General features: G+C 35.9%; 6 protein-coding genes and 1 long non-coding RNA gene across 17 annotated transcripts; 6 read left to right on the forward strand and 1 right to left on the reverse strand.

The window, feature by feature from the left end:
• Window positions 1-42: 42 nt before the first annotated feature.
• LOC122534717 (rootletin-like) lies at window positions 43-8,521 on the forward strand (the record flags this gene model as incomplete). The annotated part of the gene is made up of 5 exons (XM_043665630.1): window positions 43-251; window positions 1,424-1,516; window positions 4,583-4,749; window positions 4,852-5,026; window positions 5,619-8,521. Coding segments are annotated over 5 exons (1,855 nt in total), but the record flags the coding sequence as incomplete, so codon positions are not given.
• Window positions 8,522-8,836: 315 nt separating this feature from the next.
• LOC122534716 (E3 ubiquitin-protein ligase RNF8-like) lies at window positions 8,837-10,881 on the forward strand. The gene is made up of 4 exons (XM_043665628.1): window positions 8,837-9,177; window positions 9,264-10,113; window positions 10,190-10,606; window positions 10,701-10,881. The coding sequence occupies exons 1-4, from the start codon at window positions 9,049-9,051 to the stop codon at window positions 10,745-10,747; spliced, it is 1,443 nt and encodes a 480-aa protein (XP_043521563.1). The 5' UTR covers window positions 8,837-9,048; the 3' UTR covers window positions 10,748-10,881.
• Window positions 10,882-11,099: 218 nt separating this feature from the next.
• Window positions 11,100-22,957, forward strand: LOC122534714 (E3 ubiquitin-protein ligase HECTD1). Of its 10 annotated transcripts, none has more exons than XM_043665616.1 (22): window positions 11,100-11,413; window positions 11,977-12,026; window positions 12,170-12,309; window positions 12,382-12,616; window positions 12,687-13,027; window positions 13,122-14,175; window positions 14,363-14,485; window positions 15,201-15,594; window positions 15,828-15,863; window positions 16,064-16,330; window positions 16,432-17,892; window positions 17,979-18,265; window positions 18,381-18,668; window positions 18,742-18,949; window positions 19,134-19,334; window positions 19,485-19,741; window positions 19,879-20,049; window positions 20,126-20,341; window positions 20,428-20,672; window positions 20,748-21,318; window positions 21,418-22,454; window positions 22,536-22,957. In XM_043665616.1, the coding sequence occupies exons 3-22, from the start codon at window positions 12,170-12,172 to the stop codon at window positions 22,816-22,818; spliced, it is 7,815 nt and encodes a 2,604-aa protein (XP_043521551.1). In that variant the 5' UTR covers window positions 11,100-11,413; window positions 11,977-12,026; the 3' UTR covers window positions 22,819-22,957. The 10 variants fall into 10 exon arrangements, with proteins under 10 accessions (XP_043521551.1, XP_043521552.1, XP_043521553.1 ...); XM_043665617.1 differs by having other exon boundaries at window positions 19,891-20,049; XM_043665618.1 differs by having other exon boundaries at window positions 18,408-18,668.
• A 1,141-nt stretch (window positions 22,958-24,098) lies between these two features.
• On the reverse strand, window positions 24,099-26,441 carry LOC122534718 (malate dehydrogenase, cytoplasmic). The gene is made up of 5 exons (XM_043665631.1): window positions 26,289-26,441; window positions 25,736-25,931; window positions 25,046-25,368; window positions 24,589-24,966; window positions 24,099-24,507 (listed from the first exon to the last, which is right to left on the reverse strand). The coding sequence occupies exons 1-5, from the start codon at window positions 26,289-26,291 to the stop codon at window positions 24,406-24,408; spliced, it is 1,002 nt and encodes a 333-aa protein (XP_043521566.1). The 5' UTR covers window positions 26,292-26,441; the 3' UTR covers window positions 24,099-24,405.
• A 527-nt stretch (window positions 26,442-26,968) lies between these two features.
• Window positions 26,969-30,824, forward strand: LOC122534715 (phosphatidylinositol-3-phosphatase SAC1). The gene is made up of 8 exons (XM_043665627.1): window positions 26,969-27,503; window positions 27,622-27,713; window positions 27,782-28,122; window positions 28,217-28,328; window positions 28,411-28,757; window positions 28,848-29,225; window positions 29,293-29,460; window positions 29,534-30,824. The coding sequence occupies exons 1-8, from the start codon at window positions 27,466-27,468 to the stop codon at window positions 29,810-29,812; spliced, it is 1,755 nt and encodes a 584-aa protein (XP_043521562.1). The 5' UTR covers window positions 26,969-27,465; the 3' UTR covers window positions 29,813-30,824.
• Window positions 30,825-38,207: 7,383 nt separating this feature from the next.
• Window positions 38,208-41,915, forward strand: LOC122534713. Of its 2 annotated transcripts, XR_006307980.1 has the most exons (4): window positions 38,208-38,339; window positions 38,532-38,721; window positions 39,557-40,061; window positions 41,573-41,915. It is a non-coding gene; the product is annotated as an uncharacterized LOC122534713 (long non-coding RNA). The 2 variants fall into 2 exon arrangements; XR_006307979.1 differs by lacking the exon at window positions 38,208-38,339 and having other exon boundaries at window positions 38,355-38,721.
• Window positions 41,916-52,880: 10,965 nt separating this feature from the next.
• On the forward strand, window positions 52,881-104,100 carry LOC122534712 (UDP-glucosyltransferase 2-like). The gene is made up of 3 exons (XM_043665615.1): window positions 52,881-54,249; window positions 67,132-67,351; window positions 103,273-104,100. Exons 1-3 carry the CDS (start codon window positions 53,133-53,135, stop codon window positions 103,571-103,573), a joined length of 1,638 nt encoding a protein of 545 aa, XP_043521550.1. The 5' UTR covers window positions 52,881-53,132; the 3' UTR covers window positions 103,574-104,100.
• The last annotated feature ends 18,227 nt before the right edge of the window (window positions 104,101-122,327 follow it).

Raw genomic sequence — 122,327 nt, forward strand, 5'->3', positions numbered from 1 at the left:
AAGAGAGAGAGAGAGAGAGAGAGAGAGAGAGAGAGAGAGAGAGAGAGAGAGAGAGAGATATTTGAAATTACCATTATTCCATCGTTTACATGAAGAAATTAACTTTTTCATTTTTGTATTTTCAGAGAGATCACCGACATCAGTAAATCCACCGAGAAGACTGGTAGCAAATGGTCGTGGTAGTCAGCAGAATCGTGTCAATAGTTTCGACACGAAGAAGAACTGTGTAGAAATTTCGCCCATCAATCTCGGTAAGTGACAGAGGGTTTGCGCACCCTAAATTGTGATACGAGTTTGCATATATCGTAGCGTATATATATATATGTATATGCATAAATGTCTGCTATTCACTGATTGAACAGAGGAAACGAAAGGTCGAGGGCACCGCTGCGTGCTTCCGGTTGGAGACGCTAGTACAACGAGGAGAATGATTTTTCTTGTAACGCCTGCCTCTACGCTTCCTCGAGCTTTACTCGTTCGTATTAATTAGCGAAAATATGTACTCGTTCTGCGCTATATCGACTCTCGCAGTATATACATATATCTATTCTCATCCGGAGATAGCATTGAAAATATTGGCAAGCGGCCATATTCGATTTCTTCAATGTGTTGTACCGTCAATAGATAATGTGTTATTTGTTGATGTCCCTGGCGATGCTTGGTAATTTCAGATCCTTATTTCTCCTTGTAAATCAACAACAATAGATTTATTTATTCGTTCTTAATGTTCGATCGGTATAGGGAGGATTCGAATTGTCTTTATACCTGCCGTCCGAAGGTTAAAGATCTTTTCTTCCGAAACGAAGGAACTTGAGACATTTACAATAGCAATTATCCGAGATCCTATTTGTTTAGATTGATTTAAATTTGTGAAAGTCTTAGGGTGCTAAAAATTCTTGCGAGAATTGGCTATTAATATGACTATAAAATCAAAAATGGTTTTGTCTGCGACCTAAATAATGCAGGCCAGACGGTTTAACTTCCTCGATTGCGTCGAACACATTGATGTTTCGGCAGTACTTCGTCAACTTTGAACGGAAGAAGTACGACGTGCCACTCAGTCTGGTCTCGACTAGTCTCGTACGCGCCAGAAGAACGTGATTTACAAACAACTTTGTTTATGACAGAACTTCGTGATCAGAATTATTAGCCGTAACCAGACTTCCGAATATAGTTTGCGACGGTAATCGAAGATGTGCGAAGTAATTCTGTTCTATAAGAATTCCAGTAAATATCATTTTAAAATACTATTTATTTTACATTCGAGTGAATGTGCTCTTTCTACTCACGCGTACGTTATCTGTACGCGGACAGTAAAACGGTTTGCAGCGTACGGTACTTGCAAACTCGATAACACATCATTTAAGGCACTACCGGTGAGCGTGTATAATGCTCTCGTTAACATAGCGAATTTTGTTTCCAGAGAAGAGTCCCTCGGCGACGCGGAAACCGACAATAACGAGGAGAATAAGTACTGTCTCTGCGAAGCAACATAGTTCAACGACATCGATAAAAGGTACGACTTTACAAAGTATTTAGAAATAGTTCCTCACGTTGCGTTTTTTTTATAACTCGTTCATTTTATTTTAAGATCGCTTAATATACTGTGAATTTTGCAACTTGTGTCAATGAGATATTGATTTTTACGAAGTGAAAAAAGAACGCGGTTTCGCAGTGTTGCCTTTTGAAAAAGATAACACCGCGAAGGAAACATCAGCAGGTCGTGCTTTCTAATTCATTGACCGCGCTACTCTGGTAGCAGCTAGTTTCTAAAAAAGTCCCACGGTCATTTTGCGGTGCGTACGGCCGTTTCTCCGCATGCACGAGGACGCACACGTGCGTATCACACTCCGTGTTGCTCGTTGTTCCGAAGAAAGTCATAGCTTTCACTGGTCCTCGAAACTAAATCCTGTCGTCGCTGGAAGGTGCTGAAAAACCTGCTGGGTAGTCGGTAGAGAATAGACATCAGAGGAAATGAGAATTGGGAACAAGTCGAGCAAAAGTAAGCCGACTGTTTCAAAGATAATTTCGAGAGATTTGCATTTTTGTTTTCAAGATAAATTTCTTATCAATGTTTCGTTCTTGATTTCTCGCCGATTTCGACCTGTTATTAATTATGCGCTTCCAGTGCATTTTTTTTTTTCCTCGGCGCGTGTACGTTTATGTGGAACAAATTGTTAAAATTAGAAATTATTATCAATGACAGTCTCTGTCCTAGAAAACATCGAATTGTGAGTCGAGTTTCTACGAGTCATGGTCTTGTACCTCATTTAATTTATGTTGTATTAATCATTTATGAAGAGCACTTACGTGAAGATATATCGATAAGCCGTACAAATTAGGGAAATACTTAAGATCTCGATAAATTGTTTCGTCTAATTTGTTGTGAGGTGAGGTTTAGTGAGATTATTGTCTAAACTTAATTTAAGGAATACAAATATCGTTCGCTATTCTACTTTCAAAAAATCACGAGTTGGAAAAAAAGGTTTTTTTTTTCAATTTATATACTATTCTCTCAGCGTCTGGCTAATTATTGATAATAAGACTATCGTAGTGGAAAAAACGTGTTTCGCAGGCATTAGCCAAAATACTAATTCCAATATATCATTACATTCACGTAACGATATTGACGAGCGGAATCAACAATTGTTAGCAAACTCCTCTTAGCGGAAGAGAGCTATCGATCGTCGATCATTCGGATCATTATCTTCGAATCATTATATCCACAGACACGTATGTACCTCCGTTTCATACGAATACGGCCACCTACCACCATGTAAGGGTAACCAATTCTAAATGGAAAAGCGGATTTATTCGGAGCACGACGTTTCGTAATAATTCATCATCCGTTCACCCGATAATTTTCATCTTCTATAACTTCACCTTTTCTCATTGGTACGAGCTGTACCGTTGAAGCAGAATTTTTAAGTCGTCCTCGTTTTCATGAACCATAAACTCACTTGAACAACTGAGAGATAAATAAATCAATAGACAGTTATTTAGCGGTGCGCCCGAGCTTCAGTATTAATTTCTTAGTAAGACGATGTTGGCGTGAATTACACCTCTTGGTTACCCTTTTGCAAAGGAAACGCGGGAGATATTGAAGCGACTATGGAAACATATGCAGGCATTGTGGGTCACATTCAAGCCGTGCGTACGAACGTGCGTAGAGCGCGTGTCCGGCCAGATACAACTTTCCGCGTGTCCATCGTCTTCGTATTCCTCGAGGAGTTGCACCTTATTTCAAGGTGGTAGGAGTGGTCGACAAAGAGGAAGGAGGGGTATATCGCTCCGCGAGGCAGCCTGTGGCTCGTGCTAATTCAGTCGAAGTGCGGACTTGGCCAGCAAATCGTTACAAATGACGATCCCGATTAGGTCTCTCTCATGTTTGTTGCTCCGTTATCATTATTCAATGATTCCAATGTGATCAAGTTCACTTGCATTTTTCAGCCGAATCATTTCGTACGAACCACTTGAAACTAGCTTGTTGTGCGAATAGACATATAGATAGGAGATTCACATAGATGGAAAATACATATTTTCCATTGATAAAGAAGTGTAACGTAGTCCGAAGAATTTTTTTGCAACGAGAAGAATGTCGAAGGAACGCCACAACGTTGAGAGAATAGATTGAACGACGAAACAGACTTGCACCTATGTATAAACAAACGTGGAAGTGATAAGTATTCGATATTGCGTAGTCCTGTTCCGAAAATAATCCGATCTGCTTCGGGGGAACTCGTAATAAAGCGATTTCGATGTGTTCTCGTTAAGATGGTCATTAAACTACCACCAACTTCTTAGATTTTATGTGTTCACCAGACGACTATCGTACAGTTGACCTTAACCCAGTGCGCCTTCATTCATTGGCTCGTGTTCTTGAACGTGTTTTTGCACCGGGCTGAACTGTCGGATCAAATTCGAACGATTTACCAGCTGCGCTTCTTTTTTAACTTGGTCCAAAGTGCTGAATAGAATGGAAGTGGTGGTGCGGGGCTACGGGGACGTATCCGCGTGCTTTCACGTACATCAGCAATAATGGAAGGATGAAGCTCGAATGACGTAGTCAGGCCAAATCGTCGTTACGATTTAACGATCAGTGCATGCAAATTTCCCGCGTGTCACCACGATAATTACATTTGAGGGGTCAGTTCATCGCGTCGAACGTTTGAAATATCCTGAAAAACAGGTAGCTCGACTTTCCAAGACTGGAAATAAACGGTTTTCTCTCCTGGAACGAGTTTTCCATACAACTTTCTTCTAAATTTATTCGCATAAGATGTCTGGACGTAGTAAATTTCATACGGCATCGGTGTTGTATTTGCTTCGATGTTTACTTCAACTTTCATCATGACGACCCGTACGAAGCCGAAGAATGATCGTGGTCGAAGCTGCTATTCCTATTGATAACAATGGAATTACTTAAGGAACAGATAGGAAAGCACGATCAATAGCCGAAAATCACTGTGATCAATAAATGTATCGAGTTGAAAGGGCGTGTCAACTTGACGGATATTTGAATTTCTGCTACGACTTTAATGAAGAGTGATAATGGTGATGGGACCGGTGGCATTGGTTGCAGATCGCGAAACTAAGGAGCACAGTAACAACTATGTGATGACAAGAGCGTCCTTAGAGACGCGTGATCAGGCCGCACAAACCGACATACCTTACGATGCATTTCATGTAAAACGGGCAGAACAAATTGTACAAGCCCTTTCTATCACTGTACAATATTTGGCCTACGAGGTATGTAATGCTTTTGGTTTTTTTTTTTTAAATCGCGTTTTATTGTGAATATATTATTTAACCTAATCTTGTATTCTTTTTTTTCAACGATTTGATCTTCAGTTGGACGCCTTTTCTACCCCAAAACTAAAGAAAGATTACGAAAAAATGAAAAAGGAATGGATGTCTCTGTGCACGGAGGTAGAGGAATTGAGAGCTAAAAACCTCGGCATTGAAGATAGACTCGAGTCGGAGAGGGAGAATCATCGAAAAGCCTTGGACCAGCTTCGTGAAGATCGTAAGCCTTGCCAAGAATTATTTGTGTTTCTTTTACTTAGAGAAAGTGAGAAAGCAATACAATACGATACGTTTTACATCGTAATACGCAGTTTCTAAAATTTTACGTTTTTACTTTTAACGCATTTTGATCATAACATTTTTTTTTATTTCAACGTTGTATTTCCTGAGTCGAATATAGACGCGACGTATATTTTACATTTTATGTACTCTGTGCCTGGTACAATATGTCATATGATAATGATATTCCCTCGGTAACAAGCATAATGGTCCTGATGTCGGTGGCGAATAGTAGAGCTTTAAAGTGGAGCAATTGTTAATTAAAATCAGCGAGGCTGATGTGCCTACGTCCACCTCGGGTTATGTTAAATAATTCAGAGATAGAATTTTCAAAAGTGGGCACAGGCACGAACTTCACAAACGCTCAATTTAGTGCCCACGTAACGTTCATCGTAGTTAATTATAGGTTGGCACGTTCGACAGGCCTTAATCCGTTCTCTCTTGCCTTCTAACTTTGTTTTTCTTCCGTTTTTCAATTTACCCCTGATGACGTCAATCATGCTAAGAGAAAAATGTGTCTTCGATTTTCTCAGTGGAAGCTCGACAAGCGGAGCAAATTGCCACATTGGAAGCAGCCCTGCAGGAGGAGAGGCGCAAATGCGAGGTCAGGCTGCGTGATTCTCTAAACGAGGCCGTAAAGGAGCATCGAGCCGCGGTCACGAAATTGCGAGCTGAGCAAGAAGCAGAACTTATACGAAAAGAAACGGAGTTTAAGAGAAGATCTGTCGTTCACGATCAAGGGGCTGCGCTCACCGCAGAAGTAGAGTCTTTAAGATCGGTGCTAGAAATTCGAAGCCAAGAAAACGCTACTTTGAGATCGGATCTTGATAACATTAAACGAGAGATCGAGGACAAGGAAGCTTTGCAACAACGTGTAGACACACTCGAGGCCAGATGCGAAGATCTAAAGGCGCAACTTCAGTGCAAAGAAGCTTTGGAGAGGCAGATATCTCATGATAACGAGATGCTACACGAGTCGATTCACCAAGTATCCAAGCAGAATAAGCGTTTGGCACAACGTAACGAGGAACTGCAATGGAGACTGCGTCAAAAAAACGAAGTAGTGACCGTTCTTGCGAATCTGACGCCTAGGCTTTCTCGTTCTTTAGGCCCGGAGCACGTCGAACACAGTCTTTCACCCGACAAGAACGGTCCACAATCATCATCCATGGTTAAGTTTATGGTGGAGAAGGGCGATTCGGTTTCGTGGACGTTAGAAATCGATGATGAATTTTCAAAAGGTGCATCGGACACGCCGTCATTAGCAACGCCACCTAAAATGGGTAGATCGGAAACAACGACAGCAGTGTCGAGACAGGGATCACTCCGATTGACATCCAGAAGACCTTCCGTAGATATGAGAGCAAGGTCCAAAAGTATTTCTATTACGGATTCCGCACAAGTAGAGGATTCCCATTGGTCGCCTACGTTTAATTCTACGCCAAATACTCGACGAAGACCCAGAAGCGATCCGTCTTCTTCTGCCTCGTCTACTTCTTCATCGTCATCTTCCTCTGCGACGGCAGTAACCACGAATTCTGCAATGGCCGTTGCTGTTGCAGCCGCGGCTGCAGCTGCCGCAGCCGCCGAAGATTGTGGCGCAGGACAAAGGCCTCAGGAAGCAGGTGGTGAAGCAATGATTTCAGAAGAGACGTCTGCCACGAGTAGCGAGGACGAATCGTCCACGAGTAGCGATATTCCTCCATTACCGATACAGTTTGCTTGGGGTAAACCAATCAAGTAACGCTCTCGCGATCCTCTCGCTTAGCACCTAACATTTCGATTGCGAAGGGTTAATGTAATTCGATTGGAATAAATTTACTCGACAATTCCATAATGATTTTGTGGCAATTACTCCAAGTATTCCCGAGAGTAATGCAATATCCTTTTATGCAAATGAATGTTTATACGGTTATTTCAAACATTGTACGCGCACTTTTTCTATTACTTCTGTACCTGTGACTGTACATTGTGTTCGATCGCGAACAGATGGAAAGTGTGTCCTTACCACTTTTGATGATATTTCGTCGTGATTATGTAATTGGTCAAATCGGTTGAAGATAAAGAAGTTGGTTTTTATTTACGTGTTTAGAGTAGATGAACGATTTTTATGGTGTTACGATATTTTTTCAAATTATGACTCTTTGTGATACCACGATTACTAGACCGACCTCTGTATCTTCGCATCGAATTTGCTCTTCCCTTGTTTCAGAGATTTCAATACATGAGAGATCGCGCACAATAAATAGCTTGCTACATACATGTTTAAACAATTTTATTTTAAATATTTGCGTCTATATATATATATATATATATACGCATATATGTATAATATATATATTGTAATAACAAAGTTCTTTTTTTGCGATCATAGGTACTAAGAATCTTGTTACATTTTTCCTTTTTGTGTTTGTTTCATATAAGAGGTGAATAGAGCAAAATTAAATTACGTTTTGATATTTGTATTTTATTATCCTTCAGATAGAAAAAATATTTGTATTTTATTATCCTTCAGATAGAAAAAATGCGCGTAAAAGTTCGACTAATTTCGTTCGAAAATTGTTTGTCAGTTTTGATGTAGACGTTACGGGCTACTGGCAACTACAAGCCATGTATTTTTCAAAACCGAGTTGAATCGGGTCACTGTTTGTTTAATTCGCGGCACTTTTACACATGTCCATTTTATATAAGGTATGATGCGTTTATATTACATCTGTACATAAATAACAACGATGTTTATAAATTAATTAGTCTTTATCGCAAATATTGTAAATAGACAACGACTGTCAAATCGATCCTGTTCTCGAAAAAAAAAAAAATTGAATCGATGAGCAATTCACTATGCTTATTGAAGAAAGCTATTCGTCATTGATATGCAGCTTACCGAACAATACGATTATTATGGTTGGTTGCATTAAATTAATTACTTGTCAGTCTTTTAAAACATGATAACCAGTTATTGTCAAAATTAAGATTTTTGTAACGCTGAAATTTCATTTGGTTGTAATACGCTTATGCAAAGAATTATTTTATATTTGCAATATATTTCTGACGTAAAAAGAGCAAGTTAATAATATTCGTAATGTACATATTTTAATTGATAAATATTGATGAATTGATACATTTGTCTGTACTCCTTTTTACGCAACCAAATCTACCAGATTATGCTATTTCAACTGTGACTTGTAAACCAATCGTTATGTGAAAAAATAATCGGTTGGGTAAAGAGTTGATATTTAAAGAAAACAAAAGAAAAAAGAAACTCCGTTCCATGGACAAGAGGAAAAGTATGTTCGGTAGCAGTAGTGTAGGACTAATTGGAAAGTGTCGAATATAAGAACAAGCAAGTATTAGTCGCCGAGAAGTGTTTTCTCTCACTTGTGCTGGCAAATTCAATGTATTATATACCTATCAAATAAATATTATCTGAATTAAAGTAAATCTGATCAATAGTTCTATTTCTCATTTCATAATTAACTTATAAGTTAATGATTATTTGAACATGATCTTTTAAATATTGGTATTTTATTTATATAAATATCTATGTTATATATATTATACATATGTATATACACATTTATATACATATATATATATATATATGTGTGTGTGTGTTATGTATTCTTATTTGGAAACTCATTTATTTGTATACTAATATTTCCATATATTCTTTTTTATTTAATAATTTTATGTTTAAAGATATTTGCCATAATGTTTGTAAGAACATTGTGTTCTTTATTATCAATTACGTTAGTCAAAATTTACCGCGAGATGTCGTTTGCACGTGTACAGTTTGTGTACAGTTCATTTTTGTGTTTACAAGAAATTCAATCAAAAATTTTGAATCCATTTTTCTACGCTTATAATAAACAATTTAAAAAAAGCAAATATAATTAAAAAAGAATATTTATTATTCCATGCTTCTTGGTAATTTGTCCTTTTGTGAAAGAGTAACTATGAACAATGGAAGGTTCGAAAGTAGAAAAAAGAGTAATATTGGACGATTCAGATGAAGGATTACTTCAACCTACTTTAGTGAGAATTAATAAACAGAGTTGTGCTCCTCCTAATATTCATATTGATAAAAATGAGGTATTTTGATAAATATGTATCTTCGTCTATGTTTTTAAAATTGAGTCTCTCTTTTTAATAATATGAATTAAAAATTTCTTTAATAGTTTAGAATAGGTCGTGCAAGAGATAACGATGAAATTATTTTGGATGCAATAATATCTCGAAAGCATTGTATTATAAGACACGAAGGAAATAAAGAATGGATGATTAAGGACATAAGTTCTTCTGCTACATTTGTTAACGATGTTCCTCTAATTTTTGGTGAAAGTCGAAAACTCAATAACGGAGATATTGTACAATTTAGCACATCTGAAGAATTTAAATATCTGTTTATTATTGGTACTGACGATGAGCATAAAATTAAAAAGCTTAAATTAGATGAACAAGTGTTGGACAATGTTCTTATAGAGCAAAAGACATTTGCAGAAAGTCAAGAATGTCAAAAGAAAATTCTTAAAGACAAATTACAAATAAAACAAAAGGAACAAGATAATTTAAAGCAACAATTAGAGCAGCTTTTAAAGCAACAAGATATTACAAAAGAAGATACTGAAGATCTGAAAAGACAAATTACAGTGTTGGAGAAGAAAATAGAACATGGCGATGTTCAAGAGCAATATATAAAACATATGTATGCTGAATTGTTAGAGAAATTGGAGAACGAACGGATTGAATTTGAAAGAAAATTGAATGAAGAAAAACAAAAATGGCAAGAGGCATTAAATGTAAGTAAACTCGAAAAAGAAATGTTGGAAATGAAAATGAAAGAGCAAATGAAAAAATGGAGAGAAGAGCAACAAGCAGAATGGAAAAATGTGATGGAGAATAAAGTTAAGGAAGAAAAAAGTATACAAGCTCAATTAGTAAATGAAAAGATACTTTTAGAGGAAAAATTAAAAGAAACAGAAAGGGCTTTAAAAGAACAAGAAGCAAAAGGAACAGTACAGAATAATGGTACACATCTTTTTTTATAATAAAAATATGAAATACTTTAATTAATTATAATAAACTTATCATTTTCTATATATAGTTGCAGGGACTTCCGAAAATTCTAGTGATAGTTGTATATTTATAGAAATTGTAAATGATCCTTCACATTATCAAATTATAGACAAAATAGATATAACAGATGCTACTCAACCTATCATAGACACGGAAAAAAAAGAAAGTGTACTTAAAAAAGTTAATGATATAATGGATGAACAATTAACTTGTAGTATATGTTCAGAATTATTTGTGAAAGCGACAACATTAAATTGTATGCACACATTTTGTAATCATTGTATACATTTATGGAACAAAAAGAAAAAGGAATGTCCAATATGTAGAACACCGATATCAACAATGAATAGACCATTAGCTCTAGATAATTTTATTGAAAGTATGATAGAAAATTTATCTATTAAGTTTAAAGAAAGGAGAAAAGAAATTATAAAAGAAAGACAAGGTAATACACATATATGTATTTAAGTAATGTTCATATGTACAAAAATATCATATGAATGACTTTAAAATTGTTATTTTTACAATTGTTGTTTTAGCAAAGGAGTGCAAGAGAAAAAGCCGTTGTAAAATTACGAGGAAATAATACAATTTAATTTGATATATTATGATATTAATAATATTATATTAAGATATGTTATTTTAGTAACTTTCGCTGAAGAGTTAGCTCTTAATTAAGTAAAAATAAGGCGCATCAGTGAAACTGTGTAAAAAGAAATGTACAATTTATTTTTGCCATAAATTTTGTTACAAATATAAATTCTTTCTTATTACTATATAGATTGTTGTATATGTAGAATATATCAATAAAAAAAAAAAAAAAAAGAAAAGACTAGGGGTCCTAAGGAAAAGAGCTAAAGGGACAGTGCTGCTCTCTAGAGGAGCAGTACCAAATGATTGTCAACACGTACATAAATGTATGAAATTGTGCGAAATTTCATGAAAATCTGCCAGTAATGCGTCCGTCGACGTGCGCGCTTATGGAAACATGACTTAGGAGAGTTGCGAGTTGTGATACCTACCTATACTGAACGTCGCGTAAATGGCGAAATATATGCTACGACACTAGGACAAAGTGAGTCTTTCTGCGCGGAGGAGTATCTTATTGGTCCGTTAGTGCGGTAAACTTTTCGTGTCACTGACGGACCAAGCGCGACGACATTGTTACGTTGTTTTTCGCAGTGGAAAACGACACGTCTTTGGAAGGATGGCGACCTGACCCCTTCCGAATAATGGAATACTGTGCACAACGGTACGTTTCTCTACTAAAGCAGGTCGTATCTATTAAACTACAGACAATTATTATGCATATTGAATTCATAGTGTACACTTGCACAGCAACTATTCTTCTGAAGGTTACATAGTGTTATTAAGATAGTGTGTCACGCTTACTTACAGCCGTCATGCAAACTTTTTCATCTTTCTTCGTGCTTTGACGACAAATATCAGTATAACAATACAATATTAGATTTGTAACCACGTGTTCTTGTTCCTTGCATATGTTATTTCTTTAATCGCTATTCATAAACGATTTGCGCGGATATTTACATAGCTGAATTTTTGTTGAGTTGTGTTTCATTATCCATAAATTGAAGAGGGAGAATGCTATCAATGTAATTCTCAATATATAGATGTACAATAAGAAGTTTCATGCATTTGTTTCTGCTTTTTCTTGTATTCTCTATTCCTTTTGTGAATTATATATAGCATAGCTTTGGACATTTTCCAATGACATTTATTATTTTTGCATTTTTAAGTAGGGTTAATGTTGATCTTAATTTAATCTGTTTTAACTTATTTTTATTTTGTTTTCAGATTGTCAGTTTGAAATATATTTAGATAATTGGTGCTATAAAACTTTAAAGGTAAGTTTTGTCATGTATCAAGCAAATTTGTAAATGTAACATAGTTTTATTTTGTTTCTTGACGATTATATAAATATCACTACAATACATATTAGAATTTATCTTTTTCATATTGAGAATTTTTTTCTATAATTTATATTCAGATGGCTGATGTTGATCCCGAAACTTTATTGGAATGGCTCAGTATGGGTCAAGGAGATGAAAGAGATATGCAGTTAATTGCTTTAGAGCAATTATGCATGTTACTGCTCATGTCTGATAATGTTGATCGATGCTTTGAATGGTATGTTGAAAATATTAATAATGTGTATTGTTTCAACTGAATAAGATGTAATAAGATGTATTTTTATTTTAGCTGTCCTCCACGCACATTTCTTCCTGCATTATGTAGAATTTTTTTGGATGAACTTGCACCAGATAGTGTTTTAGAAGTGACAGCTAGAGCTATTACATATTATTTTGACTTATCACCAGAATGTATACGAAGAGTAATAGCTATGGAAGGTGCTGTGAAAGCTATTTGCAGTCGCCTATCTGGAGCTGGATTAGGATCTAGAACTAGTAGGGACCTGGCTGAACAATGCATAAAGGTATTATATTACTTGACTGCTGTTAAATATAACAACACACATTTGGCATATATTATATATATTATTATAGGCACTGGAACTTGTCTGTGCAAGGGAAGCTGGTGCTGTGCTTGAAGCTGGTGGCCTTCCATGTGCTTTATGCTTTATTAGGGAGCATGGAGCTCTTGTTCACAGAGATACACTGCATTCAGCAATGGCTGTGGTTACCCGTTTGTGTGGAAAAGTAGAACCTCAAGATAAATCTTTGCCAGATTGTGTTGAAGCTTTATCAACATTACTTAGACATGAAGATGCACATGTCGCTGATGGAGCACTTCGTTGTTTTGCATCATTGGCTGATAGATTTTCAAGAAGAAATACGGATCCTGCTCCATTAGCCTCTCATGGATTAGTTTCTGAACTTTTGTATAGGTATTGTCTTATAATAAATCTTGTTTAGATATTTATTAAATCATATATAGATAAAAATTAAGAATATTATAACCTCCTATTTGTTTATTCACAGGTTATCAAATGCTGCAGGGCCTGGTACATCAATAGCAACTACTTCTGGAAATCCAAAAACACCTCCACCGTCTAATACAGCTGCAACACTTCCTACTCCTGAAGCGAATTCTTGTGCATCTGTTTCTACTATAATTAGTCTTCTATCAACACTTTGTAGGGGATCACCTTCTATAACTCATGACCTTTTACGTTCTGAATTGCCAGACGCGATAGAAAAAGCTTTAAAAGGAGATGAAAGATGTGCGCTTGATTCCATGAGATTAGTTGATTTATTATTAGTTTTACTATTCGAAGGAAGGTCAGCATTAGGCCGCAATACAAGTGGAGGTCCATCCGGCCCTGTGTTACCTCGATTTAGGCGACCAGAAAGCGCTGGAGAGAAATCTCACAGACAATTGATTGATTGTATTCGATCGAAAGACACGGATGCGTTAATAGAAGCTATAGATTCTGGAGGCATTGGAGTTAATTTTATGGATGATGTTGGACAAACATTGCTTAATTGGGCGTCCGCATTTGGCACACAAGAAATGGTTGAATTTTTGTGTGATAGAGGAGCAGATGTTAATAAAGGTCAAAGATCGTCCAGTTTGCATTATGCTGCTTGTTTTGGAAGACCAGCTATTGCTAAAGTATTGCTTAGGCATGGAGCGAATCCTGATTTACGAGATGAAGATGGAAAAACACCGTTGGATAAAGCCAGGGAACGTGTAGATGAAGGGCATAGAGAAGTGGCTGCTATATTACAATCTCCTGGAGAATGGATGTTACCAAATCAAGAACATAGAAAGCCAGAAACAGAAGCAGAATTTACAGAACCAAAAGGTGATCCTGAAATGGCTCCAGTATATTTGAAAAGATTGTTGCCAGTATTTTGTGCAACATTTCAATCTTCTATGTTACCAAGCGTTAGGAAAGCGAGTTTAAGTTTAATCAGAAAAATGGTGCATTACATTCAACCAGAATTACTTATAGAAACATGTGGTTCTGATAGAATGGGAAGTTGTGGTGCTATGCTTGTAGAAGTAATTGCCAATGTATTGGACAACGAGGTAAACATACAATATCTTTTATATAAATTTTTTTTTTTTTAGTTTATACGAATTTTTTAGGTCCTATGAAATAAACACAAAATAGTATCTTACGGAATTAATGAATGTTTTAAAATCTTTAGTATTCATGCAGGCAGACAGGCAGCAAGGCAGACAATGCTAGTGATTTAGTTAAGATTGTTCACAGGAACTTGAGATAAAAACATCACCACCACCACCTTCGCCTCTCAAGCCGATAATTGGCCCAAAATTGCGTTGTCTCGCATCACGCAAGTCTTCCAGTTCCCTGAACTACATTGTTGATAAGACGGTAACGTCTGTTGTATATTTGCCAGTCTCTAGTTGAAATGTCCTTTGTGCCCCCTATATGCTATTCGTAAATCCCACTATCTTTTTACTGATCTCATTAATAATTATGTAAAGATTTCATTTATTATTAACATAATGTATTTATGACACAATCTATATAAAGGGTGAGATCTAACTAATATGCGCATGTTTTACATTCCTTTGCTGATTTGAAAATTTTATAAACATTCAAATATCAAAAAGTACTATTTACGTTAATATATAGAGTCAACGTGCAATTTGTTCTTTACTACAGAATGTGACACACGAAGATAATTAAGGTATAAATTTTATAAATAATAACAGTAAAAGACACGTAAATCTTTCAGTGAATGGCCAGTAAAATTGCTCTAAACAGGTGTTAATTATGATAGATTAGACACAAAGCTGGTTGTCCACTTCTATTGACTGTCTGCCTGCTGCTGATGGGATTAATGGGTATTTGCTTGTGATTTCAATGGATCGCGTAATCATTTTACTCATAAATGAATTTGTGCTGTTATATTCGTGCCATACAAAGTATGACTGGATAAAAGAATTATATACACCTTATATAAAAAATTGTGTACTTAGTTTGCATTAAGAAAAAAAGGACCAGAAATCTTTGTTTAACTTAATTGGATTTTCGATATTTGTAAAGAATTGTATTTAAAATATCTTTATTTTAATCTTAATAGGAGGATGAGGATGGACACTTAGTGGTTTTGCAAATGATACAAGATTTGATGATAAAAGGCAAAGATGAATTTCTAGAACATTTTGCTCGTTTGGGAGTATTTTCAAAAGTTGCCGCATTGGCTGGACCGCAAGAGGTTGCTCCAGAACCAGAGGCAGAATCAAATCAGTCTGAAGAACAAAGAATGGAAGATGCGAGAGAACTTTTAATTGGAAGAGCTTACCATTGGAGAGATTGGTGTATTTGTAGAGGACGTGATTGCTTATATGTCTGGTCTGATGCAGCAGCCTTAGAGCTATCAAATGGAAGTAATGGATGGTTTAGATTTATACTCGATGGAAAATTAGCAACGATGTATTCTAGCGGAAGTCCAGAGGGTGGAACAGATACGTCAGGTGCGTTCTTTTTTTTTTCGTAATACCGACGCAAAATTCATCACTTACATATATCTCGTCCATCTTGCCACTGTCTTTCTTGTTGAAGTGTTCTTTTCACCTCCACACACCCTTCGCGACAGATACATTGATTCTGTTCGAACCACTTTTTTATGTTATATCGTTTTCATTTGTGATTAACTTCCGCGAGGGGAATAGTTTAGTAAATAACTGGTTTTACTAACTGCCTACAGGAAAAGGGAGGAACACAGAGTCGCTTACCACTGAAGGTAGGTACACACATGTTAAACTTTCCTAGTTAATGCACGCTATCGTACCCTTCAATATACGTCATCAATCGCATGAAGATTTCTTTATTTCTGTATGATCTTAAACATTCTCTGCCACAACATTATTCGGTTCATTAAAAATCTTTACACCACTCGTAGTTATGTTAACTGTATCAATTATTAGAACGCATACTTTGCAGAAAACCGTGGCGAGTTTTTGGAAAAGTTACAAAGAGCGCGAAGTCAAGTCAAACCAAATTCTGTGAGTCAGCCTGTACTTTCACGCCCTGGTACGACCCGCCTAGTTGTAGGAAATTGGGCATTATCTAGTAGAAAAGAAAGTGAGTTGTGTATACATAATAGCGACGGTCAGCAACAAGCGACAATTTTACGAGAAGACTTACCAGGATTTATTTTTGAATCGAATCGTGGTACCAAGCATTCCTTTACAGCAGAGACAAGTTTGGGTAAACATTCAGTTTTTATTTATATATTAATATAAATAAATTAATGTTAATACTAAGTATTTTGTTTGTTATGGAAAATAAGTATTTTATTGTCTTTTTAGGTCCAGAATTTGCAGCAGGTTGGGCTGGTAAAAGAGGAAAAAGATTGAGATCTAAAATCGAAGCTATCAAACAAAAAGTTAAAGTACAAGCTCAGGATATTTATGAATGTTATTTTAAGGCTGCGCAGGCTCAGCCACGTGGAGTAGTTGCTAAATTAGGAACCATTGTTAGTCAGATAGAAAAAGCTTGTCAAAAACAACAGTCAGGAAATCGAGAATGGCGTAATATATTACAAAGTGCATTAGAAGAACTTAAGGATTTGTTAAATGAGGAAGGAAGAGTTTCTGCGTACGAACTTCACTCAAGCGGACTTGTGCAAACTTTACTTTCGTTATTAGCCGCTCCACCAGGACCACAACCTCCTACATTACGGGCAACGAAACTCAGAATGCAAAGAATAGCAGTATTTAAAAATTGTTTCCATTCAAAAGACGCCAATAAAGAGCATAATTCTGCTAAAATTCTAGTCCATAAGCTGGTTTCAGTTTTAGAATCTATTGAAAAATTACCTGTGTACTTATATGATACACCAGGCTCAGGTTATGGTTTACAAATCTTAACGAGAAGATTACGTTTCCGATTGGAAAAGGCAGCTGGTGAAAGCTCTCTAATCGATAGGTCTGGTCGGAGTTTAAAAATGGAACCACTAAGTACTATACAACAGTTAGAAAACCATTTATTGAAAATGGTAGCGAAGCAATGGCATGATCATGATAGGTCAACGTTTACATTTGTTAAGAAATTAAAAGATAGAAATAGAATAACTTTCAGATATCAGTATGATTTCGATGAAAACGGATTGTTGTATTGGATCGGTACAAACGCAAAAACTTGTACTGAATGGGTTAATCCCGGTCAATATGGTTTAGTTGTTGTTACTTCGAGTAATGGAAGAAATCTTCCATACGGCCATCTTGAAGATATCTTAAGTCGAGATCCGTCAGCATTAAATTGTCATACAAATGACGACAGGCGTGCATGGTTTTCAATTGATTTAGGAGTTTGGATTATTCCGAGCGCTTATACATTGAGACACGCAAGAGGCTATGGTAGAAGTGCCTTGCGAAATTGGATGTTTCAAGCATCAAAAGATGGTATCATTTGGACAACGTTATACGCTCATGTAGATGATTCGTCATTGAACGAGCCTGGTAGCACAGCTACTTGGACGTTGGAGCCACCAGTCGATGAGACGCAGGGATGGCGTCATTTAAGATTACAACAAATTGGAAAGAATGCTTCAGGTCAAACACATTATTTATCTGTATCCGGATTTGAAGTTTACGGAGAAGTTACAGGAGTTTGCGAAGATTTGGGACGAGCAGCTAGAGAAGCTGAAGCTGGAGTTCGAAAACAGAGGAGGTTAATTAAAGCTCAAGTTCTTCGTCATTTAGTAGCTGGCGCTCGAGTGGCTAGAGGTTTGGATTGGAAATGGAGAGATCAAGATGGTGTTCCCCCGGGTATGTTTGTAATAACATGAAATTGATTGATTAAATGTTATTTTCATTCAATTATTGTTTAGACTAATAAAAGTTCCTTATTTTAGGTGAAGGCACAGTAACAGGGGAATTGCATAATGGTTGGATAGATGTAACATGGGATCATGGTGGTTCCAATTCTTATAGAATGGGTGCAGAAGGAAAATATGACTTAAGATTAGTTGGTACTGGTCTCGATGCAGATAACGGAACGAAAAGTAAAAATGGTGGCGGAGTTTTAACTGGACGAAAATCTAGTAGCACACCTAGTTTACCAGATTGTACTGATACTGCAATGCGTGGGTCAGTAGCTTCTACAGATCAAGCAGCAAGCGCGGATAATTTAGCAGTTAAGGTATAAATTTTAAAATATTTATTATTTTATATGTCATTTATCATGTGCGTGTTTTGCTTAAAGTGTTAAGACATGTTACTATTAATTGAAGTAGAAAATTATTTGTCTAATCTAGTATCAATTTCGTATTTATGATAAGCAGCAAGCCGTTGAATCGATAGCAGAAAATGTGTTATCGGTTGCTCGTGCTGAGGCGGTTGTTGCTGTAACCGGTGAAGGTGGGGCAAATTCAACGAGCGAATTGTCCGTTGTATTACATCCCAGGCCTGACACTACTGTGACAAGTGATCTGGCAACAATTGTTGAGAGTCTTGCCCTTAACACAGATTGTCCTGCCAACAGTAACAGCAATCGCGCGTCTAGTAGTTCAAAACCATTTTTTGCAACCGTGCGAGGAAATAAGGTGTGCACTCGCATACTTATTAAAATAATTGTATGATGTTTTCAGTCCTTTTTAATTTAAAATACTTTTACAGCCAGGATCAGGTTTATTGAGTCTTGAGGCTACCGAAGTGTTAGATCGTGTCAGAGAAGGAGCTGACAGATTACGCAATAATACTAATAGCTTTTTGAGTGGAGAATTACTTAGTTTAGTGCCTGTTAGAATCAGTGTGTCGGGTGAACTAGAAGAAAATTCATTAAGGATTAAATCTGTACAGAGGCATCACTCCGGAATTACCGATGGTATGATAATTATTATTAATCATGGCTTCGTTTATGCGCGCCATTGTTTTCTTTTTTTCATAAAATAATTGTGCAATATATATAAAAAAATGTTAAAATTCTAATTCTACATTAAAATTTTTATAACTTGTGAAAATTTTTTTGCTTCTTTTTTGTTATTTACAATCATGTTTCCTCTAACCAGCTGCCAAAGAATGTAGTCGGGACAAAGAAGCTAGCTCATCAACACAAAATACAGCAGGTGGATGTCCTGTTGTCGTTACCAATCCTATGTCTGTATCTGTTCCTAACCTTGCTTGTTCTGATGCTAACAATACTTTGGAACCAACAACTGCAACTGGTTTACTAGAAACCTTTACTGCAATGGCACGAAGACGAACATTGGGTTAGTGTCTATGTAATTTTGTTTAATGATATTTATATATGAATAACAATGATATTTATGTATGAATAACTTAATTTTTTAATTGTATTTTATATAATGCTTGTTTGCTACTAAATTAGCAACATAAGTCACTAAAAAAAATTCTTTTAGGACCTACAGGTGGACAACATATTGCTTCCAATTCTAATACTGGTTCAAATTCACGTGGACCTAATTCTGTATCAAGTTTAGTTCGACTTGCTTTGAGTCCTAATTTTCCTGGGGGTTTACTTAGTACTGCCCAAAGTTATCCAAGTTTAACCAGCAGTGGTCAAGTAGCTGGAAGTGGTGTTACTACAACGACTGGACCCGGCCTAGGACAAGCACTTACAATGTCATTGACTAGTACAAGTAGTGATAGTGAACAGGTAAAACTTAATATCTAACAAGAAATTACTATGAAAATTATATTAGAAACGTTTTTATTATCAAAAAAGTATTTACTATATATTATGAGTACAGAATCTAAAGTGAAGTATATAATTCTATATAATGTAATAAGCAGTTATGGCTACAGGTTAGTCTTGAAGACTTTTTGGAATCTTGTGGAGGTATTGCAAGTTCTAGTGCTAGTGGAGGTAGAACAACAGGTGGACCAACTCTTTTAACTGAATTAGAAGATGATGAAGACGGTGTTCTTGAAGAAGAAGAAGACAACGATGAAAATGATCAAGAAGTACGTTGACAAAAATTGTTTTATTTTAGTGTAAAAGAATGAATATTTATTCTTTGTGTGTTCTTTTTTTTTATAGGAAGATGATGAAGAAAATGAAGAGGAAGGAGAAGGTTGCGATGGTGATTATGAAGATGTAATGGTAAGTCGCAATCTCCTGGCAGCATTTGTGGAAGAAGAAACTCCTCAAAATAGTAAGAGACGTGCATGGGACGATGAGTTTGTTTTAAAACGACAATTCTCTGCTCTGATTCCTGCTTTTGACCCACGGCCTGGACGAACTAATATTAATCAGGTAAACTGAATAAAAATATTAAGACATTTAAATGATTGTAATGACAATGCTATATTTGATATATGTGACAATGAAATATTTTACAGACTACAGATCTGGAAATTCCACCACCTGGTAGCGAAACTCAGTCAAATACACGTTCAGGTTCCTTACCAATGCCAAGACTTTCTTTAACACTAAAGGGACCAGGTCTTCCTGGAGTATCGGACGTTGAACTAGCACTCACGGAACCACACGCTAGTATTTTCCAGCAAGTACAAGAATTAATGCAACTAACAGAATTAGGTAGTCGACAAGAAAAACTAAGAAGAATATGGGAACCAACTTACACGTAATATATTTATTTTTTAATATAGTGTGCAAAATTAAATATTCATAATTACATATTGTGCTTCTTTCTTTATAGAATAATATATAAAGAAGCAAAGGACGAAGAATCATCTGGAAGGGCAACACCAGTTGTTACATTATATTCTCGTAATACAGCTCAAAATTCTTCAGTATGCAGTGTAGAGGATGTATTGCAATTACTGAGGCATGTTTATGTGTTAAGCACTACCCGCGATGACGGTAAACATATCGATTATGAAGAACTTGAGGAATCAACATGTTGGGTTCATCCAGATGATTTTACTTCAAAGAAGATTACGAACAAAATAGTGCAACAAATTCAAGATCCTCTAGCATTAGCTGCTGGAGCTTTGCCAAATTGGTGTGAAGAACTAGCAAGAAGTTGTCCCTTTTTATTACCCTTCGAAACTAGACGACTGTATTTTAGTTGTACTGCCTTCGGAGCTTCGCGATCCATTGTGTGGCTTCAAACACAAAGGGACGCTGTTCTCGAAAGACAAAGGGCACCAGGTTTAAGCCCACGACGTGATGATATTCATGAATTCCGCGTTGGTAGACTTAAACACGAAAGAGTTAGTGTACCTAGGGGAGAGAAATTATTAGACTGGGCAGAACAAGTAATGAAGGTAACTTGTTAATTGAATTTAATATTTATAATGTTATACATTATTTGTATTGGAATAGAGGATGCAGTGAGAAAGTTGAAATTCTATTTTATATTGCAGGTACACGCAAGCCGGAAGAGTATATTAGAAGTGGAATTTGTTGGCGAAGAAGGAACTGGTCTTGGACCTACATTAGAGTTCTTTGCATTAGTTGCTGCTGAATTACAACGGAAAGACTTAGGTTTATGGTTATGTGATGATGAAGACTCACCTGACACGGATCAGTCCCGAATTTCAGGAGATCAGATTCGACCTCCAGGATATTATGTAACTCGACCGAGCGGATTATTTCCTGTTCCTTTACCACAAGATTCTGTAGCTTGTGATCGTGCTGTTCGATATTTTTGGTTTTTGGGTGTCTTCTTGGCAAAAGTTTTACAGGATAATAGATTAGTAGATTTACCATTGTCCCGTCCTTTCCTAAAATTAATGTGTCATGGTGACATCACAAACAATGTAAATGAAAAGATTGGTCTTAGTGGTGTAACACAAGAAAGTATATCTTCAAGCATGTCAAGCAGTTTTATATCGGAAGAGGGTGAAGCGGATACAGCATATTCTTCGTTAGAACCACCTTCTTGGTATGCTGGATTATTAGACATTGAAGATCTGGTACTTGTTGATCCAGTAAGAGGTGAATTTTTAAAAGAGATACAAACGGCAATTTCCAAACGTGATAGAACACTTTCCGATAGTCATAATTCTGTCGAAGAAGAAACGACGTTAAATATCACTCATCCATCTGGAATGTCAGTGCCTATTGAAGACTTAACTTTGACAATGACATATTCTCCAAGTTCCAAAATCTTTGCATATGATCAGGTAGAATTAGTAGAAGGAGGTGCAGAGACTTCAGTTACTATGGAAAATGCAAGAGAATATGCTGAGACGACAATTAATTTCTGTCTTGATCGAGGAATTTCAAGACAACTAGAATCGTTTAAATCTGGTTTTTCAAAAGTCTTCCCAATGGAAAAACTTCATGCTTTCAGCCCTGAAGAAATAAGGGCTATGCTTTGTGGAGAACAGAACCCACAATGGACTAGAGAAGATTTGTTAAATTATACTGAACCAAAACTGGGCTACACAAGAGAAAGGTAAGAATATTAAAAGTACATGTAGATAAGTTAATTATTGCACACTCTATTGTACTAAATATATCTTTTTTACTGTTGTAGTCCTGGTTTCCAAAGATTTGTCAATGTTTTACTTTCGTTGACCGGTCCAGAAAGAAAGGCTTTCTTACAATTTGCTACTGGATGTTCAGCTTTACCTCCTGGGGGATTATGTAATTTACATCCTAGATTGACTGTTGTGCGAAAAGTAGATGCTGGTTCAGGTGGTTATCCCTCTGTTAACACCTGTGTTCACTATTTAAAATTGCCGGAATATCCTACTGAAGAAATACTTAAAGAAAGACTCTTGGCGGCAACTAGAGAGAGAGGATTTCATTTAAATTAATCTCGTTTCTGCTCAGGCAAGGAACTGCTACGATAACGTAGTCAGATATACTCGCTCTTAAAATGTGCGAATCGATCTTTGCTTTACAGATTACATTATGTAATCTATACGCAAAAATCGAATTTTGTCTTGATGTTATTTACACAAAGCTAAAACAATTGTCCAATAAAAATCAGTATAGATTTACAAAAACAATTTAATACAACCTGGAACGGAAATATTTATAATATTCATAATTATTTCAAATAAATTAATAAAAATTCACAACATATCATAAATACTTAAACATGTAATGTTATATAATATTTAATATTTAAATTTGTTTATTTAATAATGAAAATCCATAATTTACGTATAATAAATTATTTCTTTATTATTTCATGTTATGTATTATAAATTTCATTATGTGAACTGATATTATAATTGTCTTATAATATGAGTTAATATTTAATTATAAATTAATGTTGTGAAATGTGCTGTAAAACAATACTATACGCTATTTAATATAAAAAAAAGTTAACATATAATTTAATAACGCAGATTATCCGTTCCAGGTATTGGCCATAACTATATTATAAATTTTGTCCAAATACAATAGAAATTGTATTTTCTCAACAAATGTAATTTACGCGAGTGTTTTCAAGTATATTTGCTGTCCTTGTGGAACAAAAACTTTATAGTTCCTCATTTTAAAACGAATGTTCGTATTGTCTTCTTTATGAAATATTGTTGTACTTGGAAAGTGATTCATATGTAAAAAAGAAACAGAGGCATCTTTAATGAAAGTTTTATTTTCTTTATCAGAATGCCTCTCACGTATATAAAGTGATATAAAAATGCATAAGATGTGAATCAAAATTGACTTGTGCAAAGTGCTAAGTTTTTATCTATCATAATGAAAACGATGTTTTTAGCATCTAGACCAATTTTCACAGCTTCAAATATTTGTTCTTTTAACTAAATATCAATGCATCACCATGTTTATAAAGATACGCGAGTGTCTAATAATACACGAAACAGAAAATACGAATGAAACCGTTATGAAGACTTGGCAAGCTGAGCACTCTGCATCTTTGTACAATATGCTACTTAATGCTCACTCAATAATTATAATTATAGGCGGAAACCAGTATACTTGTAATAATAGTGTTTAGACAAAGATATGAAAATAATATAAATGTGAAAAGATTGATTAATAATATCGATATGAGGAATAGTTACTATTACTGTAATATAAATTATTATTGATTCTTGGGGAAAGAATAAAACAAAAAAAAAAAAACGTTATAAAGTATAATATGTTTTTCAACATAATTTGTTACATGTTTTATACAGTTTATGAATATAAACATATATATTTAACAATTCCTGTACTAGTTAGAAAAGATATATAGACATTTCGGATCCTACATCGTGTATCATTAATATATACTAACATATTGTTATTATCTTAAAATTATGAATTCCATACGACCGTAATCATAGTATGTTACATATCACAATTTACCATCAAAATTTTTATTTTGTTTTTTACAATTTTGCTGAAACAGACAAGCCATTTTCAACATCATGATTTACTGATTCTAGTCACTTGTTTTGTAGCACATTATTTGCTTCTGTACGTTCTTCCTCTAATTCTTTGGAAGTAATATTTAACTTCGATCTAGCAAAGTCATTGATTGCAAGTCCCTAAAAAAAGTCAATGTAAGTTATTTTTTTTGGCTTACAAAATATATCTAAATACCAAAAATAATATAAAGAAATATTTACTTGAACAATTTTGTATTGTCCATTTTCTATAGCAACTGGGAAAGAAAAAACGATATCTCTTGGAATTCCATAACTGCCATCAGACAACACACCCATGCTAACCCATTCGCCTGGTTTGGTACCTATCCACCAATCCCTCATGTGATCTCCAGCTGCTTTAGCAGCCGACATTGCAGATGACATCTTTCTGGCGGAAATCACAGCTGCACCACGTTTCTGAATTTTCTCCACAAAAGTAGTATTTAACCAGTTATCATCATTTACGACTGAAGGCACTGGCTTAGTGGAACCTTGAAGATTTACAGTAGCATGAGCAGCATCAGGATATTGAGTTGAACTGTGATTACCCCAGATAATAACATTTTTTACTTTATCAACCTATTTGCAAATATTATTCATTTAGTATAGAAATTAAAGTGTACAAATTCATATTTAATGTAATGCTAAAATTAATTACCGATACATTCAATCGTGCTGCTAAAGCTGCTTGAGCACGATTTTGATCCAATCTAGTCATAGCAGTAAAATTTTCTTTTGGTATAGAAGGTGCATGATGAGAACAAATCCATGCATTTGTATTAGCAGGATTACCAACAACTAAGACTTTAACATCTTTTTGAGCATGTTGATCTAGAGCTTTTCCTTGAACTTTAAAAATCTCTGCATTAGCTGCCAGAAGATCTTTTCTTTCCATTCCTTCCTTTCGAGGCATTGATCCCACAAGGAAGGCTGCAGCTACATCTTTGAAAGCTACATTTGGATCAGCTGTAGGAGTAATTTCTACAAACAAAAAGTTACAATAAGTAAAATATAAAAAACGATATATTTGTATAACATAAATTTTTATCAAATTAAAAATATGAATTTATGAAAATGTGATTTAGTTTCTTATAGAACACTGATATTGCATAATGTTTTCTATTTATAATCATTGCATAAATTATATGAATGACATTACTTAAATATTGATATTACATAATGTCATATGAAATGATTCATGACTTTATAATTTTATATATTTTACACGATTGTATTAATTTATAATTTTATAGATTTGACTTATCAAAGACTATTTATCTGACATAAAATAATTAAATATTTCGAAAGAATGTTGATACAATTTTGTAATTATAAACTATATTTTTACCTCTCAAAAGTGGAAGAGCTAAGTCTTCCAATTCCATAATTACTCCATCTAGTACTGTCATCATAACAGGAATATCTAACAAACGAAGATTAATTGGTTGATTTGGACCAAAAACTGATCCAGCAGCTAGTTGGTACAATAAAGAATAGGCAATTTGCCCGGCTGCTCCCGTAACCACCACATTTATTGGTTCGCTCTAAAATATTTAAAAAAGTATAAGTTTAATCGCTTAATGTAAATCGTTTAAAAATTAACCATAAAGATAGAAGTAAAATTTTTAAAATATCAATTTTATGTGATATCATTTCATTTTCAAAATACAGTATTATATTTCATTTTTAACTTCTATACTCTGATTCCCTTCATACAGGTGGTTTTACTTAGCAGTGTTACAATAATTAATAAATAATAAATTGCAAACAGTTGATAACTGAAAACTTGTTCAAGGTCAAATGTAGGTTAAGCAATTGTGTTACACAAAAATTATAAAATTTTGCAATACTTTTAATTATTTTTATAGTACAAAACAATAAACGTATTTTTCAAGACTTACCATTTTTAACGTCAGTTTTTTTTATAGCGAAACTGTTCTCGAATGGCAGGACCGAAGACACGTATCGAACTATCCAGGACTGACTAAGGTCAATTAAGATGATTGCTGTAATGTCGGCGACTGATCTGGAAGATAGATTTGAATTCAACTGATAGTACTGGAGGCCAATTTATTTCAATTTATTTCACGTTTTAATCGACAAGCACGTTATAATATGTAATTTATAAATAACAGAACATATATATAAAAAAGATAATTTTCTTTCAAATTACGTTTAAATTATTATGCAAAATTGTTAATATCTTATAGAAAATAATATACAAAGTAAATTCCCGCTGTTTCTTCCACTATACGCGTATAGCTTTGTACGTGCTTAGTAAATTAGTGATCTATTAATAAGGAACGTCGGAAAATTTAAACATTTATTTTCGTTTTATTCCAACGTCAGATCATACTTTATACGTAAAATTTTGTTGCATAATATTTACAAGTATCACGTAGAACTTCAAAAATTTATTTAAGCACAGTATCCAATTGGAATTTAATCTTTGCTGCCATCTATTTAGCGATATTGCCACATCAATTTGCGTTCGAATTAGTGGAATGGATTCTCCATCTAAGAGCTAATTACACCGTGGTGTACAATTTGAACACAATATTAAAATTTTCTACGTGAGTTTTTATATTTTTTTTTTTAGTTAAATATTTCTTGTGATTAATTGTAACATATACACATATATTTTAAGTGTCTCTATTATATTTGATCGAGATATTTTCACCGAAACAGTATATTAAATATTTATTTATTGACGTGGTATTATCGGACACGTCAAGGGAAATGTTGGCTACTATGACGACCTAAAATCTCAACATTTACTACGCTCATGCATGCAGTACCAGCACTGTATAGTGGATTGTGCTGCGGTGAATAGCAGACATTAGATAATTGTGGAGGTTACTCCGATTCTGACAGGTTTCTAACATGTTAATTCAAGTATTAAGTTGACAACAGTTTGACAATTAATCTGTAGCCAAGTTTATATCGTAATCTACTTCGCGTACAGATGTACAGATCACGATTTTTATTGTCATTATAGTTTATTTTTTTCTCCCGTATTGCGTTTAATTTTTTTTGTCAATTTGTATTCTCGTAATACGCATAGCAGAAGATATCAATATGAAGTTACACGCAGATGTGTATGACAAATTATATTTGTGAGTATTATTTTTATGTGCTTTTTTTAGAAGAATTAAGTAATTAACAGTAGAGTATGACTTATATGTTTATGTGTGTTAATATTTAATTATATTGACAATTGATTATTTTTTTCAGATACATAACACCTGAAAAGTTTTATGTAGAACCTATTGGAACTAAAGTGTTGCTTGTAGTTGATAGAGTGAGTCAGCAAATTTATACACAAGGTAATTGGCGACTTATAATTTGCGTTCCATAATAAATTTTTTAAACGTGTCATTTATGTTTCTTTCAGCTGGTACGGCTAGTCAAATTCCATCAACTGCAAGTCGTAGAAAAATATGGGGTATAGTAGGAACTATAAAGCTATTAGCATGCCGGTATCTTATAGTGATAACAGATGCTACAGAAGTTGGGACAATAGCTGGTCATCAGATTTTTAAATTAGTTTCAACAGACATTATACCCTATACAAAATCTTCACTACATCTTAGTGAAAAACAAGCGCAAAACAATTCAACATATGTAGAGATGATCAAATCTGTATTAAATACACCTTATTTTTATTTTAGTTATACGTATGATATCAGTCATACAATGCAAAGACTTCATAATACTCCTCCTGAATTTTTACAGGTTATTATCACAGGCTTTTTTGTCTTTTATCACTTTATTATTATTTCTGTTGGAGTATACTACAATGGAGTATATTTTTTTTTCTATAAAATAGATGCCACTTTATGACAGAGCAGATCTTAGATTTGTATGGAATGCTTATCTCCTACAAGACCTAACATCAAGGCCTGAACAATATAAATTTTGTCTGCCTATTATCCATGGATGTATCCTTGCAAGGAAAGAAGATAAGAGTAAAATAGAATGGAATATATAACTATATATCTATTTTCCTTAATGCTTTTTTAGTTGTGTCATTAAATACTATTACTGTAACTGGTAGCACATCATTTAATTTAGGTGTAGTATCTAGACGCAGTGTGCATCGTGCAGGAACAAGGTTATTTTCACGTGGCATAGATACTACTGGTAATGTTTCTAATTATGTAGAAACAGAACAATTAGTCGAATTCAATGGACATCGCATGTCTTTTGTACAAACGCGAGGTTCTATCCCCTTATTCTGGTACCAGGCACCAAATTTGAAGTATAAACCTAAACCTCAGTTAAGTACTCACGAGGATCATCAGACTGCCTGTGCACGACATTTTGAAACCCAAATATTTCATTATGGAAAGCAAATACTAATCAATTTAGTAAGTGTATAAATTAGTAAATTAAAAGTAGTTGAATTTTTATTAATGATAGTCCAATTCTAATATTGTAATTTCTATACGATTCTATAGATCGATCAACATGGTTCAGAAGCTGTACTTGAAAAAGCATACCACAATGTTGTACAACGAATCAACAATCAAAATGTTCGGTACGAAAGTTTTGATTTTCATGCTGAATGCAGGAGATTAAGGTGGGATCGGCTAAATGTGTTACTCGATCGATTAGCTCCTGAATTAGAACAGATGGGTTACTTTTTATTATTGGAAGATGGAACATTGCTGTCGGCGCAAGACGGTGTTTTCCGTACCAACTGTATCGATTGTCTTGACAGAACTAATGTCGTTCAAAGTATGATTGCAAAAAGAGTCCTTAATGATGTGTTACCAAGGTTGCAAATCCTTAGAAAAATCGAAGATCATCCTAGCATCGAAGAACATTTCAAACGGGTAAGAATATAGTTTTAATTGTGCTGCTTCTTTGTTTGATCTATTAAATCTAATATATTGACTTTAGATTTGGACTGACAATGCAGACGTTGTAAGTGTCCAGTATTCAGGTACTGGTGCATTAAAAACAGATTTTACACGAACTGGAAAGCGCACTAAATTGGGTGCAATGAGGGATGGCTTGAATTCTTTAACAAGATATTATAAAAATAATTTCACAGATGGTTACAGACAAGTAGGTCTCTTTTCTGAAAGATTTCTGGCTATTATATTTGCATGTAGTAAGTTATGATATATTTATTCAACAGGATTCGTTGGACTTATTTTTGGGTCGTTATATTGTGCAAGATGGCGAATGTACGTTAATTCAATGTCCTTTGGAATCGGAACGAAATTGGCGTTATGCTACATTCCCCTTGGTACTTCTTGTTGCATCGTCCATGCTAGTTGCTCACATAATCCTGCCTTCGAGATATACTACTGAAATTTTGTTGTATATGCTGTTTTGGGGTGCTATGGTGGCTGGTACATTTGCAACTATTATCCACCATGGCAAGCAATATGTGGATAAACCTAAATTACTTTAGAAAAGCTTTTAAGTTCAGATAGCATATATTGTATAATATTTTCAAGCTCAGAAAACACAAATTTCTTATTATTTTTCTCTAATTAATTTACTTTTTTAATATGTTTTCTTATCATTAAATGTTTAAAGGTTTGTTTCAAAAAGGTCTCAAAACAATCTAATATTTAGATTTGTAAAATGTATATGTATTGTAGCATTTTTATGTTTTAGAATTTGTAGTTTTAATATCGTTAATGGGATAAATGTAGTGAAATCGGGCACATGTGTTTTTATCGATGTGTATATGGATTGAGGATGTAGTTAATATTTCCAATTGAGATATTGTTAATATCCTTGCATTTTCAAATAGTATAAAGTATAACTTGTAAGGAATTCTGCGGTTCCTTCTTCAGTTAGCTCTATACATTTTAAGAGAAGTTGTAAGAAATATTGTAAAGAGTTTCCAATTTTGAGCAACATTTGCTCATATATAAAGTCAATCCGCACATAGTATTTAATATTTACCGTCCATAGAATACCTGCGATTTATAATATTTGAAATTCTGTTTATTTTCAATTCTAATATTGCAGGTGTTTGGCGGTATGTAATATATATTTGCAATGTAAACAAAAACGAAACAAGTTAGTAATAAATTAATATCGGTTCCTTTCGAATGATTAAAAAACATGTTTTAACAAATTATACAATCTTAATGATTGTAATTTATAAATGCCAAAATTCCTAGTCAAAAAGCGGATTGCATTCTAAGACATGCAAAATGTTATGTATTTTAACAATTTTGTAGACGTACAACATTGAACCAAAGTATGTACTGTTTATAAAGTTGTAATGTATAAATCTGTAACAATTATAATTCCATATAGTCAGTCTAATTATGACGAAAGATGGGGGATATTCTGGTAAAAGAATATTTTTTAATATTTAAGAAGCAACTACTTTCATACTAAGGTACCTACTCAGTTGATAGCTCTGCCCGTTACACCTTAATAAAGTTGTTTTTTCTTTTGAAAAATTAATGTATTCTTATAGCTGTAAGAGGATAATTGCATCGATTTTCATCCAAGAAATTTCCATTCATTACTATAATGTTGAATAATTTTTGGAATGTAAATGTCGATTTATTAATTAAACATCCATATATTTTGTTTTTTCGTGCATCCATTAGATAAATCCAGCAGCAATTAGGGAATTGTTATTTACCTTGATGTTGAGGCATTTTGTATTTGTTTTGGAATACAATCTACGGGTTTTCCTACATAAAACACTTAACCATTATGCGAAATCCACTCGAATTGTCTGGTAAATTGTATAACAAAAATATTCTACGTAAATATTTTCAGCTGTTTGTTTTTACCACATTTATAACGTTATAGGTTCTCTAATTAACATTTGATGTTTATCTATCATGAAAATGTTTTTAATTTTTAAATTAAATCAATACATCATAAATCACATAAATGTCGATGTCGCACCATGTACAGACGATTCTTACAGTTTCGTAAGAGCGCACGCTGGAAGCCAGAAACTTTATAAAAGATCATCAAAATCAACTTTCTTATACTCCATATAAATATATAGAATATGTTCTTTCAGAAAGCATAATTTAACAGTCGAGATGTTTACCTAAACAGGTAGAATTGCCCTATTGCTTGCGGTTAGATTCCACGTTTTTAGGCAGTCGGTGAGAGGCTCGTGGATTTCAATTGTATCGGAATGTAGGTTGATCCTTGACAGGATTCTTTATTTATTTTGCTCGATCAATGGAAAGATACTTGCCTCTAACATATCTTCTCTGTCTACCTATGAATTTAGTTTTGCAATCTATACAAACCGAATACCTATCAAATAGATGGTCGATTGTAGCTAGATCTAGACTTGATTTTCGGATTGTCTCTTAGCGCTAATGGCGGGACGACCGCGCATTCATCTGCCTCTCGTTCATTCTTATTATTGACAAAGATGGGATAGGAAGGAAAACAGGTGGGCGACGTCATTTCCGAACCGAGGTGAAACTTCCCGTGGCTTTGAGTCTTTGATAAACGGTCGTCCGTAATTGGATTCGTTTTATAAAGTTCCAACAAAACGTGCAGCTTTCTGCTATTAATTGGAGATGGTAAGCGGAATGCGCTGCTACAACGACGAGGAGAGTACGGACTCGAGGTCGGCGAGGGTGATTAATTTGATTCAATTACAAACCGACGGCAGATCCAGGGCATCGATTTTATTACCATTTCTCCTCTTCTCCCGCAGCCGTGAGATTTTCGTGTTCCACGCTCGACAAAGAAAAAAAAAAGACCATCCTCTGACGATAGGGATGAATACTTTGTGTTCGCCCTCCATCCGACGTTTCTTTCTGCGTCGCATGAAACCGATTATTGTTTTTCTATTTTTCTTTGTTATACGCACATGCTGTATAAATTGCAGTATTTTATATCTTTTTTTTTTTTCTTTAATTTGTAGGAGTATTTCAAGAGTCCGAGTGGATGTCGAATTAAAACGTAATTTACGAATAATTCATCAGCGAAAAGGGGAGAGATCTCTGATCAGTTTTACCCAGAATCGAGTGGAATACCGAAAATTCGGTTGCACGTTCGAGATTAACGAAATCACTAAAAGTGAGCTTCATAGCAATGATGAAAGTGGAGGAGAGAGAGAGAGAGAATGAAAGAGAAAGAGAGGGAGAGAGAGAGAGAGAGAGGTGAATAGAAGAATTTCCTAGCCGCAGAGGTGTAAGCATCGCTCGGTTTTACACCTGTTCGCGCGCGTTGTAGTCGTTCACTGGTTTGCATCCATGGAAAATGTGGCTACCCGCTATTATACGTGCTTCACGCCCCTCGAGTGGAAAGTGATCTGATAGCGGATTTTTATAGCGCGCGAAGAGAGCTTTTCAACGCCGCGTGATCTATTCTTCTACACCGATGGAAATTTTTTTTCCATGAGAAATGTACTTTCTAGGTGAGTCATCGTTTTCCTTTTTTTCTGTTTTTCTTCCAAGCATAAACGTCCAACACTATTTTTATTTCTTTCGCGTACTTATCGTCGGCTAGATAATTCTCTCATTTTGATATCTCTTCTCTTATATTTAGAAATTCAATGATACCCCGACATAATGTCATACAGGTAGAAGTTAAATGAGTTATTCATTGGTTATACATTGTTACACAGGTATAAGTTAAATGACGTGGAACTGCTGACCTCCACTTTAATCCGTAATCTGGGTTGCCTCTTAATGAACATATTACGAATTAATATAGGTCTGAATTAACTCGGGGTAAAGATAAGGCTAACTCAAGGCTAACACTTTAGCTCAAAAATTAATTTTTACGCTTTTTTGAGTTCTGATTTCATTATCGAATTTTATATACATCGGTCTGATTATTATTGTTATCATTCGTATGTATTGTATCAAAGACCGTTTTCTCCTTTTACAGGTATGTGATTGTTATACTCGTTAACAAGGAGTTAACTCCTTAGGTAGTGCGATCCTCGTATAGCAATCTCTCCCATCAGCCTAGCAGTTCGATGGTTTCTGTAAATCTTGCTTTTCGGTCGAATAATTTACCAGTACGAATGTTTTGTACGTCGTTTACGCGGCGATTTTCGGCGATTGGCAACTCGCTAGCAGCATATTTAGGGTGGTGGCACTCGCACGCGTACGTGTAGAGTATGCGGTATACGTACGCCGCGTCGGTTACGTAGCTACTTACTGTAGCTTTCGTGATACATGGAGGTCGCACCTAAATTTCCCCTGGGAGTCATACGTCTCTTCAGCCTCTCGGCAACTCTCTCTATTTTCCCTGTGTCTTTCGTCCCCTCTTTTTTCCCCCTCGCGCGATCTTCGCGATGAGCTCCTCTTCCTCCGTTTGCAACCCTGTTTCTCTCGCGACGATTTTGCCTTTCCTTTTTCCCTTTCGCTCTGTCTCTCCCTTTTTCTTTTTCTTTCTTTCTCGAGCGTGCACAGCTCTCGAACGTTTTCCGGGGGACCAAAGATCAAACGTGGGAGCTGACTGCGGGAAAAAGAAGATACGCTGCGCCGTTCCTTCGTCGCGGCCGTTGGTATACATTAAAATAATTGAGCGGGAACAGATCCCGTCTGGGTGCCGCTAGAATTCCTTTTCAGTTCGTATTTCAATTTCTTTCCTTCCGTGTGCCAAATCCGTAGATACGACGACGCGATTCGAGATCATTATCGGATTTCGTTCCTGATTTTCGAAACGAGATCAAAGATTTACGATAACAGCCGATTAGAGTGAATTTAGAGAGATACTCATTCGACACCGTTCGTGATCGATAATTTTACGAAAATATCAGACCTTTATAATTGGAGTAATGATAAAAATATAAAATCATTTTTAGCACTGTCTATAGTCTCTAATGCTTTTTACATTATTAGATTTCCTGATAAATAGTACGCATAGTCACCCGCGATAATTTACTACATACATCTTGTTAAAATTTCAAGTGTTTAAAGAAAAATAGGGATATATTAGTTGGTAAATAATGAAATAAATTAGAAAAAGATTGCTTGTTCTTTTTTTTTACTAATAATAAACAAGATATGTGACTATAAATAAAACAAGATTATTTCACGGTAACATCGAACCAAACAAGATGGTGTGTTAATTAAATAATCATTTTTCTATCAACGTCAGTAACAATTGTCTATTCTAAGATTGCTCTTTGCTCTTGTTAAATATTTCACAAATTTCATTATACGCCAATGATCATTTATTGCCATTGATCTTTTAAATTTCTTTCTGTCCACTGTATGTAAACTTTTGTAATTGACCGTAGCTCCGTTTTGGCAGTGAAAAAATGTAGCATTACGTTAGCGTCTATTAATATGTTAATCCCAGATAACCTTACAGATAAATCAACAGAAGTCGTTTTATACGACGCGGCAGAATCAGGAGGATTAAACGCGCCGCGTTCTTGAGTGATATTAAAAGCCACGATAATAAAGCTATGTCGGCTTGATCCTATTCCTTTCCTAGTGTCGTGCCTTTTTTAATAAGAACTACCCTCCTTCCTTTCGCCTCCGCTTCGAGCCTTACATCTAAGCAGAACGTTCCCAAGATTGCGCGCAATTTTTGTGGGAATGCACCTTACTGAAATTATACGCGCCGTTTCATGCATACGTTATCGTAATGTCTAATAAAACGCGCGATACTGTCGCGGTTGGTGGCGAAGGGTAGAAGGGTGGCGAAACGACGGCGCGGTCGTTGCAATTTTTGGAGAAATATCGTCGCGGGTAGCGTAATTTGCGTCAATAGGCCACATCTGGCCTGTTGGGCGTGCGTTGTTATACCACCGGAATAATAAATTGGCTAGCGACCGTTCTGTGCCAGAAGCGACGCTTCTTCGAGGCATGTTCGCGACGAGCTTAAAGCGGTATTATTGAAATTGCGCTGTGCCGCTGTCCGCCGCCATGGAGCTTTTAATAACTCTGGCGATATCGTCGGATATTTTGTCAGGAAAATGGCATAAACAGAGAACGAGCCGGAATATAAGCGGCGCAAAGTTGCATTTTATTCTGAAACGACTTTTGCAATTACCACCGTGACGTTCAGCAGCAAGAATGATTCAACCATCGTTCGTTCTTTGCGTCAAAATTTCCGTTTATGTTTCTCTTATAAAATGTTGCATTACTTTGCAGCAAAGGTGAGGTTTTGTGATATCTATTTTTCTAACAAAAAATGTTGTCATTTTTGATAACAAAATATGCCGCCAGAGTTGCAAATAACATTTATTTTTAGAGTACTTGATAAGAAGTACACTGTTCTATAATTATTACACTATAATTATGCGTGTAATTATGCAACATATTGCCTTTTTGCAAAACTAATAATTATAGAGAATATATGTATTAATATATCATGATATGGAATTGCAGGCCAATGTAACTGAAGAGAAACGTAGTCTATTTGTTGTTAGTAAAAGAATTTAACTCTTTTCATTTTAGGCATTCATTTTTCATTACTGCGTTACTGTTATGACACCAAGGGACAAATTAAAGCTAGAAAAATAGTCGAATGAGGATTAAATAATAAATTAAGCTTGTCACATTTGTATTTAATAAGTTGATATAAATGATCGATTTGATGATGGCATGAAACGAACAGCTGGTGCCCGCAAGAGCTCGAATTAGGTGGAAGGAGCGAATGGAGTTCCTTTAAAGCGAACTGGTCGGTAGTATGATGCCGTCGACGCTCATTAATTTCGTGGTATGATCAAAGCATAAACCGTGAATTCAATTTTTGAATGGATGATAGCCGGTTGTTGCCGAATGAAAATTAGGAAAAAGAAGTGCACTAGATGCGCATTAAGTTCGTTTCATCACATAGCATTGATCGTGAACAAATTTCCAGTCGCGACAGACCAAGAATCTCAAACAGTAATAAAGTTTGTCGTCTGTTAAAATTATAGCAGTCTTCTTTATATCGCGAAGCTTCGAATGAAGGCATCAAGTGATGGAATCTATTGACGCAGTGATATTCATTATCAGAGTTTTGTATAATATTTTATCATTTTTTAAGGCAGAACATTACTTATTAATTAGATTTGTTTATTGACAAATATAAGCAAATGAGAGCTAAAAAAATGGTGCAATCTATCATGCAGTTACTATGGATGTATTAAAAAGTACACCATATGTTCTTGTTGCTGTAATTATAATCAGAATATGTTTTATTCCCTTTATTGTATATGATAATTGATGATATATAGATTTCTGTAAGATCGGTTTATTATTTTAAACAAATGTGCCATTCTCAATATTTGAGAAATGATCTAATTTTAACAAACTAATTTAAGATCCATAAAATGTTCAAAACTTTTCTGATTTAAATATTTGAAATTTGACAGGAGTATATAGATCTTTGTTTTGTTGGTTCTGATTGTAAGTGTTGGTGAATTAATTACGCTCTTTTAATGTTTCCGTCAATTTACAAGTTTCAAGTACCTCCAACTATAAATTGCAACGTATGTAGAAGCTTTAAATAAATTATGACAAGCACAATTATTAAGTTCTTAACACAGTTACAGCGAAAGAGACAATTAAGGAGAATATTAGCTTCGTGTTCTTGAGGAATCTCGAAGAAGTCGACGGAACAAAGAATCTTCACCTTTGTTGAGATATTGCCGCAGGCATTTCGTTCTGTTCGAGTGTCATTAACGGGAAGTAGCTTAGCCGCTCGTTCTCGCGGCTAGAGTGGATTTTGCACCAGCTTGTATACTTTCACGTATGTCACCCTTTCTATGAGGAGGAAGGACGGCCAATTGTGTGGTCTTGTGTAGATACGCGTGCACACAGGGGGAGAAAAGGCAGAAGAAACACTCGTGGAATGGCGACAAATGGCAGAGAGACGACAAGGAAAAGGGGACGGAAAATAGTGCAACAGAGGGAGAAGGTCGGTCGTAACGACGAATAGAATAGGGATATAAAACGTCACGAGGAAGGTGCGTTCGGTCTCCCGCAATTTCCTCGGGATCGACGAACCCAGCCAGCCGGCTTATTAACTTTTATGAGGAAACGCCGGACGAGCAAGTGAGAAAAGGAGAGAAGGAACGCCGCGGAGGGGAGCGCGCCGTGACGAAAAAGAAGCGACCGAGTGCCATTTGCAGCTCGCGAAAATATTCCGACTGCTACTTTCCGACGAAATCCACCGGGAAGCTTTTAATCCTTCTTACGTTATTTCGATCTAGGCTACAGACGCTTTCTACAGGATGCATCAAAAAAAAAAAAAAAAAGGAATTAACATGCCTCAATAGTTAGAGATGAAATTGGATACCTTAGAAGTAAGTTCGAATTTTTTGTTGGATTTAAATTTTTAATAAGTATCTCTAATGGTATTTACAAGTATACTTGAATCCAAGCGAGATAAATTCGAATGTTTCACAAATTCTTCTGGGTATGAGAACAATATTTCCAAGTTGAAGAAGACTTGAATACTAATGGATGGGATTGATTATCTCATGTTCCAATCTATAAGACAAGCATCAGCATCTTGACTTGTCGAGTCTTTTTGATTTTCAAATTCGCATCAAATTCAACATACTTCACGCATGCGTCTAATGTGCATGTATTTACTGCGCATGCGTGTAATTAATATGAAATTAAATTAATTAACTGCAACTTAACCTCTAAGTTAATAAAGAAAATAATGTTTAAAAACAATTAACAATACATCTTTTGATTCAGCGAATATGACAAATGGACGATTTTTAATGTGAGATTTTGTTGATTAAGTAAAGCAATTTTCTATAAGCAATGTTGCATCCACATCATGTGGGCCTGATCCTTACGCATGCGCATGCGCGTACATTTGACGCGCATGCCCAATATGAAATATGTAACTGACAGTTGATCAGACAATTTGGTAGTTGATAGCGAAGACAATATTTAAAAACAATTGACAATGGATCTTCTAGTTCAGAGAACGTTATGTTATAAGTGAATGACTTTAGTATGAAGATTTTATTTACCAACGAAGGATTCATTCTCGTGTCAACAATGAATATATTGGAAGTGTATTCATCGAAATATACATATTTACTTTCGAGTAGTGTTTGAAATCCATGAAATGAAACATATACGTCGAATTTGACTTGGATCCGTAAATATGTATTGGATTTGATCCTGTCTCTAGTAAAAACACGTATAATATCGAAATTCGAGCGATCGTTTTAACGATTTCATATTTTTTGACAATTGTTCTAGTCTCCCGAGTGGAAGATGGCGAATGTTCAACAAAGGGGGCGTGAAAAATAAGAGCTAGAGACACGTCTGGAAAAAAGGAACGAAAATACGCGGAGATGAATGAGAAAGGAAAAGCAAAGAGAAACGCGCACGAAAAAGTTGGAGTTTGCAAAGGAAAAAGTCTGGTGCCATCAAGCTCTATGTAGAGCCTGTGACTCGTAATATCGAGTCGATTCTTTGCCTGTGCTCGGTTCCTACATTATCGTGAATTGGATACGCATCGACGCGACATTTTTCACTCGGAACGACCTATAGAAGCGTATCCAACGGTGCGTTAGCTTTTTCACTTTAGACGCAAACGGGTTTTGTTTCGCAATGCATTATTTTTTTTCCCTCCCATCGCACCACCTCGGCGAAGTGAAGGCTGCGCGCGGAATACGCGAATTCAAACTCGCGTGGAAACCATTCTCGTTAAATTTGCGCGTGCTTCGATTCCGGCCGAGAGATCTCCAATTATGTTAGGTATTCAGGTGAACGATTTCGTTAGTGTTTGATAAACAGTAGTTAGCAACGAGTCCCGATAAAATCTGCCGAATCGTATCGGTGCGATCGCGCTTTTAAATTAAAAGTCAATATAAGCATCGGTTCGCTTGTTCGTTCGTATCGTGGATATCCAATCAATTCGTGCGCGCATTATGAACGCGGATCTCGGAAATTTGCGCGTTGGATTAATACAAAGCCTCGCTTCTTTTTTTCTCCCTCTGCTTTTTTTTCTTTTTCTACTACTTCTTTTTGTTTTCCTTTTTTGTTCCAAAGAAATTGTTTCGAAGTAGCGAAACATACATAGATTGGCGTACCTTGTCTCGCTTTTGGCGTCGTTCTTGTACTAGTAATTTGTAGACGATTTTCCTGACTGTCAGGTGGGTTGCCGCTAGCGAATTCATGAATTAAACAACGCAGGCCGATTGACACTTGAAATCTTTCTCTCTCCGTTTGTATTTAAAAGTGCCTGACTTTTTACCCCTTTTGCTTTTTATTTCTCTTAGTTCTTGAGACTACGACCACAAAGCGACTGAAAAAAGGGCAAACAAAAGGGAAAAAAGAGGAGAAAAAGAAAAGGAAAAGTAGAAGAAAGGATAAAGAATGGAACGAAGGAACGATGCAGTTCAGCCAATTACCTAGATTCTGCGGCAACCATCGGCGTCGTCCATTTGAGAGGTTGTAATTTTCTCCATTCTTGTACCGGTCACCACAACCATGACCACTGGCCATCACGAGTTTCTAGAGAATCTGTGTGTCGCTGGAACAAACTGGATCGAAAGGTATATCGCGTTTTGGTCGGTGTAACAGGACCAACAGAACGGTAGGCATCAATTTCATGCCACGCTCTGCGACGGATATTCACGATGCGATATCGTTTATTTTGATTTGCTGGATTCGTTATCGGCTGCCCCCGTTTGCGCCGAGGGTGCTTGAGGGATTAAGAGATTTCGATGGAGAATTTATGGCAGGGGCTTCTTCGCTGCTGGAACTTCATAAATACAAGGCCAGGTAATACGGAGCACGACTCTATTTCGTGGACAGAACATTCGTTTCGTTATCGTTAGTTTGATTTTTATTCTTCTTGTGTTTATACAGTATCAGATAAAAGTAATATAGTACGACTATTCACTGATAGATTCTCTGTTATATTATATATACTAAATGATGAACAACTTGAGGTTCTATTTTTATAAAGATAATTCAAGAAATAGGATATAAGTAAAAAATTAACTACGTATACATGTTGTAATCTATTGCAATTTATTTTGTAATTATACAACATATTGTAATCTATTAGCAATTTACTTTGTAATTATACAACATAAAGAATACTTAGGATTAGCAATGAAATCTTAGCAATGACATTTAAAAACAATTATTTATATCAGCACAAGTAACAAAAGTAAAAAAAGAACTAATATTTCATTGCATGCTACTTATTTTTAATAAGTAGCACATCTTCGTGATATTGAATCGATTTAAATTCAAACATTGTTTTGGGTGAAATATTGAAATGTACTCTATGAAATGTTGTTCCATTTTGTTTGTGTTTTTCTTGTGTGAGTGTAAAGATTCTTTAAATTCTTTGTATATTCACCACCAAGCTTCAATGATCCTATCGTTCGTAAATAAAGTGTGAATGTATGCAATTATGCATTATTCATCATTTAATATTCATAATGTATTCAATTGTCTTAAACTTTTGTCCGCTTCTGTATAGATCACGAAGATAAAGCAAACGATGTAAAACATTCTCTTGATATTTTAATTTATGTCTTTATTTATTTATGTCTTTTAGAAAGGATTATCGATAAGAGAGGAGAAACCAACAGGATCGCTTTTTAAAAAAATTGATAAATGATAAACATTTTTTCGATACACGAATGTTTTGTCGAGTTTGCGAGTCACTGGCCTGGTTTCGGATATATGTTTCACGTGTGATTTTGTGTGAGCAAAGGCGTCAGCAAAATTTGAATTCTCTGTAGCGAATGTAGAAGCTGGTGGGTGTATAGCATGGATCGTTTTTTGTCAACTAATAATAGATATTTCATCTGATACACAACGTTATATCTTCTCTTAAAATTGTGAAAAATTAGAAATTGAAACTGAGATCGTCGATTTTCACCAGAAGTTGCCGTGTTATAACTATAAGATTATAGTAATCTAGAGGTCATGAACGTGTAAAAACGTGTATATGCAATGTATTTAATGTAGTTTATTTATACACGTGTACCAGAACAAACTTCAACAGTTGCGCCACATTTTTTGAGTTTAAGAAGAAAAATGATAAAACTTTGTGTTGTTGTATTACGTAACTTCTGATATTTTATTGTCAAGCTGTGAAGACGTTTGAACATCATATAAAAATGATTAAAGTAGAAATTTAATCTTTCATCGCACTTAATGATTAAAAGGTATTTACTTGTGATTAACGATTAAAGTAGAAATCTAAGTGCTTATTGCGATAAATGATTAAAATAAGAGTTTAATTGTTCATCGTTGATTAAATTTCTGTCCAGCTCTGAAATTACGAATATCGGAATGATTCATGTGATTCATAATGGAAAATAAATGAAACAGTTGGAGAGGTCAAAAAAATATCCATAGATTTAAATTGTTTCTACGGATCGTTGCAACGATTCGATGGATTTTTCCAAGTTGTGAGTTTGCTGCAGTTGTACAAACATTCGATCGATTATCGACGAACCGTGTAGCATCGAAGATGTTTACTTTACACTGCTACCAGGACAGAACAAAGAAAGCGAAAAGTGGGATGACAAATGGAAAATTAAAAGGAGCAGGTCGTCGGGACGAGAAAAGCCAGAGAGAGAGAAAGAAAAAGGAAGAAAGAAAGAGGAAAAAGGAAGTTCTTTGGGAACGTTGCGGAAAAATCTGTATATCTTTATACAGATATACAGGGTGTTCATACTATCTATACTGTTACTAGTATAAAATAGGAAGTGATTGAAAAAATAAGTCGAAAAAAGAACAAAGTTTTTTCATTTAAGGCCTCGTTTTCAAGAAAATAGATTTTGAGTATATTTAATTAATAATTGGTTTAGTAAACGTATATTTGACAAATTCCTTGATAAATCTTTCTTGATAAATTTTTATGAGAACATAGTGTCTTATGAAAAAATTCTATAAAGGTATTCTACATCCCTTTGACTTATATTCGCAGGTAGAATAATCTCTTGTCCATTATTCATTTCTGATTAACTAAATTAGATATAATTGGTAAATTTTCAAACTTGATTTTTTTAAGCTCACGAAGCTTTAAATGAAAATATTTCATCCCTCTTATCAATTTATTTCTCTTTGTAGAATCATCTCGTAGTCAGTTGTATCATCAGTTACAACACACCTTGTATATATATATTTTTCTTCCGTCTTTCGACGATCCTCGTGTCCCGTATTTACCTATCTGGAATCGTGCTCCACAGAGCAGAATTATCAAGAATAGTACAAAGTGAAGAGTATCGAAAACCATTTGAAGGAAAAAGGAAATAAAGAAGGATATGCATAAAGAGTGGACGGACAACGGAGAAGGGCTGGATCTGCTGGTGTGCTCCAAGGTAATTAACTAAAGTGCTGTTACAATGTAATACGGTGGAGCAAGAAAGTGGAGGGGAAAAATAAAATACACAAGGACGTGGCACAGAGAACGGGCGTTGGATCAAGGAAATCGAGTCCATCTCTGGCTTTGCGTGCTTTACTTTGGCCCCACGACTAGTCGACCAGCGCGTGTTGTTGCCTGCTTTTAAATCGAATCGACGAAGAAACCGTTCGTCGCTAATTTAATAAAACCGCCAGCCACGACATACATTTTAACGAGCCTCTCTACCTGTTGTTCCGAGATCCAATGAATTTATTCGCGTCGCGAACGTAGTATAAACGAGACTGGATAGCCATTGTGGCGTACCGAATGCGATGAAATTTCAGAAGAAAATAGTTAACAACAGACAGAGGCTTTTAACCCCGCAGAAATCGTGGTTCATCTACCGGATTTATTGTAAATATTCACAAACTTTGAGATCTTAGAATTAGTATATTATGTTCTCACGTAGACAATGGTATAAAAGACAATATAGATACAGTGATTCTTATTAATATTTGGACACTACAATATTCGAGGGATTATTGTTCTATATATTTATTTATAATAATCTCATTGAATTAATTGTTTTTTAATATATTAAAACATTTACTGTAATTCATTCTTTAAAGTAAAATCAACTTAATTGTTCTGCAATTTTATTCACGAAATTAGAACAATTTAAAGTATTGACAACTTTTTATCTAGTGTATGAATATTTTCGTTCGTTTTTTCAGAATTTCTCATGAATTTTGTGTATTTGATTTAGACCAGAGTTTTTTTATTTTTTATTCCAAGTTAACATTTCGTGCGAAATGCGCGCGTATTGAGTTTAAATTTAAGGTAATGATTACAGCGCCCCAACGGTGATACGCAATATACTTCCTACGATTCTTGAAATAATCGATATTTCTTACGATCGATTTTTAAGCGGCAAACATGGCGGAAAGGAGCACGCCTCATCTCTAAAGAAGAAAGCGTTGTCCAGAAAAATCATCCAGAAAGAAGTATCTTCCGAAGCAGCAGTTCTCAGGTAAAAATATAAATCAATAGCTGTTAGATTTGTGTTTGTATTGTGAATTTTTAAGATAAAATGTTCACTTTTAGTTTCAACTCATGGTCAGATTTATCCAAATAATTATTACATGTGATTTTCAACAATTAAAGAAATAATAATTTTCTATTCTTTAGTAATAATTTTCGTTCTTTTTTAGGAGTTTCTTATGAATTTTCTGTATTTGATTCAGACTAGAGTTTTTTATTCTTTATTCCAAGTTAATATTTCCTGTGAAATGCGTATTGGGATTAATTAGTGGCGATTACAGCGCCCCTGCGGTGAAAAACGCAATATACTTCCTACGATTATCGAAATAATCGATATTTCTCACGATCGACTTTTAAGCAGCAAACATGGCGGAAAGGAGCACGCCTCATCTGTAAAGAAGGAAGCCAGAAAAATCATCCAGAAAGAAGTATCCAGCGGTTCTCAGGTAAAAATATTGATTTGTGTTTGTGTTGTGAATTTTCGAATTAAAACATACATTTTCAATTAAAATTTGAATTAAAATTTATGGCTTCAATTCATCGAGATTTGGCAGATTACCGATAAAGTGTATAATTTTTATTCCTTTAGAGTAGGGGATTAAATTAACCAAATAATTGTTACACATGATTTTCAACAATTAAAGAAATAATAGCATACAAACATTTAAATAGAACATATTATGCTTAAAGGTATTTATTATAATTTTATCCCAAAATTTAATTTCAGTTCTACCCAGTACAAATATTGTAACCTTGTAATTGACAAACTACACTGTTATATATATATGTTTATATTTTATTATATGCTTTTACACACACACTTCTATTATAACATTTTCTACTTATTTGTTGATTCTTTAACCTCGTTTACTGTGTAATTCATAATTCTAATACTAAATTCAACAATAGTTTATTAAGAATGTACGTATTTAATGGTTAAAATAATAATTTTACTGCGTAATATAGTAAAATTGTTCAGTTCTCAAGTAAAATGAAAATAGAAGGCCTTGGAGCTCGAAAGTAAAAACAACAACACGAACATAATGTTTATGTTCATCTTACTTATCGTCCTTGTTTAGACAGGATCACCCCATCTCCTACTATTTTCTCAATTGAAGGACGAGACGTGTGGCGGAGAGTCATTCGGCTGTCGAATTTCGTGACAACAACATGCATTACGTCGCATTAGGTTTGTAACTTTTTCTAATCTATCGGTGGCGTCTCTTCGATGGCGTTGCTTCTTTGACACTCTTTTACTTCCATTTATACCTTATTAATAGTATCGTTTAATTAATACACGTGTGTTTGACGATTCATTGAGCATCAAGGCAACGAAATCGAGTAAGATTTTGAATCTTTTCGTGCTGATTTTTCTTCGATCACCGATTTCACTCTTACGAATATCAGTACCTTGGTAATCGTACGCTTTTGTAATAGAATTTGAAATTGATTATCGTTTCACTTTTACATATTTGCCTTCATTGGAGATATTTATTCTAACTTTTGGTGTCTTTTTGTACAGGTTATTCCTTGGTTGCAAATAGCATAGATGATCATTAATGAACACTCTGATGAACTTTTACGGAAAGTTGATAACATTTTATTCATTCCAAGTAACATTTGCATAATTTATATATATTTAAAATACAATCACAATACGTAATTTCGTAATTATGTAGGATATAAGAATGAAAATGGAAAAGATTAAATAAATTAATATTTTATTTTGAATATGGAGATCATAGTAGCTTAATGGTATATACTTGCAAATGGATATGTATATTCTTGTATTAGATTATTAAATTCAAAAGTTTTGTATTTTACCATATTATTTTGCTAGAATAGACTTTTTCCGAACGCTAACGCGATGATTTTTTAAATACATTTAACTATAAATTTTTATTTGTGCAATCATTTTCGAATATTTATATTACGTAACGTGGTATCTTACTATTCTTATTCAGAATACAATTTCTACAAATATTTCTGCAAATATTGAGAAATACTTCATAATTTCCAACTAATATTTTTAGTGCGTATTCAAGTTTATAACCATTTTCTGGAAAAAGCAATATTTTTTAAATGGATGTACTCTTTGCCCTTCTCCTTCTAATCAACTTTATTTTCAAAAAATTTTTGTGACCGCGCGCAATGTGGTCGATAGAGTCAGTGTTTGTTGCGCAATATGTAAATTTTTTCTGAGCAAAATGGCTCTCATTAATTAGATTACTAATTCATTTATATTATAATTCACGAAATTAGAGTCAGTGAGTTCGCCGATTGTATCTCAAACGCGCACATTGATAGTCTTTTATTTTTCTTTTTTGATATTTTCCTTATTCAACATTCGTTTTCGGTATATTAGAGTCAGTGTTCAAGAGGATAAGGCCTCTATAAGAGGTCAAAATTGTAAGTAATTTTATATATTCTACTTCAGTTTACTCAAATTTCCAAATTTGATATAATATAATGTTTGACATTTTGCTACAGACGCTTAACAGCATCAACTTTTTGGTATGTTTTGGGGAAAATTCATCGCTGGCTCCAAAGCCAAGAATGTAAGAATCTTTCATTATCTCGAATTTGAGATTCATCTTTACTTTTAAATAAAAATTCCAATGTTTTATGTTTTGTTACAGATTCTCTACAGTCTCCAATTCCCCTAATCCTTTAACAATTTTACGATGCTTCAAAAACAAAGAATGTAAGTACTTTAGCACATTGTGAATTAATTCTATTCTCTACAGTTCTCTTTCCATTGAAGTCCAATGTAAAATTATAACTATAAAATAAAAACATTTCAACCTATTAGAGTTTTTATCATTATTTTATTATTATTAAATTTTTTATCATTATTAAAATTTTTATCATTGTTAAAATTTTTATCATCATTAAAATTTTTATCATTATTAAAAAAAATTTTTACAAATAACACTGTGTCTTTGTGTTTTTCAAGAAATTTTTTACGGCGTTCATTTCCACAATGGGATTTTCAATAGTATCTGCTTGATGAGGATCTTCACAACGATTTTCCTTGGTCCAGTGCAGATGATATCGTTCTTCACTGTGAGTCGCATGCATTTATGTTCCTCCGGTCACTCAATCATGTCGTAGGACGAAAAGTCCGAATCGGCACGGGTGACTGGTTGTATACGTAGAATTTTTGATGAGCATAGTGACCACGGATATTTTTTATACCCGTGAGTAATAACATTTTTCATGTATTAGATCAGGATAGGGCTTCTTGCACATCGCGATTCTAACAATTAGTTAGAATATATACAGTTACAATAATTACTTGTAAAGTCAAAATATATTCAGTATAAAACAGCAAAATATCCATATGAATATCCATATGAAGAGACAAATTATAAATGATTATTATTAAAATGATTTCGTTTAAGCATTTCGTAGCATAAAAAGCGGATACCATCCGACTTCGTTGCTATGAAAGATGCAGTTATTACTTATTGATATACTGGTAATATATTTTGTTATAGTAATGAATAATTAATAATTGATGTAATAATTAATAATTTCTAACTTCATCTTCCCTGTTATAATATATAACATTTTATGTCAACTGATTTAATTAATTTAATTTTATAATTATGAACTTCAATGCAATTTGAAATATATAATAGATTAGAATTTCTTCCGTAGAAAAATATATGAAATTTTATGTGCAAGAAGATACTTCGCGACAGGTAGATTTTTGAATCAAGGCAACAAGTTTAAAACAAGTTTAAACACTGCTTTCGTATTTTCGAAAATGTGCTTTGATGAAGAAACCGCCTGAGATTGTTTCTATTAATATTTAATTTCGTCAATTGTTTGATTTGGATTGTTTTAGTCAATTGTTAGATTTCACATCTTTTTTAATAAATTCAATTCTTTGTTTTTATTCTCATTATTCTCTTGCAATTTCAATAATTTCTGAAAGCCTAGAGTCATTACAGTTTGAAGTAAAATAATGCAATAGTCCGTTAGATACAAATTACGTAAACTAATTATTTTTTTAGTTCAGGATTTTCAGGTTTAACCCCTTCCGTGTTTATTGTCAGGATCTCACTCACGTGCCCAGGTGCTACTTGGGTGGGTGAATGACATTAAGGCACGATGACTATAGTTTGTACTTTTATAAAAAATGTCTCAGCGACTGACAATGTGTTAGCGTATCGTGCACGACGTATTTTCCGCATGTGTGTGTATGGTTAGGATGTGGAATTGCGTCGTTTCTATTATTTTATTCATTATAAACATTTAAAATTTTACGCACTAAGTCGAAGTATAAATTTATTATAATAATACCTATTAAATATATTATAATTATGTTATTAGTTATATCATTAATTATAATAATGATTCCAAGTTAACTTGCAGAGTTTCTATGGAAATTATATGAATCATTATCCTTAGTTACTAATATCTCACGTATAAATATAAACGTGTTTTAATCACGTTTTACGCAATGATCGCTAGCTATTGTCAGTCGATTTCAGGAAAATGGTACGTAATTAGAGTGTGAAAGTTGAATGTTAAACTCGGGTGTCGGAGACGTTCCGGGACGTCCTCTCTAGTTTAGGTCTGCGCCCGAGTGGTATGTGTGAGAACCGTGGAGTGAGTGTGTTGGTGTGCCTGTTTTGCCATTTTTTAAATATAGGGCCCCTGGATAGGATAGGTAGCTTACTTTCTGGTATGCCTGTGTTTAATTNATAAGTAGGTAGGGCCGGGCAGGTTGGCACAGTCTCTGGTCGCGTGCCCCCTTTTCGCGTGTTCAACCTGTTTCAGGAAATCTAATTTGAAAAATCGACAGTGAAATTGGTACAAATGGGACATGCCACTTGTTTCTGATTTTACTCTTCGATTTTTTGAATTTAGCATCGCGGTCGCGGTCGCGGATAGGTCGCGAGTAGGTCCCGAAACGAACGTTTATGTAGGCATTGCTCGAGCACGCACGTGCGAACGAACAACGATCATTGTGATCGATGGTCGTCCATGTGCAACTGAGTCAGCTTCCGCGATTTATCTTTTTATTTCACCTTTGTAAGTTATTTTTTAGTTTGCGATTAGAAAGACTCGAGCTAAATGTAAGTTTCAGCGGGCATTGCGCTCGAAGAAAGAAGGGGCTAGAAGCCGAAGAGGCCCGGCAAATTGCCACGAAGAGGGTCACAACAAATGGCGTCTCATCCTCTGGATCATTAAAATGATTCCAGAGCATGGGAAATCATTCTTGTTACTACTTTGTCACTATGCTCTTTTAGTATTTGTAGTTGTATTCGTTTTCTCTCCATCATCGTTTTGGGCAAATCGCGATTTTTCTTAATAGTGTTGCGAGAGATCAATTACGGATTGAATTAGAGTTGCGAAGAAATGATAATCATGTTTGCTTTAGAGTTGCGAATTACGATACCGCGATTGTCTTTAGGAATTTCGATTGTGAATTTTTGAAGTTGTCTTAGAGTTATACATAGTAAAATCTCTTTTCTTTTTTTTTTAAATGGGGATTTAGCGTCGCATCGATTACGAGGTCTTTAAAATCTTATTTCCTATTATTTTAAATTAGAGTCATTGCTATTAATTAATTTTAGAGTGTTAGAATATTTAAAGTAGCTTTTTGTTTATACAGTAACTTTTGTACTGTTAATAATAATTTTTATTGAATTTGCTTTTAGAGTTAGTGTTGCGACATTGTTCCATCGCGATTTCCAATTACTTTTCCTGTTAGTGTTGCGATAATGAATGATCGCGTTTCTTGAAGTAGTGTTGCGTTTACAAAATGCCCAAATTCTTCCACTGAATTCGTGGAAAATTGTTCCTGCTCCTGGATCACCTGATACAGCTATAAGAGCTGTGGTCATTCATCAGCAATCTCCAGCATGGTTGCACTGGACGCGTCGCAATTAGTGTTGCGCATTTTTAAATAAGATGAGTGCGTAGATCAATAACGTTGCGTGCTTATTTTCGGAAGTTTTAAACATGACGAAGCAATCTTCGCATTTGATTTTGAAAATTTCCCAATTCATAATTAGTGTTAGTGAATTAGTGTTGCGAAAGAAGATACAATTTGTTCCACGGGTTCATAATGTTGATAATTGTACAGTAGCCCTTCTGGCTATTGTATCGCGGTTTCCTTTTCAATAGTCTAGCCCTTCTGGCTATTCATTTGCTTTTATTTTTCCAAATGTCGGGACTGATTTAGTGGTGTGGAATTTCTGTGTTAAGTTTTTTAAACTAATAGTCAAACAAATAAGTTTGTTACAGATTTATCAACTTCCAATGGATAAAAGATGGAATAACATGGACTATGGAATTTAAAGGGAATGATGCCTGGATCCTGTGGAAATAAATGGTAATTAAATATATCTTGTTAAATTTACCTCACAAATCTTTTTGACATAAACAAACGAAGATTGCACGTAGAATACATTAAATATAGAAAATTCTATGAAATATCCAAAACAGAATGCTCGTTACAAAAGTTAATGTCTAAAGTAATTGATTGGCTGTGATCTAAGTGTTTGTGTAAATCCATTGTGTGTACATATTCGTTAGACTAATGAAAAATAAATAATATATAGTTTTGATATCTGGATAACTAATTTGTAAGCGTATGGGAAATATTTCATACGAATCTGTATACAATCTTACGTACAAAAATATTTTAGAAAGTTTAGGATTAATTATTTCTTCTACAATGATTATATCTGCGAATAAGAGAGTTGTTCTTTCTTCTTCCTTTTAATTTTTCGCATATTATAAAATTTATTTAAGCTGATAAGTTCTTTAATATTTTATTAATAACTTTAGAATTTTAATTTACTATATGAAAAGAAGTCATCGTAATAGGGTAATATCATAGATAGAGCTCTTTTTGATATATAACAGAATGATTTCAGTTAGTTACCAGCTTCACATTTCAGTATTGAAAGTTTGACAATACTATAATGGGTTTCAAAAACCATATTTCTGGCGTATTCGCTACTTGATCATCTTCGATGTAATTCCTACACTCACCAGTTGTGACTGCACTAAAAGATTAGTGATTTTCTACTATGTCTGTATTTCAGAGTACAGGACATGAAATTCCATAAGATGCTTAGTGTATTCATATCTCGTCTGCGATCCGGGTAAGATGATCCTAAGCTCGATCTCATTATATATATAGGTCAAGCTTGACCAACTAGTGGTCTGCCAGCTATAACACGTGGCTCGTGCCCCTCTTCGAGAGCTATAAGGGAAGAACCTCTTCCATACTTACTTTTCTCCGTCGTTTCCTTCCCTTCTGAACTTCAGCCTCACCACATCTCACGGTCAAACTTCAATTTGATTACCACGTGACGCTCTTATAGTCATATCTCATATAGTATTTAGTTTCATCGATTAAATATAGCAGATAGTCTATACGTGGTGACAAGCTCGGTTAAATAAGATTGGCGCCTCACAGAAAATAGAAGCGGCTCATTGAGTCAGACACGTGAAGGGAAAGAAATTGGACAGGCCTACTCTATAATTGGAAATAATTACTTTAATAATGGTATAATTGTAAATAAACGTAATTTTGTCTGGTAATGTATAAAAACACTGGTATCGAAATTGCGTACTGCCATGGACATTTAACTTCTCACTTTCAATTTTATATACGTTTGTAAAGATACTCTGGAATTGCGAGCTAAAAATAATATGACAAGGTTTTACGTGAACGCAACAAGGAAAACTACTCTGTACCAACTGTAAGAGCGAAGTGCATTTATATATGTAATGAACATTTTTTTTTAAATCAATAATAATGCTGTAAACAAGGTTTATTTTGATCATACGATTAGCGATAATGATCATTATATTTTATTTTATATTATATTTTATAGAAATATTTAAAGATTTCATTTCTGTATAATAATGTATGCTTCTATATAGTTTGCTATTTTTACACTGCTTGAGGAATGTTATGCAAAAGTAATTTTCTTTATCTCTGAAAAACAAGCCACGGTAAAATCCTTGAAGTAAAATTGGACTAATTTTGCAATATATTCTACTGAAAACTAAATTTAGATCCGGAAATGCATGGTAAGCAAATTTAAATATTCGGTATTCATTTTTCCATTGATGAATTTGATGAATCTGTTTTGTTGTACACACAAAACCTTGTCATATTATTATGATTTATTTCCAATGATCGGCACATTCGGAAATTAGAGATATTGAGAAATTAGAGACAGGAATATTTTGATTGAAACTATAGGCACGGCCAGTGTGTACACTACAGAACAGGGTGATGATTTTCGGTCGACATTCAATGTGTCTATAAATACTCTGCGAAAAATAGCGCACGTTACATTGGTCGTGTTAGTAGAGATTAATCAATTGTCGAGGTAAGTCGAACGTAGGTTAGTCGTTGGCAAGCGTCGGGCGTTCGACCATTTGACCGTCACGTTTTGCAGAAATTTATCTTTTTTCTTTATTTCACTATGCAAAATACGAATAATCACTTTCGTTTGTGTTTTCACAAATTATGCAAACATTTTTGTTTGTTACGGATATGAAGAAGAAAAATTCAGAAAATAAGAAGAAAATCAAGTGTTCACGTGTAATCTTTATTTTGGAAGACAATACTGCGATTCTCGACTGGCTGAATCATTTCAAACCGTCAGTATTTTTGCGTAACACGGCAAACTTCCGAAAGTTTGCACAGGATTCGGAATTCTTATTGCGTCAACACGAATGTCGGCGGTAGTAAGCGTGTAAACGTCGGTGAACACGCACGCCACCGTTTGTCCAGTGCAAACACGATCAAGAGAGTGGAACTCTTTTAAGCTTCTCTAACGATAACTGTAAGCCTGAAATAGCGGATAGTCGTTACAGATTGCATCATGAACTTGATCTATTACGTAAACATATGATCTGTTACGTACACACGAACTTACTTACGAACGCACTTACGAACATACAAGCGTAACTTTTTCGCTTGTCGATGCTTCGTCGATTTTCGAAATTTTATATTACGAAACTCTTCGATGTTCTAACATTTTAATTTTTCCAATGACAAGCGTAAGTTTATAGTAGCTTTATATTCGCAATTTACTTATCGACAAGTCGAAAACGAAAATGTCTTTGCAAAGTAGTCAAATGCGATAACAAATCATAGTAATTTACATGCGGTTAAAAACCGTCACTTTGTAACAGATATTTGCCGGTATAAATATAATCCGTTAGTTGCCAACGAATCTTTAGCGGAAGAAGCATCGTACAGTCCGCAATCACGAGTGGACTCCTGTGGATCCAGAGTGACGGAAGCAAGTGACGAATCCAGCGGCAGTAACCGAGGAGGGATATAACACAGTCAGTTCTTAAATCGTAGTCGGCCAGAGCACCGATTATCTTTCAAAGAGGAAGAAAGGAAATTTGTGTCCGAGCGCTGTCGAGTTGATAGCTGTTTAATCATGTGGATTGCTCGAACCCAGACTGTTCTCTTGTGCCTCCTAGTGATCCTAGCGTCGTATTCACACGCTAACAATTCCACCGTGCTGAAGAGTGAAAAGAGATTGAAAATCTTGGCGATCTTCGCTCACCTTGGCAAGAGCCATTTCGACGTGTTCGAGCCGCTTCTTGTCGAACTGGCGCGTCGCGGTCACGATCTGACGGTGATCTCTCATTTCCCAAGAACCGAGAAAGCAACGGCGGAGGAACCTTTGCCTACTTACAAGGATATTAGCCTGCTAGACGAGAAAATTGGCGTTTTTGTAAACGTGGTCGATCTGAACTCGATAGATGTTTTCAGCATACTTATACCGATCACAGATTTATATAAGCTGCACTCAGTGTCGGCAATCACGTGCGAGATCTGCTTGAAGAATCCAGAAGTGAAACGTCTGGTTGACTCTGGCGAGAAGTTCGATCTGCTGTTCGTAGAGAGCTTCAACAGTAACTGTTTCATGGCTTTAGTGCACAAGTTCAACGCGCCTTTCATACAAATATCCACTCATCAGCTGATGACATGGGCCATCGACGATTTGGGACTGTCCAACGAGGCCAGTTATATACCGGCGATGTTCACTCGATTGCCAAGGCCGATGAACTTCTTCCAAAGAATGATAAACGCGGTAACGATCTTGTTTTCGACGATGGTGTTTCGCACGATGTTCCACTGGCAGGATCAATCCATAGCCAATAAATATTACGGACCGGGGCTTCCAGACTTGAGGTCGGTCAGTAACAACGCATCGTTTATGTTCGTCAACACGCATTACAGCGTGCACGGCGCTATCTCGTTCCCGCCAAATGTGATTGAAATAGGCGGAATTCACATCTCGCCGAAAGTGAAACCTCTGCCAGCGAACATCAAAAAGTTCTTGGACGAAGCCCACGAGGGCGTTTTGTATTTCAACCTAGGCTCCATGGTGAAAACTGCCAGCATGCCGAAGGACAAGTTGGACGTACTAATCAAAGTGTTCGCGTCTATTCCTCGAAAAGTGATTTGGAAGTGGGAGGTGAATGAAATACCGAAATTATCCAGCAACGTTCTGGTTCAGAAATGGTTGCCTCAGTACGACATATTGAGTAAGTATTATAATTTACTTTACTCGTGACTTCTGTTGTTATGTTTCGAAGTTTCGACGCACATACGTTACGTATTATTCCAACGTGTTGTTACGACACTTAGTATTCGGACTTATTGCGTGATAATAGAATAGTTAAAGTCAAACTCTATGACACTTATTACTGTGAAAATTGTGTCCGACGTGGTTGTGTATGATAACGCTTTTGTTGATTCCGATACCAGACTAATGTTTCATCGATAACTCTACTATAATTTTCCAAAAATAGTATTATTGTATAAAAGATGGTAATCGCATATTGTCGATGATACTTCTGTTTCGTTGTTTTATCGTTTTCGTGAAAAGAGATTAGATTGATGGATATGATATATATATCGTGCGTAGCTCCTTCAAAATATCATATATTTAATTGGAGTAATATCTTATCTCTTTCTATTTCTTCTAATATCTTTTCCAACTAAAAAATTCCAAAGTGAAAAATTTTCAGAGTGGGGCTACAATATTTTTAATTTGCAGTCTCTTGTAATTAATTTATGGATTAAATTTCTCCGAAATGTTAAATGTATATCTCCATTAATTTTGTAAACGTATACATATGTATGAGAAAAATCACAGGAATATTTAATCATTGTTTCATTACCGATTTAACCGACCGACGTTAATGCAACATTCCTTCTCAATTTTGTATTATCAAATTCCACTTTTTAATAAGTTTGAGACTATGAAATTACGCTTTCTACCTGGATTGAAATATTTATGTCATGATTTATAAATGTCATGATAAATTAGTGTCAGGTCCTTAATAGATTAATAAGATTTTGACATTTTTGTTGTCAATCTTCTTAACATTGTATATACTTGATTCATAGTAAGCTCCTTCTTCTTTGTTAATTAATAAAGTCAAAGTTTAAAGAAATTTCATTAACCTAATATTTTATAAATACTTCGTGAGCATCTCTCGAATTCATTTCATTATAATTATATTCTCTTTCTAATTTCCCCTGCATTAATAATGTTAAATAAAAGCTTTCGTTCTGAACAAAAAATGCCAGTCTGCATTTTTAGCGTTATTCTTATATAAAAAAAAGTTCTATTTACGATACTCCCGTTATCAAGTTCAGCTTCGTGATGATACGTCGTAACGATACTTCGTCGTTATGTAACGACGACCTGTCGAATGAGGTGACAACGAATCATTGCATATTTTATTAAAATCTTCGCGGGATTATTGCTTTTTTGCTAATGAATTGCAAATCACTTTTTGCGAGCTTATACCTCGAATTTTCACCGAATTTATTTTCACCAAAATTTAAAATGGTATTAAAAATTAATAACTTTTATACTAGATAGTTTTCTGTCAACAATAATGACAGTCATATCTTTAACGATGTATGTCTATTCATTTGTTACCTATTCCATTTCTTAAATATAATTTTACTTTATAATTGTGTTATGTCGTATTTATAGTTCCTTCTGTGCGTCATTAGTCTCTCGTCTATAATTTATTAAAATATATACAATTGAAAGTTTAACAAATTTTAATTATCTCCAAATTATTTGAAAAATTGAAAATATTGTTTTTATATAGTTTTCTAGTTATATAGTTATATAGTTACTAGTTATATAGTTTTCAAGAATTATGATAGCGACAGAATTAGTTATACAGATTAATGACATATTTATTTTACAATTTATTACATACATTTTCTGGATCGATTTATTTGAAAAGAAAACTGTTCCAATTTCGTGTTCTATAGTTGTGGTAATAAGTATTAAATGATATGCAATACTTACATCATTCAAAAATTCTTAATTCGGAAATTTCTTTTTCTTTTGTCCCATTTTTGTTCTATTTCTGAGAATTGTCCACTGTAGGTCATTGTAAATAATTTAAACTATACAAACTGAAAATTACGAACGTACGCCGTTGCCATTATCCATAATTAGTTGGCAATTAACCGAGTAAATTGCAACTTATCTTTATGTCTGCCGAGTCGAAAAATTTGAGTCATTTCATAAATGTTTTGTCTCTTTGGAAATCTGCAAATCAGCGCTATTTGATTCATCAGCAAAGCGTGTGTGTGCCACGTAAACTCACGTTTTTTTTAAAAATGGCAGTATCTTTCTTCAGCGATTCTACGATATCGTATTATGAATCATTATGAAATCAGCTTGCTCAATGACAACGCACAATTTAAAGTAAGAGAGAAAAGAAAAAGTTTCTCGTTAAAATATATTTATGTACTTGTATTTAGTGCGATATTCATATTTGACTGAAGAGTTTTTAATTTTTTAAAATGAATTAATAAGTAATTTATTAAAAAATATTCAATTGACTTTCAAATTAACCTGAGAGTTTGAGTAATGTGATGATTTTCGTCTGTCAGATGAATTTTATTCATCTATGAAATTCTTACAAGGATATTTTTAAAATGAAACTAAATTTCATATCTTGTTGGTGAGAGGTCATCGACTATCAGGCTAACAGTCAGATTTCTGACTAAATATTTACGAATATAACATGTGTCTTTGGTGTGTCTCGCTATCATATGGATTTTTATCTCTTATCAAATCTAATAAGAGCAAAAAATCTATCGATATATCAACTAATAACTGATAAAATTTCTATTAAATCTAAAGACTCTAAAGAAAATTACAATTAATAAAAAAAATGATACCTTCTATTTTTTTTAATTATCTATAAACCTTCGAAAATAAGATAAAGAGATAAAATTACAACTGTTCAAACTTATTCGAATTTTTAAAAAACGAGCTTCTTTCTCTACGCTACAGTGAAATACGGCACTTTTAACAGTAGCAATAAAATAATGAGTAACAGTAATAAAATCATTAAAATTACAACAAACATCTGATAAAAGAAACCAAGAAATACGTACTATTATATGTCACTTAAGTCAACTTGCATATTCCTGAAATTATTCTATAATTGAATATTTTTACTATTCAATTATTCTTTAATTGAATAGTTTTGAATTCAAACGTCTCTAGAGTGACGAAAAAATTTTTCAGTAATTTTAATAACAACATCTCTCTGAGAAAAACGAATTCAAGATTGTCAAACTAGAAGCTTCGTACTTTAAAATGAACTGGAGCAGACTGTTGTACGATTCCCTTTCTTACAAAGTTCAAAATATCGTCAATTTTTCATCGAGCGTGCGGATAGAATATTTTCACTTACGTTTACTTTTCTGTTTCACAAAATTTCCATGCTTAATTTTTTCATTTTTTTTTCGAATACGAGTCGCAACACTGTTCGATGCCTCGTCGAACGAATCTCGCGGCGCGAGAAACGGATCGGTAACTCGGCATCGAAATTGAAATTCCATGAAATTCCGCCGGATCGAACTAATCGGAACGGCCCTTGGAAATCGGTGCCGTAATACCGAAAGCGGTATTTTGATTCAGGCAGCGCATCGCACCGCACTCGATATTTGCCGTGGCGATGCCGTACGTCGAACAGTTTTTGAAACTTTCAAAACGGTTTGCATAGTCGAGGAGCTTTCGTTGGCTCGAAATGATATCGCGTCATTGATATGCCTGTACGGTATAACGCTGTCGCCGATCATCAAACATCAAATTATTTTTCGATCTCGAAATTATTTCGCCGTGTTCGACTTTCCTCTATTCGATTAATCGTCATTATCGCTCGATATAACTATCCTCTCTGGCAATTATCGATTCGTGGTACGCAACGTTCCGCGAATCATTTTACCATGCGCGATATTCTATAGCACTCGTGTCGTAATCGCGGTCATCGAAGGAAGTGGTTTTAAAACGTCGTCGAAGGCGAACGTTCACGTTCCCAGTTCCTCTTTTGTATTTGACTTTCTTATATAACGTGATCTAAATTGGGTATCGCATCTACGAATTGGCACGAGATATAAAATTGTCGAAGATTTGATTTATTTTAACATAACGTTTACTTTATAATATTTAGTCATAGAGGGGAAATATTCTTTTGGCATTCTTTTTTACGAGTTTGAATTGATACGTTCGATCAAACTCTCTGTTATATTTTTATATAATTGAAACTTAATTCCTTCAGTATGATGATTCCGAGCATGATGTTGCCTTTCAGCTGCCTCCCTGAATATTACGTAGAGTTAATTTCAATGTAATCTTCATTACGAGGGGAATCCTTTTGACATACAATGATTATAAGCAATAGATATTATGCTGATTTGCAAATATTGCTAACGATTGTTAAAGAATGTTGATGTCATAGAAAAGATAGATAAGTTCCATAAAAAACGTGTTAAACTCTTATACTATTTATAGAATTTACTAAAACACATTGCCAATACTACCGTTCAAAATGCAAATTTTATTGACTATTCCATTTTTAGTAGAAATTTGCACACGTCGCTCCAAAATGTAACGTTTCAACTTTGGACGAAATCTATCAGAAACGAAGACATGTCAAACTGTTTCCCAATATCTACTACTGAAGAATGTTACTCGATTTGAACAACTCTTTATTTAGCTCTCGCCGACAGTTAACTATCTACGCTCAGACAATTTGCTAGATTTCGCGGAGAAAATGGTAATCATCGTAAGAGAAGGGAAGGCTTAGGTAATTTCTTCCATAGAACCACCGATAGTTGCCGAAGAAGGATCGTTTAGAGGACTGTCAGTTCGAATACAGTTGGTGTCCTGGCACGGATGTTCTTTCGACGAGTTGGTTGGCCAACAACGAAGACACAGGACCACGGTAACTCTGACAGTAAGTAGTTTCGCAGTTCTTGGCCACTGTCGAGTAAAATGACTTTAATTAGGCAACTCGCTAACGACCTGCAGGCAACATAAATCACCGTTAAAACCTTGAGCAAAGGATACCACGGTGTCGCATTGTTCCTTCCGTGTTCTTCTGCTCTCTTCTGTGACGAAAGTCTATCGCATAACATTGGTGGTCAATGTTTTGCTATCGATTTCTATCTGATTACGTACGATTTCTCGCGTAGCAGATTCTCCGATGTTGTTGCTCAACTATAAAGTTCGTTGCATAAGTGAAATCACGCTAACTTTGTTAAATAATTTTTCGCGATAAAGATGTGTCAACGTTACTACGACTTACGTAATCAGGATGATTACGCGGTAACGGGTCTTTCCCCTTATGACAATGTATATAACAATTCATATACAGGGTGTCCCATTTCAATCTATATTTAATGCAAAAATCACTCAGATAGCTCGTTATTTTTCTACGAATTGTATTAATTCATTTATGTCGAAAAATTATTTTTACATTAATTCGTTTAATTTTTTTTATTTAATTTTGTGACGCTGATCTTGATAATTAATTTTGTGTAAGAGACAAGGGCAATACGAACGCAAGATTTTACATAGTGTGTCGTAAATCAAAGTATAACTACATACACATAATAATAATAAATATATACGTAAATGTATATACATAGATTAACAATTTTTTTACAGAGAAAATTATACAGTACCATTTAAGAAGACGTACATCACGCTTAAATGATTTCTACATTTGTCAACTGAAGAACTAATTATATTATCATTGATGTATTAATATAGTAATAGTAGAAATACTAATTATATTATATATTGTTGAAGTACTAATTATAGAAGTATTAATTATATTCTAACCATTTACTATTATAACCTATTTGAATCATTCACGAAATCATTCATTTCCTATTTGAAGTATTTTTTTTTTATACCACAAGTAGTCTACTATTAATTCGTATTTATAGATTAAAATGAGACACTTTATATACCTACACGTGTTGCTTGATTAATTTTCCTGCTCATGTTTCTATCTGTTGCAGAGTAGGCTTGTCTCGTATATCATAAATTTCCAATTTAGATAAATGCGATATAATGTGTGATGTAATTCGCGAGATAGACACGTGTTATGAGATATCATTCTCTTTTCTGAGAATAATCGACTTTTGATCGTCGCTCTTATTTTAATCAAGATTTATTTTTTGATACTACGTAAATTTTATCTAATGTTATACTACTATAAATATAATAGTAGACAGAAAAAGCCTCAATAAATAAATAATTAAATAATTGATGAAAATTGATAAAATTGATTAAAATTTACGGTATTTTGTTTTATTTTATATTTTATATTTTTCGCGATAGAGATTAATAATAGAATTAAATTTATTTTTTTTTAGTAATTTAGACTGATGTTTGACTGATAATAGTCAAAGTAAAGTCAAATAGAAGAATATAATAGTCAAATAGAAGAAAGTAAGTCAAATAAAGTAATTTAGACTATGTAATTAGACTGATAATAATTTAGAATATTTTTTAGTAATTTAGACTGATGTAACTGTGAATTAAATATTTATCTATTATAATGGCAATAATAATCCGTTCTGAGACACATGTTACATTTATTCAAAATTACGGAGTTTTATGCAAATTCATTATACGGTCAAAGGTATAGAATTTAAATAGAGACTTGTTTTGCTCGTTAAAAACTACAACGAACATTTTACTTTGGATATTTTATATATTTTTGTCCATTATGTGCATTCCGTGCATTTTTCCACCCTTAAAATACATAAAATCCCCGAACCATTCATTATTCTTGTCAGATATACTATAAACTCATTTATTATATCCTTTCGTATCTTTATCTTTTGTCCTATCTAGGTTTATTATATTTTAATTGTTTATTATATTTATTAAATATTATTCAAATTATTATATTAAATTCATATACGAAATATATGTAATTCCGCACAAATGTAATATTAATCTTTCGTTATTCATCATTGAGCATCGAGAACTATAACACTTTAAATTTTACCTACATCTGCCGAATTTCGAAATTTTTAATTTGATTTAATTTCATTACTAATCCCTGTCAGCGAGAGCATATATATCCAAAATTTTAGTAATTTAATACGTATAAAGGCATTTATGATCCAGCAATATTATTTGACGATTAAATTCGTGTTAAATTAAGCCATAAACGACGATGAATGATTTTATGGAATTTTTCGAAAAGAAACGACATATTTCCCATATTTTCTACCCTTTACTCGCCGCAGGGCTAAACTTTCTTTTTGTCCGCCATTGTGATTGTTATTTCTATACTTATAAATTCATCGCCGGCCACTCGTTATCGCAGTGGTGAGCGTTGTTTCTCATAAAAAGCCTCGGTGCGAGGGCTGCAACGATCAAATTTTTCGATAGCTGGAGGATTGCACGAGGTGGTTAGATAATCTAGCTAAAACAAGCGGGCAGGCAACTCGACCCGGAGGCTGCGATCGATCGCTTTAATTTTATTATCTCGCTTCGTGACCGGTGTATCCCCGGTACCATTTCCTTCGTCTCCTAGCGAGCGTGGCCATCCCCCACGGTCTTCGTGATCTTGATAAGATCTTGTATGGCTACGCTTTGCTCCTGCTACTTCGCACGCTTTAATCGGCGCACGCGAAATGGTGCGCTAGCCACGCTCGTAACTTACGTTAAGGGTCGTTCTTACAAAACCGTGGAAATCGTTAATCCTTGTCCTTTAATTGGCGCTACGTAGCTTCTCTCGTCGTCTCTCCATCGTTTGATCACGGCAACTTTTATCGGGGCAACTTTGTAACGGCTGATACGAGAACTATCGGGCGAAAGTATCGTGCAAATTTAGCTATATTCGCCAGCAGGACCTTTATCCTTGTCAAAAGCGAGTTTTATCCCCTTCGAAGAACGGGCTGAGTCAGCCGAAATCATTCGAATAACTGGTGACGGACATTCACATTATGAGATGGATTAGTGATGGACAGTTAAATCTAGGTTCGATGTTTTTTAACCTCTTTTTAATATTAATTACGTTTGCAATCGCAGAAAATTTCTTATATATGTATCCGAAAATAAAAGTCCTTTTTCGAAAAAGAAATAAAACAATAAAATAAAAGAAAGGTTGGCTATACAGTAATAAGAAAACAGAATGAAAGATAAACGGAAGCTGTTTTTCTTCTTGATATAGTTGAATCCTTAAAGAGTCAAGGTTGTGAAACTTTGAATAGAATCCGATAATCGTAAAATCTTGATCATCTTGAATGTCATATATATTATGTAGCAAAAATTTTGAATCATTTCAAATATGATTCGAAGTTTATAATTGAATCTTCAAAATGCGAATAAATCTTGAGTCTTGAAAGTTTTGAAACTCTTGATCGCCTGGGAAATCTTGATCGTTTTTAACGTCTTCAAAGTGTTGTGATAATTTAATAGCATGTATAGTATATGAATATAAAATACGCACATATTAGTATATAAGTATAAAATATAAAAGAAATATAAAAGAAAATTCAAAACGTTCGAGTTATCATACATATATTTAATTCGTTTTTATAAATAAAATCTAAAACAAACCATACACGTTGATATCATACATATCGTTGTAAATCGAACTTTCTTCCGTAATATCGTGGAAAATGTGGCAAAAAGTAACTAAAAGTAATCGAAAATAGCTTGCAAGATATTAAACATTCATCGTGCTATCAAGATTTTCAAGATTTATATAAGCTTCGAATTATGCTCAAATTATGATCTGAATTTATTATCAAATACACAATACAAATTTAAAGTAATTTAAAGTAATTTAAAGTAATTTGAAGTGTTTCACTCTATGATCACACGTGTGCACGAGAGAACACACTATACAAGTTTAGGCATTCTGTTTTAATTTGATTTAATTTGATTAAACTACTTTCTTTCTGGATCATACGGTTAATGGCCAGCAAAATTATTAATAAATTGACAAATAAATGGGACTCGGCCTTTTATACATCGACTTAGACACTCGTTCTGTAATAGATCGTCGAACAGTCTCGCATCCTCTTTGCCATCGATCTTGTCAATTCGCGGAGAAAATGTACTCGCTAATGTAATTGACTTTAGAGGCAACGATATCGATGGTACGGAAGATGTGTTGACACGCGATGCCCCGGAGTACCGCATTTAACGATGTAACGGTAAGGATAAGAAACGATAGATTATATTACCCGATGGAATAAAGAGCGGAATCATTCTATCGAGATCCCGCTTTATTTCTCGAGCTACCCATTAAGAAATAGGGTATACTTTGCTACTTCTACGATTCGATTGGATGAAACCGGTCAGACAGTTGCACGGTGCTCGGCATTTGCTAACTCCATGCTATTTGGTGATCCACTGAAATTCCAAATGCGAATCGATCGCCGTTCAATTTGTAGACGTATATTGGGGGGACCGGTGAATCAACGATTCGGATAATTTCATCAAGATGGGTAGATTGTTATCTCTTCGTCTCGTATTTCATATCTTTTGTCTTTTGGATTCGTGTACAGTATTGGCCAAAAGTTTGCCAACAACTTTTCCTTTCGTTGGATTCGTATTTCACATTTGCAAGGGACATTTCGACAATTGGAAAATTTGAAAATTGAAACTTTGCATAAACGTAGTTCGCGTGACGGTAATAATGAAACAATCTGAGAAATGGTTCTAGAGGTGAAGGCACATCTTCAGAGAAATTCCGATTTTTTTTTTTTGTATTATCGTGGTTACTTACAAATAGTAGTTCGATTCTCTCATTTTAAATATTTGGAATCTAAATATCGATCATGACTCAACGATTCTCGTTTAAATTATTGCTCAAGAATCGGAAATTTCACCTACGTGCCAGATTATAATATTGTAGGTTTCAAGATGGATTTTTGGATGAATTTATATTTTCTTAAGTATAATTAAAAAATTGAGACTTAAGTAGAGACTCGTTTCACGGGCAAAGGGAAAATAAATTTTATGATAATTTAATGTATTATTGCATGATGATATATTATGACAGGTTTGCAACGATCGGAAAGAATAAGATATAGACAAGAATAAGACTACATATAAACATTCTCAGAAGATCTATCATTTTCTAACGAACTACAAACATTTATTTGAATCCTTTTGAGTCTTCACATGAAAGTAATACAAACGTTAATTTTCTTTCGCTAGAATGTTGAGAAGAACAAAAAAAATACAAAAAATATGTGTGTGGCAACAATGTCATTCAGGATCCAATAATTTGCAAAAAATGCGCTGAACTTGAATAAAGTTTGCATATTGTTTACTTCTAAATTCAGAAATAAATGTTCTCTTATTTGTATGCATTTTTTGAACTGAATAAATAAACAAATTACAATCGTTATTTGGACAAAATTGTTTCATTCACAAATTGTATTAAATGGTATATTTTTTGCTATACATACGTCGTAAAATATATGATACTTTTGGAGACGGGTTATTTATGGTAGAAAGAGGTATACATGAAGCATCGGTACGTTTAGTGTCAAGTATCGTCAGGATGAATCAAAGATGAATAGGTCTTTACAACTGTGCATTTTAATTCGTCATCTTAATAACATGAAAACATGAAAATAATCAAATTATTATTATTACGCGTGTACGTTCACGAAGAAACTAGCGCGTTGCCCTCGTTGACTTTCGTCTTACGAGCCAGTTCAGCCTATAGGCGGTCAAATATCAATTCTCAGGAGGGGTGGTTTCGCCGACGACGCTCGTAAAAGACCGGCGCTAGGCTAGGAAATACCGGCGTGTTATTTTCTCGTTACAGCGACGCCGTAAAAATGTATCTCGCGGCTGACGGAAATCTCGAGCAAATCGCGCGAACGCCCGACCGATTTTCCCTCTGCCTCCGGTCTCCGGTCTTCGCATTCCTCCGATGTCGCCCGCAAAAATTCAGATCCGAACCCTCCGTATCCCTTTCCCGTTTCTCCTCCCCCGATAGATATCCTCTGTCACGTATCGACGCGCGCCGATGCGACGATGTATCGAGCGCGAAATCTCGAGAGGTGCTCTCCCGTCGAACCTTCGCCCCTCTAAACCACCCGTACGGTTCTACAAGGGGAACGTAACTCCTACAACTCGTCTACATCTGTAGCCAAATCGAGAAGGGGGCTTGGCGGTGGTTTAGGCGCTCGGGGGGGGGGGGAGTCGAAGGGTTGCTAGAACGAGGGGGAAGGCGATGGGAGGCGCTGCGTGGTAATGGAATTTGACATTAAGATCGACGCCGGAGGTGGTGCAGAATCCCGTATGGCGGCGGGTACGTGGCAGCCACCCTCTTACCGGAGGGTGACTCCGCGCGACAAATGCGGACGACACGAATTTTTCAGCCGAGTATTCGACACCGGGATTTATTCAACCCATTGACGCGCGTTCTTTTTTTTTTTTTTTTCTCCTGGATCAGTTTCTTCTCGGAGGATGTTTCTTCTTATGCTGCGAGAAATTGGATGAGAAGGGAAGCTTAGCTTATAATATACATGGATCGCGAATAGTTTACGAAAATTGATATCTTTATGGATATACCAAATATCGTGTTTCGTCGTTATAATATTATACATGTTAATATTATGAGAATTTAATATATTCATAATTCAGATTTATTTTTCGTATTTCTAAATTTCTCATTAATGTATAAAGATCTGACTGCCTAAGATTACAGGGTGAAAGTTGATTACTATAAACTTTCTACTTCCAGATAATTACATGATTAAAATATACAAGTTAATTACTATAAACTTTCTACTTCCAGCTAATTACACGATACTTTATAAATATTAAGTTAACTTTATAAATATTATATTATATTATATTTATATTAACTTTATATATATATATTATATTTATATTAACTTTATAAATATTAAGTTAATCACTATAAACTTTCTACTTCCAGCTAATTACATGATTAAAATATACATAATGACAAAAGCCGTCATTTTCTAGCGTATTAACAAAAATAAACTCACGTCATCCCTGAAAATCTACTATATATCTTTTCTTTATTATACTTTATTATTCTGGCGAAATGCCGATGCCACTCAGTGTTGTAATCGTTCGTACAGATTCCCTCTCTACGAGATCGTTCATACATATTTTACACGGTGGTTGAACCAAATCGGATATTTATGAACAGGGACACATTGTGCTTCCTCGTTTCATCGTAAAACAGCAAAAAACCAAATATACACTCCCACTCGAAATTTTTATGACACCCTTTTTATTTTCAATATTTAAATGTAGTAATAGTTTATAGATTTTTCCCCCGTTGTATAAAATATTATTTAATTCTTCCAGTTTTGTAGCAAATTTATGTAGTATTTGTTTTATGATATTTGATCTGGGGTGTATGTGTCGCGATGAATGGGAGACACAGAGCTACCGCGACGATTTTTCCGATATTGGGAATCGATTTCTATGGACAGATGACTCGATTTCGACTCGGTTTTAACGCTAGGCTTTTAGTGTCGATTCATTAATTTCGAGTCTGACCGGATGTTTTCATGAATGAATCGATTGAATATAAATAAAACTGATGCAACTCATTTATTTATTTATTTATTTATTATTGGGCATTGGTCAAAAGGGAAACAAAATGTTTGTATTTGTCTTTCAATAGTTCCAGAGGATCCTTGAACGAATATTTTAGGTCAAAGTACAAAACTTTTCAATTAGCGTTACTTAAAGTACTGACATATAATTAGCTTTATTAACAATTTATCAATTTAAAAAAAAAAAAACATTTACACTCAAATGGAACTTTATAAAAACTCTATAACATTTGCAAGAAATCTGTTTGTTGCACAACTTTTACTTTTTCTCAGAAGTGAGTTTTCCTTCTAACGCTTCCGAGGAAATAAATTTCTGCAAAGAGGTATGGAAAGTTTCAACGAAGATAACAGTCAGCAGTGCAGACAGATAATTAGTCAGACTCACGACTCACTTCGTGACTCGTTGAAAGTTTCAATAATTTCATATTCGATTCCTCAAATACAATCGATGCGTCGATGGTCAATGCTTAAAATATTAAGTACTTCGTTTCGTTTTACAGACCATCCAAATGTCAAGTGCTACTTCGGTCACGGTGGTCTTCTTGGTTTATCGGAAGGAGTTCAGACCGGGGTTCCAATGATCCTCATGCCTTTCTACGGTGATCAATATCAGAACGCGATCGCGGCTCAAGCCAGAGGCGCCGCTTTGATCGTGAATTTTGCCACAATGGACGTGGAAACGTTGATGCACGCTCTGGATGAAATGTTCAACAATACCCGGTACGTTTTATTATCTCTGTTTATTCGTTAATGTCGTTCGATTGTTTACACCGTTGAAAACGTTGAATCTCACGTAATCCGAGATGACATTGAGATTATGAATTATGAATATTCCCCCTTGAAATATCGCCGATCTATAGAGTTTCGATTACCGGTGCGAACGCGTCGGACAGACGTAATTAGCCTCACTTTTACCGGCACGTTCTCGCTGTCGAGGAGACACGGATATCCGGCGAGTGCGGCGCGATGAATTCAGAATGTCGAGAATGCTATCGATACGAATATTCACTGATACATTGGCCACGATGTGCTAACGAGATGGTCGATCGTGCCAACGAGAAAGTCGAATCCTGACCACTCGTTTCCTCCCTTCCGATAAATGATTCATACGCGTGGCGTGTTCAATCTCTCAGCTGATATTATTTCAATCGAGGTAATATCAGCTATGTATGATAAAATTCTCACCGTGAAATTTCATAAGTCGCACTCGTGTCGATACGTCAAACGATCAGGGAAAAGAGAGAAATACACACACAGAGGAAGAGAGAGAAACGAAACGGGTGGAAAACAAAAAAGGGGGGGGGGGACGGGGAAGAGCCTCGTGACAAAAAAGGAAAATCGTATAATCTGGCCGGATATTCGGTCCGTTGAATATCTCACGAGCTGTCCGGACGCTCGGATATCCGGAAAGTGCATCGTCGTTGCAGCACAGGCGCCCCCGTTAATCCGTAACGCGGATCACTGGCGTTTTTCTACTCTTCTCTCGTTCCCTCTTTCAGCCTGTTACCGATCTCGCCCGAAATCCCCTGCCCTTGTCTCTTCACCGACACTCTATATCTCTCCCTTTTCTTTCTTTCTTTTCGTCCACTCTGTCCTCCGCTATTCCTGCTCCTTGGTCCGTAGAGTCGTCGCGTAGACAGCAGAGATCCTTATTTCACGCGCGGAGAAATATTTCACGAAACCAGAGACTTCAGTACAAATTTTTAATATACGGACGTCGTCAACAAAATCTCTGTCACGCTAAAAATGGTCGACACTTGATAAGCGTGCGTTTCTCTCTAATATCGTGCGATTTGAAAGTTACATGTTCATACATTCGCAGTGTGTGTATTTATTTCACCAGTACGTCGTTATAAAAATTTTCATTTGGAATAAATCGAGACGTGTGTGACCAGAATTTAGTTTGTCGTCTTTCGTCGAAGAAGAAAGTTGTTTATTAATTGTAGCTATTTACTTGTACAATGAAGAAGAGAAACAGAAATGTGTTTGCCAAGAATAAAAGACATATAGACGATCTTTAAATTTAAAATTTAAAATCATCTACGATACACACTGAACACTAGAAATGAATAATGTTCTAATTCCTCTATACACAGTGGTATACGTGGTATTAACAAGTCCTTAATTTGTTAATGTTGTGATTTATTAATTTGGGCAGTGGAATATTAGTTCTTAAGGATTTTACTTTTTTAAATATCGTCTGAATTGAACTTTTTGATCTCAGAAACACGTGTTCACTGTTGACTAGTTTTATTTTTTCTAGAACTTTTTCGTTGTACATACCGTATAATATATATACAAAGTGAGTCCTTGATTGTCATCACACACACATACATACATATACTACTCTCATACTTTGACACGATTAACATGTACGCGTATAAGTAGGCAATTACACTATAACAGTTAATATACGTTTCACGTGAACATTACTCGATTGAAAGGAGGCGGATCTCCAATAATTTAAAATTTCCATTATCGACGAGATAAATACCGAGTGTTAAAATTGTCCTAAACGCGGTTCACGTTCTGCGTGATTGCTTAACCGTCCGACTGCCGTACCGGAGTCATTTTTGACCCGTGTTGAGAGCTACTCGAGTGCAATAACGCACAGAGTGATAGGCGCTGCTTGTATTAGTAACTGAAATCTGATTGCGCTATACACGAACGCCATGTGACTAACATGTATCCGCCAAAGTGCCGAAGTAACAAAGACTGAAGACAAAAGACGAAAGAAATCAGTTTTTGGTCTGAGGAGACAAGACGTGTGCAGCAAATCGAAGCAATTTCTTATTTCAAAGTTATATTTTATATTTTAGTGTTTTTATTATTGTTTTAGTATTTTAGCATTGTATTTCAGTGTTTGGTATTTAGTATTTAGTATTTTAGCATTGTATTTCAGTATTTAGTATTTAGTATTTTAGCATTGTATTTCAATATTTAGTATTTAGTATTTTAGCATTGTATTTCAGTATATTTAATAGTACTATTTTTGTTTTAATATTTATTTTTATATTATTTTTTGTTTTTAGTATTTATTTTTATATTATTTTTGTACTTACTGTTTAGATTTTAGTTTTTAGCACTATTTTAATATTTTACTATTTTTATTATTAATTTACTGTTTTTATTATTATTTTTATTCTTTTTATTACTTTTTTTCCGTTGTTTATATTTGTTTCCATTTGTTGACGTAATGTCTTCGTTACCAACGAGCAATCTTTCTTTTCGTCTTCTTTCGCTGAATTTGCACAAGACGTTTCTGACAATAAACAATCATCAGACAACGGAAGTGTATCAAATAGTGACGTTGAACCCGAAATGCAAGAAGATAATATATCTGAAACTGTGGACAATGTAGTTCCAGAAAAACTAGGAATTTGAACGTAATTGGCAACGTATTGGACCTAGCAAGGATACAGCGTATAAATATAAATAAATATCACATTATTATTTATGTGATTATTATTCCTATATGCTCCTACATGTTCTTATATGAGTCGGGTGTCTGTCACTGTGTTGGTACAATATCGGTGAGAACCTCGGTCTCGAGTGACCATTACTCTGCGTTAGTACATTATCGGTGAGCTGCTCGGGCGATCTAAATATATATATTAATGGAATATCCGTGTGAGTCAGAAATGACCCCGGCACGGCACTGCGAGCTTCGGGCTTCCGAGGGATTAATACAAGTTTCACGTGTACACACGCGCATTTCAGTACACGTTCGAAAACCGCGGTCTTTAGCCGGCAGGCATCCCCCATTTTTTCCCTCCCCCCCTCCCCCCCAGTTTCTCCACGTCGTTGGCCAGCACGGTCCTAAATTCAAGGCACGAATCGCGGAAAGAGCGGACGTGTTCTCCGGATGGTTCTCGTCCATCGACAAATACCCGAGTACCGGTGGTGTGCAGCCGGGCCGTATCCGGCCGGTCGCATGGGAAATTTCACGGCCGCTAAATGTTTCACGGCGCGAATCAACGCTCGGGTGCCCGGCCGCCTCGATGACGATGAAGGGAGAACCGAGTCGAAATTAAATTCTACATTATTCAATGTGGCCGACCCCACGGATAACTTGTCAACCGCGTCGAGGCCGAGGCCGAGTGTCGTCCGTCCACTTTTGCGATTACGTTCACGCTTGTCGCGACGTCAAACGTTTGCCCCCGTCCTTCGATTAATTGCCCGACATTTTGAATCTTTGAAGCGGTGCGCCTCGCCGCTGTGAAATCTTGCGACCTCGTCCTCGTCTTTCAATGATTTTTCCCCGACCGGAGTGCTTCTCCCATCGCGAAATGGAACGGAATGGGATAATGGTGCGCTTTGTCTCCGTGTGTACTCTCTTTCCATCCGTGGATGGATCGTTTGATGGAATAGTAAATCCGTCGTATTTACGGTGACGTAATTTCACCGCGATGACGTTAAAACGTTGACTGTGATTCGTCGTCTGCTGCTCGAGGGAAAATTGAGGGGACGATGTTAGAGATACGCCCGGTTGGCTCGGTTTGCGATACGAAATCGATCGTTTGTTGTTTCTGAGATGAAGATTTTATTCTTTTCATTAGTTTGCGATAGTTGGCGATATCCTTTATTGTCCAATTTATTTTATGTATAATTAATTTATTTTATATATATATGTTATTTAATTATATATAATGTTATTATATTATATTATTATATATAATATATGTCCAATATATTTTATATATAATTAATTTATTATATATATATATATATGTTATATTATCATATTATATTATTATATATAACATATGTCCAATATATTTTATGTATAATCAATTAATTTAATATATAATATATAATTAATATAATTAATAATATATAATATAATATAATATATAATTCTAAGGTCCAATATTGCAGACAACTGACTGGGGAATGATTCATACATGTAAAAATTCGCCGGAAGAAAGTAACTCACTCTGAAATTTCATCTAAAATATTTCATTCTTTGAAACACTGTTTAATCTTGCAAAAGTGTTGATAGGAAATCCGAGACAATGAGGCATAAATCACTACGCCGAATCGGTCATCTATTTTGAAATATGCTTCAAAGTTTCACCGACAAAACATGTTAATCCTTTGCGGTCGATAATCATTGTAATATATTTTCATAGCGTAGCCAATCGAAGGAATATGGGGAGAAATAAAAACGTTCACTTTCTTTTCAACAGACTTGATAAAATTCACATTGTTGGTAAACATATCACTGAAACAAGATCGTTTTCTCTGGACATTCAGCAAACTAACAATTATGCAATAATTGAATTGAGTCATTCGTGTAGGGGTTAACATCTTTCTACGCCCTTTGCTAAATTGTTCTGGATCGCCGACCTCTCGCGAGAAGAAAGAAATCGAACGTTACGTCGATGTTGGAAGTTGGTGGATTCGGGCGAGCTGCGATTTAATTACGACAGGGCTCCAAGCACGTGAGCCTCGCGTCGAAGGATGAAAGCGGCTTAATAAATCAGTACGGATATGAAAGCGTTGGCAGCTTCGCGATCAACGGAACTCGGCTACTGTCCCGGTAATTACGACAGCCTGGATTTACGAGCTCGCCGTCTTGGACGTTCGATAGAGGGGCAAAGAGAGGTGGGTTGGAACAGAGGGGGTGCTCGCTATCCTACGCGTCGTGACAATGCAGGTGCGATTGTATCCTCGTTACGTAACGCCTTGAATATTAATTAATAAATAGATTCGAGCCGCGTAATTGGATGATCGCGATTTGCATGGCGCTGTTACGTGATCGAAATATGGAGACGAAGGTAATCGGACGTTTGACGATTGCCCGCGAGTAATCTCGATCCCCGACGTCGTTTCGCCGAGAATCGAACGTTAAACGCGTGTTCCCGTTTTAATTTTAATTGATTCGTTCGTACCGGCTGAACGGAGATGAATAATTGGTTTGTTTATTTAGGAATTGAACGGAAGATATGTCCCTTTTTACACGAGTATCTTTACTGAACTACAAATTCATATCTTTGAAAATATATTATAATTAAAAATATTATATTATAATTAAAAAGGAATAGAATGTCTGTAGAAAATTATTTTAAAAGCTAAATATTATAGAAAGCATCATACTTTGTATATTATGCGCAATTTGTGCAATTTCGCTCTTTAAGATTCCCTTTACATAAATATCTGCAGTCTGGTAATTATAGGAGCACATGTACGATATTAGGTTCAATGTTACTTAGGTTAATTGAACTCATGAACAATTCAATCTTTAGGAATTAAAGTTGATGCTATTCCTGATCGAATTAATCAATGAAATTTATTTTCCATTCGACCAGGATTAGTTTTCGGCCAATGTTCAGAAAATTTGTGGAATTAATCGCAGATTTATATCAATCACATTAGAATGAACAAATTATCCTAACTTTATTAATTGAATAAATAATAATAATTTTTAATATAAGAATATTTAGTTAATTAGAAGAAATATAACGAAGACCAATTTAATTAATACATAACATGGAAGAAATATAAAGAAGAAGAAGAGGTACAAAATAAAAGTTAACAGATGTATAAAATCAGTAAGAAATAAATATGGGGGATGCAGAGAGAAAGAGAAATTAACTCTTAACTAAATTACTCTGTTTACAACGAGTGACCAAAGCTTTACCATGTAATTTACTACATTCTTGACAGGAAAGCCGATTAAAAAGGTCCAAGGGTTGGTTAAGTGAATTTTACTTGTAGACAAATTCAATAAGGGATATTTTACTTGCGGATTTAACGCGAAACTTGGTCTTCCCATGACCTGACGTTTCGTTGATCAGACTATTTGCCACCGTGGCGATGCAAATTCACGCTTTATCCTTTGATCAGACTTTGATTCGTGTGGACGCGTGCATCGAATACGCTCGTCGCGCAGAACAAGAGGTAACGACACGGGTAACGAAATGCGAGACGAGAACTGGCGTTAACCGAACGTTGTTCTGTCGTGGCTCGCGTGCCACCGCGCAATTGTTAAGCGCAACGTCTCATGCACGAGTGATATAAAATTAACGAACGATTTGGAAACAGTGTTAGCTTGGGGCTGCTCGTTGTCGTGCCGTGCCGGTTGCCGTTGTGCTCGCGTAATCACTACTTCTTGGTGATTTACGGCGGCGGTTCTTGTACTTCAGACTAACAGTAAAACCCAACGTAAGAAAGTCACCGTGGATGAATATCGATATATCCCCCATGGAAAAAAATTGGAGTCTATCATTTTGGATGTGTATCGAATAAGTATTAACGAAATTTCCGTCTCTGGCGAATTCGACACGTTTTTCTTACAGAATTACGGTTTCATCAATCCGTAGCACGTAAATGCCAGTAATACATATAGCGCTTTTTCAATAACAAAATATTGCGAATAATATTCGTTTTTCGGAGCACTTGACAGATTAGAATTATTATGCCACGATTATGTATTTAGCATACCATCTTTCCGAAAATGCGTGTAATCATTTATAGTTTTCAACATAATTGCAACAAGTGATAGTTCAAAATAAATGATCGTAACTTTAGACAAAACTAGAGAATACGTTAGTAATAAAATGTGAATAAAATTATAGATTTTCTATTTACTTAATGTTAATAAATTTTCTTCAGCAATGAACAGCCAAAATAAATTTTTCTCATTGATAATGATTAAGACCAATTGAAACAGAGTTTTCCTCACCGATAACTGTTACAAATTTTCCTCATTAATAATTGTTATCGGCGATAAAAAAGATATTTCAGATGTTTATTATAACAAAAACGTTCTTGTCGAAAAATAATTGTTATTTTATGAATTTTTTTCATTATTCTCAATTGTACGTCTACTGCTGTATTTCAGTATTTATAAACTAGAGATCTTCTTTATTGACCTTATCTTAGCATATCTATGCACTAAGAATTATAAGAACACAATTACTCGTGTATCTGTATATCTGAGTACTATATTCCTTCAAAATAGAAATCTCCAGAAGAAACTCAGCTTCCTCGAAAGTGATAGCACATCGGGAATCTTTGATGCCATAGGATTCGTTTGAACCTTCATCGAGTCAATGAAGACGAATCAGAATCGTGAAATCCGACGATCGACAAAGTCAAAGTAGCGAAATGAAGTAGATTCGGTTCATAGATTGTGAAACACATCGTCCTTTATTGCTTCGGATGATTGATGCGATTTTAAAACATTATAACCGAAGTTGTATTATCGTCTATGGTTCGCGACTTTCTACAAAGGAGATGGAAGAGAGAGAAAGAGAGAGAGAGAGAATAGGGGAAAGAAAGTGAAGCTCGTGACCCGTGTCATCGACGTGCAAGCTTGTTCGATTCCCAGTTTCTCCTTTCAGATCCCGCGAGGTAACGCGAAGTGGTCATTCAATTCCCAAAGATCCCCGAGCATGATTGTGCTTGTAAGCCAACTTCGAGTTACAGCCATTCCGAGTCGAGATCAAACGGCATACACCGAGCTACTGATGTAGTCGACGGGGTAGCGATGCACTCCGCGCCGCCTTCGTGTCACTTTCCTCTCCCCTAACAATCGTGTACCAGGAACGATCATATTCGGCTTGCACTTGTACGGCACTAACTGCGAGATCGTAACGGTCTTAAGTCGGGACATAAACGTCGCCGAAATTTCGTGGAATTTATCGAGCCCCGGAGACATTCCACCTGTTCTTCGCCCGTGGCTCGCGTTTCCACCTACTGTCGTATTATTATAGATATTATAGACGTTTTTCTCACCTTGCCACTTTATCTCTGTGAAAAGTCCCTTCTTCCTCGTTTCCTCGAGATTTCGAATGCTTGCTTTTCGTGTAATTAGCGTGGTTTCGATGTTCCCTCGTGTTGAAAACGAAAGTTCAACCACTTGCGCTGGCAACTGATTGCGGACCATAACGAGTGACCGAACCGTATACAATAAATTCGTCGCTTTCATTTTGCAACTTGTCGGTATGATATCATTGGATAGAAATGATTGAGAAGTAATAAGTTTATTATTTGTTTTACTTAAATATACTCAAAACTGAGAAAATATAATTTTCGAACAAAAAATTCTCGACGTCATTCCAGCGCAGTAGGTTAAAGAAGAAAGAAAAGGAAGGAAGGATGGAAGAAAACGTTTGTATATACTTCATGAAAAAAATGCTCCAAATTTATTAGAATGCATCGTTGCAAATTTATAAAATTTCTATGAAAAATTACAGATTGATCACAATTGGTAGCTCTAGCATTAACTTCTAAGTTAAAGAAAAAGCACATATACAAATCGTATTTAATCGCGTATCCTCGAGTCATCGACTGAATCCTCCTCTCCTTTTCGCTTTACAGTCTTCTAGTTTGACGATGACATCCGATAGTATCAATTTTGAATTCGATTGTAGATTTTTGTGCAGCTTTAAATTTTCGTGAATAATAATTAAAGAAACAGAATCTAAGTAGAAAAAATTGTTTCTGTCGCGTCTCTCTGTATTCTGCACGTTTCAAATTTTCCACACAAATGTATAAAAATCCGCAATATAAACTGCCTGCCGGTGATTGCAATGTTTATCAAACTTGTAACTGAATTTCGCTCAGACCCATCAATTCTACCAAAAGCATGTAAGACATTGAAAATTCCGATTGTTTCTAATTCAACGAGTAGGAATCGTAGCTCTCAATTCTCGCAGGCGTTGCTCGAGGTTACCCTATGTTCTCCAAACGCCATACGCACACGCAAACATATGCATTTGCAGTCAAAGGAGACAGCATTCCTCTGTATACACGTGTGCATGTATATACTTATGTACATCAGCGCATGTGTGTGTACGTGTGGGGAGGCGAGCAAGCTGCCGCGTGAAGCCAGCAGTCAGAAGGGATGGCAGGGGTGGCAGTCAAAGTTTCGACAGTTTGTAAGGAGGTACGAGGCACGCCCCCTGTTCCTCCGCTTCTTCTTCGGTTACGGCTGAGGGATAACATAGTGCAGCTCCGTCGTCAAGTTAGCCCGACTCGTTCTCCATTCCTTTTCAACTCCTTCACCCATTCCCTCTTCCTTTTTTTTTTATCTTCCCCTCGTTTTTCTTCAGCTCGTGCTTTGTCCTCTTAGTTTTTCGCTCGGTTCGCTCCCTATTTCTTCGTCCGTCCTTCCTTTCTTCTTCAATTCACCAGCGGCGGCTCGATTTTACACTTGTCGCGCTGCGCGTTACGCGCTCGTGTAATTAGCAGCGGCCCTTTCCAGTGTTTTAATTCGAGATCGCGAAGAAAATTTCCGTTGTTTCAACGATTCGAACAATCCACGGAATTCATTTTCGAGGATCGACACGCTCGCACGTTAAATTGAAATTTCAAAAAGGAAAGGAAAAGACAGGTGAACTCGTCGAAAGGCTTGTATTATTTTGTCATGATATTTTTCGATTTTCAGTGAAATGACACGTCTACTGGATTACAGTCGAAGTTAATATCAATTCTGGTGATATTTTATTTTCTTCAAAGTCACTGCGATCCGACTGACTGATTTTTTTATTATTTTTTCCATTGTTTGTATGTCGTGACAAAATGCACGATAAAAAAAGTCTCGATCAAATGCACGTTGAGAGTAATCTTTTGACGAGTTCATCAAAAAGAATGTTCAAACATTCGTATCGATCACAGAGACAAGTGGGATATGCGAGCCTCTGCTGCAGCGAAACAAAATACACAGCTTAAAAATGTCTGTTTAGCCTAAAAGTATTATAATGAAAGTTTTTAAAATATTTGTTTAATAATTAACTTTCATGCGTGTATAATAGGATGTATAAAGTCTGATTTTAATCTATAAGTTACTCGTAAACTATCTGTTATGCGAAAGAATAGTTCAGATAAAAATGAACGGTCTCGAAAGAGTCATAATCCGATGTAAGTATAATATAGAAGTTATATGAAGGTCACCATCACTTTTTTTAATACAACAATCGATATAACTATTTCCTACAGAATTGCAATAATAATATTCAAAATAAAAAAATCATTAGTTTAGAAGATATTTTAACATTAATTGTATAAAATCTACTATACGAGGAGAGACAGAGCTCGTATTCATACTGTCCTTGTCCTTTCGTGCACAGATTTTATAAAAAATTTTATAAAAAAATTTGTTATGACCAAGGGTATGTAACACTTATGACATGGATGTGCGGCAAATCAGGAATTTGACCATATAGAAACTCCAAACAAAGCGCCCCATAAGTTTATGTCAGTCTTAAGTGCGACGAAGTCTTCCGCACAATGGAAATCATCATGTCATAACAAGTGTGTACTCGAGGAAGTGTGTATGCAGAGCAATTTTTTTCAGAAGATGATCGTTCTCAAAAATGCTGCTCCATCTTCATGGTTGGCGGTGGAAAAATTTTGGAAACCTTCATCCACACTTTCTGATTGGTTTTGGCATATCCCCCGCTCTCAAGGCTCGATTAAAGGGAGGATTGTCAGTCAAAAAAGTTCAGTGGTCACAGTTAAATAGTTAGCAAAAGTTTACAGTTAAATAGTTAGCAAAAGTTCAAAAGTTGTCACAGTTAAATAGTCACAAAATAGTTCAATCGTAACAGTTAAACAGACACAGCGAAAAGAGTATCAATCAAAGACAATAATCAGACAGTTACAATGTTTCTACGTCAATAGTTACGATAATCATCAGTTACTCATTTACTCAGTAGTCAAATAAGTTGACAATAAATCATAGGTTTAGCAAGATCCATCATCATGTCATTCATTTCCCACATCAGTGGGTGATCCTTCGAATCCCAAGGGATATAATCCAAAGGTATACACGATGTCGTGACTGTCCTCAACAAAATTAAAGTCGAAACACCTCCTGAGACTTTCTCGACCTACATGGAATTCGGATATTCGCGGCCAGCCTTGAAACAAATCCCCACGTACACAAGGGTTCCACTGCGACCCCATCTCGCAACCGAGCGCCGTTCTTTCACCTTGTTCTCTTTATTGCTCTGTTGTTCTCCTTCTTATTCCTCCTCGAAGCGTAACCCTTTCGCTCGACGAGCTTCAGTTCCTCGACCCCCGTTCGGACCAACGAACGTTGTCACCCGTCTCCTCGGCTCGTAGTCGGTAGACTATCGTTCTTTTCGCTGGGATTTATTCGAAAGGCAAGGCATAGCCGGGGATTCTTATTCCTCGTGCGTCAGAGGATGGCTGGGTATCTTCTTCCTCTTCTTTGCGAGTCTCTCTGTGGCTTCGACGGGTGGCCTCGCCGCGTCTACTCGCTCGTAAGGGACGCGTAATGGCCGAGCGAGACGATAGGGCGAGATGAGAGAGGGAAAAACCGATTGAGAGAGAGAGAGAGAGGGAGGGAAACAGAGACGAAGAGAGAAAGAGAATCACGAGGGAGGTGTATAGAGAAGAGGGTCGAGAACGGCTGGAAATGAACAAGGCCGGAGACGCTGCGTAATGACGCGTGCAACGTCCCCGGGACGAGAAAGTAATTGGACGCTTGCCGGGGATAACTGTTCCGTCTCGGTGTGTCGCTTTGATGAATGGGGTAACCCACCGTTCGATAGTCAGCGATAGTAACCGAACGGCACCTGGGAACTTTGCTTCTGATTGATGTTTCTTTAACCAAAAGAGGCGGTGAGGTTGATACATAGTAGAGGAACTAGGATCTTCGCGTCGAACAATCTGAACGACGGCGCGATCGTATCAAAGAATACGTTTCCAGCAAACTGCGGATCAACGTTAAACAGACTTCGAATTTGCTGTATCGAACGAGAGTATGGTTTTGAAGAACGAGCTTTGGAATTGCTTCGATTCTTTCGTGGAAATAATTTACGTGTTTATTTGGTATCGTGGGAATGCTGTGCAAGTGATTGAAAACGATTATAGTAGTCAAAACGATTATACAATCTCCGGTAGGCGGGCAAACGAGCATAAGTTAAAATTGTTAGTTTTGCAGAAAGGCATTTTTGATTTTAAAATCGTTGGATTTAAGTTCGTGGAGGTTACAAATACACGTCTCGTTTCATTGTATGATACTATTATTTCAAAATTATTATAAAATACTATACTAATTTGTGCTTTGATCGAAATTCGATTTATATTCTTTCACCACCTCGTCAAAGATACAATAGTTAAATTAATCTCTTATAAGAATTAAGATGTTAATCTTCGTCCCAATATTTTTTTTTATTCAAACTTTTACCCAAAACGAGGGTATCAATTCATGGGGAAAATATCCTAGAGTGCCATTTAAGGAGCAACGCGACGTACCGTTTCAATGAAAAATCGCACCGTACGGTGATAGGGTTTCTTAAACAATGCGAAATTTTCCTGTACAATCCGAGCAACGTAGGATGTTTGTTCCGTGAGAAACAGGTTTCACAGGCAGGTCCGACCGTTAACTCGGCTTAGACACGGAAGTTCTCCTGGTAGCTATCATTCTCCCCTAGGTTCTGGGTCCCCGATGTCGGATTAAAAAGTTGCTTATTTGCAAATGGAATTTTCGCGTCTTCGGTATTGCATTTACCGGGAATATATTCCGTTGTGAAGTTATAGGGAGTCCCGGGGCAAAAAGCCGGCTTTCTCGGATCCGCTGAATTTCATTATTTAAGTTACGTGTACGGGTACAAGTGTTTGAATAATGCATTCGGCTCGATATACACGAAAGCCGCATTTAGAGACCGCCCTAATATAGACGTTCGCGACACCGTCAACTCAACATCTTTATACTATGTCGGCCTTTTCTGATAATCGAACGTTAATCGATAATTGATACTAATTGTGAGATGATCCGTTCGACAGTTATTTGATATTCTTGTGCTCCACGACGAAATTCACTTAAGATTTGTATGACACGTTCTCGAGATCTTCTATACGATTTTAATTAGACACTGTCTATTTACTTACTTAGTCAAGTCGAGTTGTCTTTCGCGTGTATTGTTTTGTTTTAATTCTCAGGTTTTTATAATTTCTTTATATTCTATCCGTGTCATATGTTCTCACTTTTTTCGTCTATAAGTTACCAAACGTTTGCGTATTTTAAAATACGATTCGCTCGCATAATTTTGTTGTTTAGTTTTATTATATTTGTAGCATTATTTTGACACGAAATTGATAAATATATGTACATACATAATTTAAATAAATGTTATCTACTGACGAATAAAACAGTTAGTTTATGGGAGAAGAAAACCAAGTGAAAAATTAATACCTGATTGTGCAAACTTTAAAAAAAAGAACAATAATTCAACATTCTAATTTAGAAAACATGGCCTTCACAATTGTGAACAATCAAGTATAAATCGTAATCAAATCTTGGATTTATTAAAAGTCTCTTATTACTTTTTCCCATTGTTTACTCATTATCTACTTATTACTTTTATCTACTGTTTCTCTTACACTTTCTGTCTTGTAATTGTCACCATAACTCGTTAATTTATGTCTTTTATGTACATATATTACATCATGTGCACAAAAATGAGTCTTACGCCTGTTCAATGAATTGAATAAATGCTATTTACTGAATTAAATTTTTGTCACGCTTGAAGTTGCTGGATACGTTCAGTGGATAAACGGCAGCGTTCGACATTTAAGTTTCTTTTAATATCGTTCGGGGGGAGGGAGAGGGAGAGGGAGAGGGGGAAGAAAAATTGCAAACGAGGTTCTTGAATTCCCACCGGGGCCGAATGGAAAGGAAAAGCCAATCGATGTCTCTCATTAAGGATAAAGCTATCCCGTAGCATCTCGCGACTCGCAACGAGCACTTGTATCGAAAATCTCCAAGTGGATACGCCAAGACTTTGATCTTGTTTCGCGGCGAGTTGCTCCCTTTCGTTCGATCACTATTTTCGCTTTCTCCCTCTGGTTCGCAGGACTTATTAAGCTCCGTGTATACACCTGTAATCTTGACGGACGTCTTTGATCTTGTAATAATCGAAACTTCCGAGACGAATTCAATTCTTGCTCCCCACTTTCTCTCTCTCTCTCTCTCTCTCTCTCTTGATTTCGTCCTCAACCGAGGAACGGGATTTACCTCGTCGAACGAACATGCTTTGCTGAAATTCGTCTTCGCGAACGCGACGAGAAGCACGTTGCCGCGAATCGAGCGAAATTAAACTGCATTTGGCCCGACGCCGTGTCAAACGAGCAACTTTTTATTCACCGAACGTTCAACGAGTGTTGAAACCTCTCCCTGCTACCCGACCTCTCCCCTTTCGCTGACACAGAACCGCAATTTTCTACCCTTTTACGGGATATTTAATATTTTCGTTTAATAATGTTCCGCGTATTTGAGATTTCGCTCGCGTCATCGATAGTAGATGGAAATTGGAAAATGTCATCAAGCTGCTTGATATGCGCGTATTTTCTCAGTTCATTTTCCTTTCATTTTCTTGGTGTTTATTCGCTGTTAGATTGGTTTTCAAACATGGAAGTTTTTTAATTAGATGCAGGGGAGAGTTTCTTTTTATTAAGTATGAGGGAGAGTTTTTTTTAAATACGTATAGAGGTTGCGCGATATAAAGACCTGCTGAAGTAAGTTTCTTTTTTTTATCATATCCTGAATTATAGTTGGCAAGAATTACAACTTTAAAAACGTGTTTGTAGTATGAATGGAGTTTGACGATAGGAAGGTAATATTACTTTTGTGAAATTTAATCAGAAAAATTGATAACTTGCAAAGATGAAGAGATGGTAATTTGTAGGAAACGAAACAATTGCTATTCGATACCTGTCAATTGTTAAAATAGTACACTTTTAACTGTGAATAATTGACGACGTTGATAAAGAGACATTTAATTGTTACGATGAAAGATTTTTGTTTAAATTTTATTTTTGCAAACATCGAAAGAATAAAATAATGAATTTCTTTCTGATTTATCTGCCCAATTTTTTCTGCCTCGGAATTTTGGAAATATTTTCTGCAGAGACAGATGGAAGAACGATTAGACGATCATATTGTAATTTAATTTCGGTTTCCAAAGAGATTGAATTTTCAAATGGAACAAATCATTAATATCCGATAGATAATGTATTGGATAATACTATACGACAAACAAAACTTTTTAGATCATGGTGTGTATTTACATATACAAAAAAAATTGCAAGACTATGCTTTATATTACAATTAATAGACTATGTATACCATGTTAGAATAAAATGAACATTCGTTTCATTAAATTACCATTTATTATAAAATTGTATTATAAACAATGCAAGAAATACTTTTTATATTCTAGTGCCAATTCTTAAATTTTATCAGCCATGAAATCTACTAAATTTTCAATGATATTAAATTCAAATAATATTAATATTCTTTAGGCTTCTTTAAATCATTCTTTGGAACAGTAAATGTTCATTTTTTATTCTGATACGGTATTGCAAATCATTACGGTATTACAAAACCATTTATATCCATGTTCGAGAAACGAAAGATTAGTTTAAAAAAAAAAAAATAACGTTTAGTATTTCCGAAAAATTGGGAAAGAAACATGTTACACAAAATTATGACATTTACCAATAAATTATATTTTTCCAATAAAGTGCTAGTATCGAATAAGAGAAACGAAAATTAGCTTTGATTCTCTGAATATCATTTACGCACGTAATCTCCGAAACGAATAATGCTACAATGCAATATGATCGTGGCGCATGTAAGGCACGTGCATTATATGTTCAAAATCGCGACTTCTGAACGCTACAAATACGTTTAACGTCGGTCTGTCTGGGGAAATTCCAATTTCAAGTAAACGAGTGCACAAGGAGGAGCCAAGGTCTGACCAACGTTCGATCCCTAGAATCGGAAAGACCGATCCCCGGGAAGATGTGTTCCGGGCGATTACTCTTCCGAATAAGTATTTCGTGTTCGAAAGGTGGGCGGTGCCGTTGCTGGCAAGCAACGTAGATGCATAAAGTTGCGCCTGTCTGTGGCAACGATTCTAAATTATCGCGAGGCAGGGACGTAAAAATCTCCGTATTCGTATACTGGCTTGTGCTTCCTCCTTCCCTCGTTCGTGCCATCGAAATTCCTTGGCAGATTTCGAGCAATAAGACCCGGAAAAATACCCCACGGTGAAACGTGCGCGGGAAAATATACGAGTTGTTGGCTGGAAATAATCTGCCGCGGTAGAGAGACAAAAAAGGAACAGAACAACGTAGGAATCGCCGAGTCGATTTTATCACCGGGCATCGATTAATCAGACTCGATACGAAAACGTTTCGTATTAACCGTAGCAGCAGAGAACCTGCGAGGACGGCGTTGCATAAGAATTTTAAAGGCAGGAATTTACGGGACACGGAAATTGCTCGTTTCCCGATATTTTCATTTCCAATGATATTTATGCTTCCGCCGCGAGTATGTTCGATGCGGCTGTGCGTCGTTCGTCCAATCAGCAGACGAGATTATTCACGCATCCAGTTAACTTATTAAGGATCAAGTTATAAAATAAATGCATGAAATGTCGTTTAAATGTAACGTTATTGACAGGTACGGAAAATATATTACAGCGACAGATACTGTACGGGTAAAATAAATCATTGATACACTCCTTTTTCCAGGAAGAATTTCCGCGCTTTAAAAGGCAGTAGTTTATCACGGTGCAGACATCGATTTCTTTGAACATAGTGAAATCGTAAAATTCAAATGAAGTAACGGCAAAAGCTTGATTAAACTTTAAACGGACGGCTTAAAGCGGTTTGAATTTGACGAGAAAATAAATCTATTAAATTTATTAAGATCTATTAAATTTTGTCGTATTATTTTAACTGTATGTACAGTGATTACAAAATATATTTGCACTCTGCTGCATTTAAATTACTAATTCAATAGAACTTGTCTTTTTCAAATCAATATTTCTCAAATAATTTACTGCTCAAACGTTATGTCACCAAAATATAATGTCTGAGAGATGAGTTTCTAGTTACCAACAGACATTTTCTTCTGATGATATAATTTTTGAAAGATAGAGATACAGGGCTGTATAAATTTCGAATGTTTAATTTTTTTAATACAAAAAGGAAAACTACTGAAAACTTAATTTCATTATTCGAAGTTGAATCTACCATTTAGACAGAATTATTTAAAAAGATTTCTAACAGTATCATTCCAAGAATTTTTCTCCTCTGAAATTGATAATTCTCATGAATTTAAATAATGAAACGAATCGTTCGCCAGGAGAGTCGTTGAAACTATATGGGAATTGATTAATTTTTTATAGAACAGTACTGCGTGGCAGTCGAAAGAAAATTGGAAGCTGGAAAGCTTATTTCCTCTGAGTTTTTTAACATGATGATCTTACAAAAATTTTGTTACATCTTTCAATTGGAAATTGTTTACTGACTTTGTTCAACTACAATGCTCTTCAAGTAGTAAAAACGAATAATAATAAAAACGAATTTTCTGAAATAATTGAAACGATCACAATTAAAAAGTAAAATAATATATTGATTTATGTAATGTGGTATAGCAAGTGGTAGAGAAACTTATATAAATACACGATATTGTGAACAAAAATGCGACATCTGCGTGCTATTGAAGTCTCGTCTGAGAAAGCGACATTTCATACTTTTAAGACAACAAAGGCATCATCAACGTGCCACCGAACCCGCTGAGAAAAGAAAAAGAAAGAGCTTGAACCCATTTTGATAGAAAGTAATTAAAATAAGTAGAAACAGGGATGGATTAGAGCGAGGCAAAAGGGGTTGGTTTTAATAACGGCCGAGTTGCTTTAATGCAGGCCGTCTTTCGATTCCGCTGATTCCGTCGATCCGCCGGTTCTTCCCCGGAGCCTCGTCCCATATATAACCTAGTAAAATTCAAGCTCGCGTCGGGTCGATTGAAATTCACTCCGTCATCGCCAACTTACCTTGATTAAAGCGAGCCAGAAACTTCTCCTTTTTCTCGGTCTCGGTACACTCTATCAGCCGCCACGACCACGGCCACGAATAATAACAGGCGAGCGTTTCGTATCATCTGAGCGATCGCCGCCAGAGCCGATAATTCCTCGTTTCGCGTTCCCGCCGCGATAGCGATCCGATTACGATACACGCAGCAACATCGGCGGCTAACCAGTGCCTCGCGAAAATGAAACACCCTGTACCAGTGGTTCGTTCTTAACACTAGAACTAGCAAACTGGTGAAATTTATAATTTTTGTTAGACACTTTATGGACGTAAAACGTTGTATTTTTAAGGGTTTAAATGATTTTTCGTAAAGTATACAAATAAAAGTCTGTACAGGTCCATTGTATTATAAAGTTTCCCTATTTTTTGGATTTCAATGTTTCTGATGAACATTTTATGCCTTAATCGGCGGTAGTTCTAGTGTTAACTTTCGCGAAGTCGCGGAACGCTGTAAACTCCGAAGGCTATGAATTTCGAGCCACAAATTTTTGTAACTCGATCTTACAACCTGGTTTTGCAAATAAGACTGATTTATAATGTTTCAAGACATTTGAAGTTAATCAAGAAGTTTTTTCATACTTTGTTTAAATTCCAAACGTGTGTTTTTTTATTAAATTTTAGCAGAGTTAGCTGTAAAAGTAAGCATGCATGTATCTTTTGTGAAAAAATATACCGGTGTTAAGTTATTACGGATGTTACAGCTAACAGCGAGGAAAGAAAGCAATGATTTAATTTATATATAATTGAAATAATTCCTTCTCAAAATTTCTTAACGCGACACTTGAGTTCTTCCTCGATTTCTGTGAATTTCAGTAATATTATGTTGTTTAAATTCCAAATGTGTCTTTTTTTTAAATTTTAGCAGAGTTAACTGTAAAAGTAAGCATGCATGTATCTTTTGTGAAAAAATATATCGGTGTTAAGTTATTACGGATGTTACAGGTAACAGCAATATTTAATTTATAATTGAAATAACTTTTTCTTAAAATTTCTTCAAATCAATCTTAACGCGACACTTGTGTTCATTCTCGATTTCTGTGAATTTCAGTAATATTAGATAGTATAATTATCCTCAATTAGTAAATATTTGGCGGTTCTTGTAAAGGTCGTTGAAGTTTGTCATACCAAGATAATTGACAGATAAAGGAAGAGAGAAATGCTAATATTTCGCGAAACATCGGTTAAGAATCGCTGCTCTATGAAGGACCACCATGTAGATTCGTATGTGCACAAAAACACGCGAAACGCGATACGTTTATACACGTAGACACGTCTATACACGTGAATATGTGCGTGTGCATAAAACCCTGATCCGTTCCCTGGAGGCTTCTTCGGGGTGCTAGACGGTGGTTGGGAAAATCCAATCGCTTCCCGACGATATACGTCTTTGTAACTCGATAAATCGCCCGAGCAACGCGGAGAGGGAAGAGATAGTCTTTGGAAGGAAATTTCGGCGTCCAATAGAAATGACGGAGGATGCAGAAGGGAATGAATGGTAAAACTAGAGCCAAATTTGGAAATTTTGTCTTTCTCTTCGGGGTTCTGACGTGTTTGTTCGGGGTTTGTTGTTGGTAGACGAGCTACGATAATTTCGTATATTCCTGAGAAACTTTCGTCTCTTTTGATTTTTATAATTTTAAAGTTTGGAAGATATATGTAATAAGCAAGGGAATAAGTAAATAATTTAAGAATATAAATAAAGAAATTTGAAATTTATGGTACAAACGAGATCTAGAAGATAGTATGGATCGAAATAATCAAGGAGCCTTCATTTTTGACAAAAAATTGAAAATCAATCTGGTACGTGTGCATTTAATTGACAACGTTGTAAATTTCATTATAGATCGTTACTGTACAGAAATCATAGAACTTAAGAAGTACATAATTGTTACAGCTTACGAATATACACAACGAATGTACTTTGTGAGCGTACTAATAAATTAATGATTTTAATTTCAATCAGATTTAGTTTCGTATTAAGGTCTAAATTTAAGAATTCGTCATCAGTTGAACAATCAGTATTTTTAACAAACGACAATTTTTCGTTTTCTATAAATTCAAACTCTTTAGAAATTGAATATATTGATATACTTGTATCGTACATTTCGATACGCGTGTAGCCGTGTACGAAAAACATATATTAAATGCACTTGTAAAAGGAATCTCTACTCGTTTATACCAGATTAAAAATCACGTATAAAAAACAGAAACATGCTTCGTCCAGTCGAAAAATTCCTGAAGTTACACGTCAAGGTACTGATGCTTGTAGGAAATTTTTCGCTTGAAAACGAGGAGAGCCACGAGATATATACCAGCTTCGATCCGAACGGAACTCGCGTTCAACGGAAGCTGTGATTCACACGAAATTACTGGAACGTTTCACCTCGTGCAATCAGATTCGTTTCCCATTTTCACCGCGCCGCGAAATTATACTCGGGGCGAACGTGAAACTCTCTTCCTCTCTCCTTTTCTTACGCTTCCCTCTCCCGAGGTGTGTTTCTTAATAAATCTTTCTCGTAAATTTTTTTTCACCCGAACTTCGACGAGTCTAACAATCACGCGACATCTATTGGCTCGTTAATACTGCAACTAGGAATGATCATTAGTTGTTGACGTGGATCGATAATTAATTATCACGATAATGAGAAAAAATGGATACGATAACCAGGGAATGTTTACACTGGAGGAACGCGAATATTCGTTATTCGCTGATTGGTCGGCAATCATAGATAGATCGGTCATTAAGTTATCCTCTCCTCGTATAATACAAATAGATCGAATGCGAGTCAACCGGGTCATCCAAATATTTACAACCAATTTAGTACTCAATGAAGCGTTCGCGAAAAGCCAAACGAGCCCCGGATGGGGGTAGTTTTTCGCGGTAGAGGAAATTAGGGATTTGCCCGTGTCGTTCCTTAAATAAGAGACAGACTTTAAAGCTTCATTCACACTAAAAGTCATATTACGATTAATCAAAGTCTAGGATTTTAGACACTATTGTCACGATCTCTTCCGTTCTTCTTTGATCACTCGTTCTTCAACAGCGTTTTAATAAAAATTTTGGATGAAAAGTACATTCCGCTACGAGCGAAAAGACAATAAGTAATCTTAGTTCCTCCTTTATTTCGGTCCACAATTTTATTTTGCGAGACGAGTCACATTATTTTTTTGAAATCGTTCACTGTAATTTCATACAAATGTTCTTCTTAGCTATCCATTATCCACCGTTCTCAGTTAAAACAATCATTGATTTGATTGAAATTAAAATCGAACGATGACTCAGAATATCGATCGTTGAAGACGTGAATAGAGATGATTTACATTCTTTTTTCTTTCGAGGTCTTTATTAAAACAGACATACACGAACGTGTAAAGCAATAAAAGAGAAATATTTCACGAATGTTCAATGCTCCCCCGGTTTTCATAGATGTATAAAAAGGTTCGAGCATTGATCGATTAATTGATTGATTAACTGTCAATACGAGCTTCAATACGATATCGTATTGGGCTTTGGCATGCGACTTGAGAGATACTCAAGCGTAATGGCATGATGTACCTAATCGATTAATCGATTGTCTATTGCTATGCGCTGAAATAAATATAGTAGAACTATAGAAATATTATTTATTTGCATCAAGTTTTAGTCAAAACCCGATTGAATTCATTTATTTGAATTTGAATTAGATGAATCGATAAATCACTAGTAGAGAGGAGAATCATTGTATAATTATTGTATCATTATATAATTATAATTATTAATATTTGTATTATCACACGAACTTCAATTACATAGATTGTTTGTTCTCCTACAAGTTTATATAAACGGAGTTTTACAAAAATCGATCGTTTATACCTCGAAGGTATAATATTAATACTTTCAGATACACGAGTATATCATAATTGAAAAATATTTATAGAAAAATATTGGAAAATTTCTTTATTGAAAAATGTTCTATATGCCGATGAAAATAATTTCAGCGGAATTTTCGTTTTGTAAGTAGACAGATTAAGCTTCGATAACATTTCTTCTTCTCTTTGAGAAATTTAATATTTTCTACGAATGCTTCTTAATCGATAAATCTCTGTTACCTCTTATTATTCAAACAAATAAGAATAAAATATACCTCGTCTCTTGATGTGTTCTCGTGTAAACGAAATTCTACTGTACAGCGGCATAACGGTACCTTTGACTGCTGGTGTGAATCAAGCTTAAATACGCCACCGGGGGTAGATCATCTGGAGGCCGGCTATCAAAAGGTTACTCTGGAGAACTAGTTCATCTTTTTCTCAGCCTATAGGGACGCGAACTGGAACGTGACTCGCGGGACAGAGCAGCGGGATGGGTAAACTTTTATTAAAAATCTAATTGGATCGGAGCTCGAGGCCTGAGGGCCATTTCGCCGGATGTTCTCCCTCGTTCTTTCTTCTTCCGGTTTGTTACGCGTCTTGATAACTACGCGTCTAAACGAGGATGCGCTCGGCCGTTTTACTCGCAACTTCGCGGAATTATCGCACCGATCGCGATGAGATTTTCATATTTTAATATCCACGTGCTTGTTTTAGTAGTTATATATCTCGTTCAAATTAATCGAGGTAGCTGAGATCGGGTAAGTTGAAAGTTCCTTGGCAGTTTGGTATTTGTTCGATGCGAAACTGATATTTACTTGACTGGGAATATCTTCTCACCTCGGTCAAGTAATTTGTAATACTTTTATCGTGTAACTATCTCTCTTACCGTTTCACTCATTCAGACGTTGCACCGATCAGCTTTATAAATTAAAAGTTACAGAAACGTGATGATTAAACAGTGGATTTTTATGCACATTTATGTTTTCGAGAGTGTAGTTGAAAAAATAGAATTTCGGTAGGAAATTGTCGGAATGTATATTTCAAGTATTTTAAATACCTCATCATATGTATCTCGTGGAATTTCATATTTTAAATTTTCTACAAGTCTCGTGTACAATATAATTAAAAAGAGAAACAATTTTCCAAAGTAAAATCAGTAAATAAATTGCAAGTTTATATTAAAGAGCCGAATTAATTTCCACACCTAATAATAAACAATGGAATCGATCAATTGTTTAGCACCTGAGAGCCTCATTCTTCACTTAAAATCACGTTACTTGGATCCAAACTTCCAACTGATTTATCTAAAACGAAGCTTAAATCCTCCCCTTTCTCTCTTCTCTTTTTTTTTCTGTTTGATGTACAACTGGCAGTTCGATCATTTAATGTTAGGTCGTAAACAAGGTAAGAAAAGGCCATTTTTACGGGTACCGTACACTCGGTGATATATTCGCATTCGCCGGTGCGCTCATTCCCAGAAACCGCGCGTTCGAAAATTAACGGGCACGTATGTCAAACGGATATCCTGTCCGCGTAACGCGCCAGCGACTGTAATTGAGGATTTAAACGTTGTTTGTGTCAGGTGCGAATGAAACATACCCAGTGTCGGACTTTTCTGTTTCTGGCCCAATTAGTTGGGGTGCCGTAGGCCATGCGCGCCCCGAATCATTCCCGCGGTTGTTTGTTAAGCGTTTCGCGGTCCGTGTTACAGCTATATCCTGTTTCGCGGACGAAATAACGCGAACGATTATTCGGCAAGCGTGCATCAACCTTCGTGCTACGTGATCGTCTGAATCGAATTTCCTTCAATTCGCTATCAATAGTACGATAGTACGATTGTCGTCGAACGTTCCGACGTAGCGTTGCATCGCGTTGCAGTCTTAACTCAACAACGGTGAGCGAATGCAACATTTCATTTTTAATGTTTCTACTGTTTTTCTTGACATTGTAGTTATGGAAATTCGTTTCACATCTTTTTCATCATTATTTCTTCTAGATGAAGTCTACATGTTGTGTTAAATGTTTCTGAGATTATGACAAACTATTATCTAGTTTAGAGTCTTTGACAAGTCTAAATTTTTATTAAGCTATTGCGTAGATAGCTTAGAGTCTTCGACCACTCTAAATTTTTATTAAACTATTACCTAGATAGCTTAGAGTCTTTGACCACTCTAAATTTTTATTGAACTATTGCCTAGATAACTTAGAGTCTTCGAATACTCTAAATTTTTATTAAACTATTGTTTAGATAGTTTAGAGACTTTGACTACTCTAAATTTTTATTAAACTATTGTCTAGATAGCTTAGAATCTTCGACCACTCTAAATTTTTATTAAACTATTGCTTAGATAGCTTAGAGTCTTTGACCACTCTAAATTTTTATTAAGCTATTGCATAGATAGCTTAGAGCCTTCGACCACTTTAAATTTTTATTAAACTATTGCATAGATAGCTTAGAGTCTTTGATCACTCTAAATTTTTATTGAACTATTGCATAGATAGCTTAGAGTCTTCGACCACTCTAAATTTTTATTAAGCTATTGCATAGATAGCTTAGAGCCTTTGACCACTCTAAATTTTTATTAAGCTATTGCCCAGATAGCTTAGAATCTTCGACCACTCTAAATTTTTATTAAACTATTGCTTAGATAGCTTAGAATCTTCGACCACTCTAAATTTTTATTAAACTATTGCTTAGATAGCTTAGAGTCTTTGACCACTCTAAATTTTTATTAAGCTATTGCCTAGATAGCTTAGAGTCTTTGACCACTCTAAATTTTGATTAAGCTATTGCATCGATAGCTTAGAACCTTCGACCACTTTAAATTTTTATTAAACTATTGCATAGATAGCTTAAAGTTTTTGACCACTCTAAATTTTTATTGAACTATTGTATAGATAGCTTAGAGTCTTTGATCACTCTAAATTTTTATTAAACTATTGCATAGATAGCTTAGAGTCTTCGACCACTCTAAATTTTTATTAAGCTATTGCCCAGATAGCTTAGAATCTTCGACCACTTTAAATTTTTATTAAACTATTGCTTAGATAGCTTAGAATCTTCGACCACTTTAAATTTTTATTGAACTATTGCATAGATAGCTTAAAGTTTTTGACCACTCTAAATTTTTATTGAACTATTGTATAGATAGCTTAGAGTCTTTGATCACTCTAAATTTTTATTAAGCTATTGCATAGATAGCTTAGAGTCTTTGACCACTCTAAATTTTTATTAAGCTATTGCCTAGATAGCTTAGAGTTTTTGACCATTCTAAATTTTTATTGAACTATTACATAGATAGCTTAGAGTCTTTGACTACTTCAAATTTTTATTAAGCTATTGCATAGATAGCTTAGAATCTTTGACCACTCTAAATTTTTATTAAGCTATTGCATAGATAGCTTAGAGTCTTTGACCATTCCAAATTTTTATTAAGCTATTGCATAGATAGCTTAGAGCCTTCGACCACTTTAAATTTTTATTGAACTATTGCATAGATAGCTTAAAGTTTTTGACCACTCTAAATTTTTATTGAACTATTGTATAGATAGCTTAGAGTCTTTGATCACTCTAAATTTTTATTAAACTATTGCATAGATAGCTTAGAATCTTTGACCACTCTAAATTTTTATTAAGCTATTGCATAGATAGCTTAGAGTCTTTGACCATTCCAAATTTTTATTAAGCTATTGCATAGATAGCTTAGAGCCTTCGACCACTTTAAATTTTTATTGAACTATTGCATAGATAGCTTAAAGTTTTTGACCACTCTAAATTTTTATTGAACTATTGTATAGATAGCTTAGAGTCTTTGATCACTCTAAATTTTTATTAAGCTATTGCATAGATAGCTTAGAGTCTTTGACCACTCTAAATTTTTATTAAGCTATTGCCTAGATAGCTTAGAGTTTTTGACCATTCTAAATTTTTATTGAACTATTACATAGATAGCTTAGAGTCTTTGACTACTTCAAATTTTTATTAAGCTATTGCATAGATAGCTTAGAATCTTTGACCACTCTAAATTTTTATTAAGCTATTGCATAGATAGCTTAGAGTCTTTGACCACTCTAAATTTTTATTAAGCTATTGCATAGATAGCTTAGAGCCTTCGTCCACTTTAAATTTTTATTAAACTATTGCTTAGATAGCTTAGAATCTTCGACCACTTTAAATTTTTATTGAACTATTGCATAGATAGCTTAAAGTTTTTGACCACTCTAAATTTTTATTGAACTATTGTATAGATAGCTTAGAGTCTTTGATCACTCTAAATTTTTATTAAACTATTGCATAGATAGCTTAGAATCTTTGACCACTCTAAATTTTTATTAAGCTATTGCATAGATAGCTTAGAGTCTTTGACCACTCTAAATTTTTATTAAGCTATTGCATAGATAGCTTAGAGCCTTCGTCCACTTTAAATTTTTATTGAACTATTGCATAGATAGCTTAGAGTCTTTGACCACTCTAAATTTTTATCATTATACGAGTTTTTAGTAAAGTTGGAAGGTTCGAACGCGATTTAAAAGTTCAAGTAAATATAGTGGCATATTGTATTGTATATAGTTTGTATTCTTATTTGTCTATTGCACATACTTTTTCTTTTCATTTTTCGTCTCATAAATAATATAGGGTAAATAACATATTTTTATAGATCCAATTATGTGATTTTTGTAATGGATACTTACAATATCAGTGCAGAAATACACATCATGAAATGCAATAATTCTATGATTCTCAGAATGGTGAAATACTCAATAGTAACAAATAATAACATACTGTGCATAACAACAATAAATTATTACTTTATAATAATTTAGTAATAAAATAAATATGTAAATTATGAATTTGCTTAAATGATTAAGAGTAATTCTTCATATTAGCTGCAAATACACTATTTATAATAGCCACAATAAGCCTGATGGATACTCGATTCAGACAGCTAAGTCTTAATAACTAAGGTACCGACGACCGAGTTTGAAGGATTCGCTTAGCCGAATGTTGACCGAGTGACTACCGAATTGACTTGTCCCTAAAAACTGAACTTGAATTACTGGCCACAAAAGTGGTCATTGAAATTTAGCTTGACTCTGGATGATCAGTCACTAAACTCGTGATCTCCTTAGAATCCTCTTACATATTTTGGTTTACTCCTTCCAAAAGACTTTGAGAAATCATGGAGCGTAGGACATGTCAAGATCAATCAGGAAGTATGAGGTTTTCAGAATTTCTCATTCACCACGTATGAGAGTGGCTCTCGTGGGGTGGCAGGTCTGAAAAACGATTCCATCATCTTCTGGAAACCGTCCCGTTGCCTGCACGATACCTCCGGTCACGCGCGTGTTTATGACATGGCAATTGCTATTGTGCGAAAAATCCCTCGCGCTAGAAGCTAATTGAGATATATGGGACGCCCAGTTGGAAATTTTCTAAGTGCTCTACACTTGAGAGCTGCAAAAAATTTCCTAATTGAGTCTGGAGGACGTCCATGTTATAAGCACGTCCACGTACCATTGGTCTTAACAGATATTATTATAATAAATATATCGAAATGCTGTAACAAATACAATGTCGTATGGTAACTAATGGTGGAATACGTTAGAGATGAAATCACACGGAGTCTCGAGTCATCATGGTTTCGCGGTGTAATTGCGTGGCGATTTGCAACGGGATCCGAAATTTATGGTTTATAATTTAGAAGGTTGCGCCGCGAGAATCCTGAATAATGCGTCTGAAGATAGGTGTATGTACGTGCGCAAGTTCGGTTACGTTGGCTAATTGGTCGCTAGAGAGGGTGAACGGTGGGCTTCTCGGTTCGCCGCGATAACGTTACAACGTTGGAAAGTAAGTTGGTAAGGTGTCGGGGAATGTGGTGCTGATGTCAGAATAGTGGCGAGCAAGGTGGTGGTCGTGGCAGAATGGCGATGGCCCGACGACGGGGCCCTGAAATCGTAAAGTAACTTCGACGGAATCTACGAGGGGACGAAAATTACTTTTCGCGCGAGCTTTCCGCCTCAAATTTCATCGCAGAACGTCTGATATAATGTTTCAACGATAAAACGACGGAATTATAGCAGGATTTCTGTGGATCATTTTGTTCAGTGATGATGGAATAGAATTACACCATTGTGCCATACCAAACGTCTGCTTATTAAGCATCTCATTATCCTATTCACCCGCTTTAGATTGACAGGACTGCTCGTTATTTCATTGATCTGACTTCTGTCTGACAAATCTATTCATTGTTTTATCGATCTGGCTGGCTATTTTGAAACGAATTTTAGCTTGTCAGTTTGATCAGAAACGTCTGCGATTTTGATATGAAAAATTTAACACGCTCGAGTTTGACGGACTTTGGTTTCTCTATTTACAACGGAATAACAAGCATATTTTGAAATCATTCTTCTTCTATGCGTCACATAATTTGCAACTTGAAGAGCAAGATGATATTGAAAAAATATGATAATTATAGCTCCAGAATAATAAATATAAACCGTGACAAAGAAAAATTATTTTGTTTAAATTGTTATGACATTTGTCTAAGCTCGGTGTTACAATGTAGTAATTTGTGTTTTTTTAATACTCTGTTAGCTTGATATTGTGAGCATATATTTTTGTCATTAAATTGTTCTTCTTTCCCGACTACGATTCTTTCTAATTTATTATTATAAAATAATTATTATTAATAATAATAATTTATTGTTAATATAAACTGTTTGTGTATTTTTATATTTGAACAGTCATGCATTTTCTATGCAATGTTAAAGCCAATTGTCAGGCAAGAAACTTTATTTTATTTTAGTTTATAATTAGAGTGATCCATTCAGATGCAATCCAAGAATCGAGTGATAAAGTTGATTAATTATATAAACACGTCTTTAGTTAACTGGATATAAAAATTGAACATTAGAGACCATAATAAACTTAGAGATAATAAAAATGTAGAATTTTAAATTATTAATTTAATTATAATTGTATCATAATTATATTATATATTTAATTCCGCCATTAATCTCAGTCGCAGAGAACATAAAATATGAAACAAAATTAAATATTCGAAATTCTTTTAATCCAAATGGATAAATTAATTATTCAACGATGCGATTTTGAAGGTAAAATAATACAACGAAAGATTTTTGACGGAATAGAACAATACGTACAAAACGTGAAAGGCTTCCAAATAAATTCACCTTTGCATCCAAGAGAATAACAACCACTTTTATTATTTCACTGTGGTACAAGAGCTTTTGATCTATTAGTTTTGAGCCCAGTTATAAATTGTAACGAACAGCAACGCAGCAAATTACCAATTCTGCAGCAGCAGAACTTCGGGGAAAATCTAACAGGGAAAATTAGTTTTTCCTCGCTGGCGAGATCGACGCTCGCGTCGGCGAATATTTTAATTGCGCGTACGCGACTGCATATTCAGCGACGCGCAACGCTGTTGCTCGGTGGTTTATTCGTAACTCGTTCCTGGTGAATTTGTAGCGGACAAAGGGCCACGGCGAGATCTCGATAACCGGAAGTCTCATTTATTACGTGCCTCTGCACCTTCCGCGTTTCTCGCCAACAGCAGCAGAAATTTTTCCACGGCCGTTCGCGAGCAACCCGCTCTGTGGCTCACCCTGTTTTCGCACCTAGTCACATCACGAATACGTTAGCGAACTCCGAGCCGAATAAACTTCCCTCTTTTTTCTTGCACGCGTCTACCTCCTTCCATGGTTTATACACGGTTAATTAGAGTGCAACGCTCGCCGCCAGGTTGTAGACAATTTTATACCCTACTCTTCTTTTTTCCCCGCTCTGTCTCTTTTCTACCTTCTACTTGGTTAATTCGTGTACCCCGAATATCATCCCTTAATTTTGTGCCCGTGCTATTTCCGCCTTCGTTACGTTGCTTCACGTTAGTTACGCTCAGCGGCAAAATTGTAAGATATATAAAATCATGAAAAGTAGAGGATTGTATTCAACCCTTGATTTAATCTGTCCTTTCGTGTCGAATTAACGTGGACGTAGAGAGGGTTACAGAATATCCTCGAATCAGACAGTTTTTTTTTAATGCAATTAACGAAAAATACTGTAGTAATTCTGTTCCAAGAATTTTCCTTGAAATTTGGAACTTGTTGGTTGAAAAGGTATATCGATTCATTTTCATTTTCCTACAACCTACGCACGATCGAAGTTATTTCACAAACTTCATATACAGGACGAGTCTCGTAACGTGACGACATCAAATAACTCATAAAATATTTGTTGAACGGAAAAATGTTTCAGATGGAAGTTGCGTGGCTTCCAGGGGGACATATAGTACTGTAACCAGCTTTATTTTGTTATTTTATTAATATATAAAGGTCACCTTCAATTTTTTCAATAGAATAGTTAATATTTCTTTCCGAATTCGGACAAAGCGTTGAACTCTACATAGAAAAAAGTATTACACCAAATGGTGTCTAAAATACATAGTTACTGAGATATTAGCAAGAATATTTTTTCGAAAAGGTTAATCTCAGTAACTATGTATTTTAGACCATATTTGGTGCAATACTTTTTTTTATGTAGAATTCAACGCTTTATCCATTTAAAAACTTGTATAACTTAAAACTGATTACAATACTATATGTCCCACTGGAAGCCATGCAACGTCTGTCATGAACAATGTTTTTCGTTCAACAAATATTTTACGAGTTGTTTGATGTCGTCTTGTACATACCAACCTAATAATATAAATACTATGTAACGCAAGTTTTATATCATTTTTGTTTCTTTTTTTTTTTCATAGAGTGTACCTTATCACGCTCGTAGAGGTAGAGGAATTAAACGCGCATTCGTGAGAAACAATCGTATTTACCGATACTCGTATAAACGCTCGGAACGCTGACGCTTGGGGCTCGGGGGCGAGTTTCACGTATTCTATGGAACGCTGGCACGAATAGGGATGGAACAAAGTAATTCAGAGCCGGTTGGTAGGACAGCTAGTACCAGCAGCCGTTTCTACACAGCGGCGGAACACGGAGGAACATCTTTCTTTCTCCGTTTGCAATTAGAATCTCCAAACCGAGTAATTCTGGCTCGCGCTGGGTGGTCCGTGGCGGATGAGTTGCGGGTGCACGAGTTTCCCCCCGTTCCTAGACGCTGGGGAAAGTCGCATCACGAGGGAGCGTGGAGCACCAGGCCTCCCCGAGTCCTTGCGATAACGTTGCAAGTCGGAAAGTAAGTTCGTAACGTGTCGGGGGAGGCCCGAGCGACAACGATCCCCGAGATATCGCGGGAATTATGATCCCCCGGAGATACGGAGTCGGCCTCAGAAATGGGGGAGGGATAGAGACGGTTCCTCGCGTAACTTTCGCGACATCTGCCTTCGGACTTTCCTGGCTAAATAATTTCGTTTCTCGATAACGCCGAGCTCGGTCCCTATCCTTCGAACTATCCTCCGATCTTTGAATCAAGGTAGTCCTGCGATCAATTACGTGCTCACTATCTTATGCACAAGTGTTCGGACGCTTCTAGATTGTTATAAAATACGATTTAATCTCAACACGTGAGTAGTTAATAGATACTGATAAGAAGAGTAAATAGAGATGGTTGAAGATGTCTGTTCGTCGTTGAAATTTGTATTTCTGATCATATGAGATTTATACAGATTTTATATGAAATATCAGCGTTTGTTGCTGATGAATATGAAACTTGAAAATGCAGAAAATTGACAGAGTTTGGCGTCGGAACAAGTAGCAAGAGTATCAAGTTTCTAATGGAATCGCATTAAGTGTTTAATAATATAATGTAGGTTAATAGAGGAGAGAGTTTGTTTGTTCGATTTATAGCTCTCTATTGTCAAGATGAGAATTTGATTTGATTTGGAAAGTCTTAGAACATGCAGGTAATATTTAGTGCCACGTCATGAACATTTTATCAAACTATCATTTATTGTAAAAAAGGTTAAGAAGTATTTTTCATATATTTAATATTCCTAGTGTTTAAATATTTTACTTTACGTATTCCTAAATTCTATTAGACACAGGAACTAAAATTTTTAATAAAATATTAAATTTCAAGTAATAGCCTTCAAACTTTTCTGACTAATTGATCACAATCTGGCAAACAACAAGTTTTATCTCCTTGTGATCAATAGTTTTTTGAAGTCAAGCAATACTAATAATCTGTATTTTATATATATTTTTTTTATATTGAATTATTTAGGGTAGTAAATCAGTTCATTTCAACATATGTTCATTTTATTCTGGTATGGTATTATAGGACATTGTAGGATATTATAATACATTAGCAATAATAGGAAGATAAATTCAGTTAATTATCGAACAGTGGATAATTTTAGCGACGTATAAAGCATATGTTGAGTTTAAATGGACCCACAGCGAAATATTTTGAGAATTTATGTTAGAATCTTATTATATTTATAAATGACGATTAAAGTTTTATTCTTGAAAGTGTAAAACGGGGAATAACGTTGTAATTTTACAAAATTGACGAAACAGATGAGTGTATAATATCATTGTAGAGAAGATATTATTCGATGCAAATTTTATTCATACATATGTGTGTCAATATCAATTTTAAACTTTCTTCCGCGCGCCGCTGCATGTCTTTATTCCTGAGGATAATAATTATATAATAATAATTGCCATTATCGGAAGATCATCAAGATTAATAAGGACGAACCTGATATCACCCAGATGAAAATTAACGGAATTTTCGGATAAGTTTCGGATAATCAAGTTCTCTGATACTCGGATAAAGATTAAAGCAAGTATCAATTTTGATATTTAAGTTATTTTCCCGAATTAGTTAATCTCCGTGCTATAAATAATAAAACAACCTATCTCTATTTCAATTCATCTTTTACTAAAATCTTGCATTTTATATTTTAGCAAGTTCTTTTAATAAAACTATCTGTCGTACGATATCGCGCGTCAATAATACCAAACGAATCCCAAACGAGGATTGTAATCAGATTCGATTTCTCCAGATATTGCACTTCATATGCATCTGTAACGGCACCCAATAGAATTACGTAGTATTATATTCGGCTGGGAAGGCACTGTCACCGAGGCGACAGCGAAATCATCGATCTTCGATTATCTCGAATTAAACGGCGCGTGAGTGCTTCTTTTTCCGACTTAACGCCAATTCTCCTCCTCCCCGAATATCTCTCTGTTTCTATTAGCAATAAATTAATTCCCTTGGCGCTATGTCTGTCCGACACCCTCTGAAACATCGTGGCCTGTCCCCGGCTGGTGGATGGACCCTGGGTGCAGCGTTGACGGAAGGGACGTCGAACGCGCTTAAAATTGATGGTTAATTCAAAACCACCGCAGGGCTGCGACTGAATTTGACCGAGGCAAATAACAGGGGGACCAGGTTGATTCGCGGCCTGCAGCTGTAAACACGAATAATGGAGAGTACCGATTGGTAAATTGTGTGCTCCGGGTCGTCGAGGCTGGTTGCGAACGCGCAACTCTCTCTCCCTCCCTCTCCCTCTCTCTCTCTCTCTCTCTCTCTCTCTCTTTCTCTCTGTGTCTCTTCCCTCTTCAACCCTTTCGTCTGTCCACCAACCCGTTCCTCTGCCCTCTGTTATTCCTCTTCGTCTCTCGTTTACCCCATCGCTGTATCTTTTTTTCCTCTGTTTTTTTGTTTCTTTTTTTTCTTTTTGTTGTTGTTGTTACTGTTCTCTGCCCAGTCTCGTTCTCCCCCCCCCCCTCTTTTTCTTTCTCTCTGTCTCTCTGTTTCTCGATTGATCTAAACTCGACGCGAGTCCACGTGGTATCTCTCCGGAAGGTAGCGGACAGAACACGCGTTTCGACGTCGAACCAGCGGACGACCACGATGTTTCTCGTCGTTCCACACCGGGGCCTGTCATCGATACGCGAGTGCCCCGTGCCTGTTTCCGGGTGAACGATAAGCGTACCGTTAAAAGCTCCCGGAGATATTTATAAAGTATCCTGCGGCATCTTTTTCCGCTCGCCGGCGATATCGAGTAGTGGATCGATCGGTATATTGCATGAATTATTTATCGAGTCCTCGGCTATTGTATCGGGCTACGGTTGTTAAAGTTGAGGATAGAAGGAAGAAAAAAATGAAAAAAGGAACAACGAACGTTCCGGCGACATTAGTGACTCGCCGCGTCGTGGTAAATGGAAACGCGAGCAAATGCTACGTGCAGGGAGTGGAAAATCGTTTCGCTTGTGTGTGTATAATCTGATGCGACCGATTTTGTTTATTTCGCTTGCGAGATTCATGTTAGATCGTTCGGTTTCGTTAGTGTTACACGTTTATTGCGTCTGTCAATCGATGCGCTCGTTGATATTCATATCAGTCAAAGGTGATATAAACTGTTTTCCAATTTTCTTTTTTCTTCCAATTTTTACTCCATTATTTAAGAAAATAATAATCGGGGCAGAAATGAACATCGAATATTCCACGAGAACGAAAACGCAATAGTTGCGTAAACATCGATCGAAATTAGGGAGTTTTAGCGAAATATAAAGAGTCGGTATTATGTACGTCAATATTTTTCGATTGTAGTTTTGCAATCGAAATCGAAGTACGGAAACACTAGTATGATATTATATCTTTGTATGAAAATTGTATCGATTCACGTATTTTTTTCTACTTTTCTACTTCGACTTTCCTATTTGATTTTTCTATTTTATCGTCATTCTTTTTCAAAAATCTTTCTATTTTTCCACTTTCTATTTTATTACAATTTTTTTTAGAAATCTAAGTAGAGATCTAAAATAACATTTTTATATAATATTTTATTAACATTTTTATATAATATTTTATATAATATTTATTTTTTAGGAATGAATTTTTAAGCAGGATTTAAAGTGAAACCGGTATTATTTTGCCTCCTATTATTCGTAACTTTTTCAATTTCCTTCTTTATCAGAATTTTTAAAAATATTTTTAAGCAGCGATTTAAAATGAAATCGATAGTATTTTGTCCGTGTAATATTAGCAAAGTTATACCAAAATCGATATACGTAATATCGAAATCGCTGTACTACTGAAATTAGAGAAATCCTCAGTATTTTACATATTGTATGTGTGTACATACGTATATATATAATACGTTCACGAGTGAGAAAGAATAATATGTTACGATGGTTGGAACATCAACTGTCAAGCGTCGTGACATCAATTGATATTGCTTCAATTTTAACAGTCGAAATGTTCCAATATATGTTGGAATATGAATTAACAAAATACAAATAAATGAAAAATTGTTTCCATTAAATGGTATTATTTGTTCATTATTGAATTATTGCAACATTATTAGTTGATTAGTTAATATACAAAAAAAAAAAAACGTTATCCACGAGTATTTTCAGTATATCAACGTCAATATATTTAACAATATAATTGGCACACATACATTTAATTATATGCAAATCGGTATGTTTAATTAATGAATGTGTCCATGTCTACGATAGAAAAACTGAAAAAAAAAAATATTTATTTCCATTTGGTATAACTTTTGGTATAGCCGTTGGCGCAATACTGATATTAAAATAGAACGCGTTATATGCCACGCATTGATAGCAACAAAAGTGCCAATTTTACTAATTATATTTTATATTATGATTTTATTAATTGCACATATGTTATACATTACACACTAAGAAAAGATAGAATTGCAATAAATATATCGTTGATGGATGATTGTTAAATTACGCAGAAAAGCATTTGTAATATTTAAATCTAAAGTGCAATGTAGAATCGCCGGTGTTGATGTTTGATTCGGATTGTACTTTAAATACACATCACATGTATACCGTTTTTGAAAATTTCTATTATTTGATTCGTATTTGAATTAATATTCTTTTGCCTGCACTTCACAAAGATGTATAGTTTTAGATATAATTTTATCACGACTATATTTCATTGCTAACAAATTTTTCTGTTACAGGTACAGCGAAAACGCCAAGAAGCTATCGAAAGCTTACAGAGACCGACCGAGTACTCCGTTGGAGACAGCAGTGTGGTGGACAGAATACTTGGGTCGGGGGAATGCTCTACCATACGTGAGAAGCGAGGCGGCGAACATGTCCTGGTGTCAACGCAATCTCATCGATGTCATGCTTGTATTAGCGCTCCTTGCGTTGCTCTCCGTCTACGTTTCGTTCAGAGCATTGAAATACATTCTGACTAGACTCAAAAAGAAACAAGAAGAGAGAAATGATGGAATGTCGTCGAAGAAGAGGGATTGACGACGATGCCGTTGAGAGACTTCATGATGACAAATAACGTAAAAGACAAAAGAAGACGATTATGTATATACGAGTGATGCGATGAAAAAAGAAAGAAAGAAAAAAAAGAAGGGATAAGAACTGACGACACGTAGACAACTACACCATGCCATTAGTGCACTTTTCGTTTAATTTAGCTTCGAAACGCTCTATCGCGAGATTTCCTCCTTTCGCCGAGAAACAAAAGGGTCGATCCTGCTTGAGGCGAATTTCGACGTGATGCCTCGACAATAGCCAATCACGGAGCCTTTTTATCTGGAGCTGCCGTTCGATAAATTAAATCATCAGCCGTCCGTGGGTGGAGCGTGTTCCTAATTCTGATTACACCGCGCTTCAGAGGCGGAAGTCCGTGGCAATTTTCGCGAATGCTCGTTCCTCTCTCTTCCTGTTTGCGCGTTTCTTTTTACTCCGGAGGAACGCTAGCCGTGGAAATAAGGACTGAGCTTAGTGGAAATAGAAGGCTGTGACTAAAGACAGACAGTGTTGGGGGAAAAGGGTCGTCTCAACCTTGAGAAGAAACTTGGAAGAAGCAAGAGGGACGAAGAAAGCGGAAGAGAGAGAGAGAGAGAGAGAGAGAGAGAGAGAGAGAGAGAGAGAGAGAGAGAGAGAGGAAATCAATAGGAATGGGATCAAGTCCAATATGTACCTTCGAGTCCAAGTCAAGTCTGATATCTAACTTTCGTTTCATGGATTTCGAATATCACGCTCTAAAGTGAGAATGTTTCAATGGGCATACTTGCAGTGTGTTCATTTTATACAGGGCCGGTGTAGCCTTAGAATGAGAATGAAAAGAATCTTGTTGCAGATTTAAAAAAGCGAACTAAGTAGTTTGATGTTTGCAGGATTCGAAAGTTTTACAAGCAGTAGTTGAATTTTCAAAATCACAGAGTGATGTTCGAGTCCAAAGGAGAAGTCTAAAAATCAAATGTGAAAGAGATATTGTTTGTACTATTGTTGTATATATATATGTATATATTTCATTCGTTTGAAACGATATTTGTTTCTTTCCAGTTCTCACATTTGTAAACATATAGTGATCGATGGTTTAACTTGTGATCCTGTATAGAAAAACAAGACTATGTTTCGTCAAGTCAATAAAATTTCTGTCTCACTGAAAATCGTCCAGATATTCGAGGATTATTTGCATAAGTGATAAACGTATGTTTCCTCTATAATCTGTAACATCGTGCAACATCGTACAACTATGATTGATCGTCCGATTTTCAATTGGAGTAAATGGCTACAATTAACCTTTTTTTAACCAGAATTTTGTTTATTTATAGGAGGAGAATAGTAATTAATTGTATTATTACTGTACATTAATTGTATTATTTCACTCATACGACAGAAAAGTATGTTCCCGTTTTTCTACGTTGCACACTTTGCTAACTCTAGAAAATTACATATACTTCATCAATACATCATTATAAATACACCAAATGAGTGATTATTAATTGTCAGATATTCAATTGAGATAAATAATTGCAGTTAATCCTCTGTAATTTGAATTTCGTTCATTTATAGAAGGAGAACGTTATTAATTAATTCTGTAGTTCTATTTATTCATACTTCATTGTACGAATAAATAGTATTTCTGCTTCTTCATGCATTCAATGAAGAGGCATATGCGAATGTAACATTTGCTTACAGAAAAGCAGGAACATAATCTAGTCTTAAAAGGTTCCAATCTGTTTGTAAGTACATGATATCATCTCTATTCATTAGCATTTGACAGCATTCTCACAGGAAGTATCGTTCTCATTTCATTTAACCTATTCCTTTTAGATCCGTTTATACGAACTTATTATGAAGTTTATACAATTAGAGTTCACTGATTTTTCTTTCTATTTTTTGTTTATATAACAGAAATTCAGGTACAACTAGTAAAAGTTCATTTAATCAGATATCCATTCAAAGGAAATATTTATAATCCGCCAATACTCGAATCTACTTGGAAGTATCGTTCTCATAAAACAAAGTCATCTCCCTTAAATCCAAACATACTTGAAAGTATCATCAGAAGCACTTGTAACGAGTTCAAATCCAATTAATTAAAAATTACTGAAGATCTGAATTTGTGAAGTACTCGATCTGTATCTATGACTACTCGAATCTATTTGTTTTCATTGTATTACGTATGAAATAGTAAAGTTACCCCTCTTAGATTTGAATATTTTAAAAAAAAATTCGAAGCTAATTAAAACTAATGAAACTAATTAAAAATGACTAAAAATTCGAAGCTAATTAAAATTGAAATTCGAAACTAATTAAATATTATTAAAAAATTCAAAGTTACTCGCGAGGTGCTCGATCCCATCTCCATCTACGAGCACCTCGGATCTACTTAGAAAATATTGTTCTCACTTGGAAGTACCATTGGAGAGTTCGAATCCAATTAACTAAAGATTACGGTAGATTCGAACCTACTTGTGAGCTACTCGATCCCATCTCTAGAAACCAGCTTTGCGGGCATTACTTGGTATTTCCCAGGTGGCCAAGTCACCGACTGCGTCAACTGGCTTCGGGCTCTGGCAACAACGGCAAAGGGAACATCGCGAGGCGAACAACGACGAAGGAAGGAGACTTTGCTGCGACGAAGAAGTGGCTGGTCGCTGCGTTCGCAGGTGGCAGTAATGGTACTGGCGAACGAACAATGTACTTTGCGACTATGCTTGGAATATATATACAAGCCTGACGTTGAAAGACGCTGATCTTAAAGAAGAAGAAGGACGAGCCAACAACGGCAACAAAGATGGATCGCGTCTAACATTGGCGGATTAAATGGGGCTGGATGTTCGCTTCTGTTCAGCCGGCGTCTCACAGTTTTCTCTTCACCGGTCTCAACGTTGCGGATTTTCACATGAGTGCCCGTGCAGCATGAGATACGCGGATTCGTCTCATGAAGATACAAACGAGACGATAAACGCCGAGAGGGGTCCTCTCTCATCTTTTACGAGATAAGCGTCGCAGGTAAGTCGACGTCTTACGATCGTGTCGGTTCGCGATGTTTATCGAGATACACGATGATAAAGCGCCGTTTTAACGGAATTTTTGTTCAATTTTTGTCAGATGGGCCAAATTTTGGGCAAATTATTAAACGGTAGGATTTTGTAAATTATTTAAATCGAAAGCTGATTATATCGAAATGTAATAATTGGTTGTTAAGTACTTTCTATCTATGATAGAATATTGATATCGTGGTCGTACCAGTTCGTGAATCTTATCGCGATACTTTATGAGAACACTTTTTTTTTTTTTAGAAGAATTTCTCATTTATTCGCTTTTATTAAATGTTGTTGATTAATCAAATCTCTGGGATTTCATAAAATTGTTGATTAGATTATTGATATGTGAATCTTATCAGGATTTTGGAATTGTCAGGATAGTGGGATATTTTATAATTATTCAGATTGGTGAACAGAAGTTCTCTCTCTCTCTCTTCTCATGTCGATAAATATCATAATCGTACTGATTCACTGATTGTCTTATCGAGTCATTCGAGAAGAGTTTACCACGAATTATGTTTCAAAAGATATCTATCTAATAAAAATTTTGAGAGAGCACAGACTAAATTCGCGGGACTTCATAATTATCTAAAAATTATTGATAAAATTTATCAAGAAATAATAATTGTCCATTATAATTTCCGTTGAAATGCCTTCTCTCTGTACGTTGATAAATCTATTGAAAGTTCCCTCGGTGATCCTTCGATTCGATACGTTGTGAAACATTAAAGCGTTCGCCTCTGAGAGCTACTAATGCATCGGAACAGAGTTCCGCGATCCTTTCAGCCGCAACCGGATTCCCCCGTTTCAACTGCCGACGGGGGGGCAGGGATTGTTTCGTACTTGCGCCAGATTGCGTCAAATATTTGCTTGACAAAGTTTGCGCGGCCACGGCCACAAAATGCGTCGCGAAACATTATTCCACGGGAAAGTCTATACGTGTTGCGGGATTCCTTCGCAGTGGCCAACAGTTCGTCGAGGTGTTCGGTTTGAAAAAGAACGTGTTCACGTAACATTTTTCTTTTCTTTTTTTTCGTTTCTCTGTTCCCCGATGTTCTCTCATCGCTATCCAATGTTTCGCGAATTTTTTTTATATTCGAATAACGATTCGAAACTGGAACGAAACGACGGTTGATGGATGTTTTGAGACTTCATTTTGTGCGATGAGCATAACTGAACTGTAGTAGTTGCGAGTTTTGTATAAATCTTTTCTTCCTGCCGTTAACATTAACTCTTATCAAAATTGATTGTATATATTTATCATATTCAGTGGTTAAGAGGAATAAAAAAATAATATAAAATAATAATAATATAAAAATATAAATATTAAATATATAATTATATATAAATATGTTATATTTAATTATAATTATATATATAAATATATTACATTTAATTATAATTAAATATATAAATATATAATATAAAATATTATATAAATATAATAAATATGAATATTAAATATATAATTATATATAAATACATTATATTTAATTATAATTAAATATATAAATATATAATATATAATATTATATAAATAATATATAATATAAAAATAATGAAGTTATGTTCTTTGCATTACCTATACATGGATCAGATTGTGATCGTTGTTTTTCAAGCGTTTAGAGCGTTTAAAGAAAGGATGAAGTGGATATTTCGCGGTCGGTAACGTGCCAAGTCGGACGATAATATTTACCGATGACGAAACTGTCGAGGGGCCCGTCGCGATGAAAGTTCGACGGTGATCCGCTTCAAAGGGGAACTTTCCTTCGAGCAGTCTCTCTGGACGGACAGGAAGCTTTTTAAAAAGCGATTCGAGACGTAGACCAGGGGGATGGAAGGGTCGTGGGAGAGCGCGCGAACCAGTGGGAAACGTACTTCCGGGCGATACTTTCTCTCCGGCGGCGCGGCGACGTAATGGAATGTAAAGTTCCCGATTAAATTGCGTCTTTAAGCGATCCTCGCCAGCGAGATATTTTTTGTAAAAATATAGGCGAAGTAACCGAGAAATATCGTTAGCCCCCGTCGTGTCTTCAGCCGATCCCTACCGTCGCCGTTGTCCGACCAACTTCAAAAACCCATTAACTGTTCGAAACACAGCGGGATAGCAGCCGGATCGTTTCTCTGCGAGGCGCGTTGTCACAGAAAATATTTTTTCGAGCTTTTCCACCGTCGAAACGCGATCGTCGCGTAGACATTAGGACCGATTCTCACGGACAAACGTTCAGCGGTTCCTTTGTCCGCTCTTTTGAAACGTTTTCCTTGACGTCCGATGCATTGATTGCGAATTTCGCGCGTGACTTTCTGTTTTTTCATCTCGCTGCGTTTTATATTCCTTTCTAACTTTGCCTTATTTTTCCAATTTGCCTCTTGATGCCGAATTAACACAGTGGTAAAAGATTTAGTTATAGTTTAATTTAGTTTTTCTATCTTTGCCTTATTTTTCCAATTTCATTTGCCTCTTGATGCCGAATTAACACAGTGGCAAAAGATTTAGTTATAGTTTAGTTTAGTTTTTCCAACTTTGCCTTATTTTTTGCAATTTAATTTGCCTCTTGATGCCGAATTAACACAGTGGCAAAAGATTTAGTTATAGTTTAGTTTAGTTTTTCTAACTTTGCCTTATTTTTTGCAATTTAATTTGCCTCTTGATGCCGAATTAACACAGTGGTAAAAGATTTAGTTATAGTTTAATTTAGTTTTTCTAGCTTTGCCTTATTTTTCCAATTTCATTTGCCTCTTGATGCCGAATTAACACAGTGGCAAAAGATTTAGTTATAGTTTAGTTTAGTTTTTCTATCTTTGCCTTATTTTTCCAATTTAATTTGCCTCTTGATGCCGAATTAACACAGTGGCAAAAGATTTAGTTATAGTTTAGTTTAGTTTTTCTAACTTTGCCTTATTTTTTCAATTTGATTTGCCTCTTGATGCCAAATTAACACAGTGGCAAAAGATTTAGTTAGAGTTCAGTTTAGATATAGTTAAATATGCAAAATTCATTCCCTTCGTTGTGACATCGGTGCAAAACGAATCATAATTTACACGCTTTCAGCTACACGCCCTTTTCTTCATGGTCAAATAAAAAGTGTTCCATTTGGAATATATCTCATGCAATTTCTCACATTACGTGTAACATTTCACATTTTAAATTTCTTATAAATCTAATTGTGTATATGTGTATATAATACGCGCAATGCACAAGTGTCTTCTATAGTAAATCGTTGGATCTATACTGAAAGGTGGTGCTACGAGGTTAACTCGTTTGATCGAAAATCAAAAAGTGGGATTGAAAGGGTTGAAACACACTTGGAACTCTGGTTGGAAGCGTTGAAACGCGAGCGCGACGCTCGTGTGAATGAAATTCGAAGAAAGGATGATGCGTTCCCGGTAATGCGTTTAAGGGGATGAAAAGAGGGCTTACCCCTGAGTTTACGTCGCGTCATTTCGCGCTCGCTTTAACTTGGCTGATTGAATCATGAACGGGACCTGCCCCATTCCTTGCATTGGGACTCCCCCACGGGGAAGGATGTTTCCTTTCGCATGGGTTACATCACAAGAGCAGGTCAGATGGAATACGATTCGACTGTGTGCCGACTGGCGAAATAGGCCACGTACACTACCGTTCAAAAATATTCGGCAACATTCTTACTTCTGGCGAGATGCATCTTTACGAATGGGGCGATCTGTTCGATTATCAACCCTTCAGTGCACACTGTTCCATACCGTTAGTTCTAATTTGCAACAGTCTGTATTATTAATTCTAAATCTATCATGAATCTAACCCCAGATAAATTTAAATAATTTAAATTCTAAATTAGTATTCATAAATCGTTATCTGATCTTCTGAATTATACATATTGCTGTAAGTGAGTGCTGCTCCGTTGCAATGTTTAATAAAAGTGTTCATTGAAAGTCTGGTATAAGATCAAGTGACAAATGGACATAAATTTCTAATGAATGAACAAAGATTGGTTAGAGTGAATGAACAGGATAGTATTTCTGAAGAAAACGCCTTTATTTGCCTTGCCACTTAGTTAGGGCGATTATTGCAACAAGTTGGAAAAAGAAAGTAGTGCTACACATATCTTGTAAAATTCTGAATATAACTGTAAGCTTTTGTTTAAAAAATTGTCAAAGTACTCAAAGAAACAAAGTATTCAAAAGAGTAACGAACGTGTAAAAGAAAGTGTAAAAGACAAATAACACGAGACGATCCATATTTTTACAAAATGAGCAATGAATAAACAGTAGTTACCAATATCGATAAAAAAAGTATCTGATGCAAAAGTATATATGTGCCACGTATCAACGTCATACGGTTTTAAACTTTCTCTTGTCTGTCAGTATGTTTCAACACAGGCAGCAACGTGTTAAGAAATTAACAGAATGAAGAGAACCGAGAAACTTTTATAAAAAAACATATGGTATGACGTTTTCGACAACTTTTGTTATTTATTCAAAGGGAACGTTCGAAAGAGTTTCACGAAATTTTCGCGTGGAAACGTTAAAAATCGTTCCTTCCGGCTTGGTATTTCCGTGCAAGCCGGTTTTAACCGCCGGCACTCGAAATCTGCCTTTCTCTCTCTCTCTCTCTCTCTCTCTCTCTCTCCTTTTTTCTTTTTGTTTTTGTTTTTATCCACCGCCGCAATATTTTAAAGCATCGATGTTTCTCACTGAAGAAACGTCTGAAATTCGTTGGACGAGCGGATAAAATTCACGAGAAAGAGCTGCCATGCGATGAACGCGGCGGGTGTTCGCCGCGATGCGCGTTTTTCTTTTTCGACTTTCGGCATTCCTCGCCGGGCAGGAAGCATTTTTTAAAAAATGCTCCTGTATTTTCCGCATTTCGAATGGGAGGAGCTCAAAGAGCTCGAATTCGAACACGCTCGTGTTTCTCGTTCTCCGTGCCACGAAAATCTGGCTACATGCAGTGAAGAGCATAACTGAATCAATAACTATAGATATCGCGTAAGTGATTCTTCGTTGTATTTCTTCGTACAAGTGACACGCTGTAGAACCATTTTGCACGATCAGCGCTAATTTGAACAGCTAGAATTACAAATATTTAAATTACGAATGTTGAAGGAAATGAATATTGATGATAGAGATAATTTTCGTCTGGACGAGGAAATAGTTATAACAGAGATCGAGTAGCTTTTTGTACCTCGTAACGTGATACTGTTAAATAAATAAAAAATTTTTGGTTTCAATTTGGAATCATTTGTCCAAAGTGAATGGCGCATGTACAATACATGTAAGAGAAAAGTGTGCAACGATTGGTGCGCACAAAATGCAAATATCCAGTTGAAGTTTAAATATCATATTATTCGACAACTTCAATATGTGTAACATTTGTTTGCATTTATTCTACGTACTTCTCGACGTAGCGGAAAAATTCGAAATTTTTCACAATAACGGTGATGGGTTTTTTATTATTGTGTGAAAAGCTCTTATTGATTCAATGGTATCATCATCAATTTTTGCTATAATCTTTTTTTTATATGCGTATTGCATTAAATATATTTATATTTATATAAATATATATTTATATATTTACATTATATTATATTTAATATCGTTTTAGAAGAAATAGGGTGACACTTATCTCGAATCAAGAGGCATCACAGTGGCAAATTTCGTTGAAATTAATTAATTAACATTGTACTGTAAATATAAAACAAATATAAAGAGACTGTTAAATATAAAACAAAGTAATTAATTCTATAAACTGGAATGTATGGAGAGGTGATAATTGTGAACTTCACCTATCTTTTCAAATTTACTTTAGAATTTGTGATCATTCACGTTGCTAAATAAACATTCAGAGTAAAGTTTTTCTTCTTGAGGTGTTGAATATTAATTATGCATGTGAATAATGTGAAATTGATGATTGCATAAGTGGAGCTTTTGAGAGGTTCATTAAACTATCAGAGTGGTAATTTTTCACAGAAATTTTATACGTTTGCAAAGATACATTTTTAGATATTTCAATGATTTTTCGTGAAATACACGAATAAAAGTTTTTATTCTTTATTTCATTCCAAACTTCTTCCTTATTATTCACGTTTCTTTGACAGAAGCTTTATAGTTTCCAATAATTGTCAATGATTCTATTGTCATATGTCGCAGTTTAATCCAACAATCAATTTTAGATCCGAAGTTTCCTGCGAAATTTGCCAGTGCGAGCCAACCGAGGAAAGATCAGAGAACAAAATTGCCGGACGCTTTTCCCTGGGTCCCGTACAAACTTGCGAAGTTCCATAAAATTCCGGATTTTCGGGTTACCGAAAGTTCAAATGCATTCTTTCATCGTGATTTTAGGTCAAGCTAGATTCGCTCCTCGGGCGCGCGCGTGTCTAGATTTGTAATGCACGTGTGTATACGCGAGTGGATAGTTGGGTGTGCAGTTGGTGGAAATGCACAAGATTCAGCAAGAATTCGGATTTAATTAAGCTAATTAAATTCCAGATGCGCGTGCGTTCTATCTCGGCTTCTGGCCGTTGGGGCCGGCGTGAATAATATGTATCAACGAAATTAACCGGAAGCAAAGGGCGTATCCCTGGCCGAGAGACGATAGAACGATATAATATCCAACGAGGAGAGTGATATTTACTCATATTTTGTAATACGATTTCATCTGTACCGGTGGCCGGAGTAGAATTCCAATATTTACGGGACCGGTAATCTAATTTAAATGTAATTCCTTCCGAGCTTCTCGTTCCAGTTTAAACATTTACTTCCTGTTTGCTGAACTATTTGGTGAACCTCGCGGTAGTCTAGCCTTCCATCCGCGCGGAAAACTTTTTCAATTAGGCCAACGTTTTCCTTTAATTTCGCTGATTGATTGTGTCGTCTTTGTAGCTCGATGTACAGTCGTGTTCTATTTTCCCTCAGAGACTCGTCGTACGACGTTTTAATGTTGCTTTTCGTAATGAATAAGAAGGTAGATAAGTTCTCTTGAACTTTTGGAGTATCTCTTTCTTGACTATCGAAACAAGTCAGTTCTTTTTCTGTGGGAGGGGCAACAGGTGAACGATGCATAGCGCGAGCAAATTGTCTTCGTTGGTAAATTTGTTCTTCTTTCTCGTTACTTGAATGTTTCTGTAGTTGATGGTTATTTATTGATGATCTAGTGGCGTGTTTATTCTAACTATTTAACACAGTGATTACTGGCGATAGGCGTTTCTTTTTCAAATCAATCGATAGCTTCGAAAATGAAACTTTAATAAATTTGAACGTGCTTTCTTCTCGTTGTTTAATTAGCTTAATTTAATCATTTCTTAAATGAAACGAGACGTATATCACTTGACAGAAGAATTTTAAATAATGTAAGTAACTAGGCAATACTATTTCATTGCACAGCCAACCCCTCAAGAGTTTAGACCTTAAAAAAAACTGTGTCAAAAACAGCTTTTGAAGAAATAGCTTTTATTAATTTTTCAACGTTTCTTTTTTGGGAAAGCATTTTTATCCTCACGTACGAGAAATTATGCACGTAGAACGTTTAGAAAATTTATTGAAAGAAAGAACCGTGTCAAGAAGATATAGCTTCTATCTTTGAGATTTCAAATATTTTTAAAAATTTATATGAAATTCTATATGTGAAGTTTGCTCCATCGATTATTATTACAGAGGTGGATCGTACGTTGGTATAATATAATATTTTCTAGAAACTAAATATTCCGTTCAGTGAAACGTACAAATTTCAACGTGGCAGTCAATTCGTAATTTATTCGGAAGATTTGATTATTTTTCCAAGGAAATATCAAGCGAACGCGTGGCATGTATTCGCCATTTCCTACAATTTCTCGTCGTATAAACGAGCATCGGCCAATTACGCGATATTAACATTTCAAATGGAGAGATCGCTCGGCAGATGATTTCGCGTCGAGGAATTAGCCGTCTGGCTGGTGGCAACAGGTGCTTTTCGACGCGGAGATCGTCGAATGCGATTCGTTCCCGACAGTGCTCTCGTATATAAGGATGAAGAATAAAAGCTGTCGCCCACTTAACAGCATCAGACTGACGTATTCGCCTCGTATTATCGTGCAAGCTGCTTAGAAGTCAAACTGATCAACTCCAGCCGTTAATAGTAATTATAATGTTCGAGAATTTTGAAGTAAAACCGTGTAGCAGCTTTGAAATTTGACAAAACTGTGAAGAGAAATCGTACCACAGTGTGCCTCAAGATATTAAATTGTCTCTATATAATTTTCTAATTTGCATCATCTCTGTACAATTTTCTAGTGACATAGTCCCTGGTTCTTGAATTCGGATCAAAATTCAAAATTTTCAATATTTCACAGTAAAAACGAAGTAAATTCAGTTAAAAATTTTATTAACTATCAAAGCATCACACACACACGTATTGATAATCAATTACTGTATATTATTATTTATTATTATTATTATTATTATTCATTACTACATTTTAATTATTCATTAACATTTTATGTACGTGTACAGTAAGCGTGCACGTGTACACTTTAATAACTCTTCAATGAATCTTCAGTTTTGATATACAAGATGTTAAAAATTGAAAAAAGTTCTAATTTAATCAGCTTAGGGGCGAAGAGGATATTATTTCACATTTGAGAACCATCTGCTTCATCGTGCATCCGTTGGTCTGACGTCAAGCGGGCGACAATCTCAAGTCGACGACACTTTCGAGAGTCTGGCACACGTGTGTCATGTGATTAATCAGACCTCGGCAACGCGTTCTCGAATAATTTGCGAAAATAGTCGGTGTGAATGAGAGACGGTACAGCGTGCGGTGCGGAAAACGTTCCTTAATAAAACCATTAAACGCAACGTCTCGCGAAAATTTAGTTCGTTAACCGAGGCTACCGAACAACTCTCTCTCTCTCTCTCTCTTTCTCTCTCTCTCTGTTCGCCGAACCACACTTTCTTGCCCCGAGAAGCAGACCGGAGTTCCAGGTACTCACGTCGATCTCATCAAGGAACGTTTGTAGAGCGAGTAAGCTACTGCGGCCAGCGAGACCGAGACCACACGTTACTCATGGCTCCTCGAAAGGGACTTCTGGTCGTTTTCTCCCTCCACGTTCTACCTTCAACCCCGTTTCCTCGATTACTCACTCGGCAGGCCACCACCACCACCACCACCACCACCAGCGGCGGCTCCCTTTCCGTCGGGACTGTTTATTCGAGAAACGGCACTTCGAAACGAGACCAGAGAAACAGGGGAGGATGAGGTGGGGTGGAGCGCCGCTTTCTCGAAAGGAGACTACGTTGGCCAAGGTGAAGGGACGAAGGAGAGACGGTATTAGAGGTCGAGCAGTCGGACTCTCTGTGAAGAACTCTCTCTCTCTCTCTCTCTCTCTCTCTCTCTCTCTCTCTCTCGGTTGCCTCTCTGTTCGTGTTGGTTGGTTGTTAGCGTCGAATGGAGAAGTTACAGATTGCCTTGGAAAGAGTCGCGTGCGAACCACGGCTCTGCTCCTCTCTCCCTCTCTTTTTCGTCTGTATTCTTCCGTCTTTGGTCGGTTGCTGCTGCCGCTGCAGGCTGTTTCACTCGGCTCGCAATACCCGTTGGTTAGGGTATAATTTGCGGAACGCGTTAAAGCACCTCTGCTTCTCACTCTACGGAGCAACTTTATGCCGGTGGATTAGCTCTTCCAGCTTGCCAAGCGAGATTTCACCTTTACATTCCGCCCCTCTTCGTCAGACGTCGGACAAACGACATCGTCATTCGTGAGGAAGGCACGACTTTTCGTCGGGATGTTTGTACTTGGCTGATCCTCCGCGGCGAATAATAACGCGGGACAATACTACCCCGCGATTCCCTTCGTAACGATGTTTCTGGAAATGGAGGGTTTTCTTCCAGCTGGCAACGCGCCCTTTAACTTCCGAATTTCAACTTTCGACGATCTTTATTCCGTTATTTATTCATTTATTTGTACAGTAGGGCACATTCTTTGATATAGCAGCACTATCTTATTTCAGATTTCTTTTAGTTTAGTTCAAGTTTATAATTAATTATAAATCTTTGTGAAACTTAAAAGCGTTGTTATTGATTGATTAATCAACTTCTCTAAAGAGATTGGAATTTAAGTTTTCTCCGTCCAGAATACATATAGAAAATTGGAAGAATGAAATGATCATTCGAGAAAGAGAGAGAGAGAGAGAAGAATAGAGTGGTCTCTAAACGATTCGACCACTCTCTAAACTATTAAACCGAGGTCATCGTCGACCTAAACTTCTACCAAGAAACTCACCAAGATTGAGACATATTGTAAAATGTGAAAAGTGTTCTCTGAAATTCCTTTCATCTTTACATGTCGTGTCTTTATTGAACGCGCGTTTCAACAGTAGAAGATTGTAGAAGAAAATAATTCGTGCTCAGTGTTTTATCAAAAATATAAAAAAATAGATAATGCAGGAAGAAATTATTTGAACTATATAAGACCAAATCAAGATGTACGAGGTTTATTATTTAATTGTTGATTGTATGATAAAATATATGATATAAATTGAATTATATATTCAAAAGTGAGATAATTAAGTAGATTTTGTTATTTTGATCTGTATCTTTTTATGGAGATCTTTTAATATAATGATTAGGATGGGAATAAGTTAATGTGGTATAAATTTGTGAACATGAAAAGTGGATGGATATTGCCTTATACAACAATACAAGCAAACATGTTGCATATCAGATATTATATATCCCATCTTTTAACTAAAATGTGACTCAAATAACATTTTCAGTAATAAAATTTGTCACATTTGTAATAATTTTACACATGCGTCACTTTGATTTCATCAGGTAAATGTTTTTCCAATTTACATCACCTTTCACAAAATATTCCACTTGGCATAAAGAAAGGCCAAAATATACTTCAGCACGCTTCTTACCAAGTAACTACTCCAAACAAAAATTCCGAAAAAAAACCCTTACTCTTCTTTGCGTCAACAATTGACAATAATGGCTTAACCAGAAAGTATCTCACATCCGCGAAGCGATCCACGAAGAAAATCCACACGAAGGAGTAGAAGATCGTGGAAAGTCAGGCGAGGAAAGAAAATGGTGAGAGAGCGACGCGTTTCAGCTTATAGGCGTCTAAGACGCTTATACTTTTGGACCAAGGTGGCTAGCTCTCGATATCCTCGATATTAGAAATAGCCAGAGGGCTCGGGGGCCGTAGAATCGATTTCCGGAGCCCTGCTGACATGGGGGATTTAACGACGTTTCGAAAAATTCCGTGGTCCATTGATCCCACGGTTACCGGCTTGTCGCACGTCCCATCTACGGACTGGTTGGACGTATCGCTATTTTATCGGTCAGTCAGTAAATTCTTCTCTCGGTCTCTGCCCGGTCAGTCTATTACACCAAGAAACGTATTCCGATAACTGGAATCTCGGTGAACCACGTGTACCTCCCTTTAAATAAAATATTCCACGTGGTTGTTGGCCGTGGCGTGTCGGCGTTTTTCATTCGGTTCGCAGAGTGCCTTCGAATTGGGCAAGTCGCTTATTACACATGCTCGTCGGCCAGTTCTCCTAACTGCTTTATTCTCCTCTCTTTCATTTTTATTTTTATATCCTTTTTCTTTTTTTCTTTTTTATGTGTATACCGTCCGGTTGAAAGTTTGGTCGTTTGGTCCGGGACAAGTCGACACGTTCGGTTTTTAATTTTTGAGATTTTTGAGATTCGAATTTGTTACTTGAAGAAAACATATTTTGGCTCGTACTCTTTGTCCGTTGCAAGTGAAGTTTCGAAAAAGCGTCACATGGGATAAGTTATTTGGGATCTACATCATTGTGGAGCAAGTTAATACATTTTTCGGTCTTTAGTTTTCGCAATCGTTGCTTGAAATTATATCATATTAAATTAAATTATGTTGAAGTGTTTAGAGAAACTGATAGATTATTTCTGAAAAATTTGTACACTTGTTTCAAAGTAAATGTAGTAATTGCACACAGTTTCAAGTTCAATGAAAACAAAATGCCACGATCGTGTTCCCCTCACTCCTTGCCTAACTAACTCAGATCAAGTGACAGAGAAATCCCGAGTTTACGAATTACATTACAAAATAGTTATAAAAAAAGATCAACATTGTTGTAAAAAAGAAAGGATTAGACAAGTGATCAAGGTGTTTAGAAAACAGAGAAACAATTTTACAAAAATATTAAACGTTTATAATATGCATTTAAATTTCATTTTGAATTATCCACGACACCACAGTGTCATGGTTGCCGCTTGTAGGGTTAAAAAATAGGATTCGCTAATATAAATTGACTCTAGAATCTCTCGTTACTTTTATCTGCAGCTCGAGTGCTCAATAAGTGAGAGTGGTTCTTAATGCGACCTGGACGTTTATCGATTTCGTGGCGTCACGATGTTGACCTTGAACAGCCCCTGACCGAGGATAATTGACGCTCCGGAGGAGCTCGTCTTCCAGCGAGCTGGCCGCTGATTTCCAAGATCGTTCGACGAGAGACGATTGTTCTCTGGTCTGGAAAAAAAGGTCGTACAAATTAAGGGCGGTTCTCCTGGCACGACTAGAGAGGAGCGGGAGAAAATTTGTCGAAGTAGTCAAGATCACGAAATGAGCCGCGGCGCATCGGGAAATAATCACTCTCGTTCGAAACGAAGCGGAATGACGTTACTACGCTCGCAACGTTTGCTCACGCGAGCAACCGGTTGGATCGTAGATCGATTTTCAGGAAAAATTACCAAGTGACTGGTCGAGCCTCGAATGGCTGATCGGTTCGTGAATGCCCACGGCCATTTCCGGCCAATTAATATCTATCAACGTTCCCAGTCACTCTCTTTCCCCTTTCCTCGAAACAAAAACGAGACGTCGGCGCATGTTCGTGGGAGTGAAAACGGATGCCAGCGCGAGCCAAGACCCAAGAGGGGAGAGGAAGAAAGAAGGAGGCAAGATGCGACGCGATGAGAGACTCTACGCGTCTGGAAAGGTCGGCGACGCTGGATGACGACGGTGGAAGAGGAGGCGCACAGCTGTACGCAGAAACACGAAGAAGGTGGAAAAGAAGAGAGAGAGAGAGAGAGAGAGAGAGATTCTGCTTCCGGCCATCGGGGAATTACTCGGTCGAACCGCTTCGTCGAGTTGAAAATCGTAGACGAGACACGAGAAGCAAGGCCGAGCCGTGAAGCGTAGTCTCTTACGTGTACGCGAAGGAGGAAGAGCTGGGAGTCGCGTATGTATCGGCGGAAACGAGAGAGGAGGACGCACGAAACGAAGAGCGAAACGAGGGAAACACAGTTGCGAGAGCCTGGTGTTGCAGAAAGAAGGCAGAAGGGTAAGAGGGCGAGGATACAATAAAAGGAGCGTGTCCTTGCTCCGGAGCTAACCTCTTTCTCGTGTCTTTGCCCTTCCGGCTCTTCTATTCCTTCTTCTAGACTTTTCTTCTCTCGTCCTCTTCTTCTTCTTCTTCTTCCTTTCCTCTTTCAGTCTCTCTCGTCTCTTGCTACAGCTTCTTCCACCCTCTCCCCATTTCCTCCCTATCTTACCTATATCCTACATTCTTCGTCCTTTTCTCCTCCTCCTTCTACGCCGCGGTTCTCTCCCCGTCGAACTGGCGGCTGTCCCTTTCTGGCTACACTCCGCCCCAAACTTGAATCCAATTTTCCACATCACATCCCGCAAAAGTTACTCCGCGGCGCTCGGTAGGGCAGAAAGCAGCGCGACGTAGCTACGACGGAACATTTTTATCTTCTCTTTGCTCCGGCCGGAGTAAAACAATTTCGGAACATATTGCCCGCTACGACTCCGGCCTTCTCCGGATCCGCAGCTCCTCCGCCCCCGCCCCCACCCCCGCCCCGTTTCCACCATTCGCCCGTTATTTCACTCTCATGGTATATAGTAGGACGTAATAACGCGTGTACCTCGCCGTTTTTCGTCCTTCGACGATGTCCTCCTCGAGCCATTCCACCCAGAAAAACCAGAGCGGTACCACGCTGGTCGTTCTCGATGTCTAGCGGGAGCCTTTAAGGCTCTTGCACACGTTGAAATATGTTGCGACGCACGGATCGACGCTCACGCTCTTGTTCGATACTGCTTTCAATCAACCGATATTTGCCGCGGAAACAGATTGGTAATTTCTCTGTAGCAACGATGATCTTCGACGTTGAAGAGTGGCTTTGCAATGCGACGTTTCTCGCGCGTTCTTCTTGATCTCAAATGTTATTCGCATTGGATCAATTGGCAATTGACCAGTCGAGATTTTTTTTTAAACAAACGTGGATGGGGATGAAATTGTTTTGTTGGAATGACTGAGCGTTTCTCTTAACCTTTAAATAGTTTTTGGTTGTTAAGATGTGCTTTCGATGTTTATGCCATCTTATTTAGACAGACGCTTAGATTTGAGATGGCCGTCAGTTGTAATAATACATCATCTCAAATTCTTGTTTCTCATTTTACTCCAATTTTTGTTTGTTTCCTCTTGCGTGTATTTGTAGTGATTGTATGATGATAAATAAATTTATGTCACAGTGCTACAAATAAATAATAACTAATAACGTAATTAATTTTAGTTGTTTATATAAAAATGTTATCAATATAACGAAATATATAATTACTAATAATTTAATGAAGATTTAATGAAAGTTAAATAACGAATGAATAATTTCTACTATGGTTACAATATATATAAGTGTCTGTAAACATTTCCATGGTGATAAAATTACTTTACACATACAATTTTTAAATATTCTGTTTATATTAAATACACATCTCGACGGAACGATTTAACGAACATAGATGTCGTTGATGTAGACTCTTCAAAGTAGAGGTCGCTACATATTACCATTTCGCAACGCCATCTGGAGGTCCACGAACCACTGATTAACAAATACCGTTTCAAACTTTAATATATATCAAGTCGCTTTTAACGATCTGAAATAAACAATTAGTCGGTGGTTGTGGTCACCAATAAAAGTCTTTACAACCGCTCGTGTACCTTTTTAAAGAAAAACTAAAAGAAGAATACTGCTTACACTCGGTCTCTACTCTTATCGAGAAGCAACCGGCTATAATGTCTCCACCGGTGTAACATTCCGCCGCGTAAATCACGAAAAACATGGACTTACCTTCTAGCCTCTTGGTTCGTTGTAAAACGCAACTTAGCCGGTCACACTCCTCGGGACAAAAGTTTTATAGCCCGGCTGCGTTTCGTTTCCACGACAACTTCCCGGCAAGTCTTTCACCCTTCTTCTATCCCCCTCTCCTCTGTTGCTCTTGCGAACGACTATGCTCGTCGAGCTGCTTGCCCTCGTAAAAAGGGGTTTACGAAGAGAAGCGATACCGTCTGTATCGAGGGACTCCGATCCGGGCAAACCGATCGCAGGTGTTTTAATCGCGCCTGTTCGTCGCTGACCTGTTTGTTTGAACTGTTTTTCTGCCGCTGGAGGGAAGGGAACACCGTGTTCCATCATCGGATCATAAAGCGCGCGAGAAATCCCGTTTTACAGCAGCCCCAGATGGAAACGCGGATAGGAACGTTTCGCAACGTCGTATCTGTGAGATATTACTAGGCGAGCTTCCCTGAAGTAACGAGCGCTAGAGAGAGAGATTTTCTATAAGCGTCGGCGCCTCGACGTGTACGTCAGAAATTCTCTTCGACTGGACGAACCGTGTTTCTGCTTTTTTTTTTTTTTTTTACGCGGATGCGATTCTCACATGTGTGTGTTCTTTTTTTTTTTTTTTTTAGAACTTCGATAGGAAATT

This window comes from Frieseomelitta varia, unplaced genomic scaffold (assembly GCF_011392965.1).
Source record: "Frieseomelitta varia isolate USP_RPSP 00005682 unplaced genomic scaffold, Fvar_1.2 scaffold_629, whole genome shotgun sequence".
Taxonomy (NCBI): domain Eukaryota; kingdom Metazoa; phylum Arthropoda; class Insecta; order Hymenoptera; family Apidae; genus Frieseomelitta; species Frieseomelitta varia.

Bases quoted from the DNA above. Each gene is read 5' to 3' on its own strand.
- LOC122534715 (XM_043665627.1), top strand. From the start codon at position 27,466: ATGAAGTTACACGCAGATGTGTATGACAAATTATATTT. The intron at 27,504-27,621 runs GTGAGTATTATT...TATTTTTTTCAG, and splicing joins GTGTATGACAAATTATATTT to ATACATAACACCTGAAAAGT. The intron at 27,714-27,781 runs GTAATTGGCGAC...TGTTTCTTTCAG, and splicing joins TCAGCAAATTTATACACAAG to CTGGTACGGCTAGTCAAATT.
- LOC122534718 (XM_043665631.1), bottom strand. The intron at 24,967-25,045 runs GTAATTAATTTT...ATTTGCAAATAG, and splicing joins CAGCACGATTGAATGTATCG to GTTGATAAAGTAAAAAATGT. The intron at 24,508-24,588 runs GTAAATATTTCT...GACTTTTTTTAG, and splicing joins GACAATACAAAATTGTTCAA to GGACTTGCAATCAATGACTT.
- LOC122534712 (XM_043665615.1), top strand. From the start codon at position 53,133: ATGTGGATTGCTCGAACCCAGACTGTTCTCTTGTGCCTCCTAGTGATC. The intron at 54,250-67,131 runs GTAAGTATTATA...TTCGTTTTACAG, and splicing joins GCCTCAGTACGACATATTGA to ACCATCCAAATGTCAAGTGC. The intron at 67,352-103,272 runs GTACGTTTTATT...TTTCTGTTACAG, and splicing joins GAAATGTTCAACAATACCCG to GTACAGCGAAAACGCCAAGA.
- LOC122534714 (XM_043665616.1), top strand. From the start codon at position 12,170: ATGGCTGATGTTGATCCCGAAACTTTATTGGAATGGCTCAGTATGGGT. The intron at 12,617-12,686 runs GTATTATATTAC...ATATTATTATAG, and splicing joins TGGCTGAACAATGCATAAAG to GCACTGGAACTTGTCTGTGC. The intron at 15,864-16,063 runs GTAGGTACACAC...CATACTTTGCAG, and splicing joins AGAGTCGCTTACCACTGAAG to AAAACCGTGGCGAGTTTTTG.
- LOC122534716 (XM_043665628.1), top strand. From the start codon at position 9,049: ATGGAAGGTTCGAAAGTAGAAAAAAGAGTAATATTGGACGATTCAGAT. The intron at 9,178-9,263 runs GTATTTTGATAA...TTTCTTTAATAG, and splicing joins TTCATATTGATAAAAATGAG to TTTAGAATAGGTCGTGCAAG. The intron at 10,114-10,189 runs GTACACATCTTT...TTCTATATATAG, and splicing joins AGGAACAGTACAGAATAATG to TTGCAGGGACTTCCGAAAAT.